General features: G+C 41.2%; 1 protein-coding gene across 13 annotated transcripts; it reads right to left on the reverse strand.

Annotated features, from left to right (window-relative positions):
• Window positions 1-1568: 1568 nt before the first annotated feature.
• Window positions 1569-74586, reverse strand: TOPBP1 (DNA topoisomerase II binding protein 1). Of its 13 annotated transcripts, none has more exons than XR_015132136.1 (29): window positions 72457-74586; window positions 71707-71792; window positions 69654-69788; window positions 67887-68030; window positions 63908-64089; window positions 62238-62434; window positions 60634-60813; window positions 59735-59901; window positions 56709-56872; window positions 56311-56561; window positions 44827-45167; window positions 44051-44223; window positions 39113-39324; window positions 37146-37432; window positions 34696-34869; window positions 34488-34597; window positions 32017-32140; window positions 31315-31461; window positions 31095-31197; window positions 29253-29445; window positions 26895-27115; window positions 25826-25992; window positions 25470-25581; window positions 23000-23163; window positions 22370-22507; window positions 20051-20140; window positions 19717-19878; window positions 10864-10973; window positions 1569-2412 (listed from the first exon to the last, which is right to left on the reverse strand). XR_015132136.1 is itself a non-coding variant. In XM_086316004.1 (29 exons), the coding sequence occupies exons 5-29, from the start codon at window positions 67986-67988 to the stop codon at window positions 2269-2271; spliced, it is 4305 nt and encodes a 1434-aa protein (XP_086172130.1). In that variant the 5' UTR covers window positions 67989-68030; window positions 68809-68972; window positions 69654-69788; window positions 71707-71797; window positions 72457-72644; the 3' UTR covers window positions 1569-2268. The 13 variants fall into 13 exon arrangements, 10 of the variants coding, with proteins under 10 accessions (XP_086172130.1, XP_086172149.1, XP_086172140.1 ...); XR_015132141.1 differs by having other exon boundaries at window positions 71707-71797; window positions 72457-72644; XM_086316004.1 differs by lacking the exon at window positions 10864-10973 and adding an exon at window positions 68809-68972 and having other exon boundaries at window positions 71707-71797; window positions 72457-72644.
• Between the last annotated feature and the right edge of the window lie 64999 nt (window positions 74587-139585).

The following is a 139585-nucleotide window of genomic DNA, read 5'->3' on the forward strand; positions in this document are numbered from 1 at the left end:
CTCTGAGGGAGCATGTATGCTAAGCGGTTTGCTCCTGAAGTCCACAAACTACCTTACATGCTGAGGAGTCATATTTGTTGAATCAGTGAATCGTGATGAGGCCAGAGTAATGCACATGAAGAGTCACAGGGAAATATAAGAAATGCTCATTTAAATGTCATAGATTAAAATACTACAGTAATTCTAAGGAGAAAGTCAGAATAATCAAGTAAAGTTTTTTTCTTCCTTTTTAAATGAGATATCTACCTATGCTTAGAATTATCTGCATGTAAGAAGACTTCGCTGGTATAAGACATTTACAGTGCTAAGAGTCAAAACCTGACTGAAAATGTGTTATGCAGGGTGTAGACAGATTCTGGAGAGTCAAGAGAAGCTGAGATCTGGAGCCTTAAAATTGTACATTAAGGCCTGAACAGAGAAAATAGTTCATAATCATGGCAGAAAAGACAATGCTACATTAGTTCATTTATTCTGAGATAGAGAAATAGTAGAATAATATTTGTTCTGGAAACAGTGTGCTCATCAAGAAAAGAGTACCTATTTCAAAGAATTTTTAAGTAGTTAAATTCAGAGAGAATCATACCTCAAACTGCCAATGAAAGGACAGCTAACACAAAATGGTGCTAATAAAACCAGGTCTATGGGTTTTTTGTTTGGAGGAGGGCAGGAGTACAGTTTATATGACAATGCTACCTGTTTGCTGGTGTAAGAATTTGTGTTGTCCTAAGGATTTCTTTGAAAGAAATGATGCTAAACCTGAAACTCCAGTACTCTGGCCACCTCATGCGAAAAGTTGACTCATTGGAAAAGACTCTGATGCTGGGAAGGACTGGGGGCAGGAGGAGAAGGGGACGACAGAGGATGAGATGGCTGGATGGCATCACTGACTCGATGGACGTGAGTCTGAGTGAACTCTGGGAGTTCGTGATGGACAGGAAGGCCTGGCGTGCTGCGATTCATGGGGTTGCAAAGAGTCAGACACGACTGAGCGACTGAACTGAACTGAACTGAATTGAAGGCGTGCATTAGCTCAAAGCTAAAAAGACTGAAGGGCAGTGATAACCCCTACTTCATTTAGAGAAAAATCTGATGAAAACTTCAGGGGTATGGTGTTCAGATTAAGGATTTTAATTCATCAACATTTGAGTTTGCCTTTCAAAGATTATTACTAGGAACTGAACAATTTACATCAAAATTACAATCCCTTAAACAAAGTGAGGTAGTCTTACATTTAGAGAACTGTGGCCATGAATGTAGTATCTGGTGTTTAGGTTTAGATTAATAGAGGCTAATGCAGTTCTATAGTTCTTCCTTTTTTTAACCCACCAGAGCAAATTTCTACATGTGTTATGTGCAAGTCGTTCAGTTATGTCCAACTCTTTTGCGATCCCATTGACTATACATACAGTCCATGGAATTCTCCAGGCCAGAATACTGGAGTGGGTAGCCGTTCCCTTCTCCATGGGATCTTCCCAATCTGGGGATCTAACCCAGGTCTCCTGCATTGCAGGCAGATTCTTTACCAACTGAGCCACCAGGGAAGCCCTAATAATTATACATAAACAACATCAGAAACATAACTAGATTTATTTTTAAGCTGTTTTACAAATCTTTTATTTGCTTCAACGAGAATGGTTACCAGAATTTTTTTTTTTTAATTATCTATTTGAACAACTACTTTGAGTCACTACTTTTATTCTTTATTGTCTTTATCTTCCAAGTTTTGGCCCCCAAACTTGGCAAACATCATGGAGATTTGTACAAACATGCATATACATATATACACACGCACTTAAGTTTAAAGCCTCAGTTCCTCATTAAACCTTGTGCTCAGGCTCCTGTTAAGAAGAGATAAAATGGTAAGAAGCTAAAAATCAGGGAAAATATGAATGAATCCCAATTGATAACTTTCTTGTTACGAATTAAAGCAGACATTTTAAGGCAAAATCTAACACCTTGCTCAAACTTCCACTAAACTACAGACTTGGATACTTACAAGCAAATAAATAAAAACCCACATCACACACATCAATATGGTTTAACGACAAGCTAGCTGAGGAGCTGCATTTTGTTATTTCAGGTAACTTTCTATTAGGATCAGTTAATATTTCAGTGATTAAAATTTCAGGTGTTGAAAACTAACTTCAAGCTTCATCACTATACTGAAGCTGAATTCTCCAGGTTCTTGTCTTTAAATTACAAATCCATCACAGTCATCAAGTTATTAATTTAAAAAACATTTAATGTTTGGTAACTGAGTAAATATAATTACTGTACTCTGGGTCGTTTGATTTTATTTTTTTCTGCAGGAGCTTTCCTCTTTTGTGAGAATCCAGGCCCAGGTTCCTTTTTATTCTGAAGAAATGAAGCAGCTTCTGGTAGACAGTAATTTTCTACTTGAGGAGGGGATTCCTATAAAAGGGGAAAAACCCAACATTGTTAATTTTTTTTTTTTCAGATTTCAAACTGTTAATAAGGTAATAGATTCCTTTACTCTGCTTTATAATCAAAAAACTTAAACATCAGTCTTCCAAGATAGCTACTTAGCATTTGTCACCCTTAATGAACAGATCCCATGTAACAAAATTTCACCTTTTATTGGAAAAATGAGTTTACAGCTCAGGCAGAGGTGGGCTAGCTCAGATCTTAATGGATTAAATATAGATTAAAAAACAGAATAGAGAAAACATAAAATACAATTAATAGCTATCATTTAAGTGAGATGCAAGTTTCTGAAAACCTTAAAAAATTTTTTCAATAAACATGTGAGATAGGTTTTTTATTCTCCATTTTACAGATAAAAAAGGTTAAATGACACAGTGTTACATAACTAGCAGGTGGCAAAGCCAAATTCATGTACCTCTCCACTTGACTCCAAAATCCTTTGCATTTTTCTTCCACACAGCCATATTGCAACATAAAAGAAAACAGCTATTATAAGTGCAGTTTATTCCTGGCAACATGGTAGACTGGAGAACACAAGGAATCACCACCACACTGGGTAAATGCCTTTCAATCCAACTCCTCCAAAGTTTAACAAGTATAACTTCCAACCAGAATATACGAAAAGCAACTACTCTAAGACACTGTAGAAGAAACAATCAGGCAAATACCAAATGGGGGGAGGGGGGGCTGACCTCTGGAAAGAAAGGAATGAAAAGGGCGAATCCTCTTTTTCATTTTTTACAGCTTTTAGTCAGGGGAGATGCCCCTGTCTATGTCATGTTGACTGGCTAAAACAGAAAATTTTGAAGAGCCACAGGACAGAATGGCACCATAGCACTAGAAAATGAGGTGGGAAATTCCAGAAGATCTGAGGGGAGCTCCAACTCTGTATTATAAACATTGACCAAATTCTTACTTGACCGCTAAATCATGTCTGTCAGAGACTCAAGGTAAGGCCCCCAGAACCCAACTGAGATCTGAGCTGCAACTTACTGTGTAATGTCAGCCAAGCAAACTGCCTACTGTCTTTAAGGGCTGAAAGACTTAACAGACTGGAGATGTCAAACACTTCCACTCACCTGTAGGTTTAGTGTAATTCCTATTAAAACCATAGCAAGGTGTTTTTATAGACAAACAGGCTTATTTAAAATTTTACATATAAAGATACAAGCAAAAAAAAAAGTACAAGCACAAGAATAGCAACAGCAATTTTGAAAAAGAGCAATAAAGAGAAAGGAATCATTACTGAGTATTAGGACTAATTGAGTCTTGCAAAAAAAAAACAAACCTTGCAGAGGGAAAGACACATAGACTGATGGAATCTATTCTGACTGACACAAAACCCACATCTAAATTTAAAAAAAGGTACAAATGCAACTAAATGGAGGATTAACCATTTGTTCTTTAACAAATGGTTCTAAAGCAACTGGATATTCTGAGGCAGAAAATCCCCTAGCCAACCCCCTGACGATTTTGTCCTAAACCTCACAACCAGGATTCCCTGGTGGCTCAGACGGTGAAGAATCTGCCTGCAGTGCAGGAGCACTGGGTTCAATCCCTGGATCAGGAAGATCTCTGGAGAAGGGAATGGCTACCCACTGCAGTATTCCTACCTGGAGAATCCCATGGACAGAGGAGCCTGGTGGGCTACAGTCCATGGGGTCACAAAGAGTCGGACACAACTTAGAGACTTTCACATGTTTTATGGAAAATGGGTCATAGAAAGTATAAAAACTGTAAAAACTTTTAAACTTCTGTTTTGCAAAAAATCCTGTTAAGAGATAAAGGTAGGAAATCCCTGTTGGTTCAGCGGTTAGGACTCAGTGCTTCCACTGCTCGGGGCCCGGGTTCAGCCCCTGGTCGGGGAACTAAGATCCTGCAAGCTGTGTGGCACAGCCAAAAAAAAAAAAAGAGTATAAAAGTCTAGAGATAAACCGAGACGGAGAAAATATGTGCAAACACATATCCAACAAAAGACGAGTATCTGCTACAAAAAACTCTCACAGGTAAAACCAATTCAATTACAAAATAGGCAAAAAGACATGAGGAGACATTTCAATAAAGAGGATTATAAACATGGTAAAAAAGCACACAAAGAGATGTTCACTTTGATTAGCCATTAAGGAAATGCCACAAGCTAAAACCATGAGAGATTATATGCCAACTGAAATGATATTAAATGTAGATGAGGATGCAAAGAAACTGGATCACTCAGACATTGACGGTGGGAATGTAAAATATGCCCACGCTGGAAACATACACTTGGGCACTTATCCCAGTGCAGTGTAATCTTATATTCACATACAAACTATACAAACATTCCTAGCACCTCCAAGCCAGAAATAACCCAGATGGCCTTCAACGGGTTAAAGATTAACTGTAGTATATCTGTATCACTCAGTAATAAAATGGAATAAAAGTGTATACTAACAACAATTTGGATGAATCTCAAAAGAATTTTACTGAGTGAAAAAAGCCAACTGCCAAAGTTCACACACTATTAGTAATTTCATTTATTTAAGATTTTAAAAAATCATTAAATTATAGAAATGGACAAAAGATTACTAATTGGGACTTGCTGGTGGTCCAGCAGTTAAGAATCTACCTTGTAACACAGGGGACACAGGTTTGATCCCTGGTTGGGGAACTAGGTTCCACATGCTGTAGAGTAACCAAGCCCATGCACTGCAACTACTGAGCCCACACACTGGAGACTGTGTGCCACGATCAGGATGTTCATGTGCTACAACAAAGGATCTGGCGTGAAGCAATGAAGATCTCATGTGCTGCAACTAAGACCTCACACAGCGAAATAATTCTTTTTTTAGTGTCCTCTTAAAAAAAAAGATTAGTGGTTGCCAGGCATAAGAGATAGCTTGGAAGCGAGGGAAAAATGACACATTGCATAAAGAACAATTCAAATTACCATTAACTTCTTATCAGAAATAAAAGTGGCCAGGAGAGAATGAAGTCTTTAAAGTACTAGAAGAAGAAAACAACTCAACCCCCAATTCTATATCCTATCAAAAATCTTCAAGAATAAAGGTAAAACAGACATTTTCAAAAAAGAAAACTAGAATTGGTCCCCATCATATTTGTATTACAAACTAAAGAAAGTTCTTCAGGCTGAAGGAAAATGAACCACACAAAAACTTAGCTCTTTAGAAAGAAATAACATTTAAGATGATATATATTAGGGTAAATATAAAAGGCTTCCCTTCTGATTTCCTTAAAATAAATAAGACTGTTTAAGGCAAAACTTAAAGTATTACACAAAACTGTGGAGTTATAACAGATAGATGGGTCACACATTAAACATTTTAGTAGTTGCAAATCTTTGCTGCAACTACTCAACTATGTATGCAGTTGTAGTGCAAAAGCAGCCAAATAGAATATGTCAATGAATGAACACAGCTGGGTTTCAACTTTATAAGTTTTATTTATAAAATAGGCAATAGACTGGACTGTGGGCTATAGTTTACTGACTCCTGGTTTGAAGAACAAGGGAAGCAATTTAATCTATATGGTTCCAAGATTACTAAATTTTATGCAAAGTGGTACAATAGTAACTCTAGAAAGATTATGAAAAATTAAATGCATTGTAATCAGTAGAGCAAAACACTTCCACGTGTCCAAAAAAAGCAGAGAAGTTGTTGCTTTAAAAAGAATGGACGCTGGACTTGCCTGGTGGTCCAGTGGTTGAGTCCACCTGCCAATGCAGGGGACACAGGTTTAATCCCTGGTCCAGAAGATCCCACATGCCATGGAGCAACTAAGCCCATGTGCTGCAACTATGGAGTCCATGTGCCCAGAGCCCCTGCTCCTCAGCAAGAGAAGCCACAGCCATGAGAAACCCATACATCACAAATAGAGAGTAGACCCCACTCACTGCAACTACAGAAAGCTCACACAGCAATGAAGAGCCAGTGCAGACAAGAAAAGGACAATGAATAAAATGGAGTTCTAAAAAAATACCAAAAAAGACAAGAACTGAGGAACAAAGAACTGAGAGACAAACCAAAAGACAGATGGCAAAAAAGAAAATCCAGTATTGGTAATTACACTGTGGACTAAACTAGAGAATAAAAACCAAGTCCCAACTATATCCTGTTTATAAGAAAGCTATTCCCCTCTGCTCAATTTTTTAAAGTATTTAATTGGAGGATAATTGCTTTACAATATTGTATTGGTTTCTGCCATACACCAACATGTATCAGCCATAGGTATACATATGTCCCCTGCCTTTAAACCTCCCTCCCACCCCATCCCACCCCTCTAGGTTGTCACACACAGAGCCGCAGTTTGAGTTCCCTGAGTCATGCAGCAAATTCCCATTGGCTATCTATTTTACTTATGGCTGTGTGTATGTTTCCATGCTACTCTCTCCATGCGTCCCACCTTCTCCTTCCCACCCCTTCTCTGTGTTCACAAGTCTGTTCTCTGTGTCTCCATTGCTGCCCTGCAAACAGGTTCATCAGTACCATATTTCTAGGTTCCATATATATGTGTTAATATATAATATTTTTCTCTGACTTCACTCTAATAGGCTCTAGGTTCATCCACCTTAGCAACTGGATCAAATGTGCTCCTTTTCATGGTTAAGTAATATTCCATTATATACACACATAGGTATATACATATATACATACATATATATATACACACATAAATAGTGCTGCAACGAATACTGGGGGTACATGTGTCTTTTTCAATTATGGTTTTGTCAAGGTATATACCCAGTAGTGGGATTGTTGGGTCATATGGTAGTTTTATTCCTAGTTTTTAAAGGAATTTCCACACTATCCTCCATAGTGGCTGTATCAATTTACATTCCCAACAATAGTACAAGAGGGTTCCCTTTCAAGAAATTCATTTAACAACAAAGATAATTTAAACTTTAAAAAAAGAAAAATTAAGAAGAAATAATCCCATTTATAATTGCAACAAAAAGAATAAAACACTGGGCAATAAATTCAACTTACATTTGTAAACAGTAAGACTGATGAAATGAAGACAATCTGTGCCCATGGATTAGAAAAATTAATGTTGTTAAAATGTCCTTGATACCCAAAGCAATCTACAGATTCAATGCAATCCCTATCAAAATTCCATGGCATTTTCCAGAGAAATAGAACAAACAATCCTAAAATTTGTATGGAAACACAAAAGACCTCAGATAAAGCTATCTAGAGAAAGAACAACAAAGCTGGAGCATCATGTGCCCTGATTTCAAACTATATTACAAAGCTACAGTTATCAAAATAGTACATCATGTGAAATGTAGGGCTGGATGAAGCACAAGTTGGAATCAAGATTGCAGGGAGAAACATCAATAACCTCAGGTATGCAGATGACACCACCCTTATGGCAGAAAGCAAAGAGGAACTTAAGAGCTTCTTGATGAAAGTGAAAGAGAATGAAAAACTGGCTTAAAACTCAAAATTTAGAAAACTAAGATCACGATATCTGGTCTCATCACTTCATGGCAAATAGATGGGTAATGGAAACAGTGACAGACTTTATTTTGGGAGGCTCAAAAATCACTGCAGATGGTGATTGCAGCCATGAAATTAAAAGACACTTGCTTCTTGGAAGAAAAGCTATGACAAACCTACACAGCATATTAAAAAGTAGAGACATTACTTTGCCAACAAAAGTCTGTCTAGTCAAAGCTATGGTTTTTCTAGTAGTCATACATGGATGTGAGAGCTGGACCATAAAGAAAGCTGAGCATCAAAGAATTGATGCTTTTGAACTGTGGTGTTGGAGAAGACTCTTGAGAGTCCCTTGGACTGCAAGGAGATCCAATCAGTTAATCCTAAAGGAAATCAATCCTGAATATTCATTGGAAGGACCAAAGTATTGGTAGCTCCAATACTTTGGCCATCTGATGTGAAGAGCTGACTCACTGAAAAAGACACTGATGCTGGGAAAGACTGAAGGTAGGAGGAGAAGGGGATGACAGAGGACAAGATGGTTGGATGGCACCACTGACTCAATGGACATGGGTTTCAGCAAGCTCTGGGAGATGGTGAAGGACAGGGAAGCCTGGTGTGCTGTAGTACATGGGGTCGCAAAGACTTGGACACAACTGAGCGACTGAACAACACTGTATGGGCCTAAAAACAGATCAATGGAATAGACTAGAGACCCAGAAATAATCATATGCATACATGGTCAAGTAATTTACAACAAAGATGCCAAGAATATACAACAGGGAAAAGACAGTCTTTTCAATAAACAGTGTTGGGAAAACTAAATCACCACATGCAAAAGAATGAAACTCAATATCTTACATCACACAAAAAACTAAACTCAAAATGGATTAAAAACTTGAACTAAGACCTGAAACCATAAAACTCCTAGGAAAAAAACAGGTGGCAAGCTTCTAGACAGTGGTTTTGGTTTTTTTACTTGACACAAAAAGCAAAGACAACAAAAGCAAAAATAAACAAGTGAGATTATCAAACAAGAAGCTTCTGCACAATGAAGGAAACCATCAACAAAATGAAAAGGCAACTTGTCAAATGGGAGAAAAAATGTGCAAATTATGTATCTGATAAGGAGTTAATATCCAAAGTATACAAAACACTCATAAAACTCAACAGTGGGGGGAAAAAAATCCATTAAAAAATAGGCAGAGGATCTGACAGACATTTTCCCAAAGAAGACATACATAAAGAAGGCCAACAGGTACGTGAAAAAGTGCTCAACATGACTAATCAACAGAGAAATGCAAATCAAAACCACAATGAGATAACATCTCACACTTGAGAGAATAACTTTTACATAGAAAAGACAAGAAACAACACATGTTGGCAAGAGTGCAGAGAAAAGGGAACCTCTGTGCACCACTGGTAGGAATGTAAATGCTACCGCCACTATGGAAAACAGTATGGAGGTTCCACAAGAAATCAAAGACAGAACTACTATATGGCCCAAAAATTCCACTTCTGGGTATTTATCCAAAGGAAATAAAAACACTAACTTGAAAATATCTTTACACTGCTGTGTTCACTGAAGCATTATTTACAGTAGCCAAGATATGAGTATCCAGAAATGAATGAATAGATAAAGAAAACTGGTATAAACATATACACACACACACACACAGACTAAATGGAATACTGGCAGCCATTAAAGAGGAAGCCCTGCCAACTGTGGAAACATGGATGGACCTTGAGGGCACTATGCTAAGCAAAAAGAGTCAAACAGAGACATACAAATACTATATGGTTTTTTTAATAAATGGAATCTAAAAAACAAAACCCTCAGAACTCAGCAGATAGAACAGATTGATGGTTGCTTGAAAGAGGCAGGGGGTTGAGGGGTGGGTGAGCAAAAAGGATGAGGGTGGTCAGGAGATACAAATTTGATATATATAAGTCATGGGGATATAATTCACGGCATGGTGGTTATAATTAATAGTACTGTATGGTATATTTCGGAGAAGGCAATGGCACCCCACTCCAGTACTCTTGCCTGGAAAATCCCATGGACAGAAAAGTCTGGTGGGCTGCAGTCCATGGGGTCGCTAAGAGTCAGACACGACTGAGCGACTTCACTTTCAGTTTTCACTTTCATGCATTGGGGAAGGAAATGGCAACCCACTCCAGTGTTCTTGCTTGGAGAATCCAAGGGATGGGGGAGCCTGGTAGGCTGGCATCCATGGGGTCACACAGAGTCAGACACGACTGAAGTGTCTGACTTCAGTCAGCAGCATGGTATATTTGAAACTCGTTGAGAGTCGATCTTGGAGGTTCTCAACACACAATATAAAAAAAATTTGTAACTGCATGTGGTTGTACGTGGACTTACTGTGGGGATCACTTTGCAATATATACATAAAATGAATCATTGTTATGAATCTAGGAGAGGAGGTCCAATAATTAGTCCACCCAAACCATCTCACTCAGCTCAAAATGGACAAGATGCAAATGTGCTCAATACTTCTGAACAGCGTTTTACCCCCTTGTCTTAATCATGTATAGAAAACCAAGAATTACTAGATATCTGATAAATTCCTCTAACATGGAAGATGAAAACCCAGCTGTGAAAACACAGCCTAGTGGAAACAGAAACTATTCAGACATAAGAAAACGTGAAAAAAAAAAAAGAAGAAGAACCTCCTATTAGATTATAGTTACATATAAAGGATTATAAATCAGATGGCTTCAGACTACTCAATAGCAATACTAGAAGCAAGGAGACAAAAGTTACTAGAAGAGACTAAGGGCAGTGAATGGAGCTCCTGGGATGATGGCACTGTACAGAAGCAAATACAGGCTGACCATCCAAACTGAAGCAATGCAACTGAAGACATGTTGAAGTCTGTTATCACGAAGTTCCCTGCAGCCACAGCACCTAGTTTCTAACCCGACGTCAGAACACTGGGGTAAGCCTATCTCAGGGTCCTACCTCTGCTTGGTTTCTCTTGGCCATGAACTTGACATGAAGCTGCTGCTCTCCCATCCTTAGCCTGCTGCCTCACTCTATAAATGTCTTCTGCTTTGACCTACTCCTGAGACCTACAGAGAGGCAATGATGAGCTCAGATGCAGAAATACAGGGCAGTTTACTCCCCCAATGCATTTTTCCAGATATCTAGAACCTGACACACGTATCAACCCTGACAAAGGCAAGGATACAAACAACCAGAGAGGAGCACCTGGAGGTCGTATGAGACTAGCAATCTATATTTTATCCTGGGTGCCTGGATGACATTCTGCTATTCTTTAACCAGGAAATACTTTCTATACACTCTTTCACATGTAAGAAAAAATACCAACAAATTATATAGTACACATACAAACACTTGACACAGTACAAATTAAGCAATTCATCTATGTTGGGTCCTATCTTAGATGGCAGCCATATCCCTGAAACAATCAGTAACTTCTGGAAGGATGAAGTACAGGAGCCTCTCTGAAAGTGAAGTCGCTCAGTCGTGTCCAACTCTTTGCGACCCCATGGACACCAGGCTCCTCAGTCCATGGGATTTTCTAGGCAAGAGTACTGGAGTGGGTTGCCTTTTCCTCTACATTCCCCTAATCCCTGCCCCTTATTCAATTAGTAGAATTTTAAAACCTCATATCTCAACAAATAGATTTCTAAAAAATATATTTAGGGGGAGGCGGTCCCAAGATGGGGAGGAATAGGACAGGGAGACCTCTTTCTCTGTCACAAATTCATCAAAAGATCATCTGAATGTTGAGCAACTTCCACAAAACAACTTCTGAACGCTGGTGGAGTACACCAGACACCGAGAAAGGCAGCCCATTCTCTTCGAAAGGAGGTTGGACAAAATATAAAACACAGAAACAGAGACAAAAGATTTAGGGATGGAGACCTGTCTTGGGGAGAGAGTGTGAAGGAGGAAAAGTTTCCACACAGTAGGAAACCCTCTCACAGGTGGGTCTGTGGGGAGTTTTGTAATCTCAGAGGGCAACATAACTGGGAGAAAAAAAAAAGAACCCCACAGAATACACACCTAACCACAACTGCCAGCATCACAGTAGCCCAGATGCTTGCGTCTACCACCGGAGAGTGGGGGCTGGGCAGGGAGGAGTGGCAGCATCATCGGTCCTTAGGGTAAGGAATGGGCCTGAATGCCCTGATGACAATCAGAGAGAGCTAACATGAGACTGCAACATGGGGTCACCAGAGAGACAGAAAAAAAAAAAAAAAAAAACTTTCCTGAGAAAGGCTCTAACACAGCACAGTCACCCCTGATGCACTCACAGAACAAAGATGAGTGAATACCAAAGGAGTGCGAGCCAGCTGCAATATAGGGCTCTCTCTCCCAAGAGGCAGAGAGGCAGGTGTGCGACAGACAGAGCCAGAGCCGGAAGGCAAGGGGCTGCTGCAATCTCAGCTCTGGAGACTGCATCTTCTACCAAACTGTGAGCAGACTCCCAGTTGCTAGCTACGTCTTCTGGGTTCCGGATGGTTGACATCTGCCAGGAGTGTCACAGCCTGAGATTAGCTCCCCAGAGACACACAGCATACCTGTGATGGTGCTCTCGCAGCATACCTGGGAAACCAACAGGCTAGGACCAGGGAGGTGATTAAGATGCATGGTGCTTCTGGGACAGTGTGCTCATCAAGCACTGGGTTGCCTGAGGTGCTCGGACCTGGGAGGCACAGAATGCACAACCCATCTGGGTCTGTGCCCCTGCAAAGCTCCCGAGAACCTGAGCAGCTTAGACTTGGGGACTGCATGAAATGTAGGGCCCACTTGGGACAGTGTCCTTGAAGAGCACCCTGGAGTCTGAGCAGTGTAGACCTGGGAAACACATGCTGCCCCGGGCTGTGGTAAACCCAGGGTGGTCCACACACTGTGAACACTCCCCAAACATGCCAGTGGTATTTGTTTGCAGTGTCCCTCCCTTCCCAAAACACAGAACAAGTGAGCCTAAATAAGTAGCCACCTTCACCCCCTTGTGTCAGGGCAGAAATTAGACACTGAAGAGATTTGCAAACAGAGGAAGTAAAAATAAACAGAAAAAGGAACCACTGTGGAAGAGACAGGTGCAACGCATTAAAACCCTGTGGTTAATACTGACTGTGCACTGGAGGGGGACCTATAGACCTTCAAAACAAGTACAAGCTGGAAAAACAGACTGACACTCAACTAACGTCACACTGCCCACAACAGCTCCAGAGAAATTCCTAGATATATTTTTACTATTATGACTTTTTAATTTTTTAAAGAAAGTTTAAGTTCTTTATTACTCCTTTGATTTTCATAACCTAGTATTACCTAGCAAAAAAAAGGACCCTATTTTTTAAAGTAAATTTCACATATATATAAATATTGTGATGGATTTTGTTTTTGTATTTTATATTGTATTTTTGAGTCTATTCTAGATTTCTAATCTTGCTTTTTGGTATTATCAATTTTGTACCTTTAAGAATCTATCTTCAGTATTCATTTTCAGTTAGGGATTTGATTACTGGCTTGACTGCTCCCTCCCCTTTTGACTCTCCCTTTTCTCGTCCAGATCACCTCTATCTCCTACCTTCCTCTTCTCTTCTCTACTTACCTCTGTGAATCTCACTGGGTGTTCTGGGCTGTGCAGAGCACTTAGAGAATTGATTAGTGGCTTGATCGCTCTCTCCCCTTTGACTCCCCCTTTTCTCTTGGTCACCTCTATCTTCCTCCTCCCTCTTCTCTTCTCTATGTAATTCTATGCATCTCTCTGGGTGTTCCTGGCTGTGGAGAATTGTTTCACCATTAACCTAGATGTTTTATCATATGTGCTGTATTGATGGAGAAGTCTTGAGGCTACTGTAAGAGAAGGACTGAAAGCCAGAGGCAGGAGGCTTAACTCCAAAACTTGAGAACATCAGAGAACTCCTGACTCTGGCAACATTAATAGACAAGAGCTCACCCAAAAGATTCAATACTTACACTGAAACCAAGCTCCACCCAAGAGTCAGTAAGTTCCAGTGCAAGACATACCACACTAATTCTCCAGCAAAACAGGAACACAACCCTGAGCATTAAAACACAGGCTGCCCAAAGCCATGTCAAACCCATGGACCCCCCAAAACTCACTACTGGACACTTCACTGCACTACAGAGAGAAATCCAGCTCCACCCACCAGAACACAGAAACAAGCTCCCCCAATCAAGAAACCTTGACAAGCCACTAGTCCAACTCCACCCACAGGAAGTAGACTCCACAATAAAGAGGAACCATGAACTTACAGCCTACAGACATGGCACCCCAAACACAGCAATATAAACAAAATGAAAAGGCAGAGAAACATTCAGCAGGTGAAGGAATATGATAAATACCCACCAAACCAAAGAGGAGATAGGGAGTCTATCTGAAAAAGAATTCAGAATAATGATAGTAAATATGATCCAAAATCTTGAAGACAAAATGGAGTTACAGATAAACAGACTAGAGACAAGGATTGAGAAGATGCAAGAAATGTTTAACAAGGACCTAGAAAAAATAAAGAAAAGTCAATCAATAATGAATAATGCAATAACTGAGGATCAAAAGCACTCTGGAGGGAACCAACAGTAGAATAACTGAGGCAGAAGAGAGGATAAGTGAGGTGGAAGATAGAACGGTGGAAATAAATGAAGCAGAGAGGAAAAAAGAATGAAAAGAAATGAGGACAACCTCAAAGACTGCTGGGGCAATGTTAAATGCCCCAACATTCGAATCATAGGTATCACAGAAGAAGACAAAAACAAAGGGCATGAAAAAATACCTGAGGAGATAATAGTCGAAAACTTCCCTAAAATGGGGAAGGAAATAGCCACCCAAGTTCAAGAAACCCACAGAGTCCCAAAAAGGATAAACTTAAGGCAAAAACCCCCAAGATACATATTAATCAAACTAACAAAGATTAGACACAAGAGTAAATATTAAAAGCAGCAAGGGAAAAGCAACATACAATACACAAGGGGATCCCCATAAAGATAACAGCTGATATTTCAATAGAAACTCTTCAGCCCAGAAGGGAATGGCAGGACACACTTAAAGTGATAAAAGAGAAAAACCTACAAACAAAATTACTCTACCCAGCAAAGATCTCATTCAGATATGAAGGAGAAATCAAAAGCTTTAGAGACAAGCAAAAGCTGAGAGAATTGAGTACCACCAAACCAGCTCTTCAATAAATGCTAAAGGATCTTTCTAGACAGGAAGCATAGAAAAGGTTTATAAAATCTAATGTAAAACAACAAGTAAATGGTAATGGGATCATAGTTCTCAATAATTACCTTAAATGTAAATAGGCTAAATGCCCCAATCAAAAGACAAAGACTGGCCAAATGGATATAAAAACAAGACACTACATATGCTGTCTACAAGAGACCCACCTGAAACCAACAGACACATACAGACTGAAAGTGAAGGGCTGGAAAAAGATATTTCATGCAAATGGAGACCAAAAGAAAGCAGAAGTAGCAATACTCATACCAGACAAAATAGACTTTGAAATAAAGACCGTGATAAGAGACAAAGCAGGACACTACAAAGAAAACTATAAAACACTGATCAAAGAAATCAAAGATGACACAAATAGATGGAGAAATACACCATATTCATGGATCAGAAGAATCAATATAGTGAAAATGAGTATACTACCCAAAGCAATCTATAGATTCAATGCAATCCCTATCAAGCTACCAATGGTATTTTTCATAGAACTAGAACAAATAATCTCAGTTTATATGGAAACACAAAAAATCTTGAACAGCCAAAGCAATCCTAATAAAGAAGAATGGAACTGGACACACAGATGTAAAGAACAGAATTTTGGATCCTGTGGGAAAGGCAAGGGTAGGATGATTTGATAGAATAGCACTGAAACATGTATACTACCATATGTGAAACAGATGACCAGTGCAAGTTCAATGCATGAAGCAGGGCACTCAAAGCTGGTGCTCTGGCACAACCCAGAGAGATGGGATGGGGAGAGAGGTGGGAGGCGGGGTTCAGGATAGGGGGACACATATACACCCGTGGATGATTCATGTCAATGTAAGGCAAAAACCATCACAATATTGTAATTAGCCTCCAATTAAAATAAACTAATTAAAAAAACCCCCAAATTACAGTATAGTAAGAGTCCACAACTGCACTCATCTCACACACTAGTAAAGTAATGCTCAAAAATTCTCCAAGCCAGACTTCAGCAATACATGAACCGTGAACTTCCAGATGTTCAAGCTGGTTTCAGAAAAGGCAGAAGAACCAGATATCAAATTGCCAACATCCGCTGGATCATGGAAAAAGCAAGAGAGTTCCAGAAAACATCTATTTCTGCTTTATTGACTATGCCAAAGCCTTTGACTGTGTGGATCACAACAAACCGTGGAAAATTCTTCAAGAGATGGGAATACCAGACCACCTGACCTGCCTCTTGAGAAACCTATATGCAGGTCAGGAAGCAACAGTTAGAACTGGACATGGAACAACAGACTGGTTCCAAATAGGAAAAGGAGTACATCAAGGCTGTATATTGTCACCCTGCTTATTTAACTTCTATGCAGAGTACATCATGAGAAACGCTGGGCTGGAAGAAGCACAAGCTGGAATCAAGATTGCCGGGAGAAATATCAATAACCTCAGATATGCAGATGACACCACCCTTATGGCAGAAAGTAAAGAGGAACTAAAAAGCCTCTTGATGAAAGTGAAAGTGGAGAGTGAAAAAGTTGGCTTAAAGCTCAACATTCAGAAGACAAAGATCATAGCATCTGGTCCCATCACTTCATGGGAAATAGATTGGGAAACAGTGCAAACAGTGTCAGACTTTATTTTTTGGGGCTCCAAAATCACTGCAGATGGTGACTGCAGCCAAGAAATTAAAAGACGCTTACTCCTTGGAAGGAAAGTTATGACCAACCTAGATAGCATATTCAAAAGCAGAGACATTACTTTGCCAACAAAGGTCCGTCTAGTCAAGGCTATGGTTTTTCCAGTGGTCACGTATGGATGTGAGAGTTGGACTGTGAAGAAAGCTGAACGCCAAAGAATTGATGTTTTTGAACTGTGGTGTTGGAGAAGACTCTTGAGAGTCCCTTGGACTGCAAAGAAATCCAACCAGTCCATTCTAAGGGAGATCAGCCCTGGGTGTTCATTGTAAGGACTGATGTTAAAGCTGAAACTCCAATACTTTGGCTACCTCATGCGAAGAATTGACTCATTGGAAAAGACCCTGATGCTGGGAGGGATTGGGGGCAGGAGAAGTGGACGACAGAGGATGAGATGGCTGGATGGCATCACCGACTCGATTGACACGAGTTTGAGTGAACTCCGGGAGTTGGTGATGGACAGGGAGGCATGGCATGCTGCGATTCATGGGGTCGCAAATGGTCAGACACGACTGAGCGACTGAACTGAACAGTCCACAAAATAAAAGAAAAAATCAAGTAATAAAGGGAAAGGAGAAAATTATATTAAAAAAAAAATTCCCCGGAGTTTCTAGCAACTAAAAGGGAAATTAAATGGATCATAAAGCTCTCATTCTCTAATGAAAGAAATGCTACCACTGAGAAGATTCTAATTTGAGCAAGGATAACAACGACACTGCTAATGATACAAACTCAGAATCCTTCTTTACACAGCATTCTAATGAATCATGAATTCATCAGAGATGGCTCTTAGAATAAATCTTCACGATCTCTTGTATACATGGTGTTCTTTTACCTCAAGAAATTTGTCATTTAAAAATAATAAAGCATGTATACCTGTTTTATATATATATATGTATTTATTTAGATGTTCAAGGAGAACAAGCACTGATTTACTAATTCCTAGTCAATACACTTCACTGCTTTATAACAGGTTTTATATCTGTTTCAAGCATTCCTTCTATTAATTCCTGACCAACTTCCAAACGCAAGCAGCAACAATTACAAACCAGGTTGAGTTTTGACTTCCTTCTATTTGAAATCCTTTGTGGTAAGACATTTATGATGTGTCATATCTCACTGATTCCTGATGGCATTTTAGGTACTCTGGTGTCAAGATTTTTCTTTGCCCATTCAAATAGCCAACAAAGGCCAATTCTGAACAGGAATATAGTGAGCCTTCCATGTAGCAAGTGCATGATTTCCCTTACTATCTAACACAGGTATTTACAATGTACCAAAGCATAAGAGATTAAGAGGTAGCAAGAATACACAGAAGAACTATACAAAAAAAGATGACTCGGATAACCACGATGATGTGGTCCTTTACCTAGAGCCAGACATCCTGGAGTGCAAAGTCAAGTGGGCCTTAGGAAGCAATACTATGAACAAAGCTAGTGGAGGTGATGGAATTCCAGCTGAGCTATTTCAAATCCTAAAAGATGATGCTGTTAAAAGTGCTGCACTCAGTATGTCAACAAATTTGGAAAACTCAGCAGTGGCCACAGGACTGGAAAAGGTCAGTTTTCATTCCAATCCCAAAGAAGGGCGAAGTCAAAGAATGTTCAAACTACCACACAGTTGTGCTCATTTCACATGCTAGCAAAGTGATGCTCAAAAATCCTTCAAGCTAGGCTTCAACAGTATGTGAACCAAGAATTTCCAGATGTACAAGCTGGATTTAGAAAAGGCAGAGGAACCAGAGATCAAACTGCCAACATCCATTAGATCATAGAAAAAGCTAGAGAATCCCAGAAAAACATCTTCATTGACTATGCTAAAGCCTTTGACTGTGTAGATCATAACAAACTGTGGAAAATTCTTAAAACAGATGGGAATATCAGACTACCTTACCTGCCTCCTGAGAAACCTCTACGTAGGTAAAGAAGCAACAATTAGAACTGGACATGAACAACAGATTATTTCAAAATTGGGAAAGGAGTACATCAAAGCTCTATACTGTCACCTTGCTTATTTAACTTTTATGCAGAGTGCATCACGTGAAATGCCCAGCTGGATGAATCACAAGCTGCAATCAAGATTGCAAGGAGAAATATCAATAACCTCAGATATGCAAAAGGTAGCACTCTAATGGGAGTAGAAGAACTAAAGAACCTCTTGATATATCCCTCAAACAGAATGGTGAAGACGAACTAAAGAGCCTCTTGGTGAGGGTAAAAGAGGAGAGTGGTGCTGGAGAAGGCTCCTGCAAGTCCCATGGACAGCAAGGAGATCACACCAATCAATCCTAAAGGAAATCAACCCTGAATATTCATTGGAAGGACTAATGCTGAAGCTCCAAATACTTTGGCCACCTGACAGGAAGAGGTGACTCACCGGAAAAAGACCCTGATGCTGGGAAAGACTGAGAGAAGAAAAAGTGGGTTACAGAGGGTGAGATGATTGGATGTCATCACTCACTCAATAGACATGAGTCTGAGCAAACTCCAGGAGATGGTGAAGGACAGGGAAGTCTGGTGTGCTGCAGTTCATGGGGTCACAAAGAGTTGGACATGACTTAGCAACTAAACAACAACAAAGCAAAAAGGTCAAGAAAATTTAGAAAGGACCCTTGGGTAAATGTCTCTCCTTGGATTCGCAGAATCAATTTCTGCGTTCTTTAGAGTCCAACATTTTAGAGGGCACTTTTAAGGTTTTTATAGGTCTCCAGATTTTTAAACCTATTTCGTATTTACCTTCCAGGTCAAATGTTTACATGTGTTCATTATTTTAAAAAAGTAGACGGAAACTGAAAGGGTTGAATCAAGGAGACTAATGGGAGATTAACATTCTATGAATAACAACCAAGGGTTTTACTGTATAGTTAAATCTATATGCATATAAGCATGTTTCTGGTAGAGAGGTTGTCAAGGACAGGATTTTACAAACCTGCATAAGAAAATCAGCAATGTATTCTGTTTTCAAGCAGTATACATTCTGGGCAGCAGCTTCTGCTATATTAACTCCTGAGTCATCTGGTTTCTGTTTATTAAAGTCAGAAAAGAGATGTGTAGCTTCTTTAAATAAAGATACAGAATAACCAGGCAGCACCTAAGGAAAAAACAAAAAGCACCACAATCTATCAGTGTTCCAAGGTAGTTCAACTGTATAAGCTACACCTAAGGATTACCATCTCATAAAGTACAGAAAATCAAAAACTGATCACAGCAACCTTGGTTAGAAATAATTGTAAAAAATCCAGTTAAGTTGACTCAATACAAACCTTTGCTCCTCCTGACTGAAGTAGGCGTTTGAATCCTGATTCTCGGGACTGATCAACATGTAAAATAACTTTCCACCCGCTAAATGCCCCCTGCAAATAAAGAATAATCAGTGTAGAAATTATTTGGAAAATAATTTGACAATATCATGGTGTCTGGCATACAGTTGGCCATCAATAAATAATTAAAGAATAAAAAAATGATTTAATAATTAGGTAACAGTAAAACAAAGTGACTTGACATTTGCCTAGTTTTTTGGTAGTATTTTTCTTCCTTACAACTAATCTAATTGTAGAATCTAAAACACGGTTTCTTAGATTAGATGAAGCCTCACTACTATTTCCCTTGAAAATGACTACAAATTGGAAATTTAAGTACAGAATTAACAGTTAACAGAAGCTTGTGGAATTACTCTAAAATAAAGGGAATCAAGGCTAACAGGGACTTGGAGATAGCAGAGAACTCAGAATATAACATAAAAGATGACATAATTTGTATTGTTAACCTTTTTGTGAGGCATGGACCCATCTGGCAGTCTAGTAAAACCTATGATCTGTTTTCCAAATAATTAAAAAAAAAATAACACCTTTATTGAAATGTAATTTCCATACCATATGAATGTTTTATAAATGTTCAAAATAAAACAAAGTATTACAAATGAAACCATTTTATTGAAAATTATAAAAATATTAAAAAATTTGTGACATAATAGATGTGCTTCTACCTTAAACCCATCAGAGGGTTGAAGACACCATTTAGTAAAAAATGCATTTAAATACACCTAATGTACTAACCATCATAGATTACTACTGTTTTTTAAAACTTTATTTATTTGGCTGCACCGGGTCTTAGTTGCAGTACGTGGGACTTTTAGTTGCATCATGTGGGATCTAGTTCTCTGATCATGGATTGAACCTGGGCCGCATGCACTGGGAGCACGAAGCCTTAGCCACAGGACCACCAGGGAAGTCTCACTGCTGCTGCTGTTGAGTTGCTAAGCTGTGTCTTTGACTGCAACCACAAGGACTGCAGCACGCCAGGCGCATCTGGTCTCCACTAGGTCCATTAACTAATTTGAGAGTTTGCTCAAATTCATGTCCTTTGAGTCAGTAATACTATCTAACCATAGCTTACTAGTCTACATTAAACATGCTCATAACACAGAAGTCTTTAGTTGGGCAAAATCAGCTAACACAGAGTCAATTTTATAATAAAGTAGTTGAATATCTCATGTAATTCACTGAATACTATACAGAAAAACAGAATGGCTGTATCAGTTGTTTACTGCCCCCACGATCATGTGGCTCACTGGGCGCAGTGCTTGCTGCTATAGCCCAGCATCACCAGAGAGTACTGCATTGTATAATGCTAGCCTGGAAAAAGACCAACATTCAAAATTTGAAATATGCTTTTCACTGAATGTGTATCACTTTTGTAGCATCATAAAGTCAAACCACTGCAAGTCGAGGAGGTCTATATGTATTATAATTTTAAAGTTGTGATGAACATAAACAATATTTCAAGTTGCAAACATAATGCAAGCAAAAATATCTCATTTTTGGGACTTCCCTGGTGGTTCAGTGGTTAAGAACCTGCCTTATAATGCAGGGGATGCAAGTCTGATCCCTGCTGGAGATCCCACATGCTGCAAAACAACTAAACCCACGCTGCAACGACTGAGCCTGAAAGCCATTACTAGAGACCTCGTGCGCCACGAGGAAAGACCCCATGTGAGGCAGTGAAGATCCTGTACGCTGCAAGTAAGACTCAACAAAGCCAAATAAAAAAATACATTAAAAAAAATACCTGATTTCTGTGGGGAACGTCACAGCACTGTTAACAGTGTTGTGATTTGTTGCCTAGACTTATATAATGAAGGAAATGCAAACTTTCAATTAGAGGTTTGTAAAAATAAAGATGTATTTTTCCCATCAAGTGTACAGCCTTTCTGAATCTGATCTATAAACTCCTTTGATATATGATTTGATAATCTGTGGACCCCAAGTTGAAAACTCCTGAAGCTAGAGGCTGAAAAGATTCTTTGGAAGAAATATAGTATGGGTCACATTTTACACATATAAATGATTTTTAAGAGCGCCATCAACACTAAATATATATTACTGTTGATCACAATTAGAAGAATTAGGAATCACACTAAGCTCAATTTAGAATGCCCAAATTAAGTATATCAATCAAAGAATAAAAGACAAATAGAACTATTCTTACTTTGTAATACAGGTTATCTATTAAAAATTAAAATCTGGACTAGTCATGACATCAAATGCCATTTATACTACCCACATAATTATATATATTAATACCTCAGTAATGCCTGATTCTTGTCTTTGCTGGATTTTTTTCCTCCATCTCATTGCTGCAAGTGCTAGTTTTCGTTGCTGTACATTGATTCCAGTCAAAACATCAAGTATGGAACTACTTCCCCACTCATAGTCTTCTTCCTAGAGAATTAGTTCAACAAACTTTTGAATTTCTACAATTCGTCCTCAAAGAGTCCCCAATCTAGTAAGAGCTACAAGCTACACATTTTGTTCCTTTAAATACAGAGAGTACTAAACAAGCATCAATTTATGAGCATGGAGGAAATGTAGATTAATTTGCCTTCATATGAAAGTCATGTACATCTAGCTTCATCTTAGCAACTGGTAATATTTAGATTACTGGGCTTTACCTACTATAAGATGAAAGTCACAGAAGGACATGGTCTCGGAGGAGGTATATATTAACAGTTTGATTACTAGTCTATACAAGAGAGATCCCTGAGGTTATCTTGATTGAAAACTTCAAAAACTACATGATAGATATTATTGCGATGGTCAGTTACAAACCAAAATATTTCAAATAACTAGCTTAATATTTTATGTGCTGGAATCAATTATTAAGACATTTAATTTTAAAGAAAAATGACCCTTCACGTTAATTTGCATACACACCGACATGAAGCGCCCAGCAGTCCTGCAAGCTTCAAGGTAGGAGCGATGGAGTACCCACTTTCCTGCTGCCACGGAGGCTAAATACTTCTCATTGCGAAGTGGATGCCCCACAACAATGTGTGTACAGCTGGGATCAAAGCACTGCTTCTCAATCACTGATCCACCTTAATTAGAGAAAAATCGATACTTTATTGATTCGTAACCTTTTCTGAGGGAAAATGTACCTCAACTATGCAGTGGTGGTGGTGTAGTCGCTAAGTCGTCGACTCTTGCAACCCCACGGACTGGAGCCCGCCAGGCTCCTCTGCCCCTGGGATTTTCTAGGCAAGAGTACTGAAGTGGACTGCCATTTCCTTCTCCAGGGGATCTTCCCGACCCAGGAATCGAGCCCAGGAATGCAGAGAAGTTATTTATAAATGAACTGCATTAAATAAACAAAACCCCGGACAATTACTTTACATGCGTATTTTTATAAAATGTTTACTCAAAATTTCCTGCTTCTCTGAAATTGGTTACAATTAAGATAAAAAAAAGAAAATGAATACAAACAAGAGCAACAAACTGCAAGTGGTTGCTCTCTTAAGCCTCTCTTAGGTTCACATCTCTTAAGTCTCTTTCAACTACCTTAGCAGTTTTCAAGCACTGAATATGTGTCACCAGGGAGAGGGAGGCCAAAAACGGGCATCTATAGACTAAATACAGAAAAAAAAATTTTTGTCCTGCTTTTAGTGGAAATAAGGTCAGTAGACCAACACAGAAGCTCAGGAGGAAAACACACACTAGGTAAATAGAGATGAAGGAGATGGTGAGAGCTGATCCCTCTTCTCAGATATGTAAGAAAGAAGTCTGACTTTGAGGAAAGAAGGCCTAAGTAAATGAAAGCATATGTAAAGCATGCTTTTATTTCTATTTTAGAGGTTAGGCAGTGTGGTACCAAGGACTTCTTGAGATTTTTAACAAAACAATGGAACTCTACTCATGCTTTACAGATGACTTTAATAATTAAGAGCGGCAATACTTTTGAGCACTTACTATACAAGTCAGGGAGTTTAAAGTATTGACGCATTTAATCATCACTATTCTATGAATATTCTATTATGTACAATTTACATATGAGGACACAGGTATAGAGTAACTAACCCAGGATCACAGTGACTAAAGAACAATAAGGTAAAAATTCCATTATTAGTATCAATATCTAATTCTACGTAATGAATTTATTATAACCCAGACAACAGGCGAACTTATTTATGTACATCAGTTGGCCACGGCTGCTTCGTTTATACAATGATGGGACTCTCTGCAGTCTAGTATCAAAAACCCTCTAGTCACAGACTCCCAGTTCAGCAATCTGCCCTCATCTGCCTCTGCTCTCTTCTAGACAAGTCTCTGCTAGCTGCATAGTTTACAGAGATGGAACACTCTACGGAAGACACACACTTGAAAGTGCTCCATTTGGTAGCTCTAGGTAACGCTTAGCAATTCTGACTTATCTCCATCTAATTTATTGTATGACTGGGAAACAAATGTTCCACATGAGTGAAGTTTCCAAAACATACAGCTTCTTAAGTACACAACTGTATCTGAAAGAAATCTTAAAAAAAAAAAAAAAACTTAAAAGGAGTTTTAAGTTTGTCCCACAAACTTAAAAGGAGAGCACTAAAGGACCTTTAATCTTTTCTTGATGATTCAGGGCCACTATTAAAAACAATCATTATTTCTTAATGTTTCTCTAGGTCAAGTTGTCATATTAAGTTCTATAAGGCTGCTTTGTCCAATACAGTAGCTCCTAGTCACATGGGGCTATTGAACACCTGAAGCACAGCTACTCCCTATTGAGATGTTGAGATGTGCTGTACATGTAAAATATATCCCAGATTTCAAACTTAGTAAGAAAACAGGCAAATTATCTCACTGATATTTTATACTAATTACATGTTGAATAAAATATTTTAAATATATTTTGCATATACTAATAAAGTAAATATTAAATAAAGTACACATATAAATAAAATACATAGGTAAAATTAATTTCACCTGCTTCATTTTACTTTTTAAAGTAGTTGTTAGGAAGTTTACCTTTCTAGTATGCTGCTTCCAGAATGGTCAGGAAGAGCTTGACAACCAGTAGAATAAGAACATCACAGCAGGAGGAGCTCCTGTCTGGATATCAGTGTACCTTCAACTTCATGAAAATGTAGTTTTTAACTATATAATTCCTTTGATTTTGTCCAGAGTTTCAACAATGAACATTCAAAGTAGGATAAGATTCTTACACCTGAATGATGGGATTCACTTTAAATCTTTAAATCCTATGACTTAAGTTCTACTGCTGACAGGCTGTATGGCCTGAGACAAGTTATTCATCTTTCTAATCTCAATTTCTACAGCTTAAAAATGGTAATCAATAGTTAGCTACATTTGACTTCCAAATAAGGTTACATTTTCGACATAAGTAAGATACTTGTACCTAGTTTTTCAATCAGATGACAATAATCAATACGTTCTTGAGGATTCAGAGATGACAACTGAAATATGTACTGTTTTTTTAAGTCTTCATGAGTCTCCTCTATTGTTATAATCTGGAATGGAAAAGTTTATTTTAGAAAAAAATTAACATCAAAACAGCTCTCAAGTCTATGGTTCTTTTACAGTAACATTTTACTTAGTTTTCTGAGTCATCAAATGCAGAAATGATTATAATAAAGTACAAAGAAATAAAGTTTTCAACATATGACAAAACCTTGATATTGATATCAAAAAATTCTGAATGTAGCGTAACAGCAATATCCAAAAGTTTTATCACCATACTAAGGATAAACAAACCTTTTCTCTAGGGTGTGGAGCCACAGGTGGGTTGGCTAGGGGGAAGGCAATACTGGGGGCTTGAGGCGTAGGGATCAGGTGGCTGTCTTTCACTGGAGCTTCCAGTTCTTCAGAGATCGGGTGTTTTGGGGCTCCGGTCACACATACGTTCCCAGGATCACAGACAGCTGAGGGCAATAAAATGCTACAGTGTGATGTTATCCAAATATGACTAAGAAGAAAGTCTGGGAAATATTCTCATCTGTCTTAACCAAGATGAAATTAAACAGAAATTCTAGAATGTAAAATGTACATGCAAAAGAAGTAGCCTATTTCTAGAGCTTATAAATGAATGCAATTAAAATGGCAAATGGTGTTATCTGTGTGCTTCTCTCTTTAAATACCACACCTTCATCAGTAAAATGTAAATCAGATTTTAAAAATGAGAGCAATTCTATGAGAAAATCAGAAGCAGAGATAAATCTATACATCTAGTATAGAGAAATACTCATGTGATCAGAAAGAGAAAGAGGGGGGGAAAGATGACCAATGATGAGAAACAGGAAGCATTTTGTTTTCAAGGTAAAGTCCAAGGAAGAAAAATATAGGGAATTCAGAAAGAAACTCATACAGCTCTAAAGAAATGTAGGTAAATGCTAGGTGGAGTTAAGACTTAAATGAACAAGATGATTGAGAGAAAAATCAAGCATTAACTACACAAATGCAAAAAGAACTGGAAAAATGTCTGGGGGAAAAAATGCCTAATCCTTAACTTCCAAATTTAATCAAAATACATATTTCAATTTATGATGCCTATGTGGCTAAGTCACTTCAGTCGTGTCTGACTCTCTGCAACCCCATGGACTGTAGCCTGCCAGGCTCCTCTGTCCATGGAATTCTTCCAACCAGAGTATGATAAATTACATCAATTTATAATTATTTATCTGACTTCCAAGTTTAAGCCCAAATATATCTATTAAGTTTTTGTTGGCATGTACAATTCAGAGAACCACGAAGTGCTTATCTATTTATTTTCAAGAAGTCAACATGTACTTAATACAAACAATTAAATAGATTTCTTTCTCATTACCCTGTTCAGCAATTTCTGAATCATGTAAAGGCTCCTGGAAAGGAGAATCCTCCAGTTTTTTAACATCAACCTGAAGCTCAGAGTATTGTGTGGGACAACTAGGCCACTGCAAATTGCTGGCAAGTCTTGCTCTCTCCTCCCTGGCTGTAGGGTCATCCCAAATGATCTGTTCATTTTGGGAGGGCTCTGTGTTGACATCAGGTACTGTTTGACGAGACTGCCTAAGGAACAGAAGTCACAATTTTAATAACAGATAGCCATAACAAAATCCGTCCTCATAACTTCTGTTAAGTTAGACTGCAAATTGGTGGTTCACCTTTAAATGTCCACCATCTAGCACCCAGTAAGCAACTTGAAAATACTTATTCAATAATTGAACTTAGGGAAATTTTTATTTAAAAATTTTTTTTCCCAGAACTTATGTTTTACCTAGAAAATAAAGCACATTGAATCTCAACTTCAGAGGGTAAGTTTACTGTAGGAAATTTTAAAAAATTCCAAAATGATTACAGCATTTAGAAAAGGGACTTTTCTCAATTATATAGGCTTAGGGAAACATGTTTAGAAACCTGGTTATTTTGCTGACCATTCACAGGTTGTATTTTTAATCACTGGAAACAATAACTGTAATTAAACAATAACTATAATTACGTAGGAAGTGTACTTAGTATCTATAGGCTGCTTTTAAGGAAGGTTTTTTGGTTACTAACAACCAAACCTCTCAGAGTCTAAGGTAAGCCAGCTTTATAGAGAACTAGAGTGAAACATGTTTTCAGTTCAGTTCAGTCCAGTCCCTCCGTCGTGTCTGACTCTTTGCAACCCCATGAATTACAGCATGCCAGGCTTCCCTGTCCATCACCAACTCCCAGAGTTCACTCAAACTCATGTCCATCGAGTCAGTGATGCCATCCAACCATCTCATCCTCTGCCATTCCCTTCTCCTCCTGCCCCTGATCCCTCCTAGCATCAGAGTCTTTTCCAATGAGTCAACTCTTCGCATGAGGTGGCCAAAGTATGAGTTTCAACTTCAGCATCAGTCCTTTCAGTGAACACCAGGACTGATCTCCTTTAGAATGGATTGATTGGATCTCCTTGCAGTTCAAGGGATTCTCAAGAGTCTTCTCCAACACCACAGTTCAAAAGCATCAATTCTTCGGCGTTCAGCCTTCTTCACAGTCCAACTCTCACATCCATACATGACCACTGGAAAAACCATAGCCTTGACTAGATGGACCTTTGTTGGCAAAGTAATGTCTCTGCTTTTCAATATACTATCTAGGTTGGTCGTAACTTTCCTTCCAAGGAGTAAGCGTCTTTTAATTTCATGGCTGCAGTCACCATCTGCAGTGATTTTGGAGCCCCCCAAAATAAAGTCTGACACTGTTTCCACTGTTTCCCCATCTATTTTCCATGAAGTGATGGGACCAGATGCCATGATCTTAGTTTTCTGAATATTGAGCTTTAAGCCAACTTTTCCACTCTCCTCTTTCACTTTCATCAAGAGGCTTTTTAGTTCCTCTTTATGGTGTACCAATTTCACTGAAAAGTAAAAAGAATTCCAATACCTGCCTTCAATGTGTATACTGAATATTTCAATGTATATACATAAAGAATTATTAATAAAAATAATTTGCTAAAGCTGATGGCACTCCTAAAGTGTTCATTTGCCTCAAATACAAGGAAGATGGCCTTTTACTCTCAGAATATATTTACTTACTGACTTTGGCACAAGATTTAGGCTCTCTAAAATGTAAAATATGACCTGAGGTGTATTAAATAGAAAATCATTTTTGCTCCGTACTCAGCTAAAGAAACAGCCTCATGAAACATACAGTTAATATAGATAAATGCATATTTCAATTAATCAATTCAAGATATAAGTCCATTAACCTTCATCGTATTTTTCTATTAAGGAAAAGATGAAGTTATTTCTATTGAACTTAAATCACATCACACTAAGATCTGTAATCACCTTCCCTAGAAGATAAGAGTTATAAAGAGAATACAAAATAACATATAATCCAATAAGAAAACTGCCTAAATTTATATATGTATATACACATACACATGCACTTACTGTCTAATAGCAATATTATTTAAGTCTAATCCACAGAACAGAGAGGACTACCATTCAATCCATTTCAAACAAGGCAAACTGGATCTTAAATCATGTCTTTCTCAGGGGAGGTAATAAAATGTATTAATCATGCCTCAGTGGAAGCAGTTCCTTGGTATGGAACACACCTCTGCTTCCTATTCCCAAATAAGAATTCTGGAGTTGCATGAAATGAAAGAAGGATAAGTTAACAAGGAAGGGAGGAAGGAAAAGCTATTCTGCCATCAGTGACAGGGACAGACCTCAGTGCCTCTAGGACTCTACTTCGTCCACTGCGGGCAGAGCGGGTGCTGTCAGGAGTTGAAGAGGTACTGTTACAACCACTTCTTGAGAGGGAAGTCCTCTGCCCTTGGGGTTTCACTATTGAAGTTGCAGACATTATCTCCTGAAGCTGCTTTTGAAAGTTCTCTCTCATCTCCAAAGTCTGTGTTAGAGCTTGAAACAAACAAAAATATACCAATCAAGGTAAGTTTCTCTTTAGCACACCTTATTCATATTAACTATTTTGTCTAGATTTAGTTGAACACAGATTTATTGACTTGACATCTGCTGAATATTTACTATAGGCTACAGTACTGTACTAAGACTATGAATACTGCAGAACCAAGACATAAAGGCAGCCCTTACTATGGAGACAGAATAGGAAATAATCAGGAAGCCCTCTGCAGACACTGTGCTGAGACGCGTGGTCATCATCCCTCTGCAGATACCCTGCCAGTTTCTGATCCTCTCACGCTCTGTACCACACCCTGACATACATTACAGTCATTTATGATTTTCCCTTATGGTCCCTGAAAACACAGACCACAACATGTTTATCTTTGGTTTCTTTATAGACTAAATATTGAAGTAGGTACTAAATAAACATTTTTGGAATGAACAGAGTGGGACTAACTAAACAGGTAAATCATAGGGAATGCTCTGGTAGGGTAAAGAAAATAGAAAATACTGATCCATTAAATCCATTAAAGAGAGGACACCTAGAGCTTTAACGTTACTCATGGCTGCACCACTCTTTGTAATAGCAAGACAAGAGAAATAACCAACATGCCCATCAACAAGGAACTGGCTAAACAAAGTGAGCCATTCATACTATGAATACTATACAGTTGCCAAAAAAGGGAAAAAGACTGAAGAAGCTCCTTATGTCCTAATATGACACTCCACAAGTTGAACTGTTAAATAACAATATCAATATCAAAGTATAAAACAATATATATAGTAGTTTAATATTTATATATTTTTTTAAATGAGGGAAGGAGAAAACATGTTTATAATTGTACACTCATAAAACAGCTCTGGAAGAAATCATAAGACAATAACATCAGAGGACTTCTCTGGTGGTACAGTGGATAGGAGTTCCCCTCCAATGCAGGGAACACGGGTGGGATGCCTGGTCTGGGAAGTTCCCCCGTGCTGCAGAGCAAGCACATGTGTTGTAACTACTACACCCGTACTCTAGAGCCTCACGTGCCTGCCTCAACTACCGGAGCCTGAGCACTCTAGGGCCTTCGAGCTACTAAGTAGCTACTCCACAGCTACTGAGCTCCTGTGCCTAGAATCTGTGTTTCACAACAAGATAAGCCACTACAATAAAGCCTGTGCACCGCAACTAGAGAAAGCCTGCCCATGGCAACGAAGACCCAGCACAACCAAAAATAAACAAATAACATCAGAAAGATAAAGAGAAACTCTTTACACCTCCTTCTGTACCTTTAAAACCTTTAAATACCATGTGAATTTATGTTAAAATACATTGTGCATATAATGAAACTTTTCGAATCAAAGGACCAATTTTTGAAAAATTACCATCTCTACCTATGTTTATTGAATACAGCTGTGTCACACTAACTGTAGAATACCTAGTTTCACACATTTTACAGGTTTCACACTTTATCACTCAAAGCTTTGCTATTAATTAATGATTGGCATGGAATCTCAATTCAATCCTCAAATATTAATATATGCTTTACTTCTATTTAGTAACATAGAAGATAACTTTATTTGTTCATCTGATGCAAAGGAAGCCCTCAGTATGAAAGATACACATTTATAAATTTTGTTTGTAATTTAAAATATTTTACCTCCTTTAGAGTCATTCCTCCCATTTCCATTTGATGTTGTTAGTTCTTTATTACTGGTGGTCATATTGTCTATATCATTTTCTTCTAGAGGCATATGATCTGGCTATTGAAGGAGAAAAATTACAGTTTCTCAAACCAAGCCCTGTATAAGGCTTCACAGCAATATATGACTGTACATTCAGCTTAAAGAGGGGGTAAATGTATCATCTGTATCGTTTACCTCATCATCCCTCATTGCAGAGCCAGCTGAAAGTAGTCGGTTATTACAGAGTCGGCCATCTTGCACTGCACTGATGTCCAAGCTCATTTTGGGATTATAAGTATGTGGATAAAGAGATTCGGGAAGATGTTTATACTCCTGGGCACACTGTAATACAATGGTGTGCTTTAAAACAGGACTAAAAAAATTTTAGTAACTAAAAGATGTTAAGGAATTCTAAGATGGCAAAAGTTCACAAAATTAAAGTTTTGAAAAGTAGTTGACTTTAAAATTCCATTATACAAGTAACAATTTGTCCTCACTTTTAAATGTCCTGCCCACTAAAGTATGAAATCTAATTCTATTTCTATGCTTTTGCCAAAGTATCAATCACATTTCAGGGAATACCCAGAAGGAAAATTGAAGAAGAAGAAAGAAAAGAAACTGTATTGGCATGCTAAATTAATTCTCCTCAAAGCATTACAAACTTTTCTTTCATGTCATTTTTAACTAGCAAAAAGAATCAGAGACAATCTGAAAGAATACCCATTAAAGATTTACTAAGCATTTAAGGATTAAAGACCTTAAGTTTCTGATGCCAAAGAAAGGAAATGTGCAATTAAATAAGGTTATCAAACTTGTTTATGTACAGAGAAATGGATTTGTGCCTTGAAGTACTGTTTATGTTTTCATTTAACAGAAAGGCGAGGGGAGTATGCTTACCTCTAAAAGCCAGTGCTCTGAAACAATGTGTACTCCTCTTTCTTTTACAGATTTATACTCCCGATTAGTGTCATTTGGTCGTCCTTGATAGATGAAATGAGTCACTGTCTCATCAAAACTCCACCTAAAACAATCAAACCCACAAAAGCCTGAATACCTGAGAGAGATAACGACATTAGTTTATCATTGTTCTCTATAAACAGAATACCCAAAACCTTTCAGGAACCAGAGTAAGCAAAAACACTAAATGATAGACTCCACTTTCACTGTTAAATTTTATACGCATATCTCTCAATATATAAATGCAGAGAGAGACGCAGAAAGATATTCTTTAAAACATCTTCTATAATATCACTTCATACGGGTGATATAACGATAAAGATATTTTCCAGTTAAGTATCCAACCTATCCTCCAGCTGCTGGCAGCCACTAGTCACTGTACATTCACTCTGTGCCCATAATATTGTGTACTCTACACAGCATTATCCATCCATTTCTCACAACAATTCTAGAACACTGTATTATTTTATCCATTTAATAGATAAGCAAACTGAAGGACATGATTAAGTAACATACTCAGTGAATAAGAGGTAGAGCCAATTTTGACTTCAAAATGCACTCTTAGCTATTACACTGTGCTCCCGATTTCTTCCCATTTAATATTTCCTTAACCTAGTTTGCTAAATGTGAACAACTCATGGTAGTCATATTACCAACAGAAATCCTGTTTATGGTATCTGAGTCTCCATATCTATTTCAGTCTTCCAGCTATCACATTTGAAGTGCTCTATGTATGCAAAAATATAAATACTCCATTCCCCTCTGTGTTATCAGACAAAGCCATTTACATATTTAATGTATATTCTATTACTATGTACCTTCTACTGACTTTAATTATAAAAGTTAGATTTATGAAATCCATTTTAGTAGAAGGAATGTTGTATAAATATCTGTAATAAAAAGGGAGTGCTATATCTGATGTGTCAGGAAGATCTGGTCTAGATTTTAACTGTCAGCAGGTGGGAGACAGTATCACTGATCTCTTTGGTGCGTATGGAAGGGAACATCTGGAACAGCAGCACTTGAGAGCCAATTACCCAATGAACACATACATACTGTAACCTCTGCATAATAAGAGTTCTTTCCTCTCATTAATTATCAAGTCTCAGAAATTTACTTCAGGAATATACCTAATGCAAATTCCAAAGTAATGCCACTGAGTATTAAATTCTATTTAGGGATTTCAGCAATGTATTTTTTTTTTATATTGAGAAGACTGGGGCATTTTATTTATTTTGGCTGTCTGGTGTGGCTTGTGGGATCTTAGTTCCCTGACCAGGGATAGAACCTGGCCCCCCAGCAGTGGAAGTGCAGAATCCTAACCTGTGGACCCACCAGGAATTCCCAGGACTGGCATTTTAAATCTTATAAAAACACAATTCCTATATGCGTTTTTTAAATCTTACATAAGTCTACATCTAAACAGAATCCCCATGGACACATTCAATTTTTAGGGCTCTTAGGGCTACTGTGAGAATGGTATGAGATAATACTTGCCTCATATTGAGCACTCAGCAACCAGGTAAGAACAATATATAGACAATACAAATAATAGTTATAAGTAAGAAAGCTTTACTCTTCTACAATAGATGAATGAAACACTAAGGTGCCTATAATCACACAAATATATTTTATTTTTCCATTCTCCTGATTTAATTTCTCTATCAAAAAGATAACTGAAATGACTTACCAAAAGGGAAAGATAAAGCTAATCATATTCCTCAAACTGTTTGTTAATTGTAAACCAATCATTATGCTAACTATGAACTGCTGAAAACAAGTGATCAAGAAAGCGAGTACCACAGACAATGAAGGAATATGATCAACTCAGCACTGGCTGGAATAGGCAAGGGTCTCTCAATCCCTGACACTGATGCCATTTGTGCTAGGGACCTGTCTCTAGATGGGCTGTCAGGTTGAGAGTGGTTATCTATGCCTCCAAAGTAAAAACGATAGGCATTAAACATCCTCAAAAAGACCATTTTAATTCAGGAGTGCTGCAGCACTTAGCAGTACTCACAGAAGGGCTCTAATTTGAAAATCACTAAGAAACATGCTTAAAATCTCCGACCTAAATGTATTAAAAAACTCCTTGAAGACAAGGATTTTTTTTCTAGACTGTACTCATTCACGGATCCCAGATTTTTAGAAATAGTGTCACAAAGTATGTTCTCATATATTTGTTAAATATGCCCTAAAAACATACATGTAAGAGTGAATTGATATGGGAGAGGGTATCTTAAAAGGATGAGGTAAATTAAATCAAAATTGGATTTTGTAGATATTATGATAAACTATTAATAAAAGGCAAAATAATGCTTTTTTTTTTTTTAAATAGATGCTCACAACAGCTTTAGGTTTCCCTATAAATTGAGTTCATATCACCACCAAAAAAAATGCGTGCCAACTACCTGTAGTCTGCACCTAGAGAGGCCGCAATCCCATTTAGTTCACTCTGCTTCTTACTGAGTTTCTTACTAACACACACCACAACATTCTCAAGTGGCTTCGGAGCATCTTCCTGCCCACGGAAAATAAAAGAAACAGATCAATCATTATTATTTCAAATGTTTTTTTTTTTAATCTAAAACTTCCTTTTAATAAGAGATATAATTCCACCTTTTCTGAATGGGCATCCTTCAGTTGAGGGCTGGCAGAAAGAGCAACAGCATTTCGAGAGCTATTTGCCAAAGCAAGTTTCAGGTTTTTGACGATGACTTCTGAGAGTGGTGTACTCAGTTTCCTTTTCTGCTGGCTGGGACCTCCTGGAGTTTCCAAGGCTGCGAGAGCATCCTGTGTATATGGAGGAGGAGGAGGAGGAGGAGGAGGAGGAGGAAGGAAGTGAGGAAAAGGAAGAGAAAAGGAGAGAAAGAAGAGGGCAGACAGAGGTAAACAGAAAAAGGAAAGGGGAAAAAAGAGGTAAAGAGAGAAGGGGAATAATCCTCAGTATTAACTGGATTATAGCTTTAACCTACTCCAGCTTTCCTCCAAACAACAATAAAAAGAATGAAGTATTATCTGTATCTATATAGATAATGAAGAAAACAGTTCCATACTGTCCAACAAACTGGTTCAAAGAGACCAAGCAGCTTAATACATTTTCAGTAGTATTTTACCACATTTGTCTGATCTTACAGTTGAAATGGCTCAGACGGTAAAGCATCTGCCTACAATGCAGGAGACCTGGGCTCGATCCCTGGGTCAGGAAGATCTCCTGGAGAAGGAAATGGCAACCCACTCCAGTATTCTTGCTTGGAAAATCCCACGGACAGAGGAGCCTGGTAGGCTACAGTCCATGGGGTCGCAAAGAGTTGGATACGACTGAGCGACTTCACTTCACAGTTGAAATTGGTTAAAATGATACAAAAAAAACAAAATAAAACAAACAAGTAAACAAGCAAAAAACACAGAAGGAAACAAGTAAGCAAGGATGGATATAAACTAGACATGAACAATAAGGAGGATTAAAAAGTCATATTGAGCTGAGGATTATGAAAAATCTTCAAAGGTACAAAATATATGCCTATTCCCAAGCCACCCCAATTCCCACGTGAGCCCTAGTCACTGCTGTTCAGGACTTGTGCTCATTCTCTTTCCCATCTGAATAGTATTCCATATACACAGCAGAAAGTATTTAGCCAGTGCTCAAGTGATGAATATTAACCTTGAACACACACAATTTGCACAGGTAAAGGAAACCATGTAAGCAAAATGCATGCACCAACACTGATACATTCTCATGAGCAAAGCATCAGTGTTTCACCACGTACTAGAGAGCAGAGTAGATAATCAGATTTTTCTTTTTTGCCCATCTGTTACATTAATTTAAAGACCACTGAGTACAAGGTGAAGTACTATTTTATATATCACAAGAGAGAGACACTGCTAAACACATTATGACTGAACAATAAAACCTTTAAATGTGCTTTATACCTTCACTGAGACTATTTCAGAACCATCAGTTTTTCACTGTAAAGTAGAAGAATGGTCTCAACAAACAGAAATATTTCTACTATCTTGCCTATTATTATTCCATTTACTATTCAAAGAATATTACTAGCTTTGAGACCTTAGAAATCATCTAGATATGCTCCATAATTTTACAGATGGGGATAATGAAACACAAAGAAGTTGACTTGCCTTAAAAGGCAGTAAGAGGCAAAGCAGAGGCCTGATTTTAGATCTCACAATTCCCAAACCAGTGCTTTCCCTCTACTTTTCACAGCATAAGTAGTGTTACAGTAAAAATATTACTTCAGAAGAAATCTGATCAAAGATTTAGCTTGGAGAAAACTGTCCCAGGTCAATTTATGTTTATTTTCTGAAGATGAACAACTTGCAAACTTTAAGTCTGCTCCAAAACATACTATGAGTAAAACCACACAATAATTTTGCAAAGGTTCATGGATAAAAAAAATCATGGTTCGCACAGCTATTTGAAAGGCCAAGAACTACTAAAGGAATAGTGAAGAAAATTATCTTTGGGGAATGAAAGAAAACTATCTGAGAAGGCTGAATTAAACCTTCATTTGTGAATGCATTTTTTAGACAGGGAGCCATATTCCAATGCTCAGAAGATCAAAGAAAGATGCACACTTAACTCATCTTTTTAGGGCAAATGACTGAAAGGTAAAGAGATAACATTTTCAGAAAGTGCACTGGGTGTATTCCTAGAATCAAAACCTAAGTCCAATGTGTCTATGTAATTGTACAGTTTATGAAACTATTTATCACACAATTTCACTTGATTCTTACAGTAAGTGTGTAAGTTTTCAGTGATATTATCCTCTTTGTACAAAAGATAGAACTGATGCTCAAATATATTAAACAATCTGCGAATCATACCATTCACAACAGACACAGAACTTGAACCCAGATGTCCTGATTTCACACCATATATATCTCTAGCTGTTACCTCAACGCTGGGTATACATAGGGACTCATTATCACGAATCTATTTGCCAATATTTCTGAAGTTACTACTACAAACTAAGTGATGGAGAACTTGGTGCTTTAACTTTATGAACTATAAAACTGTTATCTCCAGAACCATTTTCTATAAGCCTCACCTTCACATCAAAGGAAGGCTTGAACAGTTTGTCCTTGGACAGAAACTTTGACGGCGTATCCAGGTGTAATGAGGGCTCCTTCTGAAGTGACTGTCCTGGGGAAGGGGAGACTGAAGCCTGTCCGGAGTGCTGTGACATCACCGTGCGGAAAGCTTTACTCTGAAAGCGGTTCATATCTAAAGGTGTAACGGCTGTTTTTCTCTGAGTTTCCAGATGTGTTACAGGATGCTCTGGAGTATCTGGATTTAGATTCACCTCATTTGTTGTTTCAGTTTCCAAACTTTGTTCTAGAGATTTAAAATGAAAAGAAACAAATATGAGCCACTGATGTCATTTTCTTGTCTCTAAAGAGGCATACAAGAAGTGATGTTTTTATCTTCCTATTAGTTTTCATGTGAATTCTTAAGTACACTTCACACCACAAAGCTATAAACTTACTTTCAAAGAAATAAACCAGACATTAAAATATATGTTGAGTTAGACAAGCAAATCAACTGAAATAATGAATGAAATTAGATTTCCTGTTTCATCTTGTTATAACTTAAAATATTCTCAATAAACCTCATAATTTGCCCAAAATTATATAAGCAAATGCCAAAGAATGCGATACTGGAGAAGACATTTGAGAGTCCCTTGAAGATCAAACCAGTCAATCCTAAAGGAAATCAACCCTAAATATTCATTGGAAGGACTAATGCTGAAGCTGAAGCTCCAATACTTTGGCCACCTGATGTGAAGAGCTGACTCACTGGAAAGACAGAAGACAAAAGAAGAGGGTGGCAGAGGATGAGATGGTTAGGTAGCATCATTGACTCAATGGATATAAGCTTAAGCAAACTCTGGCAGACAGTGAAGGTCAGGGAGGCCTGGTGTGCTGGGTCCATGGGGTCACAAAGAGTCAGACATGACTTAGTGATTGAACAAGAAGTTAATATCATCTTGGTCAATGGCAGAGTAAAAAGAAAATCCCAATTATATGTACTCAGAGTTAACAACTACAGTCAAATTTTTGAAAAGTTCTTAATGAGATTTTAATATGACCTAAACATTACTTCGCCTCAGTTGTAAAATTCCCAGTTTATCTAGAGAAAAGTAATAAGTAATAGCTTTGAGAGGTGTTCCCAAGGTTCCCTAAAGTGTGACCTGGGATGCCCTCATGTTATATAAGAGAGGCTACTGTGTCCTCCCATTCTGCCTCCTACCATTTTTCAACATTTATCAAGAACACTTACTAGATGGCTGCTCCATGCCAGGTCCAATCTAGACAATGAAAATATATAATTTACAAGATGCATGTACTCCTTGCCTTTTCAGAGCTTATGGCTGAGCAGGGAAACAGGAAAGTAAACTGGAATGGTAACACTGGGATAAGAGCTACAAAAGAGGCATGGTGTTATGGCAAGACAAGGCCATACTTATAAATTAAGGAAGGTTTTTCCAGGGAAAGTGATATCCAAGCTGGGAGCTGAAAGACAAGGAGGAACAAGCAAGCACAAGGCGGGCAAGAGATAACATGCAGAAGTCCAGGAACAGACTGGAATAGAATAAAATGCATAGACAGGAAAAACTAAAATAGGAATAGACAGCACTTTACTCACAGAAGGAACAGTAAATGGGATCCAAGCTCACATCTTTAGATTCAAACACTGAGACCCTCGAACACTCCCATACTGTTTGTACCTTCTAGCTTTCAGATTGTGCCTACACTTGATAGTACAATTATAAATTAAACATTTCTGCTATGAACGTACTTATATTGCTCACCCCTCTCCCCAATAATGGGTGCCCAACAGTGGCTCATGTTAAAGGGAGAAATCTTAATGAACTGTCTGAAAAACAAGTTTTAGCACATTCATATACCAGAAACTGTGGGGTCACAAACAGTCAGACACGACTTAGCAACTGAACAACAATCCCAGAAACCAAACTGTAAAAATATATATAAAATGACAAACAAAAATATTAACCTTCTTTAGATGAATTTTCAATCAGGAAATGGTTTTCATTTGCTCTCTTTCCCAATCTAGCAGACTCTAACAGCCAAGCTATGGTGACTGCTGGTAAATTCCACTTCTTGGCAGCTTCATATTTAGAACCACCTGGCTCTTTCAAAACAAGATGTGTACTGGCAAACATGCCTTTCTTTGCATTGGACTTGCGAACGAAGTATTCTTGAACACTGAAAGTTACATTTTAAAAAAAAGCAAATGGTCATATGCATAATAGTTGGCAAAGAATGACATTTCTAATACAATGGTGTTGTCAGAGTTCTAAGTAAAGAAAATACATTAAAAGTTGGTTGTATTTCTTAAATTAAGCTAATCCTCTTACAATACCTACTCTAGGATAAAAATGTATTGTTAAAATTAAACTTTTAAAAATTAATTATTTAAAAATAAGCAAATTAAACCAGACTTACAAGAAATAACCAGAAAGATCATCTATTTAATTGGTCATCACCCACCTACCCACCTTGTCTTTCCTCCCAGTAAAAGACACGGAACAACTAGGGGAGCAAAGGATGAGTATGAATAACACAACTTCTAGCCCTACACCCCAACTTCTCTAAGCATTTTCAAGTATATCATTGGATCCTCTCAGTATTTGTGAAATACCAATATTTTACAAGTTATCATAAAGATACAACCTGGGAAAAGATGCAGAGAAATTAAGCGTCTTCCTCAAGATCACAGAATATTAAAGAGAACACCACCGTTTGAGATACAAACAGAAATGTCTTTCAGGACTTCTGGGTTTCAGGTCTAGTTCCTCACTTCTAAGATTTTGTCAAGTATCCCACATTTTCCCTAGTACTTTCAAGGATTCATTTTTCACATTTAACCCACTGATCAATTAATTTGGTACTTATTTTGGTATGAGATGTTGCTCCAATTTTATTGAATTATCTCTTCCTCAATAAGCTGAAACATCACCTTTATCATATACTAAATTCGTTTGTATTTAGGTCTATTTCTATGCTTTCTGTCTGTTCACTTAACTTTCTGCTACTTACAGACATACTATTATCTAGTGAGGTTTACAAAATATATTTAAATAACAATTCTATTTCAGAATTTTTATGACTTTCCTGCTTGCTAATATTTTCTTATGAATTTAAGAATTAGTCTGCTTATTGCCCTCTCTAAACAATTCCTTTATAATGTTTATAGTCTTCCTGTCCAAGAACAGGTACATCTTTTATACTCTTCAAGTCCTGTTTCCCTCAATAGCATTTTACAAGTTTCCGTAGCTCTTCCAAGTTTCACTTTCAACTTTTTTCTTAAATCAAAATATAGTTGACATACAATATTAGTTTAAGGTGTATGATATAGTGACTCAACATTTAAATAGATTACAAAAGATCAATACCAAATCTAATTACATCCCTGTGACTTTTAAATTTTATAACTGGAATTTTGTACCTCTTAATCCCCTTCACTAATTTTGCCCAGCCTCTTATTCCCTTCCCTTCTGCTGCTGCTGCTAAGTCGTTTCAGTCGTGTCCGACTCTGTGAGACCCCATCGACGGCAGCCCACCAGGCTCCCCCATCCCTGGGATTCTCCAGACAAGAACACTGGAGTGGGTTGCCATTTCCTCCCTTCTGGTGACCACTAATTTATTCTCTGTATCTATGAGTCTATTTTGGTTTTATTTTGTTCATTCATTTTCTTTCTTTTTAAGATTACATATCAGTTGCTACCTATTTATCTCTTACTACAGATTTAGTAAGAGACCTCTGTTTTCATTAGCTCTTCTAACTAGCTGCACATATGAAGGTCAGTGACTTATGTATATTAGTATTTTATGTAATCAGTTTGCTGAATTTTTCTATGAGCACTGCTTTAGTCTACTGCCATATTTTCTTACTGTTCTTTTCTACAATTTGTTTTTTCCAAAAGTTTATTGTTTAGTATAACCAAAGTATAGAACACAGCAAAAAAGGAAATATAAGATTTAGTGAATTATAAAATGAAAACCCTTATTTTCCCCACCCACGTCAGAAGACAGACTCTTACCAGTCACTCCAGAACCTCTCCAATATGCCTCTTCTGTTACTACCACCCCTCCCCTCCCATGTTAATAGCAGCCACTGTTTGGATATTTATAGTTATCACTTCCTTACTTTACAATGTCATAAACCTCTGTCCATAGTTCATCAGGTACTCTATCAGATCTAGTCCCTTAAATCTATTCCTCACTTCCAATGTATAGTCATAAGGGATTTGATTTAGGTCATACATGGTCTAGTGGTTTTTTCCACTTTCTTTAATTTCAGTCTGAATTTGGCAATAAGGAGTTCATGATCCGAGCCACAGTCAGCTCCCAGTCTTGTTTTTGCTGACTATATAGAGCTTCTCCATCTTTGGCTGCAAAGAATATAATCAATCTCATTTCGGTGTTGACCATCTGGTGATGTCCATGTGTAGAGTCTTCTCTTGTGTTGTTGGAAGAGGGTGTTTGCTATGACCAGTGCATTCTCTTGGCGGAACTCTATTAGCCTTTGCCCTGCTTCATTCTGTACTCCAAAGCCAAATTTGCCTGTTACTCCAGGTATTTCTTTACTTCCTACTTTTGCATTCCAGTCCCCTATAATGAAAAGGACACCTTTTTGGGGTGTTAGTACTAGAAGGTCTTATAGGTCTTCATAAAACTGTTCAACTTCAGCTTCTTCAGGGCACAGGTTGGGGCACAGACTTGGATTACCGTGATATTGAATCGTTTGCCTTGGAAACGAACAGAGATCATTCTGTCGTTTTTGAGATTGCATCCAAGTACTGCATTTTGGACTCTTTTGTTGACTATGATGGCTACGCCATTTTTCCTAAGGAATTTCTGCCCACAGTAGTAGATATAAAGGTCTATCTAGTCAAGGTTATGGTTTTTCCAGTGGTCATGTATGGATGTGAGAGTTGGACTATAAAGCAGAGCACCGAAGAATTGATGCTTTTGAACTGTGGTGCAGGAGAAGACTCTTGAGAGTCCCTTGGACTGCAAGGAGATCCAATCAGTCCATCCTAAAGGAGATCAGTCCTGGGTGTTCACTGGAAGGACTGATCTTGGAGCTAAAACTCCAATATTTTGGCCACCTCATGCGAAGAGCTGACTCACTTGAAAGACCCTGATGCTGGGAAAGACTGCTGGCAGGAGGAGAAGGGGATGACAGAGGATGAGATGGTTGGATGGCATCACCAACTCAATGGACATAGTTTTGGGTGGACTCTGGGAGTTGGTGATGGACAGGGAGGCCTGGTATGCTGCGGTTCATGGGGTTGCAAAGAGTCGGACATGACTGAGCAACTGAACTGAGCTGAACTTCCTTACTTTATCACTTCCCACCCTTAAACACTACATTTCATTTTTTATGTCTTTTGGCTTCCAGGTTCCCTCTTCTTTCCATGCCCCCTTTATATCTGTTGAAGATACTGGATCATGAGGTTTCATTATTTTGATAAGATTGTTTCAAGATGGTTGTATATTCTTCATAAGGAGGCATATGTCTAGTTTTCTCTTTATTTTGTGAATGTTGGTTTTCAATATCTAGATTCTTCCATTTATTAGGAGTCAAAATTTTACCATTTCTTCTTCACTCATTTGTTGGAATACCTCTATAAAGGGAAACTTTGTCTTATCTATTATTATGGATACAGTCTGATACAGACTGTACAGGAAGGCAGAATAAATACCAGATCCTTTCTCCTCATTTACCAGCTTTCAAAAATAATGAGTTGGTTTCCTAGCATCCTTCAAACATGGCCAATTAACTTAGTTTTTTGGTGCCATTAGGAAATCATGATTGAAATATTATTTGATGATGTCTGGAGCCACTGCTGCTATTGACACTTTTCCTGTCTTCGGCCAGTGGTGGTCCTTTTGACACAACCCTTCGTAGTAGTCTTCAATAATATATTTGTTCTCCATTCTGACAAAAGGTTCCAGACTCACTGGTATCTTTTCTGCCCCAGACGTAGAACTGATCATTTCTCTAAGCTTTACTTTCTTTTAGTGGGAAATGGTATTTTAAGGTCACAATGTGGGTACTGGTGTTGCTTGTTACTATTAGGTTGACAATGATATCTAGGCTTATAAATGGTTTTGAATTCCTCTTTGAACCAAGAGTTATTAAAAAGTTCTAAAATGTCCAGTTGATACAGTCTTCATTTTCCATTTCTACTATTCATTTCTAATTTTTTTAGAAATTAAAAACCTTCAGTGTAAATAGCATTCTTTATTTACAACATGCTTTTTCCCCGTTTAATGCCTTTCAATTTGAATTCAAACTTGTCTGATAATAAAATTGTACCCCTCTCTTTTCACATATCTTTGCCCATCTTTACTTTTTTCCCCAAATGTTCTGAATCACTTTGGTTTAGGTGTGGCTCTTGTTTTAAAGTATTTTAAGTGCTGTTTCATGATATAATCTAAAAGAACTTTTCCTTTAATGTGAAAGTTAGTCCATTTACAATTATTTATGTAACAGTTTTCTACTTTTTTTTTAAACAGCCACCATTAAAGTTCACTTAGGGGTTGGGCTAATTTAAAGAACTTTTAAATTCATTTTCTTTCTCCTAAAGTATTCATTATTTCTGCTTAACACTGCATTGCAGAGAAACAATGTATACTAAAAAAGAATATGGCACACAGAAGGAAATAACACTGAGACAAGCAGTATCTTTAAATATTCCTTTTCTTGGTAGTAAGCATTAATGCCTGTAGTCTTAATACTTGCTAAGTACTTGTCTAACATCATTCTCTCCCTTCCACTTTGAGCCACCACATCAGATATGCAACATACTCCTCATAAATATTATAAGAAATCCAGTGAAATGCTAATTTGTATGCTTTTCAGTAAGTAAAAACAAATAATATATACACCAAGAGGGCAAGTACTAAAAATACTACATACCTGGCTCCAAGGTGATTTGCTAAGAATGTCAATGAATCTTTTTCAGCTCCTACACATTGGCTGAATGAAAGAACACAACCCTCTAAAGGAGTCATTCCTGCCATAACTGGAACTGGTGTGAAGAGAGGATTTGACTTTGGATCAATTAAAGTCTGGTAGTCTATACACATTACCTTTTAAAAACAAGAAAAACATCATCATCAACCTGAAATAAGCAATTAGTGGTTAACACTGGTTCAGTTACAGTGAAAAGCAATTTTATTAATATAAATGTGTATATGCTCATTCACAATACATTTAAAATTATAATATTAAAATGTATCAGTCATTATATAGGATATTAAAATCAGATTTATCATTGAATTTCCTAAATATTGCTTTAAATTTAATTTCTTCCAATGTAGTTATCATTTTTCCTCTTAAGTCTTGGAAAGTTGAAAAAGTCAGTGGTTGAAATTATCATTGATAAGCCAACAAGATGCAATAATACATAAGTGCATGTCATGCTTTGGTAGTAGGAAAACAGGGAAAACCTAAATATGAGAAGACCTGGAGTCACTTTCCTAGGAAAGAATGCTGCTGATGTAGCCCCTCTATTCTACCAGGATTAGGACTAAGAAGCTTGTGTATTTTATTATTGATAATTTCCTTTGCTAAAAACAAAATCCAGACAGTGCCCAAACCCAAATACCAGTCTACCAAAACTAAAGTGCCAAAGATATATAGCTTCAGACACCCTTCAATACTACATTTGAACTGATGCGGTGTTTTCTTACCAGCCATGTGTTTGTTACAACTTCTCCCACAGTTGCCTGTACTTCACATCCCAGCAGAGGAACCACAGCATAATCAGCAACAACTCTGCTCTGAAGGGACACAATTTTTCCAGCATTTTCTCTTATGATGATTGCAATATTAGATTCATTTTCATTACTAAACCCCAAAACTAGGAAACTCTTTTGGCTAAATAAACCTTCTTCGGTAATTGTAGAAACATCAGGGAGGCAATGACTGATGGAAGACTGGTGTTCTTGCAGAGAAATATGAGTAGAATCATTACGGGGCTCCACATGAGTAGAGTCACTACAGAGCCCAACTTCAGACTTGGCAACTTCAACTGGAAAAGAAAAAGAAACGTTTTCTAACAGGTAATTTACTTTATAAAGTTTATCTCCTAGTAAGGATATAAAGGTAACAGGGAGCCTAAGAACTGTGACCACACTTACAAAACTAAGGCTTTATAAGTATACAATGAAGAAAGAATATGACCTACCCCATCCTCTGGGTTCCCAAGACAGCAATGAGTATCACCATCCTCGGATAAGAGCAATCATGTTAGTATTCTAGTATTCCTAGTATACTAGAAAATTGTGAGGCTCCAGTAACTCGAACTGGCAATGGCACCCTACTCCAGTACTCGTGCCTGGAAAATCCCATGGATGGAGGAACCTGGTGGGCTCCAGTCCATGGGGTCGCTAAGAGTCAGACAGGACTGAGTGACTTCACTTTCACTTTTCACTTTCATGCACTGGAGAAGGACATGGCAACCCACTCCAGTGTTCTTGCCTGGAGAATCCCAGGGACGGGCGAGCCTGGTGGGCTGCTGTCTATGGGGTCGCACACGACTGAAGTGACTTAGCAGTAGCAGTAACTCAAAAATTATGAAGCTCCAATAACTCCTCAAGGGGCTTCCCTTGTGGCTCCGCTGGTAAAGACTCTGCCTGTGATGCAGGAGACCTGAATTCAGTCCCTGGGTGGGAAGATCTGGAGGAGGGAAAGGCCACCCATTCCAGTATTCTGGCCTGGAGAATTCCATGGACAGTCCATGGGGTCACAAAGAGTCAAACACAACTGAGCAACTTTCAGCATTTTCCAAGCCCTGCTTCCTGGGATTCCAACAGCCTGAAGGCTAGTCAAAGATTCTTTTCTATTTACATAGAGTTAGTTGCTCAGCTATGTCTGACTCTTTGTGACCCCATGTACTACAGCCTGCCAGGCTTCTCTGTCCATGGGATTCTCCAGACAAGAACACTGGAGTGAGTTGCCATTTCCTTCTGGGGATTTTCCCGACCCAAGAAATTGAACCTGGGTCTCCCACATTCCAGGGAGATTCTTTACCATCAGAGCCACCAGGAACATAGGCACTGTACTTAAGTGCTTTTCGTGCATGTAATTAATGCTTATGATAATATAAGGCTAGTTCTATTGCTGTATCTACACCCATCCTTCAAGAAGAATGTCAGGTCTAAACAGGTTATATAATTTCTCTAAGGTCACACAGTTATTAGCTGGCAGAAATGAGATATAAACCAAAGTTTGTCTGACTGCAGGGTCCGTAACATTATGTTATAGTTGTTCTAGTTGCTAAGTCGTGTCCCACTCTTTTCTGACTCCATGGACTGTAGCCAGCCAGGATCCTCTGTCCATGGGATTTCCCAGGCAAAAACACTGAAGTGGGTTGCCATTTCCTTCTACAGGGGATCTTCCTGACCTAGGTATTGAACCCACATCTCCTGCACAGCAGGCGGATTCTTTACTGCTGAGCCACCAGGGAAGCCATCTTCTTATTTCTATCCTCATCTCCAACAGGCAGAACTCTCTTCATTTTAATTACTGTATATGGGTGTGTGTGTGTGTGTGTACATATATAAATGACTCTTTACACTTTTAAACTAATTACTGTATATACACATTCATACAGTCATTAGTTGAAAAGTGAAAAGTCATGCTTATTGGAGAAAAGTATATATAAAGTGTGCATATATATATATATAAAATAAAGTATGTATATACACACTTTAATTTCTACTTAATGCAAATATTTAAATTGCTCTGAGACTCTGAAGAAGCTGTTCTGTCTAGAGCATTTACTAATCAGTATGTCAGGAGATTCTCTGACCTTCAGTTTGATACTGTAAGGAATAAAGGAATACTGTAAGGAATAAAGTGTATCTATAATTTAGAGGGATGTATTCCCAATGGCTCAGCAGGTAAAGAATCTGCCTGCAATGCAGGAGACGCAGGAGACTAGGGTTTAATTCTGGGTCAGGAAGTTCCCCTGGAGGAGGAAATGGCTACTCACTCCAGTATTCTTGCCTGAAAAATGCCAGGAAAGAGGAGCCTGGTAGGCCACAGTCTAAAGGGTCACAAAGAGTCAGACATGACTGAGCACACATGAGGATGAATAAGCCTAGATGGAAATAAAGGTGACATGATACTATAAAACATTTAGAAAGCAGTTTTAAATGTATAATATAAAATGTAAAAACAAATTTTTTTTTGCATTAAAAATGCTCACAATCACATCTCGGAGGAAAAAAACAACTTTGATGTTTCTGTGTAATTGGTGAGGTGTAAGAACAAAGAAACCAGCGGGAATTTTAGAATACTACAGTAAAAACTGGAGAAGGAAATGGCAACCCACTTCAGTATTCTTGCCTGGAAAATTCCACAGACAGAGGAGCCTGGTGGGCTACAGTCCATGGGGTCGCAGAGTTGGCCATGACTGAACACATCAGTACATACTATAAAAACAAACTAGAAATACTATGTTCTTCTAAATTATAAGTAAAACCCTGAAGTTATTAAAGGTTCAGAATAAAATAACACATTTTATAGCAGTTCATTTACTAATAGAACCCTCTTTTCAAACAGATGTCATTTGGAAGCCCAACAGACACTTTTTCATAGCTTTTTCAACATGAAGTAAACACTTAATTACATTCTTTCAAAGGTACTTGGGGATTCACTGAGATTTACTATCACCAAATCCTTTCAAAGTCAGTACACTACTAGCTGCTTCAGAAAGGAAGATTTGAGAAACTAATTGCCTTACTCCAACAACCACCCTTGTTGAAGGATAGCACATAAAACTGCTTCCAGTCAATAGGTGGTCTTTTTGTACTAAAACATCCTAAAAAATTAGGGTGATCTGATATGATACACTACTAAAGCATAAGGAAATGGTCTGACAAAAATCATTTTTCAGAACAACATGAACAGTGTGGATTATTAAATATTGTTTTAAACTGAAAAAAAGAGGAAAATTGAAATTCTCTAAAAATATGTCAAAAATAAATAAATAAAAATATGGCCAGCTAGACATGCAGAACCCTCTCACCATAAAACACCTAAAAATAGAGGATGAAGTATTAAAGGTATCATTATAAATGCAAAGCTGAGTTTGCAAAAAAGCAAGGTAAATTCTCAAATGCTAAAAATGAAGTGGAAGTATGAATCCAGAGCATTAAGTAATCACTAAAGGTAACAATTACCATCTATTTTCACAGTGACCAACACCCTTAGGATTTAAGGATGTCATGTAGAGGGACAGGAGTCAAGCCTTTTATCCCACACTAATTAGAGGTGGGGAAGAATATATGCTTCCACTCAGAAACCCTAAAGGAAGATGCCTTCAGTAAAAATGTCCATCAAAAACCAATCAACCACCACCATGTTCACCCTGCAAAAAGAGATGAGTAGTACACGATTTTGGCTTTTAGGGGGTGGGGGGGGTGGTTGTCAACACATCTCTCTTGGGAATCTGTCATCATAGGCTGGTCCTCAGAGTAGGTTAGGGCCTGATGGTCCAAAAACATCTAGCTAATAAGTAACTTAGGGGTGTCCTAAGTTGGGAAATTCCTAGGCTCCTGGCAGGTTTAATCATAAACTTTATCTGGAGGACCAAATTCTCTTCCCAGGCTTCTTAGGACCTCAAGTCCTAACGAGAAAGAGTTTATATAATAAATATCACAAAACACATGAGGAAGCCAAGCATCATGAACAACAATCAAGAGAACTACCCCGGTTCTTCATTCAGATGTTGCAATAGGTTTAAAATGTCTCAAGAAATAAAGCAAAACCCCCCCACAAATACAGAACAACACACTACTTAAAGAACTAGGACTTCTATGAACTGAAAAATACTGAAAGTGAAAGTTTAATGGATGGGTTAAACATATTAGGCAATAGCTAAACAGAAAAACAGTGTTGTAGAAGGAAAATCTGAAGAAATTACATTAATAAATAAAAAGATGAAATTAGAAGGACAGATTAAGGACACAGAGCTAAAGGGGAGTTACAGAATACAGAGAATGAAGGAAAGCAATATTCAAACACATAATAGATGAAAAATTTTTAAAAACTAATAAAGGAAAAAAAAATCACTAATTCTCTGATTCAAAAAGTACAATGATTTGCAAATAAGACAGATAAATGGTAAAACTCCAGGACACACACAAAAAAGGTATTAAAAATAGAGAAAAAAGATGCTGCTGCTGTTTAGCCACTAAGCTGTGTCAGACTCTTGCGACTCCATGGACTGCAGCCTGCCAAGTTCCTCTATCAATGGAATTTTGCAGGCATAAACACTGGAGCAGGTTGCCATTTGGTACTTCAGGGGAACTTCCCAACTCAGGGATCAAACCCTCATCTCTTGTGTCTCTTGCACTGGCAGGTGAATTTTTAACCATTAGCACCACCAGAGAAAAAAAGATTTCCTACAAAAGAATGACAAGTAAGCTGACATCTGACTTCTTAATTAGCAGTCATGGAAACAGATGACAAAGAAAAAATATCTCCCAAGAGCTCTGACAAATTAACTGTCTAGAACTGTCTTTTAAGGACAAGGGCAAAATAAAGACATTAACAGAAATTTCCAAAGGATATATCTTAAGAAAAAAGAAAATTATTTCAAAGGAGAGAGATCAGATGCAATAAGGAATCAGGAGCAAAGAAGTAGCTAAATATGCTGGTAAATCAAAACAATTACTGAATATAGAAAACAACAATGCCTAATTGTGAGATTAAAGGACAATGAAAATACAAGACGAAATCACATAAGCTGAATATATTAATGAGTGCATGTGTAGAGAGTATGGTTGGTAGTGATGCTGAAGATAAACGTTATAAGGTTCTTAAATTATTCACAAGAAAGACAAAAATTCTAATTAATTTTAAATTTTAAGCTATGATGTGCATTAGATTTTCAAGGGTAAACACTGAAAACATAAAACAGTATATATAAACTTCCAAATCAGTAGAGGGAAAGATGCAGAGTTGGAAGTGTGATCTGGGGAAGGAAAAGGCAAGCTCAACCCATCCAAAAGACAAAAATGTTAAAAAAACAAACGAAAACCAAGGAAGCATGGAAAAATGGGACAAATAGCACAGAACAAGAGGGTAGAAAATAATCCAAATATATCACAAGTAACAACAAATGTAAATCAACCAATTTTCAATTAAAAGAAAGTCACACTAAAAAAATACCTATGTGAAGCAGGCATAGGTGTTTTAATATCAGATAAAATAGATCTTAAGTAAACGAAAAATTAGGAAAATGAGGATCCCCATGTAATAAGACTTCAAAATACACACAAAAGAACTGAATGTGACAGAACTGCATGGAAAAAGTGACAGTCACCATTACAATAGAGGAGTTTAACATCTATTTCATTAATGCATAGATAGAACTGACAAAACTTGATTACATCATACAAATGTATAAAATTTCCAAATAATCATAGAAAACATTTTTCTGAGGCACAGAAAAATATTTACAAAAACTACTTACTAAACACCTCACAGACCAAATATATGATAAAATTAGAAAACATTTAGAACAGAATATTTTGGTGACCTGATGCAAAGAATAGACTCATTAGAAAAGACCCTGAAGCTGGGAAAAATTAGAGGTAAAAAGAGAAAGGTGCAGCAGAGGATGAGATGGCTAGATAGCATCACTGACTTAATGGATACGAGTTTGAGCAAACTCCAGGAGATAGTGAATGACAGGAAAGCCTGGAGTGCTTCAGTCCATGGGGTGGCAGAGTCAGACACGACTCTGCGAGTGAGTAACAACAATAACAAATTACAAAAATTCTACATAAAAGATCTTTTGGGACTTCTCTGGTGGTAAAGTAGATAAGGATCCACCTGCCAAAGCAGGGGACATGGGTCTGATTCCTGGTCTGGGAAGAGTCCACATGCTGTGGACTCCATGTGCCTCAACTGCTGAGCCCATGCCACAACCACTAGAACCCAAGTGCTCTAGAGCCTGTGCTCCACAGGAGAAGTCCCCGTAAGGAGGAACCCACGCCCTGCAATGAGAAGCCTGTGCACTGCAACTAGAGGAACCTTTGCTCTCCAAAACTAGAGAAAGCCTGTGTGCAGCAATGAAGACCCAGTGCGATCAAAATATAAAATAATTAAAAAAATATATATTTTGAAATACAACTAGTTGAGTGAGTACTTTGAGAGAAATCTATTGACATACTTAGATAAAAAGACTAACAAAAAAAAGAAAGCAAATCGTGCAACTCAAGAAATCAGAAGGAAAAAAATAAATTTATGAATGAAATTAGTTTCCTAAAACGACTATTAAAATTAGCCATTAAGCTTCCTAGAAAACACAGCTTACAAAAGTTGATGCAGAAAAAAACACAACTGAACAGTCTTATATCCATTAAGTGAATTAGTACTATAAAATTTTCTTACAAAGAAACACTAGGCCCAGAGAGATGAGTTTCATCACACATTCAAGGATAGGGAACCCCAATGATACACAAACTCTGAGATTTAAAAAAAAAAAAGGAAAAAATAACCCCACAATCTACCACAAACTGAGATTTTTTTAAAAAGAAAGAATAATCCTCAATCCACTCAATTAATAACACAATCCAACAAAGATAACAGACAAAGGAAAAGTATAGGCCAGTATCACACTGAGTAGATAAAAGCCTAAATCAAATATTAGCAAACTAAATATAGTAATGTGTAAAAAAGATGAATATATCACATCCAGAAGAATTTAAACTTGATTTGACAATATAAAATCTAATACGATTTATCACAGCAAGAAGGAAAAACCATATGATAATTCCAATGAACAGAGGAAAAGCATGTAATACCCAGATCAAAGTTCTAAAGAAGAATAAAAACAAAACTTTTATGAGAAAACATATGAGAAAGTTTCATGACTAGCTTTCGTAATGATTTCTTAATTATGACACCAAAAATACAGGCAATGAGGAAAAAACAGATAAACTGGACTTCATCACAGTTAAAACTTTCATCTACCAAAGAACACAATGTGAAAACACTACCCAAAGAAGGGGGAACATATATACAAATCAAATAACTGATAAGAGATCAATATTCAGAATATATAAAGAACTCCTACTACTCAGGAACAAAAAACAGTCAACCCGATTGAATAAACATTTCTCCAAAGAAGATATATAGATGGCCAATAAGAGCAGGAAATGATGCACAACATCACTAATCAGGGAAATGAAAATCAAAACCATCAGTGAGATATCACTTCAAATCCATTAGGATGACTTTTATATGAAAAAAAAAAAAAAGGAAATACAGTATGTTCTAAGGATATAGAGAAACTAGAACTTTTGTGCATAGCTGGTGAAGATGTAAAGTAGTTCAGCACTGTGGAAAACAGCAAGATAGTTTCCCAAAAAGTTAAACATAGAATTACCATGACTTATCAATTCCACCTCTGAGACTATATCTAAAAGAACTGAAAGCAGGAACTTGAACAGATATCTGTACACCAATGTTCATAGCACCATAATTTACAACAGCCAAAGGTAAAGACAACTCAAGTGTCCATCAACAGAAAATGGAACAGACAATTCCAAAATACAGTGGAGTATTATTCAACTTTAATAAGGAATGATATTCTGACACATGCTAAAACATGGCCTTGAGGACATAATGCTAAGTGAAATAAGCCAGACACAAAAGGTATTGTCTTGAGTCCATGTATATGAGCTAACTAGAATAGTCAAATTCATAGAGACAGAAATATAATGGTGGATACCAGGAAACGGGCTGGAGGAATATAGAGTTACTATTTAAGGCCTATAAAGTTTCAGTTTGGGAAGATAAAGTTCTGGCATGGATGGTAATGATGGTGGCAAAACTATGTGAATATAATTAATACCACTAAACTGTATATCTAAGGACGGTTAAAATGGTCAATTTTATGTCAGGCATATTTTACCACAATTTTTAAAAAACTCAATACCCAAAATGTTCTTATTCAAAATGTTTTATTCTTGTATATCAGTAAAATATAATTTTAAGAATTAAAATATCAAATGAACAGACACAAAATACAAAAAATTAGGGATAGTTGTAACATAGCATGTCTAGTATCTTATGACTCGTTATACTTTATTGAAAAACATAAACTGTATGCTGATATTCTATATTCATGGACAGGAAGATCTTTTTATTGTAAAGATGTCAATGCTGCTCCAAATAATTTCAGTACAATCCCAACCGAATTCCCATACAGATTTATTCAAACTGACAAATTAATTTTAAAAATTTATATAGAAGCAAAAGTTCAAGAATAGTTAAGAAACTTTTGTAAAGGAAACTGGAGGGCCTTGACATTTCAGATATCAAAACATATTACAAAAGCTATTAAAATAAGATGGTTTATCAGTGAAGTATCTCAATGGAACAGAATAAAAAGCCTAAACACAGATCCCCACTTAACAGACCCTTAATAAATGACAGGGGCAAGAGGGCAAATTAGTAGACAAAGGATGGCCTATTCAAAAAAGTTTGAGAATAAGTGATTATTTACACTGATAATTTGAATGCTTCTTATCAAATGCAAAAATCAACTCCATGTGGACTGAAGACGAAATGTGAAAAAGCAAAACTTTAAGACTTTTAAAATACAACTTTATGACTTTCAGATAGGAAAACTTACATAAAACAGAAAAACACAAACCACAAAATAATGGATTAAAAAACCTACTTTACAGGAAACTCAAACAGGGGCTCTGTATCAACCTAGAGGGGGTGGGATGGGGATGGAGATGGGAGGGAGTTTCAAAAGGGAGGGGATGTATGTATACATATAGCTGATTCACGTCGAGGTTTGACAGAAAACAGCAAAACTGTGTAAAGTGATTATTCTTCAATAAAAAATAAATTAATTAAAACAAAATATAGCCAAATAACACTCAAAAAGATACTCTACCTTATTAGCAATGTTATAAAATTAAAACCACAATGAGATCCCACTCTATACCCATCAAATTAATAAGAATTTCAAGCCTTATGAGAAATACTAAATGTTAAAAGGATGTGCAACAACAGCAACACTTACTATTGTTCTAGTATAAAGTGGTAAACTAAAACACTCGAGAAAGCAATACGCTTTATGTAAGAAAGTAGAAGACATGCTTATCCCAGGAATCAGTCATCCCACCCTAGAGAAATTCTTGTTCACGTGCAGAGACACACACAAGAACAATTTCAGCAGTACTGTTTGTTATTAGAAAACAAAACAAAAAAACCACAATAAAAATCTCCTCAGGAAGGGCAATAGATAAACTATGGCATGTTCATATACCAGTGTGATATATTCATAACCAGTTACTAGGATGAGATGAGTATCTTGCATGTTTAGGGAGAAGGCAATGGCAACCCACTCCAGTACTCTTGCCTGGAGGGTCCCGTGGACGGGGGAGCCTGGTGGGCTGCAGTCCGTGGGGTCGCTGGGAGTCAGACACGACTGAGTGACTTCACTTTCACTTTTCACTTTCATGCATTGGAGAAGGAAATGGCAACCCACTCTAGTGTTCTTGCCTGGAGAATGCCAGGGACGGGGGAGCCTGGTGGGCTGCCGTCTCTGGGGTCGCACAGAGTCAGACACGACTGAAGTGACTTAGCAGCAGCAGCAGCAAAAGAGTACATATCATGTACGATTTATGTAAGTTAAAATACACACAAAACAAAACAGTGTGTATATTACTTACAGATATATATATGTTATCAACTACTAAGAAAATGAGGATGGATTCACAGGAGAATTTTGACCAAACAGAATATCCTATAGTTTTTAAACAGTTAGATTAGTAGTATATGGTTATTTGTTAAATTATTCTTTATATCTTTTTGGATGAATTAAATACTCTATAATAAAAAGTATTTAAAAAGTAGAAATGCTGTTTACAACTTTTCACTGGCAATTGTGTTTAGCACACTGAGAAGACTACATCCTGAGACAGTAGTCTACAGTGCAGCATTATACTCATTAAAGCTACAATTACAAACTAATAGGCATTTGTTATAAGGTTAAAATACCTTGTAACAAATACCTTGCCGGACTAGATGAAGCTGCCGGACTAGATGAGGCACCAGCTGGAAACAAGATTGCCGGGAAAAATACCAATAATCTCAGATATGGAGATGACACCACCCTTATGGCAAAAAGCGAAGAGGAACTAAACAGCCTCTTGATGAAAGTGAAAGAGGAGAGTGAAAAAGCTGGCTTAAAACTCAACATTCAAAAAACTAAGATCATGGCATGGCGTCTGGTCCCATCACTTCACGGCCAATAGATGGGGAAACAATAGAAACAGTGACAGACTTTATTTTCTTGGCTCCAAAATCTCTGCATGTGGTGACTGCAGCCATGAAATTAAAAGACACTTGCTCCTTGGAGGAAAAGCTATGACCAACCTAGACAGCATATAAAAAAGCAGAGACATTACCAAAGGTCCATATAGTCAAAGCTATGGTTTTTCCAGTAGTCATGTATGGATGTGAGAGTTGGACCATAAAAAGAACTGATGCTTTTGAACTGTGGCATTGGAGAAGACTCTTGAGAGTCTCTTGGACTGAAAGGAGATCAAACCAGTCAATCCTAAAGGAAATCAGTCCTGAATATTCATTGGAAGGACTGATGCTGATACTCCAATCCTTTGGCCACCTGATGCAAAGAACTGACTCATTGGAAAAGACCCTGATGCTGGGAAAGATTGAAGGCGGGAGAAGGAGGCAACAGAGGATGAGATGGTTGGATGGCATCACCAACTCGATGGACGTGAGTTTGAGCAAGCTTCAGGAGTTGGTGATGGACAGTGAAGCCTGGCGTGCTACAGTCCATGGGGCTGCAAAGAGTCAAACACAACTGAGCATCTGAACTGAACTGACCCCTGTAATAAACTCAGGATGTTACAAACACACAAACCAAGTGACAGTATTTAAAAACCAGACCCAAGAGGTACAGGTGAACTGAAGAGAAAAAAGGGACTCAGAAAGTCTAGAATCTCTTAGCGTTGCCTGCTTAAAAGAAAAAAAAGTAACACAAATAAAACTTCAAGGGAAGAAAGAGGTTAGTATAACCTAAATTCTAAAGAACCTGGCAGAAATCACGTAAGTATGTATTCTGTTACCAAAATATTTAATGACTGTTAACACTGGTCATTCTTTCTTACCTACTGTGGGGTTATTAGTCTGATACTGAGAGAGCAGATCTTCATCAGCTTGCTCATGCTTCTCCTCAGGAACAAAGTCACTCTTAGAGAAGCTGTTGTTCTTCCTTTTCAAAAGGGCTGTTTTACTTTCAGGTGGATCTGAAACTGGAATTTCCACTGGCTGGTAGTTAACGTGGATGTATGGCTCTTCAGGAAGCATGTAGCCTTTACTAAAACACTCTAGCAACCATTTTGCTCCCACTACATGCGGCCTACAAAAACAGTACAGTTATATATTAGTTTAAACCATAAATACCATTATCCCATGTACCATGCAGTTTCCATAACTGCCAGGATATGCAATTTTAAGGAAAATCATTACAGAGTAGAAATTGCTTTGAATCAAAAACTGAAAAAACCTGTGGGCTGATTTATCCCAAAACTGCTTCAATTCATCATCATCATCTCCCACAATAACATGAGTTACATCTTCATTGAGCTGATTAAAACGAACTCCACCTCCACTATTAATAAGTCTTCTCAGTTTATCTAGCTTTCTGCCATTAAAACCACAAAGATAGATCTGCAATGAAAAAAAAAAAAAAAAACATTGGCTTTAGATTAACACATTTAAAATGGCCTATTTCTCTCAATAGAAATCTATTTATTGAAAGTGTGATCTAAACCCATTACGTGTAAATAAGGCAACCTTTATATTTACATTTTAAATATATTAAGAAGTATATTCTGAAACTTTGATTTCTAAATAATTCTTAAATTTTATCACTTCTTCACAATCCCATAACATTATTACCCATTACTGATAAGTACTGAAAATTTAAATAAAATAGAAACCAGAATAATTCAAATATCTTCTGAATATTAGTGCACAGCAATTTCTAAAATGTAGGTAGCTTCTTAAACTGGTCTTACTACTTGTAAATTTCCAAGTAATTACTGAAATAAACTGGAGTTAAATATGTGAATTCAGAAAATCTAGGTTTAAATTTGGGGTCGGCTACCAATGATTAACCACATGACCACTTCAACATACTAGGCTTTTTCTTTGGTGGTGTGGGTCTTCGTTGCTGCGCGAGGGCTTTCTTTAGCTGTGGCAGGTGGATGCTACTCGTGAGGATGTGCAGATTTCTCAATGCAGTGGCTTCTCTTTTTGTAGGGAATAGGCTCTAGGGTGTGCGGGCTCAGCAGCTGTGACACATATGCTTAGCTGCCTGACGGCATGGGAAGCTTCAGAGTGCGAGCGTGCTCAGTTTGTGTCCAAATCTTTTCTACTCTATGGACTGTATGTAGCCTGCCAGGCTCACTCCACTGTCCATGGGATTTTACTGCCAAGAATACTGGAGTGGGTTACCATTTCCTACTCCAGGCGATCTTCCCAACCCAGGGATCAAACCCTCGTCTCCTGCATTGCAGGTGAATTTTTTATTGCTGAGCCACTGAAGAATCTTCCCAGACCAGGGATCAAACCTGTGTCCTCTGCACTGGGAGGTGGATTCTTAATGATTGGACTACCAAGCAAGTCCAACTTAGACTATTTAAATCAGTTTTCTTCCTTATATACTGAAATACAGTTTTCATAGTTGATTAAACAAAAAAAATTAGGTCAAAGAGCTAAGCACAACGCTTTGAGGATGAAACATATTCAGTAACTTATTTTTAACCATCAATATGTGCACATGTGAGATGTGAGAGTTGGACTATAAAGAAAGCTGAGCACCGAAGAATTGTTGCTTTTGAACTGTGGTGTTGGAGAAGACTCTTGAGAGTCCCTTGGACCGCAAGGAGATCCAATCAGTCAATCCTAAAGGAGATCAGTCCTGAATATTCATTGGAAGGACTGATATTGAAGCTGAAATGCCAATACTTTGGTCACCTAATGTGAAGAACTAACTCATTGGAAAAGACTATGATACTGGGAAAGACTGAAAGCAGGAGAAGGGGATGACTGAGGATAAGATGGTTGGATGGCATCACCAACTCAATGGACATGAGTTTGGGTAAACTCTGGGAGTTGGTGATGGACAGGGAGGCCTAGTGTGCTGCAGTCCATGGGGACGCAAAGAGTTGGACATGACTGAGCAACTGAACTGAACGGAAATCAATTTAATCAATATTACTATATTGTATCTTCTTCTTCTCTATTTTACAAAATGGATCTTTTAAAAATGTCTTAATCTATTCCAAACTGCATTTATATCCCAAACTAAATAACCTCCATCACTAGATTACATTTTAACAAAAATGAGTAATCATACATTTCCTATAAGAATAATTAAGTCACATCCAGAATTAGTAGAGTCTAGAGAAAAGATTACACAACACCTCCTATTCTATTAATAAACTGTTAAGTTTTAAAAGTATAGAAAGGAAGGTAATTTGCCCAATTTCCTGAAGATTAAAATAAGAAAGTTAAGTCTTTGCTTAACTTTAACTAGTTAACTAACTCCTTGAGAATTAGTGCATAGCCTATTCAGTCTACAAGCAAGAAATATACTAAGTATTTAGTTCTAAAAAATATATAAGATGTTACCATCAAGGCATTTATTAGACAGTTACTCAGACACTAAAAAATTAAATAGCCCAAGAGATATTAAACAAAGTGGTGTACCTAATCTTTAGAAATACAGGCTTTGTGGAGTAAATGGCTAGTTACTTACTGTCTGTGAGATTCTGGACAAGAACTTTAATCCTCTGAGTTTCAGCCTCAATAATATCCATTTGAGTTATTTGTGGGAATTAAATGGGATTATATATGACATACTAACATGTATATGAAATAATCAGCACAGTGTCTCACTTATTATAAACAACAAATGACAATTATAAATAAAAATCCATTAAGTGGTTCAGAAACTAAATGGTCTCAAAATACAGTAGATAGGATTTCCCTGGTGGTCCAGTGGTTAAGAATCCGTACTGCTAATGCAGGGGACAGGGATTCGATCCCTGGTCTAAAAAATCCACATGCCACAGAGTAACTAACTCTATTTACCCCAAACACTGAGCCTGTGTGCTACAACTACCGAAGCCTGTGCTCCTAGAGCCCAGGCTCTGCAACGAGAGAAGGCACTACAATGAACCACAGCCCCTGCTTGAAGCAATTAGACAACGCCTGATCACAGCAATGAAGATCCAATGCAGCCAAAAAAACCCCCACAGTACATGGGAAGATTAAGGTAGTTAGGAGGGTTCAAAGAAGATTTGAAAAATGATATGAAGTTTAATGGATGACATATAAAGGTACATCCCAAGCAAAGAGACCCTAATAGCTAAAAGACAAACACGGCCTAATGAGTGCATTTGCTTAGCTTGAGTGGTGGGCTTCTGTAGGTAAGGAGCAAGCCCAACTCTGAAGGGTCTTCAGAGTGAAGCTACAAGTACCAACGTGTATTATCGCTTAGTGCATTACATAATAAAGACATACCCGACAACCATCTAATAAATCTTCAGGTGCCTGAAATGCACTGATATCCAAATTTTCCAGATTTTCAATTGTAGGTTCCAGTTTGCTATTAACTGAATTACATATTGATTCATTTATGCAGCTTGCATTGATGTTGGAAATATGGCTGACATCTGAAAGAGTACGACCTACATATTAAAAACAAAGATGCATAAATTTATGGAAATAAAATAACTAATCACATATTTTCCTATAGGTGAACTTTTCTTATACCAGAAGAGCCATGAACAATCTCTAAAGTAAAATTTAAGTGGCTTTACTGAAATCTTGGGGGTCAAGTATGAAAAGGGAAAATGAATCTAATTAAGCTTCATTTTAATGAAAATATACTTAATATATTCTCTTAATAGTGACTGGCTTCCAATAAAAATCTGAAGTTGCTGACTTCAAGGTCCAGGAAGGTTATATTGGAAAAAAATTTGGTAACATTTGTAATATTGCCAACAACAAGTATACATGGTACTTCCAAAACAGAAATGTTTTTTAAATTTTATATGAATACAGATGATCTATAACAACTGTAGCAAACTAATAAAGAAATAGGACTAATATCCACATGCCAGTCAAGTTTTAAAAACTTAATTCCCTTAAGTCTTTATTAATATTCTTAATTTCTTTAACTATCTTGTGCATTATATAAGGATATGAAAGAAAGTAGGTATTCATTAGAAAATGAAATAGCAGAAGTTCTGGACTAATTTTTTTTTAATATAATTTGGTTATTTTATTATACAATTACACCTGGAAACAAAGTAAGAAAAGAGAGAATTCTCTACTGTATCTCATTGATCCTATTAACAAATCAATCCTTACACAGAAAACTGTCTTAAAAATGACTGCTTAATCCCAAAGAGACTTACTATCAATTGTGTTGATCTGGCCAGTAGGAGTTGAAGTATCAGGCATACTCTTTGCTTCTGATCTAGGCTCTGTCTTGTATATGGATTCATCCTGACAAAAACCTTTCTCAACACTGTCAAAAAACCACTGCGTGGTCACACAGTGTACATTCCATCTCTTGGCACATTCATATTTTTGACCTATTATGTCAATTAAAAAAGAGAAAAATGCAAGCCATTAAAATCCATCTTTGCAGAAATATTTATATGAAAGCTTATGAAAAAAATTCACCTGAAACAAAATTAAAATTACCAGCAATTACTCTTCAACGGTATGCTATACAGTGTATTAAAAGGCAATATATTAGGTTATTATCCAATTATATTTTATGTGTGTTGTGTTAAATACACATGCTATGTGAGGGGTTTATCTTTTACAAAATTGCAGAGACAGAAGCCATTACTGGGGTAACTGAAATAAAATTTCTGAATATAGCTTCCATCTCTTAAGTTCTTTAAACCAGCTTCTTAATCTGTAACATGTGGATAACTCACAGAATTTAGTGGTTTTACACTTTTCACTTTTAAACTAATTACTGTGTGTATATATACATACACATATATTTATGTGTATATATACTTCAATTCCTACTTAACACAAGTATTTAAATTGCTCTGACACTCTGAAGAAACCATGCTATCTAAAGCAGTTACTGCTCAGGAGACTCTGACCCTCAGTTTCATACTATAAGGAATAGGGTTAAGGGATAACAGTATATTTATAGTTTATAGAGATATATGAGGATGAATACGCTTAGATGGAAACAAAGGTGACATGATACAATAAAACATTTTGGAAAGTAGTTTCAAAATACATATTTCTAATATAAAATGTAAAAATTTTTTTTGCAATTACAGTTGTTCACAGTGACACCTAGGAAGAAAAAAACAACATTGATATCTAGGTAAAAACTCTCTGTGTAGGTAAAAAGAGACAATAAAAATGTTAATACAACTCTGTTCTCATCAATTTTTATATATTTTCAGAGAATCAGTAAAAATATTCTCCAGAATAGTTATAATGGTTATAGAACGCCAAAATTAATTGCAATTTTAAGGAACTCTTTTTCCTGGTAATATATTTTTCTTTTAGTAGTTTCATGTTCTTCAAGGTGTATCTTCAAGTTAAAATTTGCAGTTTACTCAGTAAGGATAATTCATTCAATTAAAAATGAAGCCAAGCCTTTAAAATTTATTATTAGAGGGCTTCCCAGATGGCTCGTGGTAAAGAATCTACCTGCCAATGCAGGAGACACAGGTTCAATCCCTAGTCCAGGAAGATCCCACATGCTGCGAAGCAACTAAACCCGTGAACCACAACTATTGAGCCTATGCTCTAGAGCCCGGGAACTGCAAGTACTAAAGCCCACATACCCTAGAGCCTGTGCCACTTAACTAGAGAAGCCACTCCAGCTGGACAGCAGCCCTTACTTGCTGCAACTAGAGAAAAGCCTATGCATCAACAAGACCCAGTAGAGCCAAAAATAAAGAAAAAAGAAATGTGCATGTTTATGAAATATCAGAAGTAAAAGATATTCTATCATCTATTTGGGAAACAGTTTTACCTTTTGGTTCTTGCACAATGAGGTGTGTACACTCATTCATTTTCAACTGTCCCATGTACTGTCCTCCATGCTTTACTGTTAGCTGCTGAACTGATTTCCTGTCTAAGGTACATAAGCCAGTCACACAGATTATGCAACCAAGAAAAATAGGACACTTGAAGTCTTCCATGTTTATATCAGTATATCTAGCTATTTTCCTGGGGAAAATGAACAAAACAAAACAAAAAACCCGTAAATTAAGATATCAAAATACCAGGTAGTTTAAACTTTATCAGAAGAATGACAAACAACAGAAGTAACACTAATGTTTTCCTCATTTCTTAGGAATTTGATCAATATTAAAGGAAACTGACAAGCACACTTAGAATTATACTAACTGCTCATCTAGCTCAAACCATGTCTCTAAAAAAATTAATGTTTCAGAGCCTCAAATAAAACTGTTTTAAGTGAAAAAATACATATATTTCAGTTAACTATAAATCCATGCTGGTCAAAGCAGTGCACTTTCCAAACTTACAAGTCTAAAATTCTAACTAAAAATTCAAAGATTCTTTGGTTGCCTACTAAAAAGACAGACTTTTAATTCTTCCATTATACTATACAAATAACAAGCAAAGATTTTTGGCAGAATGCCAACAAAAATATCATTCTGCTGCCCTGGTAGGTAGGTGTACTCATGAAACAGGCTAGGAATGATGATGATGCCAATATAGAGACATGTTTAGAATATGCTGGATGGTGCTGAAAGGAAGACTGGAAAATGCCTACTTAATTTAAACAGTGGTAACTAAATACGTATTGGTTGTTAATCGAATTCTAAGGGAGACTCAATTCTATCTTTTGAAATAGGCTCTAAGCTCTATGAGGCCAGGGATGATGTCTTGTTTTGCTCTCCAGTTACCTAATGCCTAGTTCAGGACAGGTACATAAAATGGGCTTAATTAACATTTACTGAATAATTACATCTCAGTTAATGGGTTATATATGTTTATATTCAACCTTAAATATGTTCCCTTTGGGAAGAAATACAAATACCGAAGTGGCTAAAATTTATTCTCCATCCTAACATGAGGGCTGGAGAAAGAAATGGCACCCCACTCCAGTGATCTTGCCTAGAGAATCCCAGGGATGGCGGAGCCTGATGGGCTGCCGTCTATGGGGTTGCACAAGAGTTGGACATGACTGAAGCGACTTAGCAGCAGCAGCAGCAGCAGCAACATGAGGGCATGGTATTGAAAGATAATGCAACATAAAAGCTACAGTTGCCACACAGATTCTCTCAACTATTTTATCATTGTTCACTGCTGAAAACAATTCTATTACCAAAGAATTTATTATCTCGTAGCAAATGTTAAGTCCATAGCCCAGTCTACCTAACAACTTATACCTTGATAATAAGAACTTGTAGATTATCTTTTGTTTTCATTGGAGAAAAGAGTAATGATCCAATTTTTGTCCCAAATAACAAATCCATCAGTTCAGTTCAGTCACTCAGTTGTGTCCAACTCTTTGCAACCCCATGAATTGCAGCACGCAAAAGCCTCCCTGTCCATCACCAACTCCCGGAGTTCACCCAAACGGATACCATAAACCGCCCCCCATGAAAACCCGTAATATGCCAAAATGATAACACTTATTCAAATCTAGAAAATATCTAAAATATCTCTTACTTCTCCTGTGACTTCTCCCAAAGTGTTTTTATCCAAGAGGGAAGCAAAATAGGTTTCTTTAGGTTTGCAGCAACTAAGTATTTTTTGCTACCAACTTCTCCTGCAATAAGGTGAGTTACTGATACGTTAAGGTCTCTGTATACGCGTCCACCCATCATTTGTACATATTTATGAACTTCTTCCTGTAGCCCCAAAAGAAAATTAATACAGAATCAAACAATATTTCTTCCATTTTTAAATACAATGTCCGATAAACACTGTTTGTTGTTCTTAGCTTGAACACACAAATATTTCTCATCACTACAAGTTAAATAATTCATGAAGTTATTTTTTAGAAGATAAATATAAAGTATAAATTTTAGAATTACCTTTATGCACGTTATTTTCCTATGTTTGTCTTTTGCAACTCCATGAATTTAACCATTTTTCTTCTACAGTGAACACTATATATTTTAATATACTATGAAGGACTGATGTTGAAGCTGAAACTCCAATACTTTAGCCACCTGATGCGAAGAGCTGACTCATTTTGAAAAGACCCTGATGCTGGGAAAGACTGAAGACAGGAGGAGGGGATGACAGAGGATGAGATGGTTGGGTGGCATCACCGACTCAATGGACATGAGTTTTGGGTAAACACCGGGAGCTGGTAATGGACAGGGAGGCCTGACATGCTGCAGTCCAGGGGGTCACAAAGAGTCGGACATGTCTGAGCAACTGAACTGAACTGATGCACATACTTAAAAATATACAAATGACATACTGAATATAGAAAAAATATGTGTAAATCTCAGAATCCTTTTTAAAAGATTAACTATGGTGGAAAAAGGTGACTCAAAGACAAATTTATTGATATTACAGAGAAAAAAGTGAGTTTCCTTTTAAAATCAAAACAAAAAATTTTAAGTAGCCAGTTTGCAATAAAAGAGTCCACTGCTTTCAATTTTGAAGAGAAAGCCTTTGACAAAATTCAACATGCATTTATGATAAAAACTCTCCAGAAAGCAAGCACAGAAGGAACATCAGTTCAGTTCAGTCGTGTCCGACTCTTTGCGAACCCATGAACCACAGCATACCAGGCCTCCCTGTCCATCACCAACTCCCAGAGTCCACCCAAACCCATGTCCATTGAGTTGGTGATGCCATCCAACCATCTCATCCTCTGTCATCCCTTCTCCTCCTGCCTTCAATCTTTCCCAGCATCAGGGTCTTTTCCAATGAGTCAGCTCTTCACATTAGGCGGCCAAAGGAACATACCTCAACATAATAAAAGCCATATATGATAAACCCACAGCAAACATTACCCTCAATGGTTAAAAATTGACAGCATTTCCCCTAAAGTCAGGAACAAGACAAGGGTGCCCACTCTCACCACTACTATTCAACCTAGTTTTAGAAGTTTTAGCCACAGCAATCAGAAAAGAAAAAGGAATAAAGGGAATCCAGATTGGAAAAAGAAGACGTAAAACTCTGACTGTTTGCAAATGACATGACCCTATACATAGAAAACCTAAAGACACCACCAGAAAATTACTAGAGCTAATCAATGAATACAGTAAAGTTGCAGGATATAAAATTAACACACTGAAATCCCTTGCATTCCTATACACTAACGAGAAACCGAAAGAGAAATTAAGGAAACAATTCCATTCACCATTGCAACAAAAAGAATAAAATACTTAGGAATAAATCTACCTAAAGAAACAAACGGAGAAAGCAATGGCACCGCACTCCAGTACTCTTGCTTGGAAAATCCCATGGACGAAGGAGCCTGTTAGGCTGCAATCCATGGGGTCGCTAAGAGTCGGACACGACTGAGAGACTTCAGTTTCACTTTTCACTTTCATGCACTGGAGAAGGAAACGGCAACCCACTCCAGTGTTCTTGCCCGGAGAATCCCAGGGACGGGAGAGCCTGGTGGGCTGCCGTCTATGGGGTCGCACAGAGTCGGACATGACTGAAGTGACTTAGTATAGTATAAAGAAACAAAAGACCTATATATAGAAAACTATAAAACACTGATGAAATAAATCACAGATGACACAAACAGATGGAGAAATATACCATGTTCATGGATCAGAATAATCAATATAGTGAAAATGAGTGTATTACCCAAAGCAATCTATAGCAATCACTATCAAGCTACCAACATTATTTTTCAGAGAACTACAACAAATAATTTCACAATTTGTATGGAAATACAAAAAAAACTCAAATAACCAAAGCAATCTTGAGAAAGAAGAATGGAACTGGAGGAATCAATCTGCCTGACTTCAGACTATACTACAAAGCTACAGTCATCAAGACAGTATGGTACTGGCACAAAGACAGAAATATAGATCAAAGGAACAAAATAGAAAGCCCAGAGATAAACGCACGCACGTATGGACATCTTATTTTTGACAAAAGAGGCAAGAATATACAATGGAGAAAAGACAATCTCTTTAACAAGTGGTGCTGGGAAAACTGATCAACCACTTGTAAAAGAATGAAACTACAACTCTTTGTAACACCATACACAAAAATAAACTCAAAGTGGATTAAAGATCTAAATGTTAAGACCAGAAACTATGAAACTCCTAGAGGAAAACATAGGCAAAACACTCTGACATAAATCACAGCAGGATCCTCTATGACCCACCTCCCAGAGTAACGGAAATAAAAGCAAAAATAAACAAATGGGACCTAATTAAAATTAAAAGCTTCTGCACAACGAAGGAAACTATAAGCAAGGTGAAAAGACAGCCTTCAGAATGGGAGAAGAGCAAGCGAAGCAACTGACAAAGAATTAATCTCAAAAATATACAAGCAGCTCATGCAGCTCAATTCCAGAAAAATAAACGACTCAATCAAAAAATGGGCCAAAGAACTAAACAGACATTTTCCAAAGAAGACATAGAGATGGCTAACAAACACATGAAAAGATGCTCAACATCACTCATTATTAGAGAAATGCAAATCAAAACCACAATGAGGTACCATCTCACGCTGGTCAGAATGGCTGCTATCCAAAAGTCTACAAACAATAAATCCCGGAGAAGGTGTGGAGAAAAGGGAACCCTCTTACACTGTTAGTGGGAATGCAAACTAGTACAGCCACTATGGAGAACAATGTGGAGATTCCTTAAAAAACTGGAAATAGAACTGCCATCAGATCAGATCAGATCAGTTGCTCAGTCATGACCCAGCAATCCCACTGCTGGGCATACACACCAAGGAAACCAGAATTGAAAGAGACACGTGTACCCCAATGTTCATTGCAGCACTGTTTACAATATCCAGGACATGGAAGCAACCTAGATGTCCATCAGCAGATGAATGGATAAAAAAGCTGTGGTACATATACACAATGGAATATTGCTCAGCTATTAAAAAGAATGCATTTGAATCAGTTCTAATGAGGTGGATGAAACTGGAGCCTATTATACAGTGTGAAGTAAGTCAGAAAGAAAAACACCAATAGAGTATATTAACACATATATACAGTATTTAGAAAGATTGTAATGATGACCCCATATGCAAGACAGCAAAAGAGACACAGATGTAAAGAACAGACTTTTGGACTCTGTGGGAGAAGGCAAGGGTGGGATGATTTGAGAATAGCATTGAAACAGTATATTACCATATGTGAAACAGATCGCCAGTCCAGCTTTGATGCATGAGACAGGGTGCTCAGGGCCAGAGCACTGGGATGACCCTGAGGGATGGGATGGGGAGGGAGGTGGGAGGGGGATTCAGGATGGGAAACACATGTACACCCATGGCTGATTCATGTCAATGTATGGCAAAAACCACTACAATATTGTAAAGTAATGAGCCTCCAATTAAATAAATAAAAAAAAGACATACAATATCATCTAGACTCTGTTACATGTCATAAGCACCAAATGCAAGGTCTTTCAAAACATCCCCTATACAGTGAAAAATTAAGTGTGCAAATATATATTGACGATAGTCCACTTAATACAGCAACACCTACCCTTCTGTCTTTTTCCAGGCTTGTACAGGACACGGTTACATCAGACATAACCATGTTATAAACTGGATGTTCAGCTCTTGGGACACATCGCTGGTGGTGCATACAAAATATGACTACTTGAGGACCAACAATTCTGCAACCAAGCTACAAAAACAAGGAAAGATTATTAAGTAGGAAGAGACGGTTTTAGAAAATTATATTTTGTAACACTGTATTTACCAATTCTTTAGAGAAGTTGATCACTGCAGAAAACCCACCAAATTGTTAAAAAAACAAACACATGTTATATAATTTCTCAGACATACCACACATTAACACACAAGCAAATCAAACAACGGAGGCTATCAAAAGAAATAAGCTCCAAAAGTTACACTCACTCTAAATTGCCATTAAAATTTTAATCTCCAAAACAAAATCTTAGCAATAGGGGATACTAGTAATAGCCTTATGCCATAATATTTAGGAAACATCTACCTTTACTGTTCAAATGAAGCACCCAGCCAATGAGGCAGTGAAGTGTAAGAACCCAAATAATTCCCCTCTAAAATACCTATTATGCTACAAAAAAAGCATAACCCTAGGTAGTTTCTACATTCGTTTTTAAACACTGTTCACAACTCAGTGTTTTTCCAAGAAAGGCCCACAAAAACTTCTCGTAAGGTATCACTTTCATTGATAACTGAGAAAAGTTAACAATCTTGCTCAACATCAGCACATCCAGGCCAGACTAAAAAGCCTACAGTTGCCAAAGTTACCAAAACATAACTGATGTAAATGTCTACAGGGTAAATGTCTATTTCTATCTTTTTGGTCAGTCTTAAGAAAACTGAGTATTCAATGCTATTGCTTCTATCTGACAAGAGGTGTTATTTCCAAAAGGAGGGTAAGACCAATAATGCTTTTGGCAAACATGGGCACAGACCTTCCATATACTGTATAGTACTGCATCTAGCTACTCTTCTATGTTTTCTTCTCCTTCAAACAAGAGTCACTTCTTTGTAATTTGGATGGAATTATAGCCAGTTTACTTTTATTTCAATGCTTCTCTCTTGTCCAGACACCAAAAAAGTAATGAGTCAGTAGACTCTAGAATCAACAAAAAGAAATAAGATGGCTCAATGATATATTAGCAATGCTCATCCCCAATTCGCTTCCTTTTAGCATATAAGTTTTCATACCCTATACAAAGCACAGGTACTAAAATTCAAGAGCACACAGTAAAGACAGTAAGGAAACAAATCCTTTCTTACTCTACAATCAAACTGGGTTTAAGTACATTAGAACTTCATCAGTAAATACTTCATTACTATAGGGTTAAATTATACTTAGTGAGGTTAAATTCCCTGAAATATAAAAATCACATATTAAGCAAAGTCTGTTCTGTGCTGTACTTAGTCTCGTTCAGTCGTGTCTGACTCTTTGTGACGCCATGGACTGTAGCCCGCCAGGCTCCTCCATGAGGATTCTCCAGGCAAGAATACTGGAGTGGGTTGCCATGCCCTCCTCCAGGGGATCTTCCCAACCTAGGGATCAAACCCAGATTTCCTGCATTGCATGTGGATTCTTTACTGTCTGAGCCACAGGGAAGCCCAACCAAAGCCTACTGGAACATAATTACACTTTAAAAATACTATTCTGATCTTTCAAAACCAAAAGATTCCTCTCAATTCATAATATACAAAATACATGATGACCAGTAAAGAACTTATGTCCAGCAAAAACAAACCAAAAACAGTACCTGAAAGAACACACTAAAAGTTAGCAAACCTTTTTGAGATGATCAAAGGCATCACCACTAAAGGGGTCACAGATATACAGTGATCTATCATTCTCCTTTATTTTCAATGCCTCTTCTTCTGTAATAATCTGAAGATATTCTTCTGATTGGAACTCTTTTATTGACTGAAAGAAAAAATAAGAATGCATATGAAATTATTCACCTGTATTTATGTCCTATGAACTCTTATCTTCAAAATCCATCTCAAATCCAGCCTTCTTCCTATCAAAAGGAACCATAATCTCTCACGGGGCCTGTGCAGGAGTCTCCAAAGGGGTTCCTTCTCATCCTTTGCCCTAAATCTATTCTCCACACAGCAGCTACTAATCTTTTCAACAATACAAATCAGGTCATGTCACTCTGGTCAAAACCTCCAGGAGCTTCCCACCACACTCAGAATAAAATCCTCATTTCTTACAATCACCTACAAGACCACAGAGTCTGGCCCTTGCCTGTCTCTGTCTTCCCATGCTTACTTCTTCCTCTAATCCCTTTTGCTTACTCTTCTCTAGCCACTCATGCTTTCTTTCCAGACCTGGAACAAGCTAAGTATGACCTCATTTAGAGGTTTTGCTTTCTCCCCCTGCTACCTGGAATACTCTTCCCCCAGGACTTCACCTGACTTGTTTCACTTCAACCGCATCTGCTCCCATGTCACTTCCTCAGAGATGATTTTCCTGATCCCACTTTTCTAAAATATTCTTTCCCAATTTTACGAAGAAAGTAACACAGATGTAGTATTATGTATACTAGCATATATAATATGTATAATATTATATATACATACATACACACTGTTTTTGTCTCTCTCCCTTGTAAGAAGAACGTTTCATGATCTATCTTGTTTGGCAACATATCCTGGCTCCCAATAAGCACTCAAATATTTTAACAAATTTTGAAGTCCTTTCATTAAATACTTAGGGTGATCCTTTTAAAACGAGTAAGTCAGCTCATAATACTCTTCTGATTAAACTCCCCTAGTGGCTCTCCATCTCACCGGAAGAAAAAGCCAAAGTCCTTAAAAGAGACCACAAGGCCCTCATTACTTCTTTATTTTACTCTCTGAAGCAAACCTTAGCATTCATCCCACATCTCCTGTTCACACTACACTTGAGCCACAATAAAGCAGGACAGTCACTGCAAGCACCTTCCCAGGGCCTGTGCATGATTATCCCCTCTGCCTGAAACTGAAACCTTCCCCACATATTCCACACGGCTCATTATCTCACCTCCTTCAAGTGTTTGCAAATACCAACTTCTCCACAAAATATATCACACTATATTTAAAATAAATTGTAAACTTCCCTTCTTCCTTAACAAACATCTTCTGGAATGTTTTAACTTGTTTCCCATTTCTCCTCCCACAGCACTTTGCACCTTTAACATACTATATAGTTCACACACTTATATATCTGATTAGTTTATTTCCTCTAGCTAGACCAGAATGTAAACTCTGAGAAAGTATGGATCTTTGCCTGCTCTCATTATCTAAACCACTGTGTATCCCAAGTATTTGAACAGTGCTTATCGGATGATGAACACAATAATTATTTGCTGAATGAATGAACTTTAAAGAAAAACGTGCTACAAGTGTTTCTTAAACATACATAAGATCTTGTTAAAAAGTAGATTCCAGTTGGTAAGTCTGAGTTGGGGTCCAATTTCTCAGGCCACGGTGATGCTACTAGGGGAGACACTACCCCTACATCCTCCCACATGAAACTATATAATGAAACATAGTTTTAACAATTTACAAAAACAAAAACTGAAGTGTAACCAATATATGACTACCTCAAGTTTTTTCAACACACAAAGGTCTATGGTTAGTAGACAAAAGAAAACTACTTAATTTCTAAGACTAGTAGGCCCATCACTTTCAATATAAAAGTCAGTAAAGACTTCAAGCCCCCCAAAATACATGATCTACTAGAGTAAAACTATTATGAAAATAAAATAACCATGACTAAGACATAAAAGGCCTAAGTCAAAAACACTAGAAACAAGAAAATGAATTCACAGAAAGACATTGTCAAGTAGTCTTACCTCAAGAGCTTCAAAAAAACATTCAGAATTGTCTGAAGACTTTAAAAACTTCACAAAAAACGGTTCTTTGTCATTTTTGGACATTTCTGAACTGTCAAAATAAAGGAACCATTAACAAGAGCAAAAACACATTACATATAAAGTTAAATGTTTAAAGCACCTGTTTTTCTGCGCAAATAAGAATGCCGAAGGACAAACATTCTGGTCTTGCCCTTGAATTCGTTTACTATGGTTTGTAGGAAACAGTAGAATGTGGACAAAATCAAGGGAAAAGATGACAACAACCAGTCTTCGTAAATCAAAATACGAAATTAACGTTGCTAAACTGAATTCATCCAGGACCTTTGCTCTGGAGCTCTAAGTCTCCTAAGCCGATGGCCATTCAATTTCATTTAGCCTGAGAATGCTCAGAACGATTAAGGTCCCTGAGGTCATCTGCGGCCCTCGACATAGGTTAAGCCCTCACTAAATGAACTTTAAATATAAACATGAAAGCCAGCCATCCAAGTTAGGGCCCTAAAAGGCCAGACGCTCTCGCTCCCCAGCTGCCAGGGAAAAGTCCGATTATCGGTCCAGCCCCAGTCACGTGCTCTCTGGTGTCTCATCCACCGGTCCGGGGGCCGGTTACAAGGTCCGGAATCCAGGGCCCCTAAGGCCAGAGGCGGCGTCGAGGACCCCTCCCCCGCCCCGCCTCCCCACCCCCTCACGAGGTGAGGAGGGAGCTGGGTGCTCACTCTGAGCTTCACTCACCTCGGTGGAGCCAGGGGATCTCCGGCCGGCGAGTAGGGGGCCGCGCGGCCCGCGGGACTGCGGCTGGGGTCGGGCGCCAGCCCGGCGCACACCCGCCGCAACCAGCGGCGCCCCCGACCAAAGCAAACGCAGACCCGGAAGTTGCCGAACCGCGAACCGACTTTCGCGCCAACCGCGCAGTTGTGCCCGTACCTTCCGGCGGAAGTGACGCTACGACAGCTGCGGGGGGCGGAGGGCGGAGACGAAAGAAAGCGGCGGTAGCGGTTGGTTCCCACCCGGAGGCTAAGGTGTTACAGGGAGGCTGTGGCAGAAGCTTGGCTTGGGAGCTGGAAGGACGGGTTTTGCCTTTGCTGGGAATTGGCGAAGCGCCGAGGGCTAGGGCTTTGAGGCGGCGGATCAGAGGTATCTTAGAGCAGGAGTTCGCTACTCCAGGGCCAGGGAAGGTTAGTGGTGGAAGCAGAGCCGCTCCCCCATTTCTCGCGTTGCCGCCTGAACTGCCGAGCTCCCCCTGCCCTGGGAAAAATTGTCTTCTACTAAACCGGTCACTAGTGACAGAAAATATTGGGGACTGATGCCTCAGAGCAGACCCTAACATATCCAAAAAAATAAAGACAGGTAAAAGAGGGTTTCTTTAATAAATACTTTATGCCGAGACACCATATGTTATCTAAAACAACTCTGGGAGGCAAATACTGATTCGCATTTTACAGATGTAAAAACTGAGGCTTAGGGAAATTAAATGAAGTGTTTGAGGTCACAGTAAGTGGTAGAAGTTTAAGACTGCACCCAAGTCTTTTTGTCTCCATGGACTGGTGGACTGGATTATTTTCCTCCAGTATAGCCCAAATGTGCTCACCAACTACAACAGCCAAGTGTCTTAAAGGAAAGAAAGATGTCAGGATGACGTGAATTACACGCCTGGTGCGTAGGGGGTCTTTGCCAACTTTAGTAGTGCCCTCTCCAGGACTAACACCCCATTCTCCTACCTCACTACTCCCACCCCATGAGCATCTCATTTTTTTCTCTGTAGCTTCCCAAGTGTTGGGCAGATTGTGGGATGGAACCTAATGTTCAAATGGAAAAGGTATGGGGAGAGGAGGCGAAATAGGATTGTAGATTCTCTAGTTGTTGATAGCCAATGACAAACTGCTTGGTCAGCGTTTCTCCTCATTTTATTCTTGACTGTTGAGAGAAAATCATGACTTGAGTAACCTGAGAGTTTAATGATCTGTACCTTGGTTTTTTAAATGTCTAAAGATGGTAGACAGCATCTTGGGTCAAAGTGTGTGAACATTTAAGTGGAAGGTGAGTCAGAATCAGAAACACTGGGACTGAAAGGCCTGTTGTCAGGGAGGAGGTGAGGAAAGCCTTACAGATACATCAAAGTTACTACACTTGTTTAAAAAAAAAAAAAAATGAGAGACAACCTTGCCACAATTCACTGTGAAGGAGCAAATCTGAGCTGATATAATAATTACTATTTGTGGGGTGAGTGACAGTGGACACAGGGCTCCTGCTCACTCTGCTGGGCAGTCCTCTAGAAAATGGTCATTGTTGGCCACTGTCAACTTTAAAAACTGCACAACCTAAGAGTGGCGAGTTAAGTTTTATTTGGGGCAAAATAAGGACAGATATTACTTTGCCAACAAAGGTCTGTCTAGTCAAGGCTATGGTTTTTCCAGTGGTCATGTATGGATGTGAGAAGTTGGACTGTGAAGAAAGCTGAGCACCGAAGAATTGATGCTTTTGAACTGTGGTGTTGGAGAAGATTCTTGAGAGTCCCTTGGACTGCAAGGAGATCCAACCAGTCTGTCCTAAAGGAAATGAGTCCTTGGTGTTCATTGGAAGGACAGATGCTGAAGCTGAAACTCCAATACTTTGGCCACCTCATGCAAAGAGTTGACTCATTGGAAAAGACCCTGATGTTGGGAGGGATTGGGGGCAGGAGGAGAAGAGGACAACAGAGGATGAGATGGCTGGATGGCATCACTGACTCGATGGACATGAGTTTGAGTGAACTCTGGGAGTTGGTGATGGACAGGGAGGCCTGGCGTGCTGTGATTTATGGGGTTGCAAAGAGTCAGACACAACTGAGCGACTGAACTGAACTGAAGGACAGAAACAGTATGGATGTAACAGAAGCAGAGAAGGCAAGAATACACAGAAGAACTATATAAAAGAGGTCTGGAAGACCCAGATAAGCACTATGGTGTGGTCACTCACCTAGAGCCAGACATCCTGGAGTGTGTGGTCAAGTGGGCCTTAGGAAGCATTACTACAAAGTGGAGGTGATGGAATCCCAGGTAAGCTATTTAAAATCTTAAAAGATGATGCTGTGAAAGAGCTGCACTCAGTGTGTCAGCAAATTTGGAAAACTCAGCAGTGGCCACAGGACTGGAAAAGGTCAGTTTTGATTCCATTCCCCAAAAGGGGAATGTCAAAGAATATTCAAACTATGGCACAGTTGCACTCATTTCACATGCTAACGTGGTAATGCTCAAAATCCTTCAAGCTAGGCTTCAGCAGTGTGTGAACCAAGAACTTTCAGATGCTCAAGCTGGATTTAGAAAAGGCAGAGGAACCAGAGATCCAATTGTCAACATCTGTTGGGTCATAGAGAAGCAAGAGAATTCCAGAAAAACATCTGCTTCATTGACTATACTCAAGCCTTTGACTGTTGGATCACAACAAACTGTGGAAAATTCTTAAGAGATGGGAATATCAGAGCACCTTCAGTTCAGTTCAGTTGCTCAGTCATGTCCGACTCTTTTCTACCTTATGAACTGCAGCACGCCAGGCCTCCGTGTCCATCACCAACTCCCAGCATTTACCCATACTCATGTCCATTGAGTCGGTGATACCATCCAACCAGCTCATCCTCTGTCATCCCCTTGTCCTGCCCTCAATCTTTCCCAGTATCAGGGTCTTTTCAAATGAGTCTGCTCTTCACATCAGGTAGCCAAAGTATTGGAGTTTCAGCTTCAACATCAGTCCTTCCAGTGAACACCCAGGACTGATCTCCTTTAGGATGGACTGGTTGGATCTCCTTGCTGTCAAAGGACTCTCAAGAGTCTTCTCTAACACCACAGTTCAAAAGCAACAATTCTTTGGTGCTCAGCTTTCTTTATAGTCCAACTCTCACATCCATACGTGACTATTGGAAAAACCATAGCTTTGACTAGACAGACATTTGTTGACAAAGTAATGTCTCTGCTTTTTAATATGCTATTTAGGTTGGTCATAACTTTCCTTCCAAGGAGTAAGCATCTTTTAATTTCATAGCTGCAGTCACCATCTGCAGTGATTTTGGAGGCCTCCCCCCCAAATAAAGTCAGCCACTGTTTCCCCATCTATTTGCCATAAAGTGATGGGACCGGATGCCATGATCTTAGTTTTCTGAATGTTGAGCTTTAAACCAACTTTTTCACTCTCCTCTTTCACTTTCATCCAGAGGCTCTTTAGTTCTTCTCTTTCTGCCATAAGGGTAGTGTTATCTGCGTATCTGAGGTTATTGATATTTCTCCCAGCAACATTGATTTCAGCTTGTGCTTCTTCCAGCCTGGCTTTTCTCATGATGTACTCTGAATATAAGTTAAATAAGCAGGGTGGCAATATACAGCCTTGACATACTCCTTTTCCTATTTGGAACAAGCCTGTTGTTCCATGTCCAGATCTAACTGTTGCTTCCTGACCTGCATACAGATTTCTCAAGAGGCAGGTCAGCTGGTCTGGTATTCCCATCTCTTGAAGAATTTCCCACAGTTTTTTGTGATCCACATAGTCAAAGGCTTTGGCATAGTCAATAAAGCAGAAATAGATGTTTTTCTGGAACTCTCTTGCTTTTTTGATGATCCAGTGAATGTTGGCAATTTGATCTCTGGTTCTTCTGCCTTTTCTAAAACCAGCTTGAACATCTGGAAGTTCACGGTTCATGTATTGCTGAAGCCAGGCTTGGAGAATTTTGAGCATTACTTTACTAGTGTGTGAGATGCGTGCAATTGTATGGTAATTTGAGCATTCTTTGCCATTGCCTTTCTTTGGGATTGGAATGAAAACTGACCTTACCTGCCTCCTGAGTAACGTGTATGCAAGTCAAGAAGCAACAGAACTGGACATGGAACAATGGACTGGTTCCAAATTGGGAAAGGAGTATGTCAACTCTGTACATTGTCACTCTGCTTATTTACAGAGTACATAATGTGAAATGCCTGGCTGGCTGAAGCTCAATCTGGAATCAAGATTGCCAGGAAAAATGTCAATAACCTGAGATATGCAGATGACACCACCCTAATGGCAGAAAGCAAAGAGGAACTAAAGAGTCTCTAGATGAAGGTAAAAAAGCATGAAAAGAAGGCTTAAAACTCAACATTCAAAAACTAAGATCATTGCATCTGGTCCCATTGGCCACTTCATGGCCAATAGATGGGGACAAAATGGAAACAGTGACAGACTTTGTTTTCTTGGGCTCCAAAATCGCTGGGGCCAGTGACTGTAGCCATGAAATTTAAAGATGCTTAAATAGGCCAGGTTGATGGAAATGAAAGTGCTTTATTTCAGATGCTGGCAACTGGGATGGGGGGAGGATGGCAGACATCTCTCCAAAAGCTGACTCTCCCCACAAGCAGTGGGGTAAGAACTTTTATAAACAGAGTGGGGGTGGGGCAGAGGCTACATGCAGAAACAACACAGCTCTAACAATCATCTTCAAATTGGTCATCAGTGATCTGACGAGCATCATCTTGATCATTTTAGGCACAGTTAATCTTCAGTTCCAGGGTCCATTTGTTCAAATTTCTTTGTGATCAGTCCTTGGAATTGTGGCAGTTCATGTCCTGGATACAGTCTGGTCATCGTGTAGTTATCTTCTCCACCTGGGGTTTTAGTATCTATAAAACAGCTCATAGTGTATGGCTCAGAATATTATCTACAGCCCTTGATAAAGGTCCTTAATGATGCTTAATGACTACATTATTCCTAAGTCTCTTCTGTTTTCTTTTATCTCCACATTTATCACTTCTCTGATTAAGCTTATTCTTTGACTAAAGTTTTCCACAGACAAAAGGCAGGCAAACATGATGGAGGAGTGGGCAGGGACACGGTGTCCTGCTCCATTTCACTTAGAAGAAAAGCTATAACAAACCAAAACAGCGTATTAAAAAGTATAGACATCACTTTGCCAACAAAGGTCCGTATGGTCAAAGTTATGGTTTTTCCAGTAGTCATGTATGGAGATGAGAGTTGGACCATAAAGAAGGTTGAGTGCTGGAGAATTGATGCTTTCAAACTGTGGTTCTGGAGAAGACTCAAGAGTCCCTTGGATGCAAGAAGTTCAGACCAGTGGTGGTTTAGTCCCTAAGTTGTGTCTGACTCTTGTGACCCCATGGACTTTAGCCCACCAGGTTCCTTTGTCCATGGGATTTTCCAGGCAAGAATCCTGGAGTTGGTTGCCATTTCCTTCTCCTGGAAATTGAACCTGGGTCTCCTGCATTGCAGTTGGATTCCTGCATTGAATGCAGATTCTTTACCAACTGATCTATGAAGGAAGCCCCTTCAAACCAGTCAATCCTAAAGGAAATCAACCCTGAATATTCATTGGAAGTACTGATGCTGAAGCTCCAATACTTTGGCCACCTAATCCAAACAGCCAACTCATTGGAAAAGACTGATGCTGGGAAAGATTCAGGGCAGGTGGAGAAGTGGGTGACAGAGGATGAGATGGTTGAAATGCATCATCAACCTAATGGACATGAGTTTGAGCAAACTCTAGGAGATACTGAAGGACAGGGAAGCCTGGCTTCCTTGGGGTTCCATGCAGCTGGCTTCCATGCTGCATTCCATGGGGTTGCAAAGAGTCAGACACGACTGAGTGACAGAACAGCAACAACAATAACAAGGACTATAGCCTGGGTGACAGCACCTCAAATAGTTCCTAGAAACTACTCCAAAGTGGTAGAATGGAAGGTCAGTATATATGTGCCTTTGGTGAAAGGGGAGTATATGCATTCAAGCACATATATTTTGCAGAAGGTTTCTGCTAGTCACAAGGAGTGGACATCACCATGAAGAATTTAAGTGCTTTTCTAGATATGAGGAGATACAAGAATTGGGGTCATAAAATAGGGTCTTTGAAAATATCCATCTGAAGCCCTATTCTGCCAGGTCTTTTTCCAAAGCACGAATGCCTCATTTCTGCTGTCCACCTTAAACTCCTTTCAGGGAGTGTTGAAATGAGTAGCTGAAGCAGCACATGATTTATTCCTTGTAGAGGTAGAAGGCAGAAAAACATCTACTTCTGCTTTACTGACTCCGCCAAAGCCTTTTACTTTTGTGGATCACCACAAACTGTGGAAAGTTCAGAAAGAGATGGGAATACCAGACTACCTGACCTGCCTCTTGAGAAACCTGTATGCAGGTCAGGAAGCAACAGTTAGATCTGGACATGGAACAACAGGCTTGTTCCAAATAGGAAAAGGAGTATGTCAAAGCTGTATATTGTCACCCTGTTTATTTAACTTATATGCAGAGTACATCATGCAAATCCTGGGCTGGATGAAGCACAAGCTGAAATCAAGATTGCTAGGAGAAATATCAATAACCTCAGATACGCAGATGACACCACCCTTATGGCAGAAAGAGAAGAAGAACTAAAGAGCTTCTTGATGAAAGTGAAAGAGGAGAGTGAAAAAATTGGCTTAAAGCTCAACATTCAGAAAACTAAGATCATGGCATCCGGTCCCATCCCTTCATGGCAAATAGATGGAGAAACAGTGGAAACAGTGGCTGACTTTATTTGGGCGGGGGTGGGCTCCAAAATCACTGCAGATGGTGACTGCAGCCATGAAATTAAAAGATGCTTACTCCTTGGAAGGAAAGTTATGACCAACTTAGACAGCATATTAAAAAGCAGAGACATTAGCCTCCAATTAAAATAAATAAATTTATAATAATAATAAAAAAAAAGCAGAGACATTACTTTGTCAACAAAGGTCCGTCTCATCAAAGCTATGGTTTTTCCAGTAGTCTTGTATGGATGTGAGAGTTGGACTATAAAGAAAGCTGAGCACGGAAGAATTGATGCTTTTGAACTGTGGTGTTGGAGAAGACTCTTGAGAGTCCCTTGACAGAAAGGAGATCCAACCAGTCCATCTTAAAGGAGATCAGTCCTGGGTGTTCATTGGAAGGACTGATGTCGAAGCTGAAACTCCAATACTTTGGCCACCTGATGCGAAGACCTGAGTCATTTGAAAAGACCCTGATGCTGGGAAAGATTGAAGGCAAGAGAAGGAGAACCAGAGGATGAGCTGGTTGGATGGCATCACCAACTCAACGGACATGAGTTTGAGTAAACTCCAGGAGTTGGTGATGGACAAGGAGGCCTGGTGTGCTGCAGTCCACGGGGTTGCAAAGAGTCAAACACAACTGAGCAACTGAACTGAACTGAGCTGAGAGGTAGATGGCAAGTGCCAATTTGATAGGGCCCCTTCCTGGTATCGGAGAAGGCAATGGCACCCCACTCCTGTACTCTTGCCTGGAAAATCCCATGGACAGAGGAGCCTGGTAGGCTGCAGTCCATGGGGTCGCTAAGAGTCGGGCACGACTGAGCGACTTCACTTTCACTTTCCAGTTTCATGCACTGAAGGAGGAAATGGCAACCCACTCCAGTGTTCTTGCCTGGAGAATCCCAGGGACGGAGGAGCCTGGTGGGCTGCCGTCTATGGGGTTGCACAGAGTCGGACACGACTGAAGCGACTTAGCAGCAGCAGCCTGCTGGTATTAAATTCGACCATGATTCAGGAGGCATTTCATGACCATTTTGTCACACAGTGCTAGGAAGGTTCATTTTTAGATCTGTCAAAGATTTTACTGATAGACCACTCAATGCAGTTACTGGACTAGGTCTTATCAACAGTAACCAGGACTCTGGATCACCTGTCTTACTAACCTCTTATGTCCAGGAAAAAATTCCCTCTTGTTGTATCTTCCCATATCTAAAGTTATACTATTACAATCATTGATATCATATAAAAATATTTTCATCAGAGGCTCAGTCACACATTTGGTAATGCAAGAAACAACAATCTTGTAAAACAGATAAAGTACAAGTAACATAGCTAGCAGTATTATTTAACTTATCAGTAAGAAGCCAAGAACTTCCATTAGGTGTAGTCCAGTATATCCTCAGATTGACTTCATCTATTCTGTACCAATCTTTATTTTTCATGGAAATAATAAACTTTGTGTATGCTCAGTCATGTCTGACTATTTGTGGACCCATTGACTGTAGACTGCCAGCCTCATCTGTCCATGGAATTTTCCGGGTAAGAATACTGGAGTGGGTTGCCATTCCTTCCTCCAGGGGATCTTTCCAATCCACAGATACATGCATTTCTTGCATCTCCTGCATTGGCTTGGGGCAAGGGGGGAGGGTTCTTTCCCACTGCACCACCTGGGATTGGCACTGTCCATAAGGCACCCAGCCTAGTATTACTAGGTTGTTTATCCTTAATATAATTTAATTGTTCCCAAGATAAAGGAATCTTCCTCCAATGCAGGAGATGGGGTTTGATCCTTGGGTCAGGAAGATCACTGGGAAGAGGAAACGGCAACCCACTCCAGTATTCTTGCCTGGGAAATCCCACGTACAAAGGAGTCTGGTGGGTTACAGTCTGTTGTCACAAGAGTCAGAGATGACTTAGTGAGTAAACAATAAAAGATTAAGGGAGGATGGGCCTTAAAACTTAAATGACCTCAGCCTGGTGTTAACCACATATTGTTGTTCAGTCACTAAGTCCTGTCTGACTCTGCCACCCCATGGACTGCAGCACACCAGACTCTGCTGTCCTCCAAGGTATCTTAGAATTTGCTAAAATTCATGTCCATTGAGTCCGTGATGTCATCCAACCATCTCATGCTCTGTCACCCCGTATTCCTCCTGCCCTTAATCTTTCCCAGCATCAGAGTCTTTGCCAATGAGTCCACTCTTCACATCAAGTGGCCAAAGTATTGGAGCTTCAGCTTTCACAACAGTCCTTCCAATGAATATTCAGGGTTGACTTCCTTTAGGATTGACAGGTTTGAACCCCTTGCTGTTTAAGGGACTCTGAAGAGTCTTCTCCAACACCACAGTTCAAGAGCATCAATTCTTCAGTGCTCAGCCTTCGTTATGGTCCAACTCTTACATCCATATATGACTACTGGAAAAACCAGAGCTTTGACTATACAGACCCTCATCAGCAAAGTGAGGTCTCTGCTTTTTAATATGCTGTCCAGATTTGTCACAGCTTTTCTTCTGAGGAGTGAACATCTTTACATTTCAAGGCTACAGTCACTGTCTGCAGTGATTTGGGACCCCCAAGAAAATAAATCTGCCAGTGCTTTCACTTTTTCCCTTCTATTTGCCATGAAGTGATGGGATTGGATGCCTTGATCTTGGTTTTTTGAATGTTGAGTTTCAAACCTGCTTTTCCACTCTCCTCTTTCACCCTCATCAAGAAGCTCTTTACTTCCTCTTCACTTTCTGCATTAGAGTGATATCATCTGCATATCTGTGGTTGTTGATGCTTCTCCTGGCAATCTTGATTCCGGCTTGTGCTTCATCCAGCCCAGCATCTTACAAGATGTACTCTGCATAGAAGTTAAATAAGCAGGGTGACAATATACAGTTTGTCATACTCCTTTCCCAATTTGGAACCACTCAGTTATTCTGTTTCCAGTTCTGACTTTTGCTTCTTGACTGGTATACAAGCTTCTCAAGAGACAGGTAAGGTAGTCTGGTATTCCCATCTCTTTAAGAATTTTTCACAGTTGGAGATCCACACTGTTAAAGGCTTTCACATAGTCAATGATACAGAAGTAGATGCTCTTCTGAAAGTCTCTTGCTCTCTCTATGATCAAATGAATGTTGGCAATTTGATCTCTGGTTCCTCTGCTTTTTCTAAACCAATCTTGTTCATCTGGAAGTTCTTGATTCACATACTGCTGAGGCCTAGCTTGAAGGATTTTGAGCATTAACTTATTAGCATTTGAAAAGAGCACACTTGTACAGTAATTTGAACATTCTTTCATATTTCCATTCTTTGGGATTGGAATGAAAACGGACCTTTTCCAGTCCTGTGGCCACTGCTGAGTTTTCCAAATTTGCTGACATATTGAGTACAGCACTTTCAACAGCATCATCTTTTAGGATTTGAAATAGCTCAGCTGGAATTCCATCACCTCCACTAGCTTTGTCTGTAGTAATGCTTCCTAAGGCCCACTTGACTTCACACTCCAGGATGTCTGCTCTAGGTAAATGACCACACCATCGTGGTTATCTGGTTCATTCAGTTCTCTTTCTGTAGAGTTCTTTTGTGTATTCTTGCCTCGTCTTATTAATCTCTTCTGTTTCTGTCCTTTATCATGCTCATCCTTCCATAAAATAGTCCCTTGACAGCTCCAATTTTCTTGAAGAGATCTCTAGTTGTTCCCATTCTATTGTTTTCCTCTATTTCTTTGCAGTGTTCATTTAAGAAGGCCTTCTTATCTCTCTCTGCTAGTCTCTGGACCTCTGCATTCAGTTGGGTATACCTTTCCCTTTCTGTTTTGCCTTTCACAGCTCTTCTTTTCTCAGCTATTTGTAAAGCCTCTTCAGACAACCACTTTGCCTTCTTGCATTTGTTTTTCTTTGTGATCGTTTTGGTCATTGCCTCTTGTACAATGTTATGAACCTCTGCCCATAGTTCTCTAGGCACTCAGTCTACCAGATCTAATCCCTGAATCTATTCATCACCTCCAGTGTATAACAATAAGGGATTTGATTTAGGTCATACCTGAAAGGCCTAGTGGTTTTCCCTACTTCCTTCAATTCAAATCTGAATTTTGCAACAAGGAGTTCATTATCTGAGCCACAGTCAACTCCAGGTTTTGTTTTTGCTGACTGTATAGAGCTTCTCCATCTTTGGCTGCAAAGAATATAAGTCTGATTTCAGTATTGACCATTTGGTGATGTCCATGTGTAGAAATGTCTTTTGCGATGATCAGTTTGCTATGACCAGTTCATTCTCTTGATAAAACTCTGTTAGACTTTGCCCTGCTTCATTTTGTACTTCAAAGCCAAACAAGAGATACTACAAGTATCTCTTGGCTTCCTACTTTTGCATTAGGTCTTCATAGAACTGCTCAACTTCAGCTTTTCAGAATCAGTGGTTGGGACATAGACTTGGATTATTGTGACGTTGAATGATTTGCCCTGAAAATGAAGCAAGATCAGTCTGTCGTTTTTGAGACTGCACCCAAGTACTGTATTTCAGACTCTTCTTTTGACTGAGGGCTACTCCATTTTTTTCTAAGGGATTCTTGCCCACGGTAGTAGATGTAATGATCATCTGAATTAAGTTCGCCCTTTCCTGTCCATTTTAGTTCACTGATTCCAAAGATATTGATATTCACTCTTGCCATCTCCTGCTTGACTACATTCACCTTACCTTGATTCATGGATCTAACATTCTGTGCTCTTATGCAATATTGTTCTTTACACCATCGGACTTTACTTTCACCACCAGACACATCCACAAATGAGCATTGTTTTCACTTTGGTCCATTCTTTCTGGAGCTTCATTCTTTCTGGAGCTATTTGTAATTGTCCTCTACTCCTACCCAAGAGCATATTAGACACTTTCCGACCTGAGGGGCTCATCTCCTGGTGTCATATCTTTTCATACAGCTCATGGAACAATGGACTGTTCAAAGTGGGAAAGGAGTATTTCAATGCTGTATATTGTCATGCTACTTATTTAACTTAAATGAAAAGTACATCATGCAAAATGTCAGGCTGAATGAATCACAAGCTGGGATCAAGATTGCCAGGAGAAATATCAGCAACCTCAGATATTCAGATAATACCTCTCTAATGGCTGAAAGGGAAGAGGAACTAAAGAGCCTCTTGATGAGGGTGAAAGGGGAGGGAGAAAAAGCTGGCTTGAAACTCAACATTCAAAAAACCAAGATCATGGCATCTGGTCCCATTACTTCATGGCAAATAGAAGGGGAAAAAGTGGAAACAGTGACAGATTTTATTTTCTTGGACTCCAAAATCACTGCAGATGGTGACTGCAGCCATGATATTAAAAATACTCTTTGGAAGAAAAGCTGTGACAAATCTGGACAGCATATTAAAAAGCAGAGACATCACTTTGCCTACAAAGGTCCATACAGTCAAAGCTATAGCGTTTCCAGTAGTCATGTATGGATGTGAGAGTTGGACCATAAAGAAAGCTTCAGAAACAAACTTAGAGTGTTCTTTTAACAATTCGATTAAACTTTAATATAACAGCAAGGAACTATCCAGGAAGTGAGTCGTAGTAAATATAGACCTCTGTTAACAAAACTGGGGTTTAACATTCATTGAAACATCTTTTCTTCTCTAGAATTACCCTCATTTCTACCAAATATAACAAAATTGACTATTTTTTTTTGCAAAATAACTCTGATCTCAAAAATTTGGCCTGATAATTTATATTTGATCATATACACTCTTTGCTGAAAATTTTATAAGGAGTCTGAGTGAACTTTTAAAGATCCTATCAGGGCTAGAAAAGGTACACAAAGGGCTTGTCACAGATTTCACCTAACAGATATATTGGTTAATTTGTCTTTTTTAAAGGTCCCCCAATTACGTTGAGCTTTCTGTAGCTTGTAGTGTGCGGCTTTCCTTATTTTTCTGGTAACGTTGCTGGGGACTTAAGAGTTTACAATCTCTGGAGGAAGCAGATAGAGAAAAAAAGGTAAATGTTTCAATTCTAGTTGCATTCGTGCATGCTAAGTCACTTCAGTGATGTCCAACTCTTTGTGACCCCATGTACCGGAGCCCATCAGGCTCCTCTGTCCATGGGATTCTCCAGGTAAGAATAATGGAGTGGATTGCCATATCCCTCTCTAGGGGGTCTTCCCAACCCAGGGATCGAACCTGCATCTCCTGTAACTCCTGCATTGGTAGGGGGTTTATTTAACACTAGTGCCACCTGGAAACCCTCAATTCTGCTTCAGTTCAGTTCACTTGCTCAGTCATGTCTGACTGTTCGTGACCCCATGGACCACAGCATGCTAGGCCTCCCTGTCAATCACCAACTCCCAAAGTCTACTCAAACTCATTTCCATTGAGTCAGTGATGCCATCCAACCATCTCATCCTCTGTCATCCCTTTCTCCTCCTGCCTTCAATCTTTCCCAGCATCAGGGCGTTTTCAAATCGGTCAGCTCTTTGCATCAAGTGGCCAAAGGACTAGAGTTTCATCTTCAACATCAGTCCTTCCAATGAGCACTCAGAACTGATCTCCTTTAGGATGACCTGGGTTGGACCTCCTTGCAGTCCAAGGGACTCAAGAGTCTTCTCCAACACCACAGTTCAAAAGCATCAATTCTTTGGTGCTCAGCTTTCTTTATACTCCAACTCCCACATCCATAAGAGACTACTGGAAAAAACATAGCCTTGATTAGATGGACATTTGTTGGCAAAGTAATGTTTCTGCTTTTTAATATGCTGTCTAAGTTGGTCATAACTTTCCTTCCAAGGAGTAAGCATCTTTTAATTTCATGGCTGCAGTCACCATCTGCAGTGATTTTGGACCCCCCAAAATAAAGTCACCCGATGTTTCCACTGTTTCCCCATCTATTTCCCATGAAGAGATGGTCATCTTAGTTTTTTGAATATTGAGCTTTAAGCCAACTTTTTCACTCTCCTCTTCCACTTTCATCAAGAGGCTCCTTAGTTCTTCTTCACTTTCTGCCATAAGGGTGGTGTCATCTGCACACCTGAGGTTATTGATATTTCTCCCAGCAAACTTGATTCCAGCTTCTGCTTCATCCAGCACAGCGTTTCTCCTGATATGCTCTGCATATAAGTCAAATTAGCATGGTGACAATATACAACCTTGATGTACTCCTTTTCCTATTTGGAACCAGTCTGTTGTTCCATGTCCAGTTCTAACTGTTGCTTCCTGACCTGCATACAGGTTTCTCAAGAGGCAGGTCAGGTGGTCTGGTATTCCCATCTCTTTCAGAATTTTCCACAGTTTATTGTGATCCACACAGCCAAAGGCTTTGGCATAGTCAATAAAGCAGAAATAGATGTTTTTCTGGAATTCTCTTGCTTTTTTTTGATGATCCAACAGATGTTGGCAATTTGATCTCTGGGTCCTCTGCTTTTTCTAAAACCAGCTTGGACATCTGGAAGTTCATGGTTCACGTATTGCTGAAACCTGACTTGGAGAAGAAATAGTGTTAGACTTTATTTTTTTGGCTCCAAAATCACTGCAGATGGTGATTGTAGCCATGAAATTAAAAGACGCGTACTCCTTGGAAGGAAAGTTATGACCAACCTGGATAGCATATTCAAAAGCAGAAACATTACTTTGCCAACAAAGGTTTGTCTAGTCAAGGCTATGGTTTTTCCTGTGGTCATGTATGGATGTGAGAGTTGGACTGTGAAGAAAGCTGAGCGCCGAAGAATTGATGCTTTTGAACTGTGGTGTTGGAGAAGACTCTTGAGAGTCCCTTGGACTGCAAGGAGATCCAACCAGTCCATTCTGAAGGAGATCAGCCCTGGGATTTCTTTGGAAGGAATGATGCTAAAGCTGAAACTCCAGTACTTTGGCCACCTCATGTGAAGAGTTGACTCACTGGAAAAGACTCTGATGCTGGGAGGGATTGGGGGCAGGAGAAGGGGACAACAGAGGATGAGATGGTTGAATGGCATCACTGACTCTATGGACGTGAGTTTGAGTGAACTCCGGGTGATGTTGATGGACAGGGAGGCCTGGTGTGCTGCGATTCATGGGGTCGCAAAGAGTCGGACACGACTGAGCAACTGAACTGACTGACTTTACCAGCATGTGAGATGAGTGTAATTGTGTGATAGTTTGAACATTCTTTGGTATTGTCTTTCTTTGGGATTGGAGTGAAAACTGACCTTTTCCAGTCCTGTGGCCACTGCTGAGTTTTCCAAATTTGCTGGCATATTGAGTGCAGCATTTTAAAGCATCATCTTTCAGGATTTGAAATAGCTCAACTGGAATTCCATCACCTCCACTAGCTTTGTTCGTAGTTATGCCTCCTAAGGCCCACTTGACTTCACATTCCGGGATGTATGGCTCTAGGTGAGTGATCACATCATCGTGATTATCTGGGTCATGAAGATCTTTTTTGTACAGTTCTTCTGTGTATTCTTGCCATCTCTTCTTAATATCTTCTGCTTCTGTTAGGTCCATACCATTTCTGTCCTTTATTGAGCCCATCTTTGATTTAATATTCCCTTAAAAGCCTCTTGATGAAAGTGAAAGCGGAGAGTGAAAAAGTTGGCTTAAAGCTCAACATTCAGAACACGAAGATCATGGCATCCGGTCCCAGCACTTCATGGGAAATAGATGGGGAAACAGTGGAAACAGTGTCAGACTTTATTTTTCTGGGCTCCAAAATCACTACAGATGGTGACTGTAGCCATGAAATTAAAAGACGCTTACTCCTTGGAAGGAAAGTTATGACCAACCTAGATAGCATATTCAAAAGCAAAGACATTACTTTGCCAGCAAAGGTTCGTCTAGTCAAGGCTATGGTTTTTCCTGTGGTCATGTATGGATGTGAGAGTTGGACTGTGAAGAAGGCTGAGTGCCGAAGAATTGATGCTTTTGAACTGTGGTGTTGGAGAAGACTCTTGAGATTGCCTTGGACTGCAAGGAGATCCAACCAGTCCATTCTGAAGGAGATCAGCCCTGGGATTTCTTTGGAAGGAATGATGCTAAAGCTGAAACTCCAGTACTTTGGCCACCTCATGCAAAGAGTTGACTTATTGGAAAAGACTCTGATGCTGGGAGGGGTTGGGGGCAGGAGGAGAAGGGGACAACAGAGGATGAGATGGCTGGATAGCATCACTGACTCGATGGACCTGAGTCTGAGTGAACTCCGGGAGTTGGTGATGGACAGGGAGGCCTGGTGTGCTGCGATTCATGGGGTTGCAAAGAGTCGGACACGACTGAGCGACTGATCTGATCTGATCTGATCTGGTATATCTAATTTTCTTGAAGAAATTTCTAGTCTTTCCCATTCTATTTTTTCCCTCTATTTCTTTGCACTGATCACTGAGGAAAGCTTTCTTATTTCTTCTTGCTATTCTTTGGAACTCTGCATTCAGATGCTTATATCTTTCCTTTTATCCTTTGTTTTTCACTTCTCTTCTTTTCACAGCTATTTTTAAGGCCTCCTCAGACAGCCATTTTGCTTTTTTGCATTTTTTTTTTCTTGGGGATGGTCTTGATCCGTGTCTCCTGTACAATGTCATGAACCTGCATCCACAGTTCGTTGGGCACTCTGTGTATCAGATCTAGTCCCTTAAATCTATTTCTCACTTCCACTGTATAATCATAAGGGATGTGATTTAAGTCATACCTGAATGGTCTAGTGGTTTTCCCCACCTTCTTCAATTTTAATATGAATTTGGCAATAAGGGGTTCATGATCTGAGCCACAGTCAGCTCCTGGTCTTGTTTTTGCTGACTGTATAGAGCTTCTCCATCTTTTGCTGCAAAGAATATAATCAATCTCATTTCGGTGGTGGCCATCTGGTGATGTCCATGTGTAGAGTCTTCTCTTGTGCTGTTGGAAGAGGGTGTTTGCTATGACCAGTGTGTTCTCTTGGAAAAACTCTAATAGCCTTTGCTCTGCTTCATTCTGTACTCTAAGGCCAAATTTGCCTGTTATTCCAGGTGTTTTTCAACTTCCTACTTTTGCATTCCAGTCCCCTATAATGAAAAGGACATCTTTATGTGGTGTTAGTTATAAAGGGTCTTCTAGGTCTTCATAGAACAGTTCAACTTCAGCTTCTTCAGCATTACTGGTCAGGGCATAGACTTGGATTACTGTGATATAGATGGTTTGCCTTGGAAATGAACAGAGATCATTCTGTCGTTTTTGAGATTGCATCCAAGTACTGCATTTCAGAGTCTTTTGTTGATTATGATGGCTACTCCATTTCTTCTAAGGGATTCTTGCCCACCATAGTAGATATAATGGTCATCTGAATTAAATTCACCCATTCCAGTCCATTTTAGTTCACTTATTCCTAAAATGTCGACTTTCACTCTTGCCATCTCCTGTTTGACCACTTCCAATTTGTCTTGATTCATGGACCTGGCATTCTAGGTTCCTATACAATATTGCTGTTTTACAGCATCAGACCTTGCTTCTATCACCAGTCACATCCACAACTGGGTGTTGTTTTTGCTTTGGCTCCGTCTCTCCATTCTTTTTGGACTTATTTCTCCACTGATCTCCAGTAGCATATTGGGCACCTACTGACCTGGGGAGTTCATCTGTCAGTGTCCTATCTTTTTGCCTTTTCATACTGTTCATGGGGTTCTCAAGGACGAATACTGAAGTGGTTTGCCATTCCCTTCTCCAGTGACCACATTTTGTCAGAACTCTCTACCAAGACCTGTCTGTCTTGGGTGGCTTACCTGGACTGGCTTAGTTTCATTGAGTTAGACAAGGCTGTGGTCCACGTGATTAGATTGGTCAGTTTTTGTGATTGTGGTTTCAGTCTGTCTGCTTTCTGATGCCCTCTCTCAGCACCCATCTCAAATCCCATCTTACTGGGATTTCTCTTACCTTGGACGTGGGGTATTTCTTTACAGCTGCTCCAGCAACTTGCAGCTGTTGCTCCTTTCCTTGGACGTGTGGTATCTCCTCATGGTCACTGCTACTGACCTTGGATGCAGGGTATCTCCTCTCAGCCACTCACCACTCCAGCACCACACAGCCGCCTCTTGCCGCTCAGAATTGTTTATAAGCAATTCTGCTTACAAAGGTATAATTTATCAAAGTCATAATTTGTTTGAGGGAAAGGTTTCCTTATACCTGGAAAACGTAGATACAAACCAGTAGTTTTTCAGACAGAAACTAAAAACTATAACCATATTCACCAGTCACTCAGTCTTATGTAATTAACTTGTTTTGTTAGCAATTTATGAAGTCATCGCGTTTCTCATTAGGACTGTTTAATTTCTTACTCAGTTCAGCATTATGATCTGAAAGTCAGAAACCTGTATTTATCCAGAAGTCCTTTCTATTATGGAGAAGGCAATGGCACCCCACTCCAGTACTCTTGCCTGGAAAATCCCACGGACGGAGGAGCCTGGTAGGCTGCAGTCCATGGGGTCGCTGGGAGTCGGACACGACTGAGCGACTTCACTTTCACTTTTCACTTTCATGCATTGGAGAAGGAAATGGCAACCCACTCCAGTGTTCTTGCCTGGAGAATCCCGGGGACGGGGGAGCCTGGTGGGCTGCAGTCTATGGGGTCGCAAAGAGTCGGACACGACTGAAGTGACTTAGCAGCAGCAGCAGCCTTTCTATTAATCTTCTTGAAGAGGAAGCATTTTTGCAAAAACACCAGAATAAAACCATAACTGTCTATGATGACAAAAGACTTAAGGCACATTTAAAATCTAATGACAATGCAATTAACAAAGAAACTTGGTTACTGCTATGACATAGAACACTTTAAGATAATAACTAGAATCATGACTGACAAATTTTACTAGGATCTATCAGAATTTTCAGTCAGTTCAGTTTAGTTCAGTTGCTCAGTCATGTCCAACTTTTTGCAACCCCATGAATCGCAGCACTCCAGGCCTCCCTGTCCATCACCAACTCCCAGAGTTTACCCAAACTCATGTCCATCGAGTCGGTGATGCCATCCAGCCATCTCATCCTCTGTCGTTCCCTTCTCCTCCTGCCCCCAATCCCTCCCAGCATCATGGTCTTTTCCAATGAGTTCACTCTTTGCATGAGGTGGCCAAAGTACTGGAGTTTCAGCTTTAGTATCATTTCTTCCAAAGAACACCCAGGACTGATCTCCTTCAGAATGGACTGGTTGGATCTCCTTGCAGTCCAAGGGACTCTCAAGAGTCTTTTCCAGCACCACAGTTCAAAAGCATCAATTCTTCGGCGCTCAACTTTCTTCACAGTCCAACTCTCACATCCATACATGACCACTGGAAAAAGGAATTCACAATTTCCAGGATATCTATATTAGCAACATTTATCATACAATATAACCTAAGAAGAATTATTACTCATTTGACAATATTTTACTGTGTATTGTTTTTGCTTTGGCTCCATCCCTTCATTCTTTCTGGAGTTATTTCTCCACTAATCTCCAGTAGCATATTGGTCACCTACTGACCTGGGGAGTTCCTCTTTCAGTACCCTATCATTTTGCCTTTTCATACTGTTCATGGGGTTCTCAAGGCAAGAATACTGAAGTGGTTTGCCATTCCCTTCTCCAGTGGACCACATTGTCAGTGATTTTGGGCTCCAAAATCACTGCAGATGGTGATTGCAGCCATGAAATTAAAAGGCGCTTACTCCTTGGGAGGAAAGTTATGAACAACTAGATAGCATATTCAAAAGCAGAGACATAAACTACATGATTATCTCAATAGATGCAGAGGAAGCCTTTGACAAAATTCAACATCCATTTATGATAAAAACTCTCCAGAAAGCAGGAATAGAAGGAACATACCTCAACATAATAAAAGCTATATATGACAAACCCACAGCAAACATTATCCTCAAAGGTGAAAAATTGAAAGCATTTCCCCTAAAGTCAGGAACAAGACAAGGGTGTCCACTTTCATCATTACTATTCAACATAGTTTTGGAAGTTTTGGCCACAGAAATCAGAGCAGAAAAAGAAATAAAAGGAATCTGGAAAAGAAGAAGTAAAACTCTCACTGTTTGCAGATGACATGATCCTCTACATAGAAAACCCTAAAGACTCCACCAGAAAATTACTAGAACTAATCGATGAATATAGTAAAGTTGCAGGATATAAAATCAACACACAGAAATCCCTTGCATTCCTATACACTAATAATGAGAAAATAGAAAGAGAAATTAAGGAAACAATTCCATTCACCATTGCAACAAAAAGAATAAAATACTTAGGAATATATTTACCTAAAGAAACTAAAGACCTATACATAGAAAACTATAAAACACTGGTGAAAAAAATCAAAGAGGACACTAATAGATGGAGAAATATACCATGTTCATGCATCGAAAGAATCAATATAGTGAAAATGAGTATACTACCCAAAGCAATCTATAGATTCAATGCAATCCCTATCAAGTTACCAACGGTATTTTTCACAGAGCTAGAACAAATAATTTCACAATTTGTATGGAAATACAAAAAACCTCGAATAGCCAAAGCAATCTTGAGAAAGAAGAATGGAACTGGAGGAATCAACCTGCCTGACTTCAGGCTCTACTACAAAGCCATAGTCATCAAGACAGTATGGTACTGGCACAAAGACAGAAATATAGATCAATGGAACAAAATATAAAGCCCAGAGATAAATCCATGCACCTATGGACACCTTATCTTTGACAAAGGAGGCAAGAATATACAATGGATTAAAGACAATCTCTTTAACAAATGGTGCTGCGAAAACTGGTCAACCACTTGTAAAAGAATGAAACTGGAACACTTTCTAACACCATACACAAAAATAAACTCAAAGTGGATTAAAGATCTAAACGTAAGACCAGAAACTATAAAACTCCTAGAGGAGAACATAGGCAAAACACTCTCTGACACAAAGCACAGCAGGATCCTCTATGACCCGCCTCCCAGAATACTGGAAATAAAAGCAAAAATAAACAAATGGGACCTAATTAAAATTAAAAGCTTCTGCACAACAAAGGAAACTATAAGCAAGGTGAAAAGACAGCCTTTGGAATGGGAGAAAATAATAGCAAATGAAGCAACTGACAAATAACTGATCTCAAAAATATACAAGCAACTCCTGCAGCTCAATTCCAGAAAAATAAACGACCCAATCAAAAAATGGGCCAAAGAACTAAATAGACATTTTTCCAAAGAAGACATACAGATGGCTAACAAACACATGAAAAGATGCTCAACATCACTCATTATCAGAGAAATGCAAATCAAAACCACAATAAGGTACCAATTCACGCCAGTCAGAATGGCTGCAATCCAAAAGTCTATAAGCAATAAATTCTGGAGAGGGTGTGGAGAAAAGGGAACACTCTTATATTGTTGGTGGGAATGCAAACTAGTACAGCCCCTATGGAGAACAGTGTGGAGATTCCTTTAAAAACTAGAAATACAACTGCCTTATGACCCAGCAATCCCACTGCTGGGCATACACACTGAGGAAACCAGAATTGAAAGAGACACGTGTACCCCAATGTTCATCGAGGCACTGTTTATTATAGCCAGGACATGGAAGCAACCTAGATGTCGATCAGCAGATGAGTGGATAAGAAAGCTGTGGTACATATACACAATGGAGTATTACTCAGCCATTAAAAAGAAAACATTTAAATCAGTTCTAATGAGGTGGATGAAACTGGAGGCCATTATACAGCGTGAAGTAAGCCAGAAAGAAAAATACCAATACATTATACTAACGCATATATATGGAATTGAGAAAGATGGTAATGATAACCCTGTATGTGAGACAGCAAAAGAGACACAGATGTATAGAACAGTCTTTTGGACTCTGTGGGAGAGGGAGAGCGTGGGATGATTTGGGAGAATGGCATTGAAACATGTATAATATCATATAAGAAACTAATCACCAGTCCAGGTTCAATGTAGGACACAGGATGCTTGGTGCTGGTGCACTGGGATGACTCAGAGGGAGGGAGGTGGGAGGGGGGTTCAGGATGGTGTTTGTACACCCGTGGCAGATTCATGTTGATGTATGGCAAAACCAATATAATATTGTAAAGTAATTAGCCTCCAATTAAAATAAATAAATTTAAATTAAAAAAAGAAAAAGGAAAAAGAGATTTGTTTCAAGGTGAAAGCCTGGCTCTAGGGGACTGCAGGAGGGGAGCTGGGTGCAGCCTGTGAGATGCCAAGTGGATCTTCTGGCACCACTGCCTATTTTCTGTTGGGAGAAATCATTTTGGAGACTTGACAAGGGCCACTGAGTCAGCTCTCATCCAGGTGCCTCTTTTCTGTGTATGTGTGGAAGTGCAATTTGTATATGCATGTTGTGTGTGTGTGCCGTGATGCTGGCTGCACATGTATTTCTGACACCCACCACCTTGTGCAGGGTGTGACAGGGTGAGGGAAGTTGGGCCTTATTCATCTTCTAGCACCGAGACAGGGCCTGGCACAGCAGGTGCTGGAGAAACCTGGGGTCATTTTTTCCTGGCCCCCAGCATGAAGCCTACACTTTAGCCCATCTACAGAATCGATTTCCAGCTTCTCAGTCCCTGCTCAGGAAACCAGTTTGCTGTTTCTTATATTGTTTCTTTTACCTGGAATATCCTCCCAAGTTCATGATCGCTTGTGGAAGTTGAGATCATGCTCTCTGGCCCTCCTTCTCTGGAATGATTTTCCTGACCAATTGGACCAGCCAAAAGCCACCAAAGGCATTCCTCTGTCTCACACAGAACCACCCTGAACCCTAACACTTTCACACAGTGACCCTCCCTGACCCTGCTCCCAATCCTGACACCGACACCAGTGGCATGATGTTATATGTGTAGATGGAACGTTCTTCGCCCAGGCCTGTGGCTTCCGATGACACCTGGAACCAGAGGGCTGGGACAGCCCGGGGCCTCATCTGTGGATCTGTGGGGAGCCATAGTCTTTGCAGCTGGGAACCCTTGGCAGGTAACTTCTCTTTCTCACTATCTCCTGGCTAATCTCTTTATACTGAGAAAGAGGGAGGTGGAGACCGATGAGGACTTGACCCACAAATCCCCATGATGCAAGAGGGCTGAGCATTTTCCTCCTGACCTGTCTGGGTGCTGGTTCACCTGGGGATTGGTGGTCACTGGCCCCATCAGCTGTGGGCAGAGGAGAGGAATCACAGCTGTCTGGGGCTGCCCTCAGAATTCACTCACCTAATCATCACTTACTCAACAGGTATTGGTTGAGCTCCTGACATGGATGGGGATAGTGGGGATAGAGCTGTGAACACCACAATGTCCCGTGCTTTAGGAGTGGATCTCCAGGGAGGGAGACCACCAACACACAAGTAAGTGATGAGCAGAGAGCGAAGGTTCAGCAATGCTGTGAAGCAAATAGAGGAGGAAACCTGGGTTTGCAGTGGGGTGGACACTGGCAATTGTCAGGGTGGTCAGGGAAGGACTCTTCGATGAGAAGACACCTGAGCAGGAACTCAAAGGAAGTCAGGGAGGCCATGTGGGAGCAGAAGGAATGGCAGGCTGTACCAGGGGGTGTTCAGGGGAGAACAAGGGCCCAGTGTGCCTGGGAGGAGTGAGCCAAGTGGTAAGAGAAGAGGCCCAGGTGAGTATGCCAGGGTGGGAACACAGCATACAAGCCACAGAAAGGACTTTGAATTTGACTCCTTGTGAGCTGGGAAGGGTCCTCTGGACTCGAATGTTCTATAAGAGTGACATCAGACTTGTGTTTTAAAATGACCTTTCTCTGGGTGATAGTTTGTAGAGGGGCCATAGCAGAAGCAGGGAGACCAGGGAGGGGCCACAGCAATGACTCGGGCAGGAGATGGCGGTGCTTGAGCCAGGGTGGTGGTGGAGCTAATGGGAGGTGGTCTAGTTCTGGACAAATGCTGAAGGAAGAGCCAGAAGATGTTGTGGGAGGGAGGGAAGTCCTGGAAGAAGGAGACGGGGAAGGCACTTAGGTGTCCAGGACAGACCTAGAACGCCCCCAACCTTGCCAACTGGCTCAGCAAAACAAACCTTCTCCAGAATGGGCTTCAGCATCTTCTTAATGCCTATCCTGGCTGTTCTTTGCAGGAAAACCATCTGCAGCAAGTAAACCCATTTGTCACATTTAGAGCAAATTCTCAAATTTGATACTGGAAGATAGCTTTTAGTAAATCATTTTGGTAAAGTGATGCTTTTTGCTGTAAATAAACAGCCCAGCCAGGCTGGTCTCACTGCAACATGTGAGAAATTCTGACCCTATCAGCCATTGCTGTGGGAAATGGCTGCTCTGTGTCCTTTCAAACAATAGAGTTTGCAGAAATGTAAACACCACCTTTTTCCCTTGGTGTCCTGGTAGGACACTCCCCTCCCCTCTGCCAAGGTTGAATAGCTTTTCCAAGGAGGTTCTTCACCAAAATTAAAGGTCAGGGTTGAGCCTGAACCCTAACCGTCATCCCCCCTCCCCCCAGCTCCTCTTCAGCCCAGTAGGACTCCAGCTTTCAAAGAGGAAGTGGGGAGGGGGCTTTGTGAGTCTGGGCATCTGTAAGTTTGGGGGCCAGAAAAATCATCAGGTGTCTGTGTCTCTGGACACTGCTGCTTAAAGCTTTGTTCTGGGGAGTGCCTTCCAATAGGCTGCCCCCACTCCCCACATAAGGCCATGACAGGGCTGGGCTGTGAAGCAAGACAAGGACCCTGGAGTCGGGGAGGCAAACAGGGGTCCTCCAATGGCCAGTTCTTACTGGCAGGCTGCGGAAATTTGCAGGAATCATGATGGTGGTGGCTAACACTGATTGTGTGTTTGACACTGTTCTAAGCACTTGGCATAAATGATACCATCTAATCCTCACAACAGCCAAATGAAATACATGATACTGTGGTGCCATCTTGCAGTTGAGGAAATCTAAGCTTGGCGAGACGAGGTACTGAGCCTGGGGTCACATGGTCTAGGAGTGGTGGGCCCAGAGTGGGAGCCCTCACGGCACAACTCAAGACCCTGCATGGTGACAGTAGCCAATAGTCACTGGCCCTTCCTCCAGAGTCAGGTGTCAGGAGTAAAATCACCCCAGCTGAGAACCACTGCCATCTATTTTGATTGTACCAGATTAAGAAATTCTGTTTCACATGGAGAAGTATTTGCAATTGTTAAAAGTGTGGTTTTTATTTTTTAAATTAGCTCTCTTGCTGTTCCTAGAACAACCTTTAATTAAATAAAATTCTTGCTTTGAGATCTGTACAAAAAAATGCGTTCTTGCAGCAGTCCAAGTTAATGTGTTGGTAGTTTTCAATGTACTGAAATGTACATGAAACACATTTGTGTGAGTGTGTTGTTTTCGCTACAATTTTGATGAACAGGAAAATTTTCATGTTAAAATACATTCAGACCAAATGTTGGCAGATCCTCTAAGTCTTTCAGAGGCGGGTTCAGAGAGGTTGGTTTCACATTGGAAAGCAGCTGCAGAGAGAAGCAAGGATTTGACGACAATGCAGGTCAGGCAGGAGAGCAGGGTCACCCTGAGGCTTCATTAGACAAATCCTGCAGGAGGCAGGGAGGGCGTGTGGAGGAATGTGTCCAGGCAGGAGAGGATCCAGAATTGAGGGAAGGAAAATAAGACTGATTCGGGCAGCAAACAGAAGAAAAAGAAAGGCCTCTTGCCCCATGCGGTTCTAACAAAGAGACCCCAATTCTCAGTGACGCAGGGCCAGGAGGTTAAACCCAGAATAATCATAATGAAAACAATCTGTTTGCACCATTTTATGCTTCCAGAAATTCCCTGGAGCGAGTCCAAGGTGGAGAATCCCAGAGGAAGTGCTGCTTGTTGGAAGTGAGAGGCGGGTGGTGGGAGGGAAGGAGGACACTGTTTTCCCAGGTCCCAAGGATTCGGGGGAGCCAACAACTCTGGGGATGACAGAGTGAGGGGCACCCCCGCAGGCCGCAGAAACAACAGCTGTCTTAAATGTTCCGGAAAATATATTCTTTCCCTGGAATCAACTTGTTCTCCCTCCTCCGAAATTGGGAGCCAATTTCAGGGCTCCCTCCTAGGAAATCTGCCTTGGATGCAGGGGGACAGCTGACCTTAGGCCAGGACTCGCAACACAGCAAAATACAGCAAACCTGACCAGGGGCGGGACACCCACCCTCTGGCAGTGTCCTGAGCTCCTGGGCAGTCCTGGGAAAGAGGGAGACTGGCCCTGGTAGACAGGGGGCCCTTGAGCACATACTACCCGCCCCCCCTCGTTTTCCAGCCATTGTGGGGAATTTCCTTCTTGGGATAGGGCACTTTCAATGTGTCAGAGTTTATGAGATGTGGTCCAGCTCTTCATTTCACAGACGGGAATCTGAGGCTCTGTGTGTGACTTTTCCAAGGTCACCCGCCCAGGCGTCCTGACCACCAGCTCAAGGCTCTTCAAAACCACCACTTCCTTTTGGTGGAGTTGGTGACTGGTCCAGAGCCTCTCGCTTTGTCATCCTCTCTTATGTCTTCTGAGAAAAGGGTGAGCGCGTGAGGGGGCGTGTCCTGGCCCCGAGGGGAGAGCGGATGGATACATCGCTACGTGGCTGAATTCTTCCCGGCAGGACAGACCCTCAGCTGGGTGTTGGGTTGAGGTGAGGGCTAGGGAAAGGGTTAGGACTGGGAGTGTGGTGAGTGTTGAGAGCCTGGCAGTCCCTTGTGGGATGAGGAAAGTCCTTGGAGGACTTTGGGTGGTACCGAGTGGAAGTCAGTCTGGTCAGAGAAGGCCTCCTGGGAAAGGGGGCCCACAAAGGATGCTCAGAATGTCAGGTGGTGAAGAAGGGCCTGGGACGACGCTCCCACAGAAGGAACAGGGGCTGAGAGGCTGGAGAACAAAAGACGTGCTTGGAAAAGCTCAGGTAGTCCGTATTGAGTCCAGGGCAGGGTTTACTGGGGAAACAAATAGCCGCTAGACATATACTGAGCACCAGCTGAATGCAGGTGCTGTGCTAGATGCCAGAGACAAAGGTAGATGAAACTTGAGTTGAGAGTTTATCAAGAGTTGTTCTATTCATTTTCCCAGCACACGTACAGAGGCCCTTATCTTGGCACACTCTGTGGCTCTAAGGAAGAAAGTGTGGTCCTCACTCTCAAGAACTCACCACGGGGAAGGCTTCAGGAGCCAAAGGGCTGTGGGAGCTTCCTGGCAGCGGTTCCTGCCTCCTTCTAAATTCCCAGTCTAATACTAACTCTTGCACACACACCTCTAGGGGTCCTTAGCTTGGATCCTTGTACATCCCTGCCCTACCCGCCTGAGAGTCTGTGTTTTCCCCTCCCATCGAGGATTCTCAGAGGATTCCCTTAAGAACCACCAGCCCCAGTGCAAGCCCATGTCTTGGCTTGCCAGGAGGGTTCAGAGCCCAGTTCATCTGGAGAAAAGAAACCCAGGGCTCTGCATTTCAGGATGAGGGGTGCTGAGAGTCTTCAGACCTTGCTTGGCCCCTCAGGCAGCAGAACCCCAGCTTTGCAGCTTCTCAGCTCTACGTTGAGGGCTGTTGCTACCTTAACTCAGTGTCCTCCCCCCGGGTGACTGGAGCCGATAAGAGGCTCACCTCGCACTTGGAAAGCACCATAAGTTTCCCCTGACCTCAAAGCTTTCCTTTGGCATTGGCAGAGCAGTCGTGGTTTCCATGTCACAGATGAGGCCACTGAGGCTTGGAGAGCGCGAGGCTGGGCTTCCTTCAAGGTTCATCTTCTTCCCACGCCCAGGCCCTGCCCTGAAGCCCCCTCCCCTTCCAGCCGCCCGTGACTTCCCTCCCAACACAGGCCACAGAGCTCTGTTCCTATGTGACAGGAGTGGATTCCAAAACCAACTGTGAAGTTTCCTGAAAGGAGCTCCAGGGCCGCCAGTTTCAAGGGCTAGGGCCCTGCCCAGGAAGCGCTGAGCCAGTACTGGCCGGGGTATGCTGTGCTGACCCTGGCCTCAGGGGCCTTCCTCTCCTCATTAGGGAAGGAGGCTGGAGATGCTGAAGGAGACCCTTCTGGGAACCATCCTAGGGGAAATGTTTCTCCTGCTTGGCCTGCCCCATGCTGGGCCACACCCACCCTTGGCTTTAGCAGGGCTTTGGCACTGGGAAGAATGGGCCTTAGCTCCTGGACCTTGCAGGGGGCAGAGGTCAGCACATTCCAGGGTTTGGCCTTTCCGCCTCCATCAGAAAACTCACAGCAGAAGGAAGGCCCGGGCCTCCTGGTCTGCTTGCAGCCGACAGTGGACAGGCAGTGGGGACTAGCGGCCCCCTCTCTGCTGGGCAGAGCTCTTGGAGCTACTTGGCCTCTGCTGAGCAGGAACTGACCTGGGAGCCTCCCTCCGCAAGGTGCTATGAGGCCCAGGGCCCCTGCCTGCTCCCAGTCCCTGAGCCGCTCTAGGGAAGGGCGTGTGTCTCTGCTGGTGGATAAGACATACCGCTCCGGTCCCACCTCCCCTCTGGACATCCTCAGCTACCTGAGGTGTCCCCTCTTGAGGCACACAGGCCTCCTCTGGCCCTCACAGCTCTGCCCCCTTCCTCCTCTGCCTGGAATAGCCTCTCCTCCATCTTCCCCTGGTGACTCCTGCTCTTCCTTCGGCCCCAGCTCCCCACTCCCTTCCCCAGAACCCCTTTATGGATCCTGGAATGGTTGGTCCCCTGTCCTATGCACTGACCCTTTTCTTCAGAGCACACATGCCTCACAGTCAACTTTAATGACCTGAGGTTGACCCACGGACCTCCTGTCTCCAGGCGCGGGAGGATTAGGATAGTGCCTGCCTCTTGTGTGCCTGGCCAGACACAGTGAAAGCTGCGCAACTGTGTTTATCAGTTATGTCGAATATTCTAGCCGCATGGGGTTTCTGGAGATACTGCCATGAGGCCTTGCACACACCTGGAGTATGAGGCATCACGCATGGCCCAGAGAAAGCCCTTTAGGACAGGGCAGGTGGGAAGTGTGGGCTCACACTGAGAGGCCAGGGTGCGGTGCCAAGGTATAGGGCTGGTGGGGCAGTTAGTCCAAACAGGACAAAATGTCTTGGAGTAGATTTGCAGAGAGAGGGGAGCCCTGGGGAAAGGGCAGTGACCAGCTGGGGATGGCCCAAGGCAGATTTGCTCAAGCCTTCGTGCCCCCAGGGACCACCGAGGAGGCAGTGGGTCCACATCTGGTGCCATATTCTCTCTGGAGCCCCACTTTCCTCTTCTGTAAAGGAGGGACCTAGCTGATGGGGTTACTGGGAGGTCAACTGAGGGAGTGTTCGCAAAAGGCGAGTCAAATGTCACTTTGCTTTTTCCTTTTCTGCAGAACATCTGGCCAGAGGTGAGGCCCATGGAAAGTGGTCATAATTGTCTGGGTACTTGCCCTCCTCTGACACATACTTTTGCCAATATTGCAAATATTGGCAAGGTAAAGGGAGTTTTCCTTGCCCATTCAGTTGCTCTTCCCAGGGCCCAGGCACTGTGTGGCCACCAGGCAGATGCAACAACACTCTGCCCTTGGAGGACCCACTCTCCTGGGCTCAGGGATGCCAGACCCCTGGAAGGGGCAGATGTTTTGTAGAGAGCTGGCCCTGGCCAACTGCCTAGTGGGAGACCAGGGCCCCGCTGTCACCACACTCATTCTTTGGAGGTCTGGCCGGTCCTTGACTTCCCATCCTTCTCTGCAGATCTCCAGTCCAGACTCTGGAACTCCAGGCTCCTGTGCCCAACTGCCCCGGAGCCTTCCCCGTACGAGGATGACTAGACAGGTCACCTAAGGCCTAAGGCTAAGCTCATGAAGCTCCCTGACCCTCACCTCAAAGTATGGCTGCCCCAGCCTTCCAGTCCTCAGGCCGCAATCCTGGTGGCCCCTGTCTTTCCCAGGCCACACCCAGCCTGCCCACCAGCCCTATCAGTGCTCCCTTAAAACAGATGCAAAAATGCGTCGGTAGTGGCAGAAAGCAGACTGGAGTTTGCCTGGAGTGTCAGTGAGGGAGACAGGACAGAGGACCATGAGGAAGCTTCTGGAGGCGATGGGAAATTATTTTAGCTTGATTTATTTGGCTGTGCCTGGTCTTAGTTGAGGCATGCAGGATCTTTAGTTGTTGCCTGTGCCCTCTGAGTTGGGGCATGTGGAAACTAGTACCCTGACCAGGGATCGAACCTGGGCCCCTGCATTGGGAGTGAAGAATCTTAGCCATTGGACCACCAAGGAAGTCCCCATGTGATGGGAACGATAAGTATCCTGACTGTGGAGCTGGATGATGGGATGTATGTGTGTCAGAGCTCACCCAACGCCACTTCATGTAGAGTTTAATAGATGCTACTTATACTGTAATAAGGCTGTTTCTTGTTTATTAAAAAACAAACAGATGTTTCCAGTGACCTCTGTGAGATCCTGGACAAGTCTCTTCCCCTCTGTTACCCTCAGCTTCCCCGCTGTAAGTTGAGGGTCTCTAAGAGACCTTCCAGCTCGACCTTCATGAACTTCTATCCACACATCGCCTTAGAGGCAGGGCCCACCCTCAGGGGAGGGCATGAGGCTGTGTGGCCCAGGTCTGTCCAGCACTTTTCTGATCCCAGCTCAGCTCACCAGCTTTCCCCGCATAAGTGGCTCAGACCAAGTCATTGACTGGGTAGAGGTGGAAGCCAGGAAATAGGGCCAAGTCATGTAGGAAAACAAGGAAGTGAGTAACTCTGTGACTCCACAACTGCCCGGGCTCCTCTCAGGCCCAGAAAACTCCCAGAAGGCTGGAGAGAAGCATGGAAATGTTATCAACATGTGCATTTGTCAGGTGGGGAAACAAGCCCAGAGAGATGTCATCTCTCAAGTCTGCTGAGTTGGGACGTGGCAGAGTTGATGAAGAAATGCAGGTTGCTGCTAGCTAGACTTACTGTGGTGACCACTTGCAACATAAACAGATATTATGTTGAACACTTGCAGCTAATATAGTGTTGTATGTCAATTATATCTCAATTAAAAAAATAAACAAATGCAGGTTGCTGGACTCCTGATCCAGTGCTCACATACAGCCCCCTCCCCTGAGGATCAGAAGACATGAAGTTCATACCTGGATTCCTGGGCCTCTCTAAGCTGGTTCCCCAGTGATCACGGGCTCTGCCTTTGACGCTCACAGCGGACTGTATCCTTCTGTGAGCCCCATGTCTGGAGGGTTCCCATTTGGGGCAGGGGATCAAGGGCTCAGAAACCCAATCTGAGGGGCCTTGACTGAGCTGGCTGGGACCGAATGCCCCAAAGAATTGATGCTTTTGAACTGTGGTGTTGGAGAAGACTCTTTACAGTCCCCTGGACTGCAAGGAGATCCAACCACTCCATCCTAAAGGAAATCAGTCCTGAATATTCATTGGAAGGACTGATGCTGAACCTGAAACTCCAATACTTTAGCCACCTGATGTGAAGAACTGACTCACTGGAAAAGACCCTGATGCTGGGAAAGATTGAAGGCAGGAGAAAGGGACGACAGAGGATGAGATGGTTGGATGGCATCACCAACTGGATGGATGTGAGTTTGAGTAGCTCCAGGAGTTGGTGATGGACAGGGAAGCCTGGTGTGCTGCAGTCCATGGGGTCGCAGAGTCAGACATGACTGAGTGACTGAACTGACTGAAACGCCCCACATCTATCCATCCATGGGTGATTCTCCAACTGCTCTGTGAGGCTGGCATCATTAACCCTGTTTTACTTCATTTACTAAAGGAGAAATCTGATATTCTGAGCACAGAAGCAGCTATCTCTGACCCCAGATTGCTGCTCACTGGGGACACCAGGACTGGAATGTAGTCTGCCACATTCCAGAGACTTTCCAAAAAGAAGGAGGCAGAGATGGGGAGAGGGAGAAAGAGCAACAAGAGCAGCAGAATCTGTCAGCATCAGGACCACCTTGTCCACGCCACTGTCCTATTAACTGGTATCCCCTCTTCCTCTCTGTTCCCCTGCCAGGTATTCTCAACACAGCAGCTGGGATCCCACTAGAAAGCAGTCAGACCATGCCTGCCTACTCTGCTCAGAGCCCTGCCGAGGTCCCGCTTCTAGACCAAGCCCAGGTCCTGGCAGTGGCTGTGAGCCTGCCCCCGGAGGCCCTTTTCCGCTCTGACTTCCCCTCCACGCCGTCCTCACCCTCCTCCCTGCCTGTCTGGCCACAGGGCCCCATGCTGTCCCTACGAAACACCAAGCACCCTCCAGGCCCAGGGCCTTGGCACTTGTTCTCTCTGCTCAGACCTTCTTTTCCAGGCATCCTCATTGTCTAACTTCTTCCTTCCCAAGTCTATGCTCCAGAACACCTTCCCTGAGCACCCTGTTCAATACTGCAACTTCATCTCCCCAGCCCAGTGTTCCTGATCACCCCTACTCTGCCTCATAGGACTTACCACTTTCTAACATATATTACAATTTGATTGTTGTTGTTTAGCCAGTCAGTCGTGTCCGACTTTTTTGCGACCCCATGGACTTTAGCCCACCACGCTCCTTTGTCCATGGGATTTCCCAGGCAAGAATACTGGAGTGGATTGCCATTTCATCCTCCAGGGGATCTTCCCAACTCAGGGATCATACCCGTGCCTCCTGTAAGTCTCCTGCATTGCAGGCATATTCTTTACCACGGAGCCACCAGGGAAACCATAATACAATTTACCTATTTACTATATTTATTGTTTGTCTCCCTCTGGACAACTCTAGCTCCATAAACACAGGGCTCAGTGTCTCTTTTGTAAATAGATTAAACCCAAACAACTAGAGTGGCACCTTGAACAGTGCCTGGCATGGAGCAGACCTCTAATAAACACTTGCTGAGTAACTGAATTTGTTGAGGGTTGCTACCCTCGAAAGGGCTTGTGAATCACCCTTTCCTGGTTTCACTGCACCCTTCCAGCACTGACCAGCGGCTCAGTTTTACCTCCTTGAGCTGCCATTTCTCATCTATGAAATATGATTAATTTTTGATATAATACATATGAGGGGCCTTGCAGAGCGCATGGCTCACGGCAGCTGTGTGAGAGCCAAATGTAGGGAGAAGTGACTTTATTTAGCAAATAAATGTTAACTAGAAGAAGCTCTGGCACATTAAATAGGACGAGGAGCCTGAAAGCCTGCAAACTTGACTTGGGTGTTAAGCTCTTATCAGAGGAAATATTCTCTTCCTTCCTTGAAGGGAAATGTTGTAGTCCCTGAAGCAGGGAGTTTGAAGGAACAGAGCCAAGGAGTGAGGAGCCCAGTCTTAGCCCAGAACATTCACTTCCTGGCAGGGGGCTTGGGGACACTAACTTTAGCTCTCATGACCTGTTTTCTCATCTATGAAATGAGATGAGGATGCTTCTCTGCTGACTCCAGGGGAGGTTATAGGGTTTGAAGCAGAAAGCACTTGTGAAATACCCAGTGGGCAACATGGATTGCCTTTATGGAGGGAGCACCCAGATGCCATCCAGAAGTAGATGCTTGCTGCTTGGGCTGCTTGGGCTCATTATAGGCTGGGCTACGCCATCTCAAATTCACATGTTGAAGCGCTGCCCACAGAACGTGACCGTACTTGGAAGTAAGATCTGTAATGCTGTTGTCCAGTCACTAAGTCGTGTCCGACTCTGCAAACCCATGGACTGCAGCACGCCAGGCCTCCCTGTCCCTCACTATCTCATAGAGTTTGCTCAAATTCATGTCTATTGAGTCAGTGATGTCATCCAACCGTCTCATCCTCTGTCACCTCCTCTTCTCTTGCCCTCAGTCTTTCCCAGCATCAGGGTCTGTTCCAATGAGTTGGCTCTTCACATCACGTGCCCAAAGTATTGGAGCTTCAGCTTCAGCATCAGTCCTTCCAATGAGTATTCAGGGTTGATTTCTTTTAGGATTGACTGGTTTGATCTCCTTGCAGTCCATGGGACTCTCAAGAGTCTTCTTCAGTAACAATTTGAAAGTATCAATTCTTTGGTGCTCTGTCTTCTTTATGGTCCAACACTCACATCTGTACATGGCAACTGGAAAGACCATAGCTTTGACTATATGGACCTTTGTCAGCAAGTGATGTCTTTGCTTTTTAATATGCTGTCTAGAGGGGAAGGCGCCAAGATGGCGGAGGAGTAGGATGGGGAAAACACTTTCTCCCCCACAAATTCATCAAAAGAGCATTTAAACGTCGAGTAAATTCCACAAAACAACTTCTGAATGCCGGCAGAGGACATCAGGCACCCAGAAAAGCAACCCAACTCCTCGAAAGGAGGTAGGAAAAAATATTAAAGACAATACAAGAGACAAAAGAGGGAGGGACGGAGTTCCATCCCGGGAAGGGAGTCTTAAAAAGAGAGAGGTTTCCAAACACCAGGAAACCTTCTCACTGCCTAATCCGTGCCGAGCTTTGGAAGCACAGAGGACAACATAACAGGGAGAAAAAATAAATAAACAATTAAAACTCGCAGATTGCGAGCCCTACGGTAACTCCTCCAGCGGAGAAGCAGCGCAGACGCCTGCATCCGCCATTAGCAAGCGGGGGCTGGGCAGGGAGGCGCGGCGCGGGCTGCATCGCTGAGAGTAAGAATCTGGCCTGAATACCCTGAGCGCTATCTGAGCGAAATAATTTGGGCTAGCAAACCAGACTGTGGGATATCTACCATGCGAAAAGCCAGCCCTAACCTAAGACACCGCCAGCCCGCGCACGGAACAAAGGACTAAACAGAGGTAGCCGGCTGCAAACCTTCCCCCTCCGGTGACAGGCAGCCAGAGCCGGAAGGGGGCAATCGCAGCCCCAGAGAGACATTATCTATAAAACTGGCTTCTTTGCTAACTAAAACTTATTGGGGGTCTGGACGGTCAACATCTGCCTGAGAAGGTGCGCCGGTTTTACACCCAGATAACCAAGTGGCGGGGAGGCGATAAGTCGCAGCATTGGTGCTCGCCAAACACCTCATCACCTGAGGTGCTCGGACCTGGGAAGAGCACAAAACGCAGCCCCAGCTGAGTCTGCGCCTCTGAGGACTACCTGAGTGCCTGAACCTGAGCGGCTTGGACCTGGGAGGTGCATGCAACCCAGGGCCAGCCTCGGATTGTTCCCGGCGGAACAACCTAGAGCCTGAGCAGTGTGGGCAGGGAGGCTACACGCGCCGTGAGCGGGGGCAGACCCAGTGTGGCTGAGGCACTGCGAGCGCACGCCAGTGTCATTTGTTTGCAGCATCCCTCCCTCCCTCCCCATAGCGCGACTGAACAAAGAGAAGAAATACAGCTCCACCCACCAGAACACCGACACAAGCTTCCCTAACCAGGAAACCTTGACAAGCCACCTCTATATACCTACACACAGCGAGGAAACGCCACAATAAAGAGAACTCCACAAACTGCCAGAATACAGAAAGGACTCCCAAACTCAGCAATTTAAACAAGATGAAGAGACAGAGGAATACCCAGCAGATAAAGGAACAGGATAAATGCCCACCAAACCAAACAAAAGAGGAAGAGATAGGGAATCTACCTGATAAAGAATTCCAAATAATGATAGTGAAATTGATCCAAAATCTTGAAATTAAAATGGAATCACAGATAAATAGCCTGGAGACAAGGATTGAGAAGATGCAAGAAAGGTTTAACAAGGACCTAGAAGAAATAAAAAAGAGTCAATATATAATGAATAATGCAATAAATGAAATTAAAAACACTCTGGAGGCAACAAATAGTAGAATAACAGAGGCAGAAGATAGGATTAGTGAATTAGAAGATAGAATGGTAGAAATAAATGAATCAGAGAGGATAAAAGAAAAACGAATTAAAAGAAATGAGGACAATCTCAGAGACCTCCAGGACAATATTAAACACTACAACATTCGAATCATAGGGGTTCCAGAAGAAGAAGACAAAAAGAAAGACCATGAGAAAATACTTGAGGAGATAATAGTTGAAAACTTCCCTAAAATGGGGAAGGAAATAATCACCCAAGTCCAAGAAACCCAGAGAGTCCCAAACAGGATAAACCCAAGGAGAAACACCCCAAGACACATATTAATCAAATTAACAAAGATCAAACACAAAGAACAAATATTAAAAGCAGCAAGGGAAAAACAACAAATAACACACAAGGGAATTCCCATAAGGATAACAGCTGATCTTTCAATAGAAACTCTTCAAGCCAGGAGGGAATGGCAAGACATACTTAAAATGATGAAAGAAAATAACCTACAGCCCAGATTATTGTACCCAGCAAGGATCTCATTCAAGTATGAAGGAGAAATCAAAAGCTTTTCAGACAAGCAAAAGCTGAGAGAATTCTGCACCACCAAACCAGCTCTCCAACAAATACTAAAGGATATTCTCTAGACAGGAAACACAAAAATGGTGTATAAACTCGAACCCAAAACAATAAAGTAAATGGCAATGGGATCATACTTATTAGTAATTACCTTAAACGTAAATGGGTTGAATGCCCCAACCAAAAGACAAAGACTGGCTGAATGGATACAAAAACAAGACCCCTACATATGTTGTCTACAACAGACCCACCTCAAAACAGGGAACACATACAGACTGAAAGTGAAGGGCTGGAAAAAGATTTTCCATGCAAATTGGGACCAAAAGAAAGCAGGAGTCACAATACTCGTATCAGATAAATTAGACTTTAAAACAAAGGCTGTGAAAAGAGACAAAGAAGGTCACTACATAATGATCAAAGGATCAATCCAAGAAGAAGATATAACAATTATATAATATATATCCACCCAACATGGGAGCACCGTAGTATGTAAGACAAATTCTAACAAGTATGAAAGGAGAAATTAACAATAACACAATAATAGTGGGAGACTTTAATACCCCACTCACACTTGTGGATAGATCAACTAAACAGAAAATTAACAAGGAAAAAAAAAAACACATGTATCTATAAAGTTCACTAAAGCAAAGCACAGTAAAATGAGGTATGGCAATAAAAGGCGTTAAATTTATCAAAAAAAAAAAAAAATATGCTGTCTAGGTTTGTCCTTGCTTTCCTTCCAAGAAGCAGGCATCTTCTAATTTCATGGCTGCAGTCACCATCTGCAGTGATTTTGGAGACCACGAAGAGAAAATCTGTCACTGCTTCCACTTTTTACCCATCTACTTGGCATGAAGTGATGGGACTGGGCCCTGATCTTAGTTTTTTGAATGCTGAGTTTAAGCCAGCTTTTTCACTCTCCTCTTTCACCCTTATCAAGAGGCTGTTTAGTTCCTCCTCACTTCCTGCCATTCAGTTTCAGTTCAGTCACTCAGTCGTGTCCGACTCTTTGTGACCCCATGAATCGCAGCATGCCAGGCTTCCCTGTCCATCACCAACTCCCGGAGTTCACCCAGACTCACGTCCATCAAGTCAGTGATGCCATCCAGCCATCTCATCCTCTGTCGTCCCTTTCTCCTTCTGCCCCCAATCCCTCCCAGCATCAGAGTCTTTTCCAATGAGTCAACTCTTCGCATGAGGTGGCCAACGTACTGGAGTTTCAGCTTTAGCATCATTGCTTCCAAAGAAATCCCAGGGCTGATCTTCAGAATGGACTGGTTGGATCTCCTTGCAGTCCAAGGGACTCTCAAGAGTCTTCTCCAACACCACAGTTCAAAAGCATCAATTCTTCGGCGCTCAGCTTTCTTCACAGTCCAACTCTCTCATCCATACATGACCACTGGAAAAACCATAGCCTTGACTAGACTTCCTGCCATTAGAGTGGTGTTATCTGCATATCTGAGGTTGTTGATATTTCTCCTGGCGATCTTGATTCCAGCTTATAATTCATCCAGCCTGGCATTTGGCATGCTGTACTCTGCATATAAGTTAAATAATCAGGGTGACAATATGTAGCCTTGTTGTACTCCTTTCCCAATTTTGAACCAGTCCATGTAGAAGCCTAACTGTTGCTTCTTGACCCATGTATAGGTTTCTGAGAAGACAGATAAGATGGTCTGGTATTCCCATCTCTTTAAGAATTTTTCACAGTTTGTTGTGATCTACATAGTGAAAGGCTTTAGCATAGTCAATGAAGTGTAAGTAGATGTTTTACTGGAATTCCATTGCTTTCTTTATGATCCAGCAAATGTTGGCAGTTTGATCTCTGGTCCCTGTGACTTTTCTAAATCTAGCTTGGACATCCTGAAGTTCTCAATTCAAGTATTGCTGAAGCCTAACTTAAAGGATTTTGAGCTTGACCTTACTAGCATGGGAAATGAGCGCAATTGTCTGGTAGTTTGAACATTCTTTAGCACTGCCCTTCTTTGGGATTGGGGTAAACATTGACCTTTTCTAGTCCTGTGGCCACTGCTGGATTTTCCAAATTTGCTGACATATTGAGTGCAGCACTTTCACAGCATCATCTTTTAGGATCTGAAATAGCTCAGCTGGAATTCCATCACTTCCACTAGCTTTGTTCATAGTAATGCTACCTGAGGCCCACTTGACTTCACATTTTGGGATGTCTGGCTCTAGGTGAGTGAGGACACCATCGTGCTTATCTGGGTCATCAAGACCTTTTTTTGTATAGTTCTTCTTGTATTCTTGCCACCTCTTCTTAATCTCTTCTGCCTCTGTTAGGTCCTTACGATTTCTGTCCTTTATCATGCACATCATTGCGTGAAATGATCCTTTGATGTCTCCAATTTTCTTGAAAAGATCTCTAGTCTTTCCCATTCTATTGTTTTCCTCTATTTCTTTGCATTGTTCATTAAAGAAGGCCTTCTGTCTCCTTGCTATTCTTTGGAACTCTGCATTCAGTTGGGTATATCTTTCTCTTTCTCCCTTGCTTTTCACTTCTCTTCTTTCCTCAGCTATTTGTAAGGCCTCGTCAGACAACCACTTTACCTTATTGCATTTCTTTTTCTTTGGGATGCTTTTGGTTACTGCTTCCTGTAAAATGTTACAAACCTCTATCCATAGTTCTTCAGGCACTTTGTCTACCAGGTCTAATCCTTTGAATCTATTCATTACCTCTACTATATAATCATAAGCAATTTAAGTCATTGCTGAATGGCCTACTGTATTTCCCCACTTTCTTCAGTTTAAACCTGAATTTTGCAATAAGGTGCTGATGATCTGAGCCACAGTCAGCTCCAGATCTTGTTTTTGCTGACCGTATAGAGCTTCTCCATCTTTAGATGCAAAGAATGTAATCAGTCTAATTTCCGTATTAACCATTAGGTGATGTCCATGTGTAGAGCTGTCTCTTGTGTTGTTGGAAAAGGGTGTTTTCTATGACCAGGGTGTTTGCTGTGAAAAGAGTGTCTGCTTATAGACCAGGTCTGTAAGGAGGTAATTAAATTTAAAAAAGGTCCTTAGGACCATTCTAATCCTATATGGCTAGTGCTTTAAGAGGAGGAATTTTGGTCATGGACACACAGGGAAGGAAGACCGTGTGAAGATTCAGGGAGAGGACAGCTGTCTACAAGTAAAGGAGAGAAGCCTCAGAAGAAACCACCCTTGCCGTCACCTTGACCTTGGATTTCTGGCCTCTAGAGCTATGAGACAATAAAGTTCTATTGTGTCAGCACCCCATCCTGTGGAACTACAGTTATAGCAGCCCCAGGAAACTAAGATAGAAGGTCTGGATGAGATTCACGGAATGTTAGGAAGCCCAGGAACTCACTTCCTCTCCAACTTAGAACCCCTCCCCAAACCTACAACTGATGATGACCCCAACATCAGTCCTCTGGGGCCCTGAGTTCATCCACTGCCTCCCTGGGTCCTGGAGTTGTCCAGTTGAGTCTCTCAGGGAAATATTCAGTGATTTAAGGGGAGTCCTGGTGGCACCATGGGGCTGCTCTGGGCAAAGACCCTCAGGAACACACCCCATTGAGGTTTCAGGAGGAGAGGTGTCTGGGAGGGTCTTGGTCACATTGACTGAGAGGGAAAGGGCAGCCTCTGCTCACCTTTTTCCTCTTGGCAGTGCAAGGAGAGCAGGTGCCTGTTTGTTCTGGAAAGGACTGGCACTGCCCAAGGACTGACACACCCACTCAGCCCTCTCATGCTCCTAGGCCCTGCCTCAGGTTCTGGGCCGTCGGATTTGGGAGAACTGATTGTGTGGAGGGATTCCCTCTGGGCAGAGATGGCTCAGACCCCTCCCATGAGAGTGCAGGGCTCTGGGGACCTGTCCTCAGATGGTCCTCACTCCTCTCTGAGGTCACTTCCGCTGGGGCAGAGCATCTCCAGACCCTCCTCTCCTGTAGTGGACTTATTTAGTCATGACATGCAGTGGGTCCACTCACCTCCCCCAGAATCACCCACCTCTGTCCCCATTCAGATCCCACACCCCTTTAAAGTGCTTCTGTCAACAATGCAGGCTAAAGTCAGGGGACTGAGACCCACACATCAACTTTGTGAAGGTGGACCCTCTTGGAAGAGTTTCCAAGTCAGGTGCTGGGCTAGGAATCCTGTAAAAGCTTGGTAAAAAGTTGCCTATTTCTGCTGTAGAATAAGTGGGGTGGGGTGGGAAATCAAGGTTTTTCTTGCCAAGCAAGGCCACTGACATGCACTCCTTAAAAAATCGAGGCAACTGTGAGTGTTGGTCTGTTGTCGGGTAACTGTCAGCCTGCAGCACATGGTCTGAAGCCATCTCCTCGTTTGGCTCCTGACTTAGGAAAACAGGAGCCCGAGGCCAGGCCAACATTCCCCCAGCCACCCACACCCATGCGCCCAGGTCCGTGGGGAGAGAGGTCTGAATTCCAGCCCCACAGCCTCGTGCCTAGCTGCTGCCTGGGCTGAAGGAGACTAAAGGTCAGTCATCCTCAGTCAGTTCAGGGCACAGCTCCCAAGGAGATGGCTGTCTTGGAAAAGCCCTGCTTCCGCAGTAGCTGCTAGCATGTGGGGTTTCAGATCCACAGGGAATACTGTTTGACGTTAGGCAGAGTCCAGAATCCAGATTGTAGCTTTGGGTGTGAATATTCCCTCCCACTCAGTCATTTTCAGTGAAGGATTTGGGACTTTTGCGCCTTCTTTTAAGCTTCTCTATAAATACGGATATTTTCTAACAGGATCTGGACCACAAGCTGACATGAAGTCTGTGGTCTCTAATGTATTTATGCAAATGATCAAATTGAAATGGGCTGCTCCTGACAGTCCCAAGGGAGGGTGGCTTGGTGGCCTGTGCTTGCGGGTGTTACGGGCTGAGTGACCCGAGACCCCCACCTCTGTCCTCTATCAGTGGAGGAGGCTCCTGGGAATGCAGATGACTGAGGAGCTGGCCCGAGACCCTCCACGCCTAGATGCCCCCAGAGGCCCCTTGATGTGGGCGGCCTTCTGCAGCCAAGGCTGAAAGGTCCCAGGCGAAGGAAGCTGCCTCACCCAGGGACCCTGCCTGCATCTGCAGCCACGACGCTTAGCTCACTGAACCTGCTGCCAGGGAGTTGCAGCCTCTAAATTTGCCTCTTTGTTGCCTCTAAATTAACGTTAAGGCAAAAAACTCATCAAGAATGTTTAAAAAGATGTTTAGGGAGTTTCCTGGTTGTCACCACCATCAGCTCTCCATCCCTCCTGCTTTGGCTGCTTGATGCACTTGGAATGCAGAAGGATGCCCCAGGAATCATTAAAATCCTGACTAGTTTTTGTAGCTATTCAATTATGCTTACTAGATTAATCTCACCAAGTCAAGAAAATGAGAAATATGTTCAGAAAAAATTTCCAATAACAGTATTTGAAACCACACTGGACAACCTGGGGTTGGTAGTGTGTCTTGCCTCGTCCCCAGGGCATCTGAGAGTGACTAGCTGTCCTGACCACAGCTGAGCGCCTCGCCCAAGGCATCTGCTCACTGTGGGAAGGAAGGGAGTGGAGCATGGGTCCAGTCTGGCTGAAACTTTGCTTGTTTTACTTTCAGAGTGGTTCCGCACTGGCTAGAATCTGACTGATACTAAGGGTCCCCTCTTGGAAGTTTTAGATAGAGACACACAGAGTAGGAAGCAGAGACAGACAAACACTCAAAGACGGGGGGAAGTCATCTCAAGAGAAAGGCAGATCCACCAGGTCGAGAGCCACAGACACCAGCTTCTGGGAGCGGCATTGCGGGGCCTCCTTGGTATGTGGACGGGCCCCTGACCACGGGGCTCACGTCCCAGCCCTGCACTCACTAGCTGCAGGACTTCAGGCAAGCCACAGACTATCTCAGCCTCACCATCCTCTTTGAATGGACAGTGATGGGAACTCCTGCATAAGGCTGCTGTGAGCGCCCCTTGATAACACACACTAGGCGTCTGGTGCTGTGCCCGGGACCCAGGTGGGGCAGACACTCTTCTTAGGGTTAAACCCAAACTCAAGTCCCAACTGCAGGACACTGCTGTGGTCCTGCCCATGCATCTCTCTCTGGCCCTCTTTTCTTCCTTCCAATGAACAGCCACCATTCCAAATAACCCAAGTGTCTATGTTTCTGTGTTTCTGACAGCTTGGACTAGCCTCTCTAACACAGAGATAAGAAGAACCGTATTGATTTGTTCCAGAGTCCAGGTAGCCAGGATGCCAGTTCCTCCAGCACTGCATGTTCAATGTGTGGGAAAAACAGCTGGCAGGTGTTGGCTTGGTCTTCGAAGGGTGGGGTCTCAAAGGGAGTGCCCTTTGAGTCAGTGCAAACAGAACCAGATGCAGTTATGGGGCCCTGCCCAGTTGGTTGAGCTCAGGAAGGTGGTGGAGACCGTTTCTAGATGGCAGTGGAGGGAGGGGCTGGTGTCCCTGCCCTGTGCACAGAGGAATAGCCACCCAAGGGCTTGATAGCCATCAACAGAGAGGCCCGTGTACGTGTCTGTGTACTGGGCATGAGCACACGTAGGGAGACTGGATATGCAAGAATGCAGGGTTTCCCAGATGGCACTAGTGGTAAAGAACCCGCCTGCCAATGCAGGAGATGCAAGAGACGCAGATTCAATCCTTGGGTGGGGAAGATCCCCTGGAGGAGGACATGGCAACCCACTCGAGTATTCTTGCCTGGAGAATCCCATGGACAGAGGAGCCTGGTGGGCTACTGCCCATAGGGTCACAAACAGTTGGATGTGACTAAAGTGACTTAGCACGCACAGGGTGCTCCGTGTCTGTGCTCGTGAGTGTGCTTCTGCCAGGATGGGTGTGTGAGGGCTGAGCTGGGGGAGGGGTGTGTGCAGGCCTGTGTTTGGGGAGAGCTGCGGGGGTACCTGAGGACAGGTCCTGTGCACAGGTGTGAGTTCTGTGAGAGCCACATGCAGAACCACATGCTCGGTTCTGTGTGCGGCTGGCATGTGGGGAGACGACCCTTTGTCAGCGCAGGGTTGGGTGGAGCAGCCATCTGGCTGACAGGGCTATGATGACAGCCTCTACAGGGCTGTGTGTGCCAGGAACCAGAGCCACGCAGGAAGTGCGATGGAAGACAGGAATGCGGAAGTCACAAAGGTTTCTCTGGGTCTCATTTCAAGGGACACGAAGCGACCTTTGCCTGCCCCTTTGGGAGGTTTCACTTTTCTTCCCGTTGTTTTCACTTTCAGACTCCCTTGATGAAACACCGGGGCAGGATCGTGGGACAGCTGTGGTGATGTGTGCCCGGCTCAGGTGCCAAGGCTGGCCATCCTGCGTGGAAGCCACATGCTTGGTCCACACCCGTGGCTGTACTGGGCCAGCCTGGCTGACCCGACATGAAGCTGTGACTTCCCAGAGCACATGAAGGGGGTCTCCTGTGTTGCTGTGAAAATAGCTCCTGAGCGGAGACATGGTTTCTCCAAAGAATACAGAGTTGGTGCCAGAACTGGGACCAGACCCGCTGTCAGGCCGTGGTGGAAGGCACCCGGCCGATTGGCCAACAGCAGGTAAAGGCAGGAGCTGAACCCCTGACCCATGTCCTAAGGGTCTAAATCAGACCATGTATGTGGCTCCTTTCAGCCCTGTCCACTCCAGCTGTGTGGGTACCGCTCTCTGTGGTCGCTCTGTCACCATCCTCACTGCCCCCTCCTGCTGATGTGCCAAGCAGGCCCCAGTCACTCCCACTTGGGCCACACTCACCCAACAGCCTCTGAGGTCCCCTCAAGACTTCTGCCAGGATAATAAACCTGGGCTTCTCAGCTCTAGTCTCCAACCCTTCAGACAGACTCCCCCTGCCACTCTCAAGAGGGTCCCTTCTGTGTGGCAAGCCAAGAGCAAACCTGGACTTCTCTCTGGTGGCTAGCCTCCCATGCCACCTTCCACTTATGATACTGAGCAGAGCCCTGTGGGGCTCCTGGGCACAACGGCTTTCTGTGTCCACTATTTCTTTGGTTATAGGAAGCAGTTTTCACTCAGCCTCCAGGACCTTCCTGGGTTCCAATGGACAGATTTCAAGCAGTTACAAATTAGGGAAGGGAGAGTATGTGAGACTAGTGAGAAACAGTTAAGAGCAGCCTTGGGGCAAGGTCCTGATTCCCCATCAGTAGATACACCACAATATATTTGAGCTATTTTGCAGATACTGAAACACCCTCTGGGTGGGAGAAGTCAACAGTTAACAATGGTATGCTGCCCACAAACATGTAGATCCCAGACCAGTTGGAACCAGAAAGTTTTTTGGTTTTTTTTTTGGAGAATGGCATTGAAACATGTATAATGGAACCAGAAAGTTGATGATGCCGACTCCCACTCACCTCTACACCAACCAATGAGAAGAATGTCCACAAGCTGACCTGTCCTCTTTGAACAATTACTGTAAAACTTCTCACTATTGTCTCCCAAGTTGGGACAGATGGTTTTGAGGGCATTGGCTTGCTGAGGCCCCCTTTGCCTGGCAAAGTAAGAAAGCTATTCTTTTCGACTTTACCCAAAACTCTGTCTCCAAGATTCAACTCAGCACTGGTACACAGAGAAGCTGAGCTTTCAGCATCACTTGGGGTCTGCCTGACTTGCCCCTGCTCACTGCCCTCCAGGGCCTTGGGCTCTAGTGGACAGTCATCTGGGCTCTGCATTCTCCAGACTGATCCCCAACAACAACAATGCCACACACATGTGGGAGCACATGGTCCCCAGGTGGCCGTGTGCTCCCACAGACACCATGCATCCTTAGGGAACACCCCCTCTCCCAAAGCACTGCTTGCCCCTCTTCTGGCCCTTGTGAACCAGTCCAGCTCTGCCTGAGGCTTGCTTTCCTGGCTTCTTCTCCTATCATCTCTGGGGTCTCCATCTGGGTTGTGAATCTATTAACAAGCAGTGTCCTGATGGGTCCTTGACAGTCCTCAGGCTGGAGTATGTATGTTCTCCATGTCGATAAAATAATGGCAGTCTTTCTCCAATTAACAGAAAAAATTCATAAAGAGAACTCTCTGTTAAGTCCTGCTGCCATTAAACTCTTGACATCTGTGACCTCAAAAAGAAAAAAAGAAAGAATAATACATTTGACATAAAGCATCTAGATTCTAGCATCAGTTTGCCACCCTTAATCTTCACATTAAATTTGCTACTGTTTATTTTGACCCCATTGACATATGTCAGAAGTGAAATGGTGGCATGGGGACCCTCCCACACTGGTGGAATGTATTCAGTGGGCCCATCCTCTCAGAAGTCATTCAAGAGCAGCTCTGCTGTCACCTGACCGGGGATATGCCTGGTCTCAGTGTCTGGGGAGGCCTGGCCAGGTGGATGCCTGTCCCCAGCACCCTGACTTGGTCCAGAAAGGCCCTCAGACACCTAGTATAGCGAGTTGCTAGATTTAATGTGTAAAAATAAAGAGCACACAGTTCAATGTGAATGTCCAGTTAACAATGAATAATTTTTTAGTACAAGCATGTCCCATGAGATATTTAGGACATACTTATGCTTAAAAAAAAAAAAACCCCAAAACTGTTGTTTGTTGGAAATTCAAATTGAACTGGGCATCTGGCATTTTTCTGGAGAACCCTAACGTGGCACTTACATCTATGATGTGTGCCACCCAGTGTCAGAGACTCTGCAAGCAGCTTGTAACTGGCAGTCAGAACTGAGCTTGGTCAATGATCTATGTGTGTGGGCAAGTGGAGGCCTCTCCTGGCATAATGCCCCTCTCTGGGGTTCTAGAAAGTGCATACAGCCTCTAGCCTATCTTATGGATGCCCAGATCCTCAACCCTCCCCCCCACTAGAGGTCACTCCAGCACAGCAGTTTATGCAGTGGTCACCAAACATGTAGTGCTCTGGGTGTATGCTTCCATCATCTTTCTTGCTTTTCTTTCTCTTCTTTGTGCATTGCTATAGATTGAATTGAAGAAGGAAATGGCAACCCACTCCAGTATTCTTGCCTAGAAAATCCTGTGGACAGAGAAGCCTGGTGGGCTGCTGTCCATAGGGTTGCACAGAGTCGGACATTACTGATGTGACTTAGCATGCCTGCATGCATAGGTTGAATGCTGTGCCCCTCAAATTCATATATTGACACCTAACCCTGACAGTGATGATATTTGGAGGTGGGGCCTTTAGGAGGCAATGAGGTCATGAAGGTGGAGCCCTCAGGAATGGGATTAGTGCCCTTATATAAAGGACCCTAGAGAGCCTCCTCGGAGAAGGCGATGGCACCCCACTCCAGTACTCTTGCCTGGAAAATCCCATGGGCGGAGGAGCCTGGTAGCCTGCAGTCCATGGGGTCACTAAGAGTCGGACACGACTGAGCGACTTCACTTTCACTTTTCACTTTCATGCATTGGAGAAGGAAATGGCAACCCACTCCAGTGTTCTTGCCTGGAGAATCCCAGGGACGGGGGAGCCTGGTGGGCTGCCGTCTATGGGGTCACACAGAGTCGGACACAACTGAAGCGACTTAGCAGCAGCAGCAGCAGCAGCAGAGAGCCTCCTTCCCCTTGTGAGGACACAATGAGAAGATGCTGTCCACAAACCAGGAATCTGCCAATGCTTTGATCTTGGACTTCCAGACTCCAGAAGTATGAGAAGTAAATTTCTGTTGCTTGTTAGCCTCGGGCTATGGTATTTTGTTATCGTAACCTGCTGCTGCTGCTAAGTCACTTCAGTTGTGTCCGACTTTGTGCGATCCCATAGACGACAGCCCACTAGGCTCCTCTGTCCCTGGGATTCTCCAGGCGAGAACACTGGAGTGGGTTGCCATTTCCTTCTCCAATGCATGAAAGTGAAAAGTGAAAGTGAAGTCACTCAGTCATGCCTGACACTTAGCGACCCCATGGACTGCAGCCTACCAGGCTCCTCCGTCCATGGGATTTTCCAGGCAAGAGTACTGGAATGGGTTGCCATTGCCTTCTCCATATCACAACCTAAACATCCTGTTTTTTTTTTTTTTAATGAACACATTTTTAGAAAGAAAGAAGGGATCATGGCAAAAGCCCTCAGCTCAACATCATAAGCACAATAGACATGGAAAGCATCTCTGTGACTGAGTCCCATGTGAGCTCATAGCTGGACATTGTCTAGGTTAACAACACTGCTGTACGTAGCTGTAAGTGAGATAAACATGTTTTCTCTATTCTTCATCTTCAATAGCATTTCCAAACCTTCTCAATAATACTTGTGGATTGGAGATATACAAATAGAATCAACATTTATTGAAAAATATTCAGTATTTGAAACTTAGATTAATTATTCACTTTTCCTCTGAAGAGTCACACTTTAGGCTGGTGTTTACTCATACACTTGTAAAATACTTTGGGATGATTGCTCCCAAAGCCAATGTCTGCAGCAAGGTCTGCCCCATGACCTTGCATGGGTTTCTGGGGAGGTGTCCACGCCTCAGTCAGCCCTGGGAGGGGTGGAGGACTGGGTTCCTGCCCCTCCCCAGCTTCGAGGGGCAGCAATCACATTTCTCTCCACATCAGTCTGGGCTAAAATTGCTGGCAGGTTGACTCCTATTTCTTTTTGTCATGAGTTCCCTGAAGATGCCAGGTCATGAAGTGCATTGGATGTTGACAGAAGGAGTGGGAGAGAGTGGAGCTGGACTGCCTTTTATTTGTGGAGGCAAAGGGCCAGGATGGGAGGGTGGTAGACCCCAGCCTTGGCTGAGTGGTGAACAGACTTCCTGCTTACTGTGCTCCAGGGCTTTGCTCCAACAAGTCACTTAGGCATCTGAGCCCAGAGAGGAAAACCTGGGCTCTGATTTTGGGTCATATGGCCCAGTAGGGCAGCACAATCCAGCCTCATCCAGCATGCTCCATGTCTGCCTGGCTGGCCTCGGGAGCAATAGTTACCTGCTAGAGCCGCATATGGGGCGTCTTCTTAGGCCAGGGGCTGGAAGTCACACTGTTCAAGGAAAGGAGCACATTCGGTGGGGGGCACTTGGTGTGAGTTTAGCCACATGGACTTTAGCATTTTTGTAAATGGTTATAAATTTTTTTCTAACTCATTCAAAGCTAGAAAAATGTGACACCAAACTCACCAGTAATCATTCATGATACTGTGACAGGCTGTAGAATGATTTCTTTAACCTCTGCCACATTGTCACGTTGTGTGGCTATTTGATGAAGATGGCTTTGTCTGCCCAGCAACACTGTGACCTTATGGGAAGGGCTGTGTGGTGACAGCTTGGTCCATAAGGGGAACCAGGCATGAAAGAAGCAGAGTTGAGCAAGATCTTCCCAACTCTTAGCCCCAAAAAGCAGGTTTATTTTACAAGTTGGTGACCAAATCAATTCATTAAAAACATCTTTCATCTGGCTTTTATTGACTCCTGGCTCACTTCCCTGACCCTTCTTTGTTCTTAGTCCTTCTTCGAGGCCCCAAATCTCCTGAGGCCTGAGAATGCAGGGCGCACGTCACGAGGAATCTACAATGGGAGGGACATCTGCACAGTTGCCAGGAGACACCTGCACAGTTGCCAGGAGACACCTGCCCTGGCAGATTCCAGGAGCTGCAGATCTCCAGAGAAGGAGAGGCAGCTTTATGTTCATTTGGGGGGCTGCCATGGGCTCGCTCTGTGGTGTGGCTGCTGGAGGGATGGCTGGGTTGGCTGAGTGCACAGGGAGCCCATGGTCAGGGATTTTCATGTGTGTGTTGATTCCATGTTCCATGTTCCCTGGCAGGATGAAAGAGGATTTGTTTTATGCCCCATCTGAGAACTTTAGAAAGGGAAAGATGAAAAGAAACAGGAAAAACTTGGTTTAGATGAGAGCAGCCAGGATCGTGTCAGATTTCTTGGAATGAACAGATTATCCTGGAGTGAACGCATTCATTCACTCAACAAATATTTATTGAGAATCTTTGGAGTGCTAGGCAAGGATTCAGGGACTGTTCCACAGACTCTAGTAAATGTGGCTGTTTTGAGTAATTGAGTAAGATCAAGGTCAACCCCTGCCTCAGACACTTCATACATTCATGAGCACAAGCACGTCAGCCCTCCTTCCTATGCAGATATGGTCAGCCCATGCTGCTGTGGGAAACAGGCAGACCCTTGGCAAGGGCCCAAGGTGAAGTTCATTTATTTAGCCCCTCAGGCAGACGCAGGGCAAAGAGGAAGCACCCTAGCAGCTCTGAGGCTCAGCCCTGCGGAATGACCCTGGCCTCGGTATTAGGCTGTCCTTATGTTCCTATAAGGGGATTCCCTGGTGGCTCAGAGGTTAAAGCGTCTGCCTGCAATGCGGGAGACCCGGGTTCGATCCCTGAGCTGGGACAATCCCCTGGAGAAGGAAATGGCAACCCACTCCAGTACTCTTGCCTGGAGAATACCATGGAGGGAAGAGCCTGGCAGACTACAGTCCACGGGGTCGCAAAGAGTCGGACATGACTAGCTACTTCACTATGTTCCTATAGCAGGAATACGTGCATTCTGTTTCCTCTTCGGGGGACATCTGCCCTGCTTGGAGAGTCCTCTGACTCTCAACCCAGAAGCGGGTGCTGGGGATGGAGCTCAGGGAGTCAGAGGAAACTGAGGGAGAATTCTGAATGCAATTACTAGATAACATTTTTTAGGTCTCTGAAGAAGTATGGCTTGATGTGCTCTTAAAACACGAAAGATGGGGCAAAGAGAAAATGCAGCGGAGAACAGAAAGGCCTGAGTCTGACCTGGGAGCAGGCAGAACACCCTTTGATGGGCATCCCTGCCTCTTACCTCCACTTTGAGCACCAATAATGACCCTCAATGCCTATGTTCTGTTCTTTAGCCACAGCAACAATGACTAGGAGTAAGTTGGAAAATGAGCCAAGAGTCAGTGCAAGCCAATGTCAAAGGCCTCACTGCTGTGAGCTCAGCCCAAGTGGAACCAGAACCTTCCCCAGCTTGGGTGGCAGGGGCCCACTTTGCGATGAGCCTGCTATATTCACTGAAGGGCTCAGGCCAAGGCTAACTTTCCTCTATAAAGTGGTGGTTCTGAAGCGTGGTCTGTGGACCAGCAGCAGCAGCATCACTCAGGAACTTGTAAGGGATGCAAATTCTTGGCCCTTCTCAGACCAGCTGCATCAGAATTTCCCCTGGGTGTTTGAGGAATATTTACCATGAGGATGCCAGGAGGGAGCCTGAGAAGCAGTTGAGATGGGGACAAGGGAAGCAGGAGGGGGTGGTGTGTAGACTGGACTGAGAGCAAATTCTCATGAGTACATGTTTGAGGCTGTGGAGAGCCTGCCAGGATCAGGCATCCAGGGAATAAGTTAACAAGGTCCCTGGAGCTCTTGTCAAGAGCAATCCATTGTGATGGTGTAATCCCCAGGCCAGCGTGCAATGGATCGAGAGAAAAATAGAGACAATCTCAGGAAGCTTGACCATAAAAAAGGACAAAAGACAGAGCAGGGGCAAGAGGAAGCCAAGGGGTAGGTGATTGTTCTGTTATTAATGTCGGAAACATGGACACATAAGCAAATTTGCTGAAGGAAGAGGTTCAAAAGAGAGAGTTGAGGCTGCAGGAGGGAGAGGAGCAAATCTGAAGGAGCAGATTACTGCCCAAGGGAGCAGAAAGGGATGGACTCAGGGTGCAGCCTAAGGGTTGGTCACTCTTGGTCGAGGAGATGGATAGCCCTTGCTGGAAATTCTCTGGGTTCTAAGCTAGAAGGAGATAGAAGCAGGTGGGGACAGATAAATGGGAGAATCGAAGGTGTTAATGCGCTGTGTGATGGTGAAGTGTGAGGTCAGCTGCAGTGGGATGTGCCAGCGTAGAGTGTGGGCGTTTCAGGGGTGCAGCAGCGCCCAGTGGAGGGAGGCAAGGAAGGGGCCGAGGGGGCCTGGGCTGGATGTCTGAGCTTACAGGAGGCAGGGCTCAAGGTGTTGTTAATGTGTTGCATTACATTGACTGATTTGTGGATATTGAAGAATCCTTGCATCCCTGGGATAAAGCCCACTTGGCTATGATGTATGATCTTTTTAATGTGTTGTTGGATTCTGTTTGCTAGAATTTTGTTCAGGATTTTTGCATCTATGTTCATCAGTGATATTGGCCTGTAGCTTTCTTTTTTGTGGCATCTTTGTCAGGTTTTGGTATTAGGGTGATGGTGGCCTCATAGAATGAGTTTGGAAGTTTGCCTTCCTCTGCAATTTTCTGGAAGAGTTTGAGTAGGATAGGTGTTAGCTCTTCTCTAAATTTTTGGTAGAATTCAGCTGTGAAGCCGTCTGGACCTGGGCTTTTGTTTGCTGGAAGATTTTTTATTACAGTTTCAATTTCTGAGCTTGTGATGGGTCTGTTAAGATTTTCTATTTCTTCCTGGTTCAGTTCTGGAAAGTTGTACTTTTCTAAGAATTTGTCCATTTCTTCCAAGTTGTCCATTTTATTGGCATATAGTTGCTGATAGTAGTCTCTTATGATCCTTTGTATTTCTGTGTTGTCTGTTGTGCTCTCTCCATTTTCATTTCTAATTTTATTGATTTGATTTTTCTCCCTTTGTTTCTTGATGAGTCTGGCTAATGGTTTGTCAATTTTATCTTCTCAAGGAACCAGCTTTTGGCTTTGTTGATTTTTGCTATGGTCTCTTTTGTTTCTTTTGCATTTATTTCTGCCCTAATTTTTAAGATTTCTTTCCTTCTACTAACCCTGGGGTTCTTCATTTCTTCCTTTTTTAGTTGCTTTAGGTGTAGAGTTAGCTTATTTATTTGACTTTTTTCTTGTTTCTTCAGATAAGCCTGTATTGCTATGAACCTTCCCCTTAGCACTGCTTTTACAGTGTCCCACAGGTTTTGGGTTGTAGTGTTCTCATTTTCACTAGTTTCTATGCATATTTTGATTTCTTTTTTTATTTCTTCTGTGATTTGTTGATTATTCAGCAGCGTGTTGTTCAGCCTCCATATGTTGGAATTTTTAAAAGTTTTTCTCCTGTAATTGAGATCTAATCTTACTGCATTGTGGTCAGAAAAGATGCTTGGAGTGATTTCAATTTTTCCAAATTTACCAAAGCTAGATTTATGGCCCAGGATGTGATCTATCCTGGAGAAGGTTCCGTGTGCTCTTGAGAAAAATGTGAAATTCATTGTTTTGGGATGAAATGTCCTATAGATATCAATTAGGTCTAACTGGTCTATTGTATCGTTTAAAGTTTGTGTTTCCTTATTAGTTTTCTGTTTAGTTGATCTATCCATAGGTGTGAGTGGGGTATTAAAGTCTCCCATTATTATTGTGTTATTGTTAATTTCCCCTTTCATACTTGTTAGTATTTGTCTTACATATTGCTGTACTCCTATGTTGTGTGCTTATATATTTATTATTGTTTTATCTTCTTCTTGGGTTGATCCTTTGATCATTATGTAGTGCCCTTCTTTGTCTCTTTTCACAGCCTTTGTTTTAAAGTCTATTTTATCTGATATGAGTATTGCTACTCCTGCTTTCTTTTGGTCTCTATTTGCGTGGAATATCTTTTTCCAGCCCTTCACTTTCAGTCTGTATGTGTCCCTTGTTTCAAGGCGGGTCTCTTGTAGACAACATATATAGGGGTCTTGTTTTTGTATCCATCCAGCCAGTCTTTGTCTTTTGGTTGGAGCATTCAACCCATTTACATTTAAGGTAATTATTGATAAGTATGATCCCACTGCCATTTACTTTGTTGCTTTGGGTTTGAGTTTGTACACCCTTTCTGTGTTTCCTGTATAGAGAAGATCCTTTAGCATTTGTTGGAGAGCTGGTTTGGTGGTGCTGAATTCTCTCAGTTTTTGCTTGTCTGTAAAGCTTTTGATTTCTCCTTCATATTTGAATGAGATCCTTGCTGAGTACAGTAATCTGGGCTGTAGATTATTTTCTTTAATCACTTTAAGTATGTCCTCCCATTCCCTCCTAGACTGAAGAGTTTCTATCTAAAGATCAGCTGTTATCCTTATGGGAATCCCCCTATGTGTTATTTGTTGTGTTTCCCTTGCTGCTTTTAATATCTGTTCTTTGTGTTTGATCTTTGTTAATTTGATTAATATGTGTCTTGGGATGTTTCACCTTGGGTTTATCCTGTTTGGAACTCTCTGGGTTTCTTGGACTTGAATGATTATTTCTTTCCCCATTTTAGGGAAGTTTTCAACTATTATCTCCTCAAGTATTTTCTCATGGTCTTTCTTTTTGTCTTCTTCTGGGACTCCTATGATTCGAATGTTGGGGCATTTAACATTGTCTCAGAGATCACTGAGACTGTCCTCATTTCTTTTAAGTCGTTTTTCTTTTTTCCTCTCTGTTTCATTTGTTTCTACCGTTCTATCTTCTACCTCACTAATCCTATCTTCTGCCTCCATTATTCTACTGTTGGTTCCCTCCAGAGTGTTTTTTTTATCTCATTTATTGCCTTATTCATTATATATTGACTCTTATTTATTTCTTCTAGGTCCTTGTTAAAGCTTTCTTGCATCTTCTCAATCCTTGTCTCCAGGCTATATATCTGTAACTCCATTTTGTTTTCAAGATTTTTGATCATTTTCACTATCATTATTTGGAATTCTTTATCAGGTAGATTCCCTATCTCTTCTTCTTTTGTTTGGTTTGGTGGGCATCTATCCTGTTCCTTTATCTCCTGGGTATTTCTCTGCCTTTTCCTCTTGTTCATATTGCTGTGTTTGGGGTGGCCTTTCCGTATTCTGGCAGTTTGTGGAGTTCTCTTTATTGTGGAGTTTCCTCGCTGTGGGTGGGGTTGGACAGGTGGCTTGTCAAGGTTTCCTGGTTAGGGAAGCTTATCTTCGTGTTCTGGTGGGTGGAGCTGGATTTCTTCTCTCTGGAGTGCAGTGAAGTGTCCAGTAATGAGTTATGAGATGTCAATGGGTTTGGTGTGACTTTGGCCTGTATATTGAAGCTCCAGGCTATGTTCCTGTGTTGCTGGAGAATTTGCGTGGTGTGTCTTGCTCTGGAACTTGTTGGCCTTTGGGTGGTGCTTGGTTTCAGTGTAAGTATGGAAGCATTTGATGAGCTCCTGTTGATTAATGTTCCCTGGAGTCAGGAGTTCTCTGGTGTTCTCAGGATTTGGACTTAAGCTTCCTGCCTCTGATTTTCAGTCTTATTCTACAGTAGCCTCAAGACTTCTCCATCTATACAGCACCGATGATAAAACATCTAGGTTAAAGATGAAAAGTTTCTCCACAGTGAGGGACACCCAGAGAGGTTCACAGAGGTACATGGAGAAGAGAAGAGGGAGGAGGGTGATAGAGGTGACCAGGAGGAGAAGAGGGGGGATCAAAAGAGGAGAGAGCAAGCTAGCCAGTAATCACTTCCTTATGGGCTCTCCACAGTCTGGATCCCTCAGAGATGTTCATGGAGTTATACAGAGAAGACAAGAGGGAAGGAAGAGACAGAGGTGGCCAGGAGGATACAGGGGGGGAATAAAAAGGAGAGAGACAGATCCAGTCAATAATCAGTTCCCTAAGTGTTCTCCACTGTCCAGAACACACAAAGAGATTCACAGAGTTGGGTAAAGAAGAGAAGGGGGAGGGAGTAGGTAGAGGTGACCTAGTGGAGAAAAAGGAGAGTCCAAAGGGGGAGAGAGCAGTCAAGCCAGTAATCTCACTCCCAGGTAAAAATGGGTACTGAAGATTGGGTTCTTAAAGGTACAAAATTGATAACAAATACCAAAAAGCAAAGATTAAAAATTTAGAGTAGAGGTTGGATTCTCAAAAATACAATATTAAAGAAAAAAACAAAGTCACAAAAATTATAAAATGTATATATATGAAGTTTGCTTTAAAAAATAGGGTCTTTTTTTTTTTTTTTTTTGCAAAGTAATAGTATGGCAACCCACTCCAGTGTTCTTGCCTGGAGAATCCCAGGAATGGCGGAGCCTGGTGGGCTGCCATCTATGGGGTCGCACAGAGTTGGACACAACTGAAGCGACTTCACTTTCACTTTTCACTTTCATGCACTGGAGAAGGAAATGGCAACCCACTCCAGTGTTATTGCCTGGAGAGTCCCAGGGACGGGGGAGCCTGGTGGGAGGCCATCTACGGGGTTGCACAGAGTCGGACATGACTGAAGCGACTTAGCAGCAGCAGCAGTGGGTTATAAAAATGAAAATTAAAGGAGTAATAGAGGACTTAAAAATAAAAAAATTTTTTTTTACAAATTAAAAAAAATGATAATAGTAAAAGTATATCTTGGACTTTCTCTAGTGGTGTTGTGGACAGTGTGGGGTCAGTTCATTTTCAGATAGTTCCTTGATCCGGCTTATATTTCTCAAGATCTATAGGCCCCTTCCTATGTAGTCAGTGCTAACTACACAGTTTTAATCTATTGCACCTGTCACTTCCAAGACAGTTCCCTCTGTTTGTTTTAGCTTCTTGTGTTTGCTGGTCTCTTCAGTGTCTAATTTCCACCCTGACACAAGGGGGCGGTGGTGGACACTTTTTTAGGCTCACTTGTTCAGTCGTGCTGTGGGGAGGGAGGAATACTGCAAACAAATAACACTGGTGTGTGCTCACAGTGTCTCAGTCACACTGGGTTTGCCCCCGCTCACGGCGTGTATGCTTTCCCTGTCTACACTACTTAGGCTCTAGGTTGCTCTGCCAGGAACTGTCTGAGGCTGGCCCTGGGTTGTACGCACTTCCTAGGTCTAAGCCACTCAGGTTCAGGTACTCGGATACTCCAAAAAGACGCAGACTCGGTTGGGTTGCGTTTTGTGCCCTTCCCAGGTCCGGGCAGCTCAGGTGACCAGGAGCTTGTCGAGCGCAATTCTGTGACTTATTGCCTCCCCCGTCCCTTCCGCTAGGTTTTCTGGGTGTACAACCAGAGCACCTTCTCAGGTGTGCCGTGTGTCTCTTCTGGGGAACTGATCTCTGGCTACGACCCTCCCGGTGGATGTCGACGGTCCAGAATCCCAAGAAGTCTTGGTTAGCAATGAAGCCTGCTTGCAGTTTAGTAGAGGATGCCTCTCTGGGGCCGCGATTGCCCTCTTCCGGCTCTGGCTGCCCTCGCCTGCCCGTCTCCGGTGGGGGATGGGCCGGTCCGCAGCCAGCTAGCTCTGCTCAGTCCTTTGCTCTGTGAGCGGGCCTGGTGGTATGTTATGTTAGGGCTTTTCACGTGGTATCTATCCCACAGTCTGGTTTGCTATCTCAAGTTAGTTCCCTCAGATTGCCCTCGGGCCATTCAGGCCTTGTCCTTACTCTAAGCAATGCAGCCTGCACCTCCCTGCCCAGCCCCCACTTGCTAGTGGCGGATGCAGGAGTCTGCACTGCTTCTCCACCGGGAGTAACTGTTGGGCACGTAATCTCTGGGTTTTAATTATTTATTTATTTTTCCTCCTGGTTATGTTGCCCTCTGAGATTCCAAGGCTCGCCACAGATTCACCAGTGAGAGTGTTTCCTGGTGTTTGGAAACTTCTCTCTTTTTTAAGACTCCCTTCCCGGGACCCATCTCCATTCCTATAGCTTTTGTTTCTCTTTTTATTTTTTATATTTTTTCCTACCTCCTTTCGAAGACAATGGGCTATTTTTCTGGGTGCCTGATGTCCTCTGCCAGCATTCAGAAGTTGTTTTGTGGAATTTACTCAGTGTTCAAATGTTCTTTTGATGAATTTATGGGGGAGAAAGTGATCTCCCCATCTTATTCCTCCGCCATCTTAGGACCACCCCCCAAAATATCTTTAGCGTTTCTGAAAGAGGAATCCAGTGTTTAGTAATTAATGTTTCAATATCTTATTTTATTTGGGAGTGGCCTAGCTATTCAATAAACTTCCATCACTTAACTTAATTCAGCACAATTCTAGAATTTCAAGTTACCAGAATCTGGAGAGACTATTTTAGATAGACAGTTCTAAGCATAATTATTCTTAATAGAGTTTTTCTAAGAGCTCTTGCATTATTTGTATTTTCTTTCCTTTAAAGTTCCTTCACATCAAGTTACCTTCCTTGCTGACAAAGTTGCAATAGCTATAACAAGATTTTATTTAAATCTAGATGCAATAAAAGTATTATACTTAATGCTGATGACTCTAAAGACATGTCTGTATTAATTAGGTAAAAAAACTTAAACATTAATACCAGGCATTAATTTAATACTGAATATTTCCCAGCTTATGTAAATCTGAAATTAATTCTGGGCAGTTATCTTCTATATCTTTCAGAATTTATGTAAATACTTGATTTTCTTTAATTCAATTAAGTAGACCTCATTGACAAATTAACCTCAGAAATATTATCCAAACACACATATTGAGACATACATATATCCAGACAGATACAAGGGGTTTCATAGCTTCATTTTCTAAACTTAGTCATGAAACATATATCACAATATACAGCTCACTACTTGTAAATAATAATTAGAATAAGTTAAATAATTTTTCCTATCCCCTTTCTCCCCCTGTTTCAAGAATTAGAGATGGTTGAGATAGAATAAATAATCCTTAGAACTCTGGGCTCAAAGAACAGGAAGAGAAAATCAGGCTTTCTTAGTAGGCCTTATTCGCTCAGGGTCAGAATTATTAAAATATATATATATATATATATATATATATATATATATAACTTTTTTCTTTCAAGCTAGCTTTCTCAACTAGTTGGGAATTAAACAGAAGTCAGTTAAACTTCAACAGGCACTAGCACAATTGAAGGTTGATCATTTTTGTAGATACCCCCTACTTTTTTTTTAATGATTGTGAAACATTGGTCAGCCAGTGTAACAAGGACATTTGTTTGTAACTCTGACCAATCTAGGTTATCCTTTGACTAGAGTAGTCAAATCCTTCTTTAAGCTTTCTGAGAAAGCAGAGTTAAGCAAGGGGCTGCTTTGGTGTTTAGAGAATGATTCAGTTGTCAAGCCAGAATATTGCTTAAAAGTTTTTTTCAAACCTTTCATAATAATCTAGAATTGATCCATCTGATCTTTGCTTGCACTGGTGAATCTCTGTCTGGTCTTTTTTTTTTTTTTTTTTGGAAAAACCTATGGGATAAGTTTAAGCAATTTCTGAGCTAATTCCTTGTATTCAGTGTGAGCCTGTGGTTCAAAATCCATTGAGGAATGTTTACATCCTGCTTTTTAAAATTCATTCCCTTGCTTTGCATTCAGAAACTAACACCTATATTAATTGATACAGATCTGAAAACCCAGACTTATAAGTCAAGATGTGTAACTCAAATTCCTTAGCAAATCCTAATGGATCCTAACTTGGATTGGAAATTCCTTAGCTAAGGCTCTAAAGTTCTGCTTAGGTCCTGGGTGTGTTGTAAACACTAAGGATGGTTCATCTCTCCCTGTAATCGGTTCCTCCTTAAAGGGAGTTACAATCACTTCTGATTTTTTTTTTTTCCTTCCTTTATTGGGGAAGAAAAAGCAGCAGGAGGCAGATGAGTTGGAAAAGAAAAAATACAACATCTGAACCAGGCAATTCAGATAGAAAAAGATATGTGGGAGGAGCAAAAGAAGAGACAGAGTTCTAGCAGCCTTTTTTAGTTTAGTAGCTTCTAAATACCAATCAAAGTAAGCATTCCTAAGCATTTCAATGCATGAAAGTGAAAAGTGAAAGTGAAGTCGCTCAGTCGTGTCCAACTCCTAGCGACCCCATGGACTGCAGCCTACCAGGCGTCTCCATCCACGGGATTTTCCAGGCAAGAGTACTGGAGTGGGGTGCCATTGCCTTCTCCGAAATACCAATCAAAGTAAGCATTCCACTCAGTTTGTTTGATTTGTGGCTGGCTTTTTCTGTGTGTACAAAAACAGCAATTTCTGAATATGAGAAGAACCCTGATTTGGCCTTTTTTAGGTTGAATTCTTCTTTAGTATAGTTTGCCCAATTGAGTAGGTACTTGCAAGTATAAGTTTGTATGTCCTTAACCCTTGGCTTGGGTGTCAGTTAAAGGCTGGCTTTCTGATATCCCTTGTTTCTGTGTTGGAGAGGCTGTATTTCCCATTTTAAAGTTGAATTTTTCAGATTAAAAAATTCACTAATGAAATTGTGTGGTAAGTCAGTGCACTGCTTGTGAACTTAACCCTCTAGGGTTAACCTTAGAGGCATTTCAGCCCTCTCGTATGCCTCAGTTTCTCCCTTCTGGGATCTAAGACCACCATGGGTGCTCAGATCACTGAATGGCCAATTCTTATTTGTGACCCCTGGATGAGGAAGTGTTTTAGTTAATGAATGGGGTTTCCCTATGGGACTACTGCATGGTATGAGGATTCTGCCTCCACTACTGTAAATTTCTCAGTTGCCTAAGAAAACAGCAAGCAGCTGGGAGAAGCCTTATCCCTTTCCTTCAGAGCAAAGCTCTCAGTAATATCCTCACTTTTATCCCAACAAATGCTATGGAGGCAGACAAACTGAGGAAAAGCATCAGATCAGCCTTATATCCAACCATTCAGTACAGACCACTTAGTCTCATACAACTGAGCAAACCCTGGTATTATTCAACTAGCACCTTCCCCTACCCTCAGTGTCTTTCTCTTGAGTGATTATTCCCTGGTATCTTTCAACCAAGCCTCCTCCAATATCTTTCAACTGAGTGACTATTTACCTGATATTTTCCAACCACCCCCTTCCCACACTGTCTTTCAATTGTGAGGGGGTAGCCACCTCTCAAATCATGTAGATGAGAAAGTGAGGCGCAGGGACTGTGTGACTGGAACGCCCCTGCTCTACCTGACTCATCACAGTGCTCCTTGTCACAGGCTGCCACACATCTCTGCAAGGGACAGGAGCCCATTCCTGACATTTCTAGGACCCAGTGAAGGCCTCAGAGGAGGAAGACGGGAGTCATGTGCTGTGTTTAGTCACTCAGTCGTGTCTGACTCTTTGTGACCCCATGGACTGTAGCCCACCAGGCTCCTCTGTCTATGGGGATTTTCCAGGAAAGAATACTAGAGTAGGTAGCCTTTCCCTTCTCCAGGTTACTGTCCCCACCCAGGGAGTGAACCCAAGTCTCCTGCCTTGCAGGTGGATTCTTTACCATCTAAGAATGAAATTAACTGTAGCTTTTAGTGGTTGATTTTGAATAGCAGGGGAGTTGACCTCCTCTTTGGAATAGGTGGCCAGGTGACAAGTTTTGCCATCTGCGTCATCTCATGGGCAGAAATGGTCTTTATCTGTTTCTGAGGTGCCCTGGTTAATCTAGGGCATTGGCTAGAGCAGTGGTTGTGTATGTTGTGTGGTGCCTGGACCAGCAGCACCATCATCACCTGAGAACTTATTAGAAATGAAACTTCGTGAGTCCAACCACAGGCCAGCTGAGCTCCAGGATGCGGCTGCTGCTCTGTGTTTCAACAAGCCCTCAGAATGATTCTGATTCATGTTAAGGTTTGTTTGAAGAGTCATCCTTTAGGAAAGGGTGAAAATAGTTATATGGATTTTCACCCATGAAGATGTTAGTGAAAGCACAGAACAGTTGTGATGTGCCCTTAAGAAGCTGCCCCTGAAGATGGGATCTGGGCATTAACTTTCCCCTCACCTTCCTGTTTCCTTAGCACTTCTGTCACCTAGAGCTGGACACTCTAGACTTTGCTTGGAGTAAGCCTAAAGGGAAATTTATCTGTTTGTAAAATCAAAAATGCAGGAAACAAATATAAAAAGATAGTTATTTTTAATATATGGGTAATGTGAATATGAATATTTCCTCATAGTGGTTTTGATTATGAGGAAATATTCATATTCACATTACCCATATATTAAAAATAACTATCTTTTTAAATTTGTTTCCTGCATTTTTTAATTTTACAAACAGATAAATCAAAACCACTATGAGGTACCATTTCACACCAGTCAGAATGGCTGCGATCCAAAAGTCTACAAATAATAGATGCTGGAGAGGGTGTGGAGAAAAGGGAACCCTCTTACACTGTTGGTGGGAATGCAAACTAGTACAGCCACTATGGAGAACACTGTGGAGATTCCTTAAAAAACTGGAAATAGAACTGCCTTATGATCCAGCAATCCCACTGCTGGGCATACACACTGAGGAAACCAGAAAGGAAAGAGACACGTGTACCCCAATGTTCATCGTAGCACTGTTTATAATAGCCAGGACATGGAAGCAACCTAGATGCCCATCAGCAGATGAATGGATAAGAAAGCTGTGGTACATATACACAATGGAGTGTTACTCAGCCATTAAAAAGAATACATTTGAATCAGTTCTAATGAGGTGGATGAAACTGGAGCCTATTATACAGAGTGAAGTAAGCCAGAAGGAAAAACATAAATACAGTATACTAACGCATATATATGGAATTTAGAAAGATGGTAACAATAACCCGGTGTACAAGACAGCAAAAGAGACACTGATGTACAGAACAGTCTTAAGGACTCTGTGGGAGAGGGAGAGGGTGGGAAGATTTGGGAGAATGGCATTGAAACATGTAAAATATCATGTAAGAAACGAGTTGCCAGTCCAGGTTCGATGCACGATACTGGATGCTTGGGGCTAGTGCACTGGGACGACCCAGAGGGATGGTATGGGGAGGGAGGAGGGAGGAGGGTTCAGGATGGGGAACACATGTATACCTGTGGCGGATTCATTTTGATATTTGGCAAAACTAATACAATTATGTAAAGTTTAAAAATAAAATAAAATTTAAAAAAAAAAAGAGTCTTCTCCAACAACAACAAAAAAAATGAATATTTCCTGTTATATTTTGCTACATTGATGAGATTTCTGAAAACTAAAACAAACTAAACCAGGCCTTTTCAGTGATAGTGTTTTATATTTGCTTCCAGTGATGTGAATGAATAAATACATACAAACAACATTGACATTAGTTGCTCAGTCATGTCTGACTCTTTGCAACCACATGGACTGTAACCCACCAGGCTCCTCTGTCCATGGGATTTTCCAGGCAAGAATACTGGAGTGGGTAGCCATTTCCTTTTCCAGGGGATCTTCCCAACCCAGGGAACTAACCTGGGTCTCCTGCATTACAGGCAGATTCTTTACCATCTAAGCTACCAAGGAAGCCCCATGTATAAATAAGGGGATGTATAATTTTAAAATGAGGTTAATTTTACCTCCTCCTTCTACACTTCATTGCTTAGTAGGCCTATGATCTACCTTCCAGGTATGAAGACAAGAGTTTAAATAAATATTTTGCCACCACAAAGACTATGTACAAATAAGGGGATGCATAATTTAAAAATGAGGTTAGTAAATGATCTTTCTTACTATAGAAATAGTCTCTGTGGTGGCAAAATATTTATTTAAACTGTTGTCTTCATACCTGGAAGGTAAAACATATAGGTCAACTGAATCCACTGAAGTGGAGGAGGAGGAGGAGGTAAAATAGGATGCTATTAGCATGCATTGGTTGCTATTGGTTGCATTTAATTTGGTATTATAAGAAAGTGCTAAACTCAGGGAAGGATTAGCTTATTTACATGCAAACAGTAAAAGGAATTTAAAAATCCAAAACTTGGATTTTGCAAGGTTGGAAAAGCTGATTGCATCTAGGCCCTAAAAATGAAACAAAACCCGAGAGAAGTTTTCCAGAACAAATGTACATTATAACCCATCCATGTGAAAAAGACCTAAGAGTATGGGCCTTCTACTTAACCTGGGTTGTTGTTGTTCAGTCTCTAAGTCATGTCTGACTCTTTGAGACCCCATGTACTGCAGCAGGCCAGGCTTCCCTGTCCTTCACTATCTCCTAGAGTTTGCTCAAACTCATGTCCATTGACTTGATGACGCCATCCAACCATTTCATCCTCTGTCACCCACTTGACCTCCTGCCCTCAATCTTTCCCAGCATTGGGTTCTTTGCCAGTGAATTGACTCTTCGCATTAGGAGGCCAAAGTATTGGAGCTTCAGCATCAGTCCTTCCAATGAATATTCAGGACTGATTTCCTTTAGGACTGACTGGTTTGATCTCCTTGCAATCCAAGGGACTCTCAAGAGTCTTTTCCAGTGCCACAATTCGAAAGCATCGATTCTTTGGTACTCAGCTTTCTCAAATCCAACTCTCAAATCCATACATGACTTCTGGAAAAACCATAGCTTGACTATATGGACCACTGTAGGCAAAATGATGTCTCTGTTTTTTAATAGCTGTCTAGGTTTGTCATAACTTTTTTCCAAGGAGCAAGTGTCTTTTAATTTCATGGCTGCAGTCACCATCTGCAGTGATTTTGGAGCCCGTGAAAATAAAATCTGTCACTGTTTCCATTCCCTCCCCTGCCATCTATTTACCATGAAGTGATTGTTAGGTACCATTAATTGAGAGAGAAACAGGTATGGGGTTAAGAATAGCAATCAGGCTTGAGAATTAGTCCAGGGGAGAATTGTGAGTGTGGCAACTACTGTAGGGGAACAGCTCTGCCATGGCTTCCTGGCAAACTTCTACATATCCATACAGGTGAAGGTTGAAACTGCAGCACATTTAAGCCAAACACTCTGTGATCCTGCTGGAACATGAGAGGATGGAGGCCACCTCCCACTTGTCTTCCCACCTGCCCTAGAAGAATGTCATCAGATAGCTTCTCATCACCTCCCAGATTCTCATGAAGTGTGCTTCTCTGCATTGCTCCCCTCAGAATAGAGCTGCAGAATATAAAACCACATAGCTATGATCTAGATTTGGTTCCCCAGTGATGAGGAACTGGACTGCAAATCTCAATTGCAGTCACCAGGCCCTTTTCTTCGGTGTCATCCTTTTCAGTGTGTGGGTGAGGACCCAGGGAGCTAGCACCTTTGGCTTCTTCTATTTTTGCTATGGCTTCAGCAATATGTGAACCGTGAACTTCCTGATGTTCAAGCTGGTTTTAGAAAAGGCAGAGGAACCAGAGATCAAATTGCCAACATCCGCTGGATCATAGAAAAAGCAAGAGAGTTCCAGAAAAACATCTATTTCTGCTTTATTGACTATGCCAAAGCCTTTGACTGTGTGGATCACAATAAACTGTGGAAAATTCTGAAAGAGATGGGAATACCAGACCACCTGATCTGCCTCTTGAGAAATTTGTATGCAGGTCAGGAAGCAACAGTTAGAACTGGACATGGAACAACAGACTGGTTCCAAATAGGAAAAAGAGTTAGTCAAGGCTGTATATTGTCACCCTGTTTATTTAACTTTTATGCAGAGTACATCATGAGAAACGCTGGACTGGAAGAAACACAAGCTGGAATCAAGATTGCCAGGAGAAATATCAATAACCTCAGATATGCAGATGACACCACCCTTAGGGCAGAAAGTGAAGAGGAACTCAAAAGCCTCTTAATGAAAGTGAAAGAGGAGAGTGAAAAAGTTGGCTTAAAGCTCAACATTCAGAAAACGAAGATCATGGCATCCGGTCCCATCACTTCATGGGAAATAGATGGGGAAACAGTGGAAACCATGTCAGACTTTATTTTTCTGGGCTCCAAAATCACTGCAGATGGTGACTGCAGCCATGAAATTAAAAGACGCTTACTCCTTGGAAGGAAAGTTATGACCAACCTAGATAGCATATTCAAAAGCAGAGACATTACTTTGCCAACAAAGGTTTGTCTAGTCAAGGCTATGGTTTTTCCTGTGGTCATGTATGGATGTGAGAGTTGGACTGTGAAGAAGGCTGAGCGCCGAAGAATTGATGCTTTTGAACTGTGGTGTTGGAGAAGACTCTTGAGAGTCCCTTGGACTGCAAGGAGATCCAACCAGTCCATTCTGAAGGAGATCAGCCCTGGGATTTCTTTGGAAGGAATGATGCTGGAGGTGAAGCTCCAGTACTTTGGCCACCACATGCGAAGAGTTGACTCATTGGAAAAGACTCTGATGTTGGGAGGGATTGGGGGCAGGAGGAGAAGGGGACGACAGAGGATGAGATGGCTGGATGGCATTGCTAACTGGATGGACGTGAGTCTCAGTGAACTCCAGGAGTTGGTGATGGACAGGGAGGCCTGGCGTGCTGCGATTCATGGGGTCACAAAAAGTCGGACATGACTGAGTGACTGATCTGATCTGATCTGATTTGATGGAAACAATAAATATATCTCATGTATCTTCACCAGCTTCATCACTCAGGCCTTGCCCTTGTCTTGTATGTGTGAAATTGACAGGGAGCAAGTAGATCTGAAGGCTACTAAGGTTTTGAGGTCATTGTTTTGTGAAGAAAACCAGAAATTCGGAGTATTCAAACTTTAATATAATTTTCAAGCTTGCATAATAGGAAGTGGGTGAAAAGTCATACAGCCTTCAGGGAACACTAGTTTCTCAATACCCTGTCTAGACCTGGTTAGAGAGGATCATAGAGAAGGAGGACCCTCCAAGAGGGTCTTTGGAGAACACTGAGCAAAGGAACTACTTTCAGAGAGCAGAACCTGAGTCAGAAAGAGGAACTATCCAGTGCCTCTCCAGTAGGACTTCAAAGTTGATACTGATCAGCAACAGCTAGGAATCTCCCCTCTTTCCGGAACTTTCTGAAAAGAAATTTTACTGTAGTTGTTCTGTCCCTGCTCCACTATTATATATCACCATGTGATTGGTGGGGATGAGGGGTGAGTAGCAATCAATCTGTTCAGTCCATATGTCACTGGACCATCCAGTGGATTCTGGCAGAGACTGTGTAGCAGATCCTTAGTATCCCATATATATCCCCTCAGCCTTACCACTCATAGGCATATTGGGAAACTTCCAACTGCCAGCACCTGTGTTTCTTTGCATGAAAGCATTCTGTGACACCAGGAGTCGGCTTTGCCACCTGCACAGTAGCCCAGGAGGCAAGGGGATTTATGACCCATGGGAAAAAAAAAACCTTCAAATGATTGCTGACAGGAGTTGGTGTACAAAGACTCTTGTTTGCAAGCCTCTTGGATGGCCTATTTCACCCTCGCTCCCAGAGTCTCCCCAGTGGAATTAAGCTCCAGTCTCCATGGTGGTAACTGACCTGTCAGTACACCCTTTGGTTGCCTTTTTATCCCTGTCTCTCTTCCCCATTCTCTAACTTTATCTTAGCAAATATTCTTTATTTTACCAAATAAAACATTTGAAAAGTCTTGTCTAAAAGTGTGTTTTCTGGGGAAACAAAAACTAAGACAAAAGACCGAAGACATGTGATCCTCTTTGATAGTGTATGTTGTGGCTGGGACAAAGTTGCTGAGCCAAGGATTCCAGTTCCCATCCTGTCTGCATCTCGATGGGGTCATGTGACTGAGTTATAGCCAATAGAATATAAATAGAAGTGATGTATAGCACTTCCAGACCTGGTTCATCGAAACCTCTTGCACCTCCCATACTTCCTTATTCTAGGTGTCAACATGCAAGGCAGTCTTGGAAACCACATATTGAAAATGGCAGAGCATCTCTTAGCCTGTATCTCTGATTGACTAACCAGAGCTATGAAGGTGGAACCCTCCCACACCCCTGCCTCTCCAACAAAATAAGACCTCTGATTCCAACTGGGCTTTATACTAGCAGGAAGCCAACTTCCATTATGTTAAACCATTGAGATGTGGAGTTTCATCTGTTATGTCAACTAGTACCAACCTAATCAATTCTGAAGTTGCCAGGGTTTAAACAAATGTGTTTCAAAAACTGTTTTTATTATCAGAAAGGCCCTTGGAAAGAGGAAAGAGTGAAATGGGTTCAGAGATAAATGCCGGAGGCCACATGGGGAAGAGCATAGACTTGGAAGCAGGCTGCCTAGCCTGAATACTGGCTCTGACATGTACTGACTGTCTGACCTTGGGCAAGTTACTTAACCTCTTGGTGCTTCACTTTCTTCCTGTATGAAATGGAGATGATAAAAGTAACTTTCTATAAATTAATATCTGAAAAACACTTAGCTTAGTGCCTGGCACACAGTTATGATAAATTTACAAATTCCTAATTTTCCAAAGGCCATCATGAAGTCTTTAAATTGTTTCCTATGATACAATCTAACCTGCTCTGCTGTTATGATCGTGTCAAAGCAACAGAGATGGCTTTAGGATTATGGATGTCCTTCCTTTGCAATATAACTTGGTTACAATAAATAGGAATTTTCCAGAGTTTGCTCCACTCAGAGGTCACTGGGCATCTTGGGCTACTGGTTTTAGGCTGTGTTAGCTTTAGGCAGATCATTAACCTTAAGAGCAATGCTCACCTCTTGACCCTATTTAGTTTTTGTCCACTGGCCTACAGAGAAGATTGCTCAAATCTACTTTTGAGATAATCCTTTATGTGCCTTTATTCACCTATTTGACAATTTTTTGAGCCTTACACCTTGAGACACTATTTTCCAGCCTAGGGTTAGCATGTAAAACAAGAAAAATGTTAGACTCTATTTCCTTTCAAAGGTATGAATAAACGAGGAGTTGGAACA

The sequence above is a fragment of the Bos grunniens genome, chromosome 1, assembly GCF_055505025.1.
Source record: "Bos grunniens cultivar Pamir isolate PY7600 chromosome 1, Bosgru_T2T1.0, whole genome shotgun sequence".
NCBI classification, from domain to species: Eukaryota; Metazoa; Chordata; class Mammalia; order Artiodactyla; family Bovidae; genus Bos; species Bos grunniens.

Coding starts and splice junctions, on each gene's coding strand:
- TOPBP1 (XM_086315952.1), bottom strand. CDS start 73,051: ATGTTAGGGTCTGCTCTGAGGCATCAGTCCCCAATATTTTCTGTCACT. Junction 59,902..60,633: donor CCAGATCAACACAATTGATA/GTAAGTCTCTTT, acceptor TTTAATATGTAG/GTCGTACTCTTTCAGATGTC. Junction 29,446..31,094: donor GAGGAATGACTCTAAAGGAG/GTAAAATATTTT, acceptor GTTTGTTTCAAG/CTCTAACACAGACTTTGGAG.